Here is a 142,082-nt window from a genome sequence, read left to right on the forward strand (position 1 = left end):
AATACATATTTGTGTTGGGAAGAGAAAGAAACTCCTTCGGGCTCAGAGAGAGCACCGCGTCAACTGCCTCCACCCTCTTGGGAACGCTGTCTCTTAAACTGCAGCCCGTGGGCCCCGGAGGGCAGCCCTCACTCCCTCTCCTGCTTAACCTCAGCCAGTCCTCAGTGGGTGTTGTTTTCCGGCAACTTTAAAGGGTGTGGCATTCTCCCTCAAACTAAAGTGGGTGAGGGCCTTGCTGTGGCTCCTGTTTCTGTGGGTGCGGGCACCTCCACTCCGTCTCTGAGATGTGGAACCTTATAGACACCTCTGTGGGGTCAGTCTCCTCCAGGCTTCATAAAAAGCCTGCCCTGGGTGTCGACTCTGTCTTTAGACAGGTGGCAGCCCCAGCACGGGTCTGTCTCATCTTACAAAGTCAGCCGTCTCATCGTATTTAAAAGGGCCCTGGGGCTAGCCTGGTGACACAGTGGTTAAGTTTGCATGCTCCATTTCGTCAGCCCAGGGTTCCTGGTTCAGATCCTGGGTGTGGATCTGCACACCGCTCGTCAAGCCATGCTCTGGTGGCCTCCCACATAGAAGCACTAGAAAGACCTATGACTGTGATATACAACTATGTACTGGGGCTTTGGGGAGAAAAAAGAAAAAAAAAAGAGGAAGAGTGGCAACAGATGTTAGCTCAGGGCCAATCTTCCTCACCAAAAAACACATACCTTAAAAAAGTAATAGATAAATAAAAGGGCCCTGTGAGGAAACGTGAGCTTTCAAAGTCAAGGTATAGAGGCAGATGCTCCTGAGAATCTTTGAAACCCAAGAGGCATTTGGAAAAGGAGACGCAAGAAAGTATCCCAGTTTGACCTCCACGAATGTGAACTGGGTCAGAGGAGGATGCGATCCGTAGTGACCACAGGTCCTTGATCGGTGAGGAGTCCTTGCTTGGCCTTTGGTGCCACAAGGCCTCAGCTTTCAGCTGCAGCCCGTCGCTGGGTGCGAGCCTGGCTCTTTCCAGCTCTGAGCTCCTCCTTCCAGCCCCAGCGTCTCCTTCTTCAGTGCAGTGTCACTCGACAGGTGTAGGCGGGAAGAATAGACATTTAGACACTTCCCGCACTGCTGTGCTCTTGCTTTCCTCCTAAACACTCTATTTAAAGTGTTCCACGTGCTGTCTGGGAGCCTCGCCGCGCACCTGCCTCCCAGCGCTCCCGGGCTACACTGTTTGCATCAGTCTGGGCATCTCTCGGGCGGCGTCTAGACCAGGCTCGGGTCTGGGAGGGATGGGCCATGCTCCTCTCACCCCCTCAGCTCGGCTCCGAGGAGCAGCGCTGGTGTGCAAACAGGCAGGGCTCGCCTGAAGCCAGAGAGCAGGCGGCAGGTGAAGCGAGAAGTAGAAACTCTGTCTTCAAGTTCAAGTGATGCTTATGTGATCCATTTTTTTCCTGTTAACTTTTTAGATCTTTTTCATCTAATTCAATAATTTCTAATATTGGGGCTGGTGACTCTCATCTCGTCGTTTGTTTTCCATTTGCCCACCATTTTCTATACCATTTCCTCTTCTTTCTTGTCTTCTTTAGGATTCTTTTAGATATTTTCTACGATCCTTTCCCCTCATTTTAGAAGCTGTAACCAAATAGAAAAAAAAAATAAACAGGAGACAAATCCTGAATTCATTCATGTATCACTTTAATATCTATGAGAAAGAAGAAAGACTATGAAAAAGTACAGAATTCCATAAAGTTAAAGGTCGATGGAGAAGAATCAAAAATTATTTCAGCGTCTTAAGTGAATGGAACCGAAGGTGGAGGCAGAGGGTCTATTGCTCTAATTCTGTGCATATTTGGGAACTTTCATAACTATAATATCTTCAGCACCAAAGAGAGGCCAGTCTCGGCGAAGCCTCGAAGGGAACTAGCAACAATCTTGGTGGGAATTGAAGACTTCTGTGAGTGGACAGAAAATCGGGTCATATGTAGCTTAAATATTGGGGATGTGAAAACAAGACAGGACTTTTTAAATAAGGGATTTTGTTGTGAAATCAGCCCTTTTATAGACTATAAGTGGGGCTCAATATGTCCAAATGCACTGTCAAAAATAATTCACTTGGCATCCTGGCTGGTAGAGATGGTCACCACGTAATGGCCCCCGGATGACCCTGCTGCCCCCAAAGTGGTTTCAGATGTGTCATCGTGGCCATAGTGGCCTTTTAGGGTTCACCTCTTAGGACCTTTTACAGAAGGTAAAAGGGACAGAAATTTTAAGAAGATCAAACCCATAGTCAATATTTTCAAGTCAAAGAATTTATTAATATTTGAAGTTTCATGTATTCATAATTTGGCTCATTGCAATAAAAGACCTGCCCGGCTTTTTTTTTTTTTAATTAAAATAAAAGTAATGGATTTAGATTTGCGATGTTACATAGAAATTTTACTAAATTTGTTTTCAGTATTGGAACATTTAAGAGAACTTGAGAATCACCGTGTTTATAAGGTTAATTCCTTAGATAATTAGATCCACGGGAAAGTTTGGCGTCTTAATCGAATACCTGAAGCGCTCACGGAGAAAATCAACTCCACTCAACTTACATATGCAGTTTAAGATATTCCAAGATTTGCTTATGTTAATCAAAGGCCTATTAAAGGGACAGCTTCCAGTTACCCAAAATATAAACCGAACTTAAATATAAGAAAAAAATACTTATTCAAATTCTCAAATTTGGTAAAATAAAGATTATTTTTTAAGACCAAAGCCAATTTCTGAATTGTGTTTTCTGTACAAAAGCCAACCTTGAGAGTGCCAAAACCCTCACATTTAACACACAGAAAGGAGCCAGCGAGCGACACGTTAGTAAGTTGTAAATGTGCTCCCGCCCAGAGCCCTTTGTAAGGTTCCCGCTGATCCGGAGTGGGGAGCACCGAGTGGGAGCACAGTGAGGGGCTCTGGGCTCCGGAAGCTGAGTCTCCGTCGCCCTCTCTGCCGCATCTTCATCGCTCCTCTGCATCAGGCCCTTTACTGGCGTTGCAGCTGCGTGGGGCTCCCAGCTCGAACACGACCCCCTCTCCATCCTGCCACCCCTTCTGCTCCTCTGCCCTCATCCTTCGGGGGAGAACCCTCCCCTGGCCCGCTCCACGCTAAGTCCTGGGAAGCCCCCACCCCACCACAATACTGGGCTTCTCCCCCATGCGGCTGAATCCCCCACTCACCTCCAAGCCTCATGGTGGTCCAGCACAGAGTCGAGGCTGGGCAGGATGAGGTGCAGCCACCCAGCATGTGGCCGAGGGGGTGCTGAGCTGTGACCTTCCCAGGTCACGGATTCTCGAGGGTCTGCTGTGGGCGCTGGAGAAGCACAGGAGGGCGGCCAGAGAGCAGGGGCCCCCGAAGGGCTGCCAGGCTGAGACCCAGGGAGGGAGGCGGGCGTTAGCCGGGGCCAGGGCAGGAAAGGAGAGAGGAGCAGCAGGGCTCCGAGCTGGAGTCTTGGGCACGCGGGAAGAGCGGGGGTGGGGTGGGAGGACACCCATGTCCCCCAGGCGGCTCGTGGCCACAGGCACACAGGACATGTGTTCTGGCTCACTGAGACGGCAACTTCAGCTGCACCATCCCGTCCGTAAACTGCCAGCTTCCAGCAGCTCAACCCCACGGTTAGCCATCCTCCCAGCCCCCCCGCCACCAGGCCCCAGCTCTCCCTGTACCCTCAGCTGCCGGCCTCCAGGAATGGCCAGGCCTGCGCCCCTGCAGGGTCTCTGCACTCTGCTCCGTCTCCTCTTTCTGGATACTCTTGCGCTGGCTTCACCCGCTCAGCAAGGTCCCCACACGCTCGCCTCCTCTGAACAGCCTCAGCTCCGTCCTCGCCCTCCGGGCATCACCACCGACACCCGGGTCTGACATGGGGGTCTCTCCTCTCCACAGCACAGCCAGGCTCAGGTGGGCGACCGTGGGCTCGTGCTCCACTCCCACTGCTCCCCAGGGCACCTGCCCAGGCTCCTCCCGTGTCCAGACGCCAGCCAGCCTCCCCAGCCCTCTTTAGAGCCTGCTGCTCCCAGCCAGGTGCCTCACGACTGGCTGGCGCCCCTCGTTTCTGTTCCACACCTTCCTCCTCCCCTTCCTCAGCTTCCTCCCCCTCCTCCTCCCCACCATCCTCCTCCCCCTCCTCCCTCCCCTTCGTGTGACAGTGCTACAGCCTGAGGGAGACAAGGAGTTTAGGGTTTATTGAGCCACACCCAGCTTTCTGCACCTCCCCACCCACCCCCAAGCTCTGTCTCCTCTGAATCCACTTTAACTCTTTATTGAAGAATAACCTACATAAAGCTAAGTTTACAAATCATAAGTATTCAGTTTCATGAATTTTTTTCTTTTTTTGGTGAGGAAGATTGGCCCTGAGCTAACATCTGTTGCCAATCTTCCTCTTTTTGCTTAAGGAAGATTGTCCCAGAGCTAACATCTGTGCCAATCTTCCTCTATTTTGTATGTGGGATGCCGCCACAGTGTGGCTTGATGAGTGGTATGTAGGTCCATGCCCGGGACCCAAACCTGCAAACCCTGGGTCACCAAAGGGAAGTGCATGACCCTAACCTCTACACCACCAGGCCGACCCCTGGTTTCATGAATTTCCACACAAGAACACACCTGTCTAACCAGCACCCAGATCAAAAACAAGAACATTGTCCCCCAGGAGTCCCTGATTCCCCCAAGTCACTACCCTCGCCCTGATACCACATCTCCTGCTCTCCAGCCCCACGACTGTCTGGGGCTCCCTTGGAGTAAGTGAACAGCAAGGCTCTCCTGGGCCTTCCCACCTCACCCATGCCTGTGCTGTTCACACGGGTACCGCTGGGGTCGGGATCCCATCTCTCAGACAGTGGGTTGGCCCGGCACTCAGCCGAGTGTTGGAGGGCCCGCACCAAAGGACTCCCGAGCTTTAGTCTTTTGAGGTGGGAGGGACTTCCAGCTGTGGTTTAGTGTGTAACAACATGAGGGGGCAGGAGGGACAGGGGGTCAAGGAGACTGCGGGTGGAGGGCAGCACACACGGCATACTCTCCATGAGCACAGGGTACACTGTTTCCTACATATTGGCCGGGTTCTGCTCTCCGGCAGATTTGCTCAGAAAAGGGATTATTGAAGGCTGTTGGGCAGCTCATTCCATTGGCAGGAAGGCATCAGACCCAGGCTGAGAAAACGGGTAGAAAGGAAGCCAGGGCCGCTGACCCCGTCTGCCGAGGATGCTGCGGCTGCTGAAGCCCGCACTGCCTGCAGCCCTGGAAGCTCCAAACTCTGCCTTTGCTCCTCCTCCAGGACAGACTCCTCATCCCTGCTTCTCGTCCACACTCGGCATCCAGCCTGCCTGGCCAAGCTGAATTATGTGCCTCCAACTCTGGGACTGGGCGTCCAGGAAGGAATGGAAAGTTCCATGACCCCAGCTTGTGTGGGGCGTTTAGGCGTCTATGAAATATTCTCACTGAAGCAACAGAGCGGAACTTCCCGCGGAGCACTGACACGCGCAGGACTGTGCCTGCGGCCGCGAGAAAGGTCTGGAGCTTTGAAACCGCGAGTGAGGTATTATGAGGAAGACAACAGCAGGAGCCGGTGGGGCGGGTGGTGTGGACGGAAGTCAGCACGGTCTGGAGTCCCTCTCCCGGGGCTGCTCCTCAGCCGGCCTCCCCCTTGACTAAGGTCTGCAGAAGCGCTGGACACACGGAACTGGAGCCCGTCTCCCTCACTCTCAGCCACGGTTCCCATCTGGTCCCCAGCCCCCCGCCCGCCCCGCACACGTTCTAAGGGCTGGATCTCTGAGACCCAGTTCAGTCAAGACTCTCCCGCCCTTCAGAACAGGACCGACACTTCAAGTCATAAACAAAAGTTGGATTTGTAGAAATCCTTTTGACACTGTATTAGTTTCCTAATTCTGCCGGAACCACTGACCACAGAGGAGGTGGCTTAGAACAATAGGAATGCATCCTCTCACAGTTCTGGGGGCCGGGACGACAAAATCCAGCTGTCGGCAGGGCTGGTTCCTGCTGGAGGCCACAGGGAGAGTCTGTCCCGTGCTCTGTACTGGCTCCTGGTGGCCCCCGGCAGTCCTTGGCGACCCTCAGCTTGTAAATGCGTCACTCCGGTCTCTGTCTCCATCTTCGCACGGCCATCCCCTCGGTGTCTCCATGTCCTCTCCTTCTCGGAGGGACACCTGCCCTTGGGTTTAGAGCCCACCGTAAATCCAGGACGATCTGGTGCCGGGATCCTCAACGTAAATACATCCGCAAGACTCTTTCCAGATGAGGTCACACTCACGGTGCAGGTCAGAGGTATCTTTTGAAGGGGCCGCCATTCGGCCCACAGACACTAAACCTGTCCTCGGAGGCCCTTCTCCACAGTGAGGCAGGGAGCCCTCTGGGTACCTGATCCACACAGAACTTTGGCTTTTACCATGGATTCGGGGAGCCTCAGAGCCCATCACTGCAGCGGGGTCCCTGGCCCCACCTGCAATCTTTCACTGTCCAGGATCTTTTCATGCTGACACCTGGGGCCCAGTTTGTAAAATCAGAAAAGAGGCATGTAAGAGGAAGATGGGCACAAATGTGAGCTCAGGGACAATCTTCCTCAAGCAAGAAAAGGAAGATTGGCAACAGATGTTAGCTCAGGGCCAATCTTCCTCACCAAAAAAAGAAAAGAAAAGAGGCATTTACCCAGCCTTTACAAATCCAGCAGAGAAGCAGCTCAAAGTCGAAAGCTGTTCAAATTATCCTACTTCAGTGTGTTTTTACATAAAATTGTCTGTATTCCTTCCCCACTGAGGACTCCAAAGTAACATACAGTTTGTCTCAAGCTTCCTTGTTTAAGTGTATTCCGAGGACAGGACATCTCCTGTAGCCTAGGAATCCATGCCAAGAGGGTGAGTCAAACAGAGGTTTGAGGGGAAGAGCCCGCACTCTGGGACGTGACTCCTGTCCATCTGGGGCACCATCAGGGCCTCGGCCATGGCGGTTGCATGTGGGACCCACCCAGCCCCACACGGGGATCAGACAATGGTTCCATGTCCAGCTCCAAGCTAGGAAGTCTCCATTAGGTGTCCCTCTACAGCAGAGACACTGGGATAGTCAAAGTGGCCTGCATGAGGGACAACACGGGTTGCCCCTTTAATCCAAACTACATCTTTGGGGGTCGCTGTGGCAGACCTGTTCAGTGCCAGGCCACCAGCGTGACTTCCAGCTGTTCCCACCCGCGTCTGATACCTGAGCAGTGCTGAGCCAACCCATAGCGGAGCCGGAAGCAAAAGGAAGGGGACGCACCCTAGAAACAGATTTTACGTGGTTATTTTTTCCCCAGATCATTCAAGTCTTTGAAAAGTTGAAAAGTAGGTGTATCAAAACTCACAACACTATTGGTTTATTTTATTTATATCAAAACGGATGAATTATCCTTTTACTTCAACTTAATTAAAAATTATTTAAGATAACCACTTGGTTAAGAGAAATTGTCAAACATGGGAAAATCTCAATTAAAAACACCAAGAGTGAACCCTGATGGAAACTATGGACTTTGGGTGGTTAGGACGAGTCAATGCAGATTCATCAGTTGTCACAGATGTGCCACTCCAGTGGGGGATGTTGATGGTGGGGGGGCTGTGCATGTGGGGGGCAGGGAGTATATGGGAAATCTCTGAAATTCCCCTCAATTTTGGTGTGCACCTTAAACTGCTCTAAAAAAATAGGCAATAGAAAAACCCCTAAAAACGTAAGATCTAGCAAACCAGTAGATTTTGAAGATATTATTGGTGAGTTGGTTTCCGTGAAAGCCAGGTGTAGTGCATTGAATGGTGGCCCCCACCCACCCAAAAGATACATCCATCTGGAAATTATGGACGTGACTTATTTGGAAAAAAGGTCTTTGCAGACGTAATTAAGTTAAGGATCTGAAAATGAATTCATCTTGAATTAGGGTGGGCCCCAAATCCATTGACAAGTGTCCTTAGAAGAGAAGGGAGAAGACACACAGAGGGCAAGATGATGGGAAGATGGAAAGAGAGATCCAAGTGGTACGCATACAAGCCCAGGAACACTCTGGTTTGAAGGCTTCCAGGCCAATGCTTTATGCAGAGGAGGGCGGTGTCCTCAGATAATGGGGAGAGACTGTCTCTGGAAGGACAGGAGGCCCAGGGAACTTGAAAGTTCAAAATTTTCAGCTCGCGTGTCTTCGTCCCATGTCTCGGGGGTCCACTCTACCCACACGGGCCCTCATCTCAGCCCAGAGGTTCCCACCTCAGCACCAGTGACATTTGGGACCAGAAACTTCTTTGCTGCGGGAGCAGGCTGTGCGCTGTAGGATGTTGAGCAGCGTCATTGGTCTCCACCCTCTAGATGCCAGGAGCACCCTCCCCAGTTGGGACAACCAAAATATCCCCAGCCTTTACCAAATGTCCCCTGGGAGGTAACATCACACTTGAGGACACGTCCTCCCCAGTCTGAGAGCACATCCTGGGCATCGGAGACTCAGCCACGTTCAGGTGCCCTTGGGCCCTGGTCTTGGCAGACTCTTCCGGAGACACAGGGGTTACAGGGCTCCTTCAGCACCGCCACTCTGGTTCTTAGTTGCATGTCCATTCATTTTAATTCTCCCTTTCCTTACGTGGGTAGGAAGAAGCCCGAAGACCGGGCTTTCTTCGGTCGTCACCACTGTCATCACAACATCACGTCCTCCCCCAGGACTCCACCTCCCCCTCGCTCCAGTCCACGCTGACACTGGTGCTTGTGGGAATCGTCGAGATGCCGCATCACCTGGGTTCGCCTGTGTTCACCTGTGCCCCATTTCCCTCCCCCCACCCGCTGCCCCACCCCAAGGAGGTTATTCCTGGGCTCCTCGAATATATGACCAACACAATCCTGGATCCCACTTTGAGGCTCTGTTTTCTGGGCCACTCCTTGCACTAACTACCTTGTCAGGATCCCAACAGGAAACAAATCTAGAATTTATAAAGGTGTGGGCAGGGTACGGGAGAGGCCCAAGGAATGGTGCAGTAACCTGGAGTCAGTCGTGGTGGAGCTGTCACCACCCTGGGCCAAAGTGGTCAGGGAGTAAGTGTTTACCAAGAACCTGAAAGAAGATGGCCATGTACAGGAGACCACCTTGAGCAGAGCAGAGGCCTTCAGTCAAGAGACAACAGCCAGAAGCAGGGTCACAGGGACCAAAGGCCCTGACATCTGCCCCAACCCTTGGAGCTCCTGCCAGCGCTCCCTGTTGGCTGAACCCAACCAGAAGCCAGAAGATAAGGAGGCCTCTTGGTGTGTTCATATGGGCAGCCCCAGGACAGGAGAAGCAGGATGGAGAGTGGACGTGGAGGGGCCAGCCCCGTAGGCCTTGTGGGCCTTCACGGAGTCCAACACAGTCACCAGGCTGTTTCCACCGCCGTTGTCTCCTCTGCTGGAAAGCTCTGCCCCGTGCCTGCTCAAGGCTGGCTCCTTCTCATCAGTCAGCCTCAGGCCAGATGCCATCTCCTCAGAGGCCCTCCTGATCATCTACCAACCACAGTCGTCCCCACTCCCCAGAAAATAAGCCTTGTGCAGGCAGGAACCTTGTGTTCCTAACACCTGGAACAGTACCTGTCACAAAATAATGCTCAGTGAATGTGCGTCCACCTACCTGCTCGACTTCTGAGACTGAATGTGCTGACATTTGCCCAACCCAAACCAAACACCTTGATTTACTGATTCATCCATCCATTCATCTATGCATCCATCAAATCATCCATCCACACACACATACATACATGTGAGCATCCATGCATCCATCCAGCCATCCACCCATTATCCAGGCACTCATCCAAGCATCCATCATCTGTCCATCCATCCATGCACCCATGCATCCATCCATACATATATTCAAGCGTTCATCCGTATAGCCACCCATCCATCCACCTATGCATTCATCTAAGCACCCATCATCCATGCACCCATGCACCCATCCATTTAAGATGTATTCTATCCCTCACACCCACATCACTCCACCAGGCGCCTGTGGCTTATAACATTAACCTCATCTTTAACTCCTCCCCTGGCTTCTGTTCTCAGAGGTTGCATGTAGAAACACACAAAGTGACGCTGAGATGCAAATGCCAAGGACAGAAAAAGCTTTGTCTCTTACGAGGTCCCCATAGCCCATCTCCTCACCGATGCAGAGGAGCCCTCTCCCTGACCAGGGGTCCGAGGCAAACGCTTCCACCTGCACCCTGGGGCGGGCGGGGAGGGAAGTTCTAATTGCTCATCATGGTTTCTCCTATTTGCCCCTCAGTTAAAGCAAAGACCAGAACACAGAGAACTCATGAGCACAGTCTCTGGCTTTCGTTCTGTTTATTGAAAGAGCTTTTTCCTTCCTCTCTGAGGAGGCTAAGGAGATTTAATGATGATTCATTAGAGTTCTGTCTCCAGAACATCAACCCCGTCTACATTTAGTAGGCTACCTGGAAAGGCCTATGGTTAGTCAAATCTCTGGATATTTATTCCAGAATGATCAATCCTCAGTCTGACTAACTTTCCCACTGTGGGAATGGTTGTTTTCTCATTCTGTAACACTAATCCTATAATAAAGTACTCTCGTGTAACATATTAATAACACTCTACAAACACCATAACTCAGTTAAGGAGCATTTCTAAAGAAGCTTTGCATAATTTTCCAAAGAGATTTGCCTTTTCCAGTCTTGTGCCGTTTCATACACCAGTTTCTTTTTTCTTTTCTTTTTTTTGAGGAAGATTAGCCATGAGCTAACATCTGCCACCAATCCTCCTCTTTTTGCTGAGGAAGACTGGCCCTGAGCTAACATCCGTGGCCATCTTCCTCTACTTTACATGTGGGACGCCTACCACAGCATGGCGTGCCGGACAGTGCACAGGTCCACACCCGGGATCTGAACCAGCAAATTTAACCCCTGCGCCACCAGACAGACCCCCAGTTTCTTTTCTTTTTTAAAGATGTAAAGTGAATGGAAGGTCAGTGTATAAAACAAATCTGTCACTCAGGACAGCTGATGGCATCTGTTGGGAGCCTGACTTGGTATTATTTTGGCATGCACATAATTACATCAAACTCATGTGCCTGATAACAGCATCTCTTAAAATAATTGATCTGGGTTGCAAAAGGATCAAAACGGATTCTTCTAGAATATGGGAGGATATGCATTTTCTTCAGTCACCGCGATGAGTACTTCGTGGAGCAGGCCTTAGAGGCTGCCTGTGTTTCGTAGGCGGGATTAGATTCGTCAGCACGACCAGAGGAGAGATGCGGGGAGAGGTCCCGTTAGTGCTAAAGGGGCTCAGGAATAGGATTTTACAGAGCGTGCGCATGCACACACTCACACGCACACGAGGGAAGCTGCCTCTGGCAGCCCACGCCTGCTTCCCAGAACTCTCGTGGCACTGAGCTCTGTGAGCTCGTCTGCATGTTCTGATAAGAAGTGATGGGGAAGGAACATGTGACAATGAGGCCACGTAAGGTTTCGCTGCAGACAGAGAGAGGGAGGGAAGGCAGAAGACAGTTTTCTTAACTCTCGGCAGTCTATGAATGACAGCTCACGTGTCAACAAAAAACGGATACTCAGAGTCAGGCGATACGGGGACATCGCATATCTACTGATGGTTAGTGCCGGGCTCCTTTTGAGAAAAACACTCAGGCCACCTCTGCTGACCCACAGAGCACAGATCGAGGGGCTCCTGGCCACAGCTGCAGCTCACGGAGGGGACAATCACAGCTGGCAGAGTTGCCTGCCCCAAACTCATATGGCCGACCCTCCAGGGAGGGCAAAGAGACAGGACGGGCTTCAGTGCTGGCCTAGGGAGCTCCATTCCAGGAGCAGAACCCGGGCCAAAAACTCTTATAAAGCCATCCATTCATCAGGTGGGCTCCCGGGGGCCCTACCCAAGCTAACTGGCTCAGGCTTGGGGACTTTTCAAAGGGGCAGGTCACTTTGGATGAAGGGCAAGACAAGGGTCACCTTTCAACATTTTACTTTGAAGTCTCCATTTCAACCTCGGGGCTCCCATCAGGAGATTGACTGCTTAACTCAAAATTAGCCCGTGTTCTTCCTCTGTCAGCCCACGAGAGTCTTCATTCCTGCTACAGCCCCCCTCGGTTTAACATCTCCGGCAGGTCTGAGAGGTCCCGCTCAGCATCTTTATTTATCCTCTCTAGGCCTTTGACGGTTTGTGGAGCTGCGCCTGCTACTGGCCTCCCACACAGGAAGCGCTCCAGGAAACATCCTTCCTATCCTCTCGCAGTCATACGCTCTGCCCTTGCTGGGAGGAGGAAATGAGCATCTGCTCGGGCCCCTTATGGAACATTCTGCAGAGAAGCAGCTCAGTTGTCCACGGCAGAAGATGAATTCCTCAAACACGGCTGGGCCTGGACTGTCCCATGGCTACGGTCCTGGACCCGGGAGCAGCACAGTTCGCACTGTGTACTGTCACCCCAGCAAACTCCCCAGGTGGGAACCACATGGTCAGATGTCCTCTGTGGCCCTTTCTCACCTCTGCACCCACATGGCCAGGCCCTGAGAGCCCACACGCCCCAAACGTCAGTGCACATGGACTCTGGCACTGAACTATGCAGTCATGGATGGTGGACTGTGGGAGCTCGCTTCCTCTCTGTGCAAGTGGGAGGCAACAGACAAGCCCGTGGAGGGCTAGAAGGATCCATGAGGTGATGGATTAGAGTCGAAGATACCAATGTGATCCCATGTGACTTAGCTTAGACACAGAGGTTACATGTGGAAATATTTATAGATATGTGTATATACACAGGTCAGGGTATACATATATATTTTCTTGCCCTTTCAGCTGAGAGCACCTAGGAGCAACGATACCCAGCAACAATGAGCACGGCCAGCACCAGAGGCTGGCTGGCTTCGAACACTGTTCTCCAGTAAAAGGACCCAGGCTCCTGGAGAAGTGGCTGATCTAGGACCAGGGCAGGAAAGGTACAAGGTGAGCCGGGAGCATCTGGGGGTGCCAGAAAGTAAAGAAGTGCAAAAAAAATTTTTTTAAAGAAAGAAGAGAACAAGCATGTGATGGAGGAAGGTCAAAGCTGCCCAGGATTCAACTGAAAGAGCTCGCAATGACCAAAGCTGGCAGAATTTGAGGAAGAAAATAAATGAAGTATAATTTGATTATAACCCGAAGAATAAAATAAATACCTATGAGTCCATACTGATATAAATACATGGCTGAATAAAGAAATACGCAGTGGGGGGAGACATATTTCCCAGGCAGAAGACTTCTTGCAGCTAGCCTGCCCTCGAGGAGGCGGGCACACCTGCCCTCTCCTTAGTGTGGGCTGTGCACGGCGACTTCCTCCCATAGAGCACGTGAGGGAAGGGGGATGAAGAGTAACTTTACAGGGAGAAGCCTGGCAGACACCCCCGAGTCAGGAGGTCCAGGTCAACGCCAACAGCGATAGGCCATGTTGACGGAACAGACCCAGAGCGTGATGTGAAGAAAACGGCTCCTGACTTCCGGGATCTTCCTCCCCAAAACCCACACCCATCTCATCGTGAGAAGAACATCGGACCAATCCCGGTGGAGGGACATCCTACAGAACAGCTGACCAGCACTCCTCAAAACCGGCAAGGGCATCAAAAACCAGAAGAGTGAGAAATAGTCAAAGCACAGAGGGGCCTCGGGAGACGTGGTGACCAAGCGTAAAGTGGTTTCCTGGATGGGACCCTACAACGGAAAGAGGGCACTGGGGAAAACCAAAGAGATCTGACTCAAGAGTGACTTCAGTTAGGAATAAGGGATCCGTGTTGATCCATTAACTGGACAAGCACACCGCGCTACGGTAAGACGTCAATAACGGGAAACTGGTGCGGATATCTGAGAACTCTGTCCTATCTTTGCAAGTTTTCTGTAAATCTAAAGCAATTCTAAAATAAAAATTTCATTTAAAAAATACACTGAGCATATTAAGCTTGTGACTCAACGGATGTTATTGCTTACGACGTAACCCAGGCATCTCCATCAGAGAGCTCACTTCCCAGCTGACATGACTCATGCTGGACCCAGCCTGACCTCTCAGGGTTCTCTCCAGAACATTCCTCACCAGGTTCTCGGGAAGGCACTCTTTCTACTTGGGTTATGGGGCTGAGAGGATGTGGGTTCTGGGCAGCCAGCCACGACACTGGTCACATGGGGAAAGTCCACGATGAGGAGGGAAGAGAGACAGACAGACAGACAGAGATTGAGACCCTGGGTCTACGTGCAGCTAATGCCAGATCAGCTCCCGGACATTTTAGTTATGAGTCTAAACACGGCCTTTGCTTATGTTTATTTGAGCTGAGAGTCCGTCATTTGCAACCGAGAGTGTTGTAATAAGCATTCTCGATGTTAATGATGTTTCACTGGTGCTGTTTTAGAAAGGGAAGAAATTTGGGGAACCGTGTCTCGCATTATCAAATAACTGAAATTTTCATTGGGCATCTCATAGATGGAAAGCTCAAATCTATTTCCTATACCCAGGGGCCAAACACCCTCGTTCTTTCCTCTGGCTTGTGATGCGGCTGAGGACCAACTGGCCCTAAGATGACAATCTAAAGTTCTGCTGGTAGGCTATCAGATCTATGCCTACTATGGTGCTTAAAAGGAGGGGGCGGTAAATTTATGTTTAAACAACAGTGATGCACAGGTAAGAGCCACTCCTGAACAAATGTCATGTAAATGTGGACGGCTGCTCACCAGAGAGAGAGCCTTTGAAAAGGAGGTTCTGTGCCCACAGGGACCTCCCAGCACGGGCCTTGGCTGACGGTCAGCAGGACCAGCTCCCTCCCTGGGAGACGGCAAGGAATGATGGAGGGGGAAGGCCGTGCCACACCCCAGATAGCTCTCATTAAAGATTGAACCCAGCCCGGCATCCCTTCCCACAGCTGGACACCACTCCTCGGAGCTGAGTCTCGAGGAGGAAAACGATTGTCAAGTGCCCTGATGTGGGAGCGGAAATTCTCTTTAGAGTGTTCAACGTGCTCTAAAGGGGCCTCTTCAGCAGTTGTTAGACCTCGGCTGCTCCCGAGGGGAGAACATCACAGCTGTCATGGCAACGGGGATGAAAGCTCGTTATGCAGAGAGCAACCCTCACAGGGCCGCCACCCTGGCTTTCAAGTCCTATTCACACATCAGAAGGCAGAAAAGAGAGGCGAGGGAGAGGAAGAGGAGGAAAGGCGGTGGGGGGAGCCAGGCTGTGAGCCGCTCAGAGCTTTACACCCTTCCCATCAAGTAATGCATGCAGAGGCCCCACCAGCCCATTTCGCAGAGAAGAAAACTGAGGCTTAGCAAGGTGAAGCAATTTATCCACTAAATTTAACCAGTGAGAGCTGGACTCAGACCCCGGCTGAGCAGACCCCACGACCCGCTGGCCTGACCATGACGCTCGTTGACCTGAACTCCTTGCACACGTGTCACCCGCATCCAAGGCTGTTCAGGTCACTCCGTAGCTTTTGATCCTCCGGTGGCTTTGTCACACCTAGAATAAAACCCAAGATTAGGGGCCAGCCCGGTGGCACAGCGGCTAAGTTCGCACGTTCCGCTTCGGCGGCCTGGGGTTCACCGGTTCAGATCCCAGGTGCGGACATGGCACCACTTGTCAAGCCACGCTGTGGTAGGCGTCCCACACATAAAGTCGAGGAAGATGGGCACAGATGTTCACTCAGGGCCAGTCTTCCTCAGCAAAAAGAGGAGGATTGGCAGCAGATGTTAGCTCAGGGCTGATCTTCCTCCAAAACAAAACCAAACCAAACCCCAGACCCTGCAGAACCAGCCCTGTGTGAGCCCTGCTGCTCTTCCTACGTCTCGTCTGTTGTCTCCCTGCCCTGGCGCTGGCTGCCTCTGGCCTTCTCTGCGGCTGCTTCCCCTGTCTGGATAGCGCTCCTTTCAGCCAAGTCTCTTCCTTCACTTGATTTGTGCCTTTGCTCTGATGTCACCTCCTCTCTGATGACTTCCCTGACCACAATACCTAAAATAGCAGCTGGAGGAACTCTCTATCCTCTTTTTTGGCTTTACTTTTTCCTTTATAGGTCTTATCTCTGCCCTGGCATTATACAGCTATTATTTGTTTACTGTGTACCTCCCCACCAGAATACAAATCCCAGGTAGATGTTTGTTGTCTGTCTCCCCACCAAAATATAAATATCAGGTCGGTAGACTTCTGCCTGTCTTGCTTACTGACAGCTTTTTGCAAATCCCTACTAGAGATAGAACTTACGATATCACGTGTATGGGCAGGGAAGGGAGTAGGGAAAGTGGGGTACTTGCTCTTGCTTACATATCTTCCTCCTCTGTCCACCTATGAACTGTCAGAAAGCAGGGCCCAGCCACATATATCTTTGCCCCCACCTCTGCTCCAGCTCCTGGCCTGGTGCTCCACCCTGACCCCGAGGTTGCAAGGCCCAGTAGGTCCTGCCAGGCCACCAGCTTCTTGGTTAGTCCATGAAGTTCTGGCCACAGTTCTAAACTTCGGCAAATCCTTTCCATCCCCTCCATCTCCCACCTCACCTAATTTCTTAGCAGAAGTTTCTTTGAAAAATTCCAGCCTCTTCTGATCTAAACGGGTCAAGAAAAGCGTTTTCCCTCATTTAACGGTGTCATGGTGGTGAGAATGGGCCCAGCCCGGAGGCCAGGGGCCTGGCTGCCTCGGGACTGAATTCCAGAGGCTTTTCCCCCAGGGGCTGGAGGAAGGACCATTCCCTAAAGCTGCTGTCAAGGGGATGAGCAAGTGAAGGCACCAGAGCACCCCCATATCAGGTGGCTCTCAGACCCAAATTATTTAAAAGAGCAAATATCAGTAATGATGCAACTTCGAAGAAAGAAGAAGAAAAACCACAGGACTTCCCGACTGTTAGGATCTCTCTTTTCTACCATCCTGCGATGTACAAAACACAGTCCTTCACGTGCGTTGGGGGAGGGGTTCTTTGGGTTCATTTGCCTGCTCTTGTGGAAAGCAATAGAAGGCGCAGGCTGACAGCGGCCCTGCCTGGAGGACTCAGGCCGCTCCCTTGATCCTCGTAATCCCCTGGGTCTGAGACGCGGCAGAGGGAGAGGGCCTCTCTCAGGACACAGGACGGGGAACTTCCTTCTCGCTCAGACAGGCAGGCGCTTAAGAAATCCATCAGAAATTTACAAGAGGCACGGCCACTCTAGAACTTTGAGTTTATGGAAGAGCTTCTTTCACTAAAATGCGTACAAACTCAGGCCACCAAAACTAGTATTTGGTATATTTTTAAAGCCTTCCAAGGCACTGTGGGAGCCGCCCAAAATAAATGGGAACCAACCCTCCTCTTTAAGAACCTTGCAATTAAGTCGGAAAGCTGGGATCTGCAGATAGAGGCTGTTAGGGAATGATCAAGTACAGGTCTGCACGAGAATTGGGCTTCTGTGTCCTATTTCTGGAAATGAGATCATCAGTGTGCAGTTGACTCCACTGACAATGGCAGGCTTACTACCGAGTCAAGCCCGAGCTAGGAGGGCATCCGGGTTCTTGGACCAGCCTCGACACTGACTTAGCATCCTGCCGTGGCTCCACGTGGTCACCTTGGCAGCTCCCGGATGCAGGGGATGCTGAGAACAGACTCAGATGCCCACTAGGCTCTCCAGTACCCACTCCGGACGCCTGAACAAAAAGAAATCTGCCTGTTAGGTTGGTGTCTGGGGGGTGGCCACGTACCCCCTTGCCAAAGAACAGGATGTGGGCTGGGTGGGGCGAGGAGGAAACGAATGACCAGAGAAATGAGGGCAAGTTGGTGAGCTGACTTCGGAGGCAGGTCTCAGAATCACTCCCCAGGTTCCTGGGCCCGAAGTACACAAGCCAACTGCCTCACCCCACTTTGTCATATTTGGAACTTCCTTAGGTTCTCACACTGGTCTTTGTTCTTGTCCCAACTGACCTTGGGTTAATTAGCATTGAAAATAATGGTAGAGCTCTATGAAGCGAATGAGCTCTTCTGTTCTGCCCGCCATCTGATGGCAGGGAACAGCCCCCTGGGAGAGCTGGGTTCATTTTGCAGATAAAGGGCCTGGAGCTCCCCCCCGGGGGCATTTGTCGGTCACACTCAGATACGAGCTTGGAGCTCCTAACGGGTGACCTGGCCAGAGGGGCCGGCCGAGGCCACTCGACAGCCTTTGCAAGTTGAAAACCTATTATTGGTCTAGAAGTTTGACAGCAGCCATGGTCACTGCTGGTTCGTGTGACAGAGTCGGGAAGAGGAGCCAGAGGTACGTGAAACCTTCCTGGAAAGATGTAGGAGATGATGTGTGGCTGTGCGTGGGGGGGGGGGGAGGTGAGGGCCCAGCTTTGGAGAGCACCCCCCCCACCCCCCCGCCGGCTAGGTGTTCTCTCCACCGACCAGGTCCCTCGGCTGCAGCAGAACCCGCTGCCGGCTCGTGGCCTCCGCATGTGCCTCTCAGCCAAGCTGTGTCCTGGGCTCCAGCTCCAGGGGCAGAGAGGAAACAAGTTCACCTATGGGCTGGAGGGGAAAGAGCATCTCGGATCAGCATGACGCAGCCCCTTCCTCCTCAGAAACTCAGAAAAACTGTCTGAGTGGATAGGGCCGGTTTGGCAGGCTCTGAGCGTTTTTTGTTTTTTTTTTTAATGTTTATTTACTTACTATTTTTTTGGTGAGGAAGAGTGGCCCTGGGCTAACATCTTTTGCCAATTTCCCTCTTTCTTTTTTTTGCTTCAGGAAGATTGTCGCTGAGCCAACATCTGTGCCAATCTTTCTCTATTTTGTACGTGGGATGCCTGCCATAGAAAGGCTTGATGAGCGGTGTGTCAGTCTGCACCGGGGTTCCAGACCTGTGAACCCCGGGCTGCTGAAGCAGAGTGTGCAAACTTAACCACTCGGCCACCAGACCAGCCCCCTTAGCATTATTTTTAATGCTAATTAAGCCAAGGTCAAAAATTCAACACAAGCCTTGAGCTTTGTACAGACGGCACAGTGACGCCTACGTCACATAAAGGAACTCACTGATGGAACGTCCTTAGACTGGCCACTCAGCTCCAGGTGGGGGGCGAGCCCCTGTCGGAAAGACCCCCAGCACTCGGTCTCCCTCACAAGGTCACGATTTATCAGGGAAGACAGAGGTACGCACAGCGCACAGGGCGAGCGCTACAGCAGTCCTGCTCTTCCTAACGGGAACAACAATAAAACAGCCCCGCGCCCACCCGTACTATGTGCCAGGCCCTGGGCTAAGGGTTGTTCACGCATTATCCCATGTTTCCGATTAACCCGCTGAAGAATGCTCCGGGCTGGCTGTGTCATCCCCAGTTGATCAGTGAGGAGTGCTCAGCTTGGGAAGGACGTGTAAATCATCTAGGGCCACACCGCAGGGATCAAAGAGATGTGCCAGCCCCAAGGGAAGAGCTCCCCGCCTCGCTCCAGAGATCTGGGGCTTCAGGGAAGATGGCACCATCTTCTTAAAGAGGTGATCAAGGCGGGGGTGGGGGACATTCTTCTCGGATGAAACGAGGGGCAGAGTCAAGCCTGTGACAGCAGAGTGTCTGGGGTCTTTGGGGGGTGGGGATAGAGAAGGACAGGGCAGATGATAGACACCAGGTGTGCCACACTGGGAGGTGACGGGAAGTCCCCAAGGAGGCCAGGGAAATGACAGGGCAGATCCGCACAACGGGAAGATCCCAGGGAACGCGCACACGGGAAGGATGAGAGGGGCCGGGGGAAGCAGGTGACCTGGTATGCGGTCACCGCCATGGACGAGAGAGGAAGGAGGAGGACTTTGAGCCTCCAGCTTCCCACAGAGGCTGTCACTGTCAGCAAGAAGGAGACAAGGGAGGCCAGCTGAGGGCCATCACAGGCAGCGTGACTCCACACCACAGGCGTAAAAGGACTTGAGCGTTTGTCTCAGTCCCCCAGAGTCCCGGCACCAGGTGTGCAGAAAGCAGGTACATTCTTTCCCATTCAGCCACCTCTGAGAACGTGGGAGGACACCGCCTCGTCCACGCTAATTGCACATTAGTCACTTCCCCTTTTCCCGATTTTCTTCCCAAAATAACACCACAGCATTTGAAATGTTTTGAAAAAGAAAATGCCTAGAACCCTACCACCCTAGACACAGCCATTTCATATTCTCTTCCCAAATTGGTTCATCCCTCTGCTGGTTTTCAGAGCTTAACACTGGCAGGCAGACCCAGTGGAGCAGGGGCTGGTTCCGTCCATGGCTGATATGGGCTCAACACAAGCTTGACATAAGGGAAGCCATATTGTAGAAAATAAAACCATCTTGTAACTTTGAATGACTTCTGAGTAACTAACCCTGACTCATCGGCCTCTTTGAATCTGTGCTTTAGTTGGCCAGATAAGTAAGGGTCTATCTCCGGGGCATTTGCAGGCTCTGTAGATTTTACGGCCCCTCCCAGCTGGTATAAGTTGGTAACTTTTTTCTTTTTGGTTCTCTAGGAATGTGATGACCCCCAGGCTGAGAGTCTATGCTGATAACCATCATCAATGACAACTGAAAGATCAGGGTATATACGGTGTTACTCCCATTTCTGATGCATAGCCAGTAAAACAAAAGACTAACAGGAACTGGGACCAGATGTCGGCCCCACCCGGAGACCAGATGTTGGCCCCACCCAGAGACCAGCCCTGTATATAACTGACCTGTAGTCTTTTTCTGGGAGATGGTTATTTTGGACCTGATTCGGACATTTTCCCTCTTGCTTCAAGCTGTAATAAAGTCCTTCCTCTCCTTCCACCTTGCCTCCTGACTATGGGCATGTCTTGTGGCAAGCAGACGACCCGCCTTGGGCGGTAACAGCTGGACCTCCAGTGCCAGGCACGGGGCTGTGCTGACCGACAGGTTGGAAAAGGGAACGAATGGCCGGAGTGTAAATGTCTCTGTGATTCCACTTTGTCACTGAAGGCATCATGACCTCTCCCTTGGCCTCTATACCACGCCATAATGATCGTCCTTGATTTTCCTTTCAGCAAATGTGCCACAATTTAATTAGTCAGTCCCAATCTTTGGAAATTTAGGTCACTTCTTTTTTTTTTTTCTTTTTAACTTTTCTATTATAAGTGACACCTCCTGTCTAAGCTGACCAGAAGTCCAGAATGCATACAGGAAGAGTGGAAGTTTTGTTTCCTTAAACGTGGAAAGCCACATTATGAAGGCATCATGAGTAAAGGCAAAAGATAAGCCACCAACTTGAAGAAAATACTTGTAAAATACATGCCAGTCAAAGGGTGACTCTCCTCGGTGTATAAGGAGCTAGTTTAAATCAATAATAAAAAGGTTTGAAAAATAGAATAAAGGGTGAAGAATACGGATTCACTGGAGAAACACAAAGGGCCCATCAACAGGAGGGTCTCATCTCATAAACACAGAAATGCAAGTTAAAACAAGAGACTTTTCTTTTATTAGATTGGAAAATATGAACAGAATGAAGTCTATCTTGTTTTGGGGAACATGTCTGGGAGGGCACTCTTGTTTCCTAAGAGTGGGTGCATAAATCGGTATAACCATTCGTGACGCTGTGATGTACCATAAGAAATACATTATTTGATCTTCCTCCCATTTCTGGTACAGAGCTCCTAAAACTCGGAATTTCCTATGTGATAAGAGCATGAAGGTGTCTTGATGTTCAGAACAAGCCCCTTTCAACAACACCTGAGTTTTTGTTACCAAGATGACTTGGAAAACACCTAAGGATGGGGCTGGTTGCCAGGGGAACCAACCTTGAGATTAGAAGGTTGGACCTTTCAGTCCCATCTTCCAGACCTCCAGGGAGGGGAGAGGGGCTGGGGGTTCAATCAATCTCCAACGGCCAATGATTTAATCAATCATGCCTACATAATGGAGCCGCCATAAAAACCCACAAGGACGGACTGAGGAGAGATCCCAGGGTGGTGACCACAGGGAGATGTGGGGAGGGTGGTGCTCTGGGAGAGGACGTGGAAGCTCCACGCTTTTCCCCACCCCTTGCCCTATGCATCTCTTCCATCTGGCTGTTCCTGGGTTACATTCTTTTACAATAAGCCCGTAAGGTAGTAAGTAAAATGTCTCTCTGAGTTCTGTGAGCTGCTCTGTTAAATTAATTGAACACAAGCAGGGGGTCGTTGGAATCTCCCATCTTTGGCCCACTGGTCAGAAGCACAGGTGACAACCTGGACTTGCGAGTGTTGTCCAAAGTCGAGGAGGGGGTCAGTCTTGTGGGACCAAGTCCTTAACCTGTGGGGTCTGACATTATCTCCGAGTAGAAAGTGTCAGAATTGAGTTGAATGGTAGGACACCCAGCTGGTGTCCAAGAATTGCTTGTGGGGTGGGGAACCCCTCCCCCCCAACACACTGAAATCGTATGCTCGGACCATTTACCATTATGGAGGGCAATTCGGCAAAATCAAACATTTAAATGTGCTTATACTTTTATGCAGAAGTCTTACTTCTGAAAATCAGTTCTACAGAATAGCAGCACAGCTACCAAAGGACACACCTGGGGGTGTTCCTTTTACGTTGTTTACAACCAAAAAATATCGGGAAAATTTCAGTGCCCAGCACACAGGGAAGCGACTTAACAGATGCGAGAACGTGCGTGGCAGAGATCCACCAGACAGCAATTAAGAAGGGGATGGGTGTCCATTTTCTGACCCGGATGAGACTTTGCCGTCTCTGCTACATTATTTGAAATATTTACAACTAGTAATAATTTTGTTTATCACCAAAGCCGTAAAAAGAGACAAGTTGATGTGCGCATAACTCAGGTACCACTAAAACTGACACTGCCGTGGTTATCTTTGGGCAAGTTTTCCTCCCTTTGCACTAAAGCTTAGGGCAGACGGGTCAAAGGGCACACTCTCTCACTCTTGGTGCACCCTGACAAATAGCTTTCCCAGGAGTCAGAGAGGTTTATGGGGTGTTCACCATATATGGACAAAATAAGCTGATTCCTCCAAGAGGTCGATGGTAAAACATTCAGAGTGTGAAGCATTTCACCTCCAACCAGTTTACTAATTTTAATCCTCTCCCATAGCATGTCCATTGTCTAGTGTGCTCTGATCCCCTTTAATGAGGCCTACTCGGCGTCTTGCATGTAGCAGGTACTTGATACATTTTGCTTGTTCGACGAATTCATTTTGTCCCCCTACCGCACCCCTGGTTCAGAGGAGCTGGCATAGGAAGCGATTGGTTTATTTTCAGAATAGTCAACTGACAACACCAGATAGACCTGAGAGAGAAAGAACAGGCAGGAGGAGGATGCCTCAGGGCTGGCTCAGCAGCACCCTGCTGACCCATTTCCCTGGCCCGCCCAGTCCAGGGGCGCCGCTAGGAGGAGCCGCAGGGCGCTACTGGCTGCAGGGGAGGATGCTCTGCCTGGCCTGCCTGGCCACTCGAGGCTGACTCCTCCTCCGCCATTGGATACACCCTCTAACTTTTCCCTCGTGCCCCCAGCTTCCTTCCCCATCTCTGCATCCTTGTTGGAGGCTGCCACTCTTCAGGGACAGGGGCAGACCCTCCTCTCCGTCCTCATTGTGGCTGCGCTCTTTCTTGCTGGGGATAAAGAGCTGGTATGGGATCCAGGAACCAGCGCTGGGCGACTCATGCCACGGTCTCAGCTCAGCCCCTCCGATCTTCAGTTTGGCTCTGATGCCCTAATTTGAAATTCCTCTTTGGTGAGGTCTTTATGGCAATTAAGGAGTGAGCTTTGCATGGGGGAATGAGCTGATGTGCAGGCCGAATGGTACCAGGAGAAATTGCCCCAATGTTGGGGCTGGGAATGGAGGCTGGACCCAGCCCGGTGGCTTTGCACCCCCAGGAGCTCCCACCCGCTTCCCTGGGAGATTGGGCAGGCTCTCACACTCTGACGTCCCAGATAGTTGGAAATTTCCCTCCCTGTAACTCCCCGGCGGCTAGTGAACTCAGTCACCAAGTTCCCACAGGACCCACAGGCATCCTGCTCCACCCAGGCTTCCCATCCCCGCCTCTAGCCCACCTGGCAGAGGAAGGAGGTTTCTTTCATTTTCATTTTGATTCTGGGAACTTACATTGGCTGCATTCCTGGTGGCCAAGCCAGAATCAGGAATGCAGGTCAAGGATGCCAGGGAGAACCTCGCGCTGATGTGGTGATCCAAGGGGAGGGCCCGCTCCTGGAATCTCTCCCCAGGGCCATGCAGGATAAAGGAGCATGAACTTAGGCAGGACCACGTTATACAGAAAGGAAGGAGAACAAAAAGCAGAAATAACGTCAAGCTAAGCAACAAGCAGATATGAAAGACCAGAACCATCTCCAGTTGGACACAGAATCCAACCACTTCTCACCTCCGGGTCCAAACCCCGTTATTCTTCGCCGATCATCTCAGCAGCCTCCTTGCTGGTCTCTCTGTGCAGCTCCTCCCTGTTCAGCGTCCTCCGCCCAGCAGTGGGATGATCCCATGAAAACATGAGTAGGCCTCGTCCCTCCCCTGCTCAACCTCCTGCATGGCTTGCAACCGACAGGCTGGAACCAGGTCCCTTGCGTGGCCCACACGGGGGCCTGCCACCCCCTCGCCTCTCTGACCTCACATCCCACTGCAGTCCCCCCTCTGCCCACTTCCTCCCCCTCCTCCAGCCACACTGGCCTCTTGTCCGAGAAGGGGCCTTGGCATGCGGCTGCTCCCTTTGCTAGAAGGTTCTTTCCTCAGATATTTACAGGCTCCGTGCTCCGTCACTTTTGCCAGGTCTTTGCTCCTGTGTGCCCACGCCTGGCCGCTCCCTCTAAAATGTCAGCTCCCCACATTTTATACCTCCTTCTCCGCAAGACTTTTCTCCTTTGCACAAATTATCATCCAACGTGCTGCATGTTATGTTTATTTATCCCATCTTGTCTGTCTCCCACTAAAATGCCAGGGATTTTTGTTTCTTCTCTGCTGAGTGCCCAGCGCCCAGAGCAGCACCAGCACACAGTAAGGGCAGCGCTCACTAGGGCAAGAGCTGCGGCTCCGCGGGGGAGGGAGGGCAGCGCCGGCCATCTCATTATCGAATATCCGTACAGCGGTCTAGTCGACCAAATACTCACAGGAGCGAGGATTATTCTGAATACAGAATCGGCCAGGGAGCCTGAGGAGGTCTGCCCCACATCGTGCCAGACGCCCAGTCACAGAGCCACACCCTCCAGCACAGAAAGGGCTCCGCAGAGCGTGTTTGGGCATGGCCCTTCCAGGGCGCTTGAAGGAGATGATTTGAGAAGGCCAGGTCAGAAGACAATAAGACACGGAGAATAAATAAGTACCAAGCTAATGAGCCATCTGCCGGGCGGTGAGATTGCTGTGCCAGACAGCAGCCCCACCCCGCAGATCAGTTGCTGGGTTAGCCCACACATCCAAACATTCAGCAGCAAAATTGAACTATAATGATAGTGCTCGCTTCAATTTTCTGGGGACACGTTATGACAATTGTGAATCAGGTGGCCAACTATAACCACCCAACTGGGTTCCCCCCCCAACCGCAAAGGCCTCCTGGCTGTCCCTTCTCACCCCCAGTCACTTATAAAGCAAATCTCATGGTCCCCGAGTTCTGATGTGGTCCCTTCACTGCACGGCAGGCAAGCGCAAAGTCACCATCATTCTTTGAGAGTCGCCTCTCCCATGAAAGCCGGCAAGGGGCATGAAGTGACACGTGCTGGACTGTCCAAAGGCTGAGGAAGACCACTTCACCTAAAGAAGACGGACTTCACCTTCCCCAGGGCTGCAGCCTGGCCCAACCCTCCTGTTGGCCCTGGGGGAGTCTGGAAAGCCAGCGACTGTGCGCCAGGTAGAGGCCAGATGGCCAGGGAAGGGAATGGTAATGACCACTGGCCGTGGCAGCTGTCAGCCTGGCTCGGGCAGGTCCAGAGGGAGAGGAGCCTGCGTGCACCGGGCACATCTCAATAAGCAGAACCCAGACATTCAACAGATGGGAAGCAGTAGCTTGGAATTCACTTCCAACTAAACAATAAGTACATTCTCTGGCTGGTTTCGATGCTCGCTTCCAAAAGCAACAGGCACTGAGAACCACTCGGCATTTACCAGCCCTCCGCTCATTCTCTCTGGGAGCGCCCCGGGAGAATTGGGGAGCTGCAAAGGCAGCCCCCACTGTGATCTGCAGGTCCCAGAGCTGCCTGAAATCCCTCCTTTTTCCCCCTCCTGCTTTTCCCACACTCCCTGTAGCAATTAACAAAGGATGGGGGGGGGGGGGGCGCAGCCTGGAGACCAGAACAGTGCTGAAACCAGCAAAAAGCTCGTGGCTGGGTAATCCTCACTCCAGCTACATCAAGGACAGAAATAAAATTGCCATTTCAGCTCCGGGTGCAGCTGGAAGAGGCTGTCACTCCCAAGAATGTAGAGAAAACTTAGGGGAAGGATGTACAAGAAAGGGAAGGAACTTTTCCCATTTCCTATTCGAATTAAATGAGGATGGCAATCACAGCAGGAGAGGTGGAACCTTCGGGGCATTTTCTCAGTGCTAAGTGGTGCTAGGGTTTGGGTAATAACCACAACAATAGCTCAGGGGCCCCAGGCCAGCCAGTGCTTACTGATGACTGATCAGCCACCCGGGCAGTCCTCAGCTTCTTTGCCAAGGGGGTCACCATGGGCAACTGCCCCCGTGGGGAGGTGACTAGCCCTGCAGCCGGAGGAGGTCGCTATGGGAATCTGGTCACATGGGGAAGTGACCAGCCCTGCAGCCGGAAGGGGTCGCTGTGGGAATCTGGTTATAGGGGGAGATGACCAGCCCTGCAGCCAGAGGGGGTCGCTCGCTAGGGGCACCTGTCCAGAGGGCACTTGGAGATGGGCTGCCCACTTGGCTCTGTCCTCATCTGGCTGGAGTCAAACGGAAGAAAAGGGGGTGTGCATTAATGTGGGAAGAGAGAAGGGAGAGAGGAGAGAGAGGGAGGGAAGAGGAAGGAGGGAGGATGAGGGAGGAAGAGGAAGAGGGAAGAGGAGGCAGGAGGAGGGCGGGAATGGGAGGGAGGGAGGCGGAGGGAGGCGGCGGCGGGGGGAGGAGCGCGAGCGGAGACGCGCGAGCCGGAGGCGGCGGGCCGAGCCGGCACCGCGCGCGGCTGCGCTCTGGTTGGCTGATCTACGCCGTCCTCCCGCCGCCGCCCCCTCCTCCCTCCCACTGCCCGCCCTCCCCGCGGCGGCTGGCGTCGAGAAAGTACAGTAAAAAGTCCAAGTGCAGGGCTCGGCGCAAGATGGGGTCGGGCTCCTCCAGCTACCGGCCCAAGGCCATCTACTTGGACATCGATGGACGCATTCAGAAGGTAGCCCCCGCCCCACCCGCGGTCGCGGGGCGCCCTCCCGCGCGCGCCCCCCGTCGTGCGAGCCCGCCGCGGGGGCCCCTCCCCCGGGTGGCAGCGCGGAGGGTCTCGGCGCGGGTGGGGGGACCAGGCCAGGGGACGCCGGCGGGGGTTGGGGGGACCATCGTGCGTGCGTCCGCGGGTCCGGGCTGCGGCCTCCGACAACTTCGGTCGCGGGCGGCGGGGCTCTGCGGGGCAGGTGTCCCCCAGCAGCGGCCCCCAGTGGAAAGGGCGACGCGCACGGGGGTAATTTTTCATTTCGTGGCCAGAGCTGTCTTTGTAACAAATCTGATTGGGCCGAGTTCGTGCGTTCAGAGGCTGCTACATTAAGCCTTTCATTTCCGGCAGGACGACCCCAAGAGCAGACACCCCGGAGCCGGTGGGCAGCCCTGCGGGACGGAGTGCCCGCGCAGGGACGGTGCCCGATCAAGCTGTCCCGGCGGGGCCGGCGGGGCGCAGGTGGGGGGGGGGGGGCGGGGCTGACACAGCAGGGGCTGCTCCACGCCGTGTCCCCGGCAGTGTCCCCGTCCCGGCAGGTGGTCAGCTCTGACAGAGACGGTGACCCCGTGCTGCTCTATCTTCTAGAGCCCACAGAGAGACTGGGTGACCCACTGGACCACCTCTGGGGTCCTTCCACCCTCCTCTTTGGAGATAGGAAGCCCTCCTAATGTCAGGCGTCCCTAACCAGCTTGAGTGTCATGAGAGAGGCATCCAAAGCAGACCCCTTTGTTCAGGCCCCTCCCCTTCTCTGCCCCTGGCATGGGTCCAGAGCATCCCGGACTCATGCTTCTGATTGGCAGAGAGGGACAATGAAAGAGCTGACTTGGAAGGGGTCTCTCTTTAGCTCCCCCTTAAGCCCTGGGAAAAGCTGTAATGAGGGAATGGTCCCCAAACCTCCACTGGACATTTCAGGGAAGCCCGCATTTGCCGAGTCTCACCTTGTGCTCTGCAAGGAGCCCCCAGTGGGGAAGCCATGGAGAGGTGCCCCAGGCAGGCAGGGAGGAAGCGCTGGGTGGGGGGGGGTTGGGTCTCTCTGGTTCCCAGACGTGCACACAGTCTCTGCCAGCTGATAGACTTGAGCCAACAAGCCACCTTCACCCCCATCCCAGCTTGATTCCCGTGGAATGTGAAGCACAGGCTGCCCTTCCCCCACCATAGCCGCTGTAATAGAATGAGAAAATGGGAACAGGAGGCATCTTCAAGGGCAGGTGGACAACCCCTCTTAGTTCATCAGCGCTGGACAGCTGGTCAGCGGCAGAGGCAGGAGTAGGCCCAGGTCCCCTGACTTCCAGGAACGGGCTCCAGACTGCACAGGAATTTAACAGCCTCCCCAAAGGAAGAGATGGCCGTCTGCTGAACACGTCCCTGCTCTAGTGTGCACACACATGCACAAATACGCACACACGTGCACGCACATTCACACACAGACACATTTTACACACACATGCATGCACGCACATATGCAAACATGAATACACATGCATAAGCACGCATACTTTTTCGACCCCACCAGATGAGAGTTATCAAAGATCTGCCGTTTCTTCTCCCCGAAGCCCCCCCAGTATATAGTTATATATTCTACTTGGAGGTCCTTCTGGCTCTGCTATGTGGGATGCTGCCTCAGCATGGCTTGAGGAGCAGTGCTAGGTCTGTGCCCAGCATCCAAACCGGCGAAACCCTGAGCCACTGAAGCAGAGTGCAAGAACTTAACCACTCGGCCACGGGGCCGGCCCCACCTTTTTTATCTTTTGAAAGAGATGAGATGAGATGCTGTCACCCGGTCAGAAGTGACGGCTGCTTCCTGAGAACTTCCCCCAGTTCTGCCGCGAAGCTGCATTGAAGTGGAAGAGAGGTTCCAGGGGGCGGGAACGGAGCCCAGAGTCTGGCAGGCTGGGCTGTCATTATGGGCAGGATGGTTTTTTGCAGTTGACACACCCGAGGTTGGGATGACCTCCCTGCCAGCTGCCCCAGGAAACCACGGGCACCTGCGTTCAGGAGGGAGGCCGTGGCCTTGGGAGGGGTCAGATCTGAGGTTGTGTGCTGGCTCCATCGTGCTCTGTGATCTTGAGCAGGGTGCTTGGCTCCTCTGAGCTGGCCTCCTCTGTAAAGTGGGATAGTAATGTCTGTTTTATAGACTGCCATGGGAAGTCAATGACATCATGTAAACAGAGGGCCTGGAACACTGCTGGAACACGGCGGACATTATGCGCTTCTCTATCCCTCTGTTCCACAAACATCCTCCAACTGGTACAAATAGGGGAGGAGGTGGGCCGTGGTCTTTCAACCTCTGCCGTCTCTGCGAGGTCTGTTTCTGGTTCCTGACCTCGCTGTGAGCCCTCTCCCTTTGCTCTTGGCACCGTTGGAGCGCTTATAGCTGGACTTTTAGCTCTGGTTGAGAGCCAGATCGTTCGGGGTTTCCCAGTGTGTGCTGGAAAATGATAACCTCTCACTCACCTCAAGCTCCCCGCCCGCCCAGCAGCACCCTCGAGACGAGAGCACTTCCAGCAATGCCTTCAGTGGCTGCAGTTTCTTAAAGTCCCAGCCACTGGGTTAATTCTGCAAGTTCCCCAAATGTGGCCGTGTTCCGTCTCCCTTGCGTCCATCCCACATCCTAGGTCATGGGTGCAAACCCTGAGTTGCTTCCGAGGAGGGGCACTGTGTGTTTGGAGGCATGTGTTGCTGCCTGGCTCTTGTCCATCTGGTCGTCAAGCCCGTGGCTCCCGCATTACTTTTGCTCTCTGTCCCTGGAGTTCTCTGACTCCTGGGCGTTCTGCGCTCCCCTGGAGAATGCACAAATGGAGGTTGCAATCAAAACGGGGACTTCTGCGGATGCTGTCTTCCCCAGCAGAGCTGAGGGTGGAAGAGCTAAAGTTGTCTGAAGGGTGGTCGGACAGATGGATGGCAAGTGTGGCATTCCCTGTCTGAGGACGTGCCTGTGATAGTAACACCGGAGGCACGTCCAGTGCCTGGAGAAACCGTGGCAGCCGTTGGCAGCTAGTTCAGGGCGTTTTTGATACAAAGAAAACGCCAGACACAGGTCACGTGACCCGCCCAGTTAATGCAGTGGGAGGCCGGCCTCGAGAATCTGGGGATCCTCGGAGCCCCTTGAGAGGTCAGTTTTCCAGCCCCAGGGCTTTTCCTTCAGAGGTTGCACAGAGGAGACTCGGAGGGCAGCGGTGGCTTGTCTTCTGAGTCTGTGCCCTTCCTGGGCCCACACAAAAGTGGGATTCTGAGGTGGCTGGGAGCTCATGTCCCGGAGCCAGAGGGATTGAGGTCCATTCTCAGCCCGGCCTTGGGTTGGTGACCTAACCCCTTGATCCCACCATTTTCTTGACAGTAACATTGGGACGCTGGTAGTGCTGCTTGTTGCGAGAACAGTGGTGACAAGGCAGATCCGTTAGTCAAATATCTGGACATGTTTATTGAGCAGCTATTGTGTGCTGAGCGCTGGAGTGCAATGTGAATGTGACAGTCACCACCCTTGGCGAGTCCCACTGAGCGATGGCGCCTCTGACCTGAGCCAGGCATGGGGCCTGGACCCCAGGAGGGCACAAATGGTAAATAGCAGCTGTTGTGGGGCCCCCTGTGATGGACAGAAGGACACAGCAGGACCAGCTGGTGGGAAGGGGCTGTGGTGCCAGCCACGTGTGGAGCTCGATGAACAAGTTTCCTTCCTCTGGGAAGGCAGGCTTTGTGGGGAAGGAGCCTTTTGGCAGACGGATAGCCTTGGGATGTCCGAGGTTAGGAACTGCTAAACGGCCAGGGAGCCAGCCTCTTGCAGCCAGCAGCACCTGCACACACCTGTCCCCATCGTCTGCTCTTCCACTTGCCTGGGAGCGCAGGTGAGCCCTGGCACCTCCCAGCACCAAGTGAAGGAGGAGGGAGGGGGAACATGGTCCCCAAACCCAGAGACCTGGAACCCCGCTTCAGAGGCCTCCTCTTGAGAAGGCAATGCCCAGAGCGTTGGCTCTTTCTTTCCTCAGTGTCCCCTGGCCTCAGTGCCTGCCCCTTTCTCCCACTCAGCTAGGATGCCCAGGGCGTGATGTGACGATGCACTCAGGCTCCTGGCTGGTGGCACGTCCTGGCCGAGGTTTGCTGACCTTCCAAATGAAACAGAGTGAGCCCTTTGTGGGACCCCCGGGCCTGACGTGGGGCTGGGGTTTGGTGAGCAACCTCATCTGGGCCAGAGCAGCCGTCCTGGAGCTCCTCAGGCTGGTCAAAAGGGACTGCCTCTGTTGGCGCATTGCCCTGGGCTAGCGGCTCCCTCGGGGACCGTCCTCTGGTCATGGCACTGTGCCGGGACCACCCTCAGCCACTCTGAGCTGCCACGTGTTTGTCCCAGCCTTGCTCTCCAGCGGGAACCCAGGTCTTAATAAGCAAACAGCCGCTTGATGTTTCTGAAACAAGGAAACAAATGAGAAAAACCAAAAGAGAAGAGTCACATTGGAAAGTTGTTAAAATGTCAGCAGACAACCGTTCCCAGTTCCTAATGTCTCCTGTGTTGTTGCTCCTTCCCTGGCTGGAGCTAAGTGCCCCGTGCGCCCAGCCTCGGGCCCATCCCTCCGTATGATCATCTTCCCCCAGCCTCGTCCTGTGGCCACTTGGAAGCCAGGTTGTGCCCGTGGATACCTCGGAAGCTGTCATCCAGCCCCCGCGGGTCTGCGGGGCCCTGACCCACCATCCCCTCCCCAGAGGTTTTCCTCTGGGCCTCAGGCCCTCTTGCCTGCACCTGGAGCCCAGGCCTCTGCGCCCCTGGCCGTCTCCGGCTCTACCCCGAGGCAATCTTGCTCCCTGCCACCTGTCTCTCCCTGTGCACCCCCACCCTGCTCCGACCTTGTACCCTCCAAGGGACTTCAGGCTCGTCTGCCTTCATTTCTTGCCTTTGGGACAAACAAGCTGGGGTTTTGAGCTGACTGCACGTCTTCAGGGCAAAAATGTCTTCTGTTTTTCAAAGGATACACCTGCTGCCTGTCTTGTCCAGTGTGGTCATCATGGCGGGGCCTGGAGTCCCTCCCTGGCTCACGAGCGCCTTTCCCCCTCCTGGAATAGGTCCATCCTGCCACCTGGCAAAGCCCATTGCCAATTTCCTTTCGCTTTCAGACATGCGCACCTGCTCTACCCGACACGCGGAGTGTGCCTTTCCTGACAACTGGAAGGAGTTTGTTCATTTGTACAATGATGCACGCACTGGCCAGGCAGACCCACTGCTAGTCCTCTGGGCTTCGGCCCTGCCGTCCACTCCCCTCATCTCTGCCAGGTGGACGGTGACGCCCCTTGGCCACCCTCAGCAGTTCCAGCAGAGTCCGTTTATCTTCCTTTAAATGTTTATAACTTAAGCTCTTTAAACAGATACTGAAATGTTAACATCAGCTAAGTGCGACCAAGGGAAGTTGGAGAAGGGAGTCATCCCACGCCCTTTCGGGGCTTCCAGTGTGAAAAGGGAGGTGGGCTGGTGGTGATGGGGAGGTGGAGAGGAAGCATTTTGATTCCCAGCCTGACCTTTCGTTCGCGATGACCTCTCTGTCTCCAGCTGGGTCCGAGCTGGGCTGTGAACATTAATGAGAGCATCTCGTTTCAGTCTCTTTCAACAAGCACATCAGCCGTGAAGCGCCTGGGACCCTGGCTGCCTGAGCTGCCGTAGCAGTTGCCATCCAAATAAGAACTCTCAGAGACACCGTCTCCCCAAATTCTAGCCCAGGGCCCTGAGAAGTCAGGAAGCTGCTGGCCTCCTTCCTCCTTCCCACCTGCTGTGCTCAGAAGGCCTCTCAAACTAGACGTTTGAGACATCGGAGGCTGGAGGCTTGAACCCTCCTGACGGCACCAGGGTTGGCAGACAGTGACATGGAGACCTGTCAGACTAGACACAGTGCGCTGTATATCGGAGGGTGGTCACCCCGCGTGGTGGAAGCCATGGTGCTGGGACAGCCTCACAGGGCCTGGCTCTGCCACTTGTCAGCTGGGAAGCATGAGGGAAATCACCTTCTCCTCGGAGAGGTGGGTGCGGTGGTGGCACCCTCCATGGGGTGACCACGGGTGGTGCTGTGTGACACATAAAGTGCCCAGGGCAGAGCCGGCCACTTGAGGGGGCTCGGTCCACACACCCCGTCCTTAGGCCTGGGCAAAGCATGGCCCCTTGCCCATCCTTGGCACTCCCTTCCCCCAGACTTGTCAACTCGGAGACTGTGGCCGTGCCTTCTTGTCACTACGTTGGTATCTCTGTGAGGCTGCTGTGAATCTGAGCCAAAACAACCACAAAGAGGGAGGCAGTGCTGAGGGCTCCAAGACCCCGGGTCCCACTGCCCAGGGCACCTTCGTGTCCAACCTGGCAGGGTCTATGCCTGCTGGAAACAGGGCCACTTCATGCCCAAACTGAGGGGCCACCAAGTGGCCTCACCAGAGCCGTTGACGGCTGAGGGGCTGGCCGGCCTCAGAGGCGAGCAGAATACAGCTCTGGTCGTCAGGGAAGAAGGGCAGGGCAGAGCAAGGGCACCGCATCCCCATCGGACAGCTCCTGAGAACCGACATGCAAATGAGACGCGAGACAGGGCCGCAGCCCGAGGCTGATCTCAGCGCCAGCAGCCAGGAGCCGGGACACAAGCTGGGCAGTGGGGCAGCAGGGCCTGGGCCGACAGGGAGCCTTGGGTCTCTGCAGGCAGGGTGCCCACACGCCTGTCCTGGCTTTGCTCCCTGGCGGGTGGTGGGTATGCCCTCCCCCCGGCCTCTCCCACCACAAGTGGCACAAGCTGAACTGTCGCATCCAGTCACCTGCTCCCCTGGCTGCAGGGGACCCAGCAGGCCACACTCCTGGGGACAGAGGCAGGTCTTTGGCAAGGAGAATCCGCAGAGCACACAGAGGGACCTCAAGGGTCCACCTCGACAAGACAGCAGCAGCCCACCAGCTGGGCCTGCCCCAACAAAAGATGCTCCCATGGTCCCCATTCTCCTTCCTCGGCCAGACAGGCAATGCGGTGAGAGCTGGCTGCCTGGAAGCCCGCAGCACGAGCTCCCACCTGGGGGGATGCTCGCGGCCAGGGCAGTTTGCACGTTAGTGGCCCAGCTCGAAAGGGGTGGAGATGGAGCCACAGCCTTTTGCTCGGCTCCCGGGCTGTCTCCTCCTGCTGTGGTGGTTGAGTGCATTTCCAGGGTTCTGAATCTTTGGGACAAAAACAATGCTCTACACTAGTACACACCTAAAGGTCCACCTGCAGGACTATAAAAAGCACAGGCATCTCTTCCCGGGCACGTCGGTTATAGCCACAAGGCGGGTCACTGTATAGGTGCATTCAGCTGCCTTGGAGATGGCTCCACACATTTTCAATCTCAAAAAAAAAAAAATCTCTGCAGTTGATGCTGTGGTTTATTTGCCTTGACCCTGCCTCTGTCTGCCTGTCTCCCCCACCCCTCACCACGGTCCCACACGTCCTCCTTGAATCCCAGAGTTGATCACCTGATGGGAGCATGTCCTGAAGAGAACCTTGCAGCGCCCCGTGAAAGCTGGGTCCAGGCACAGTTAAAGAAGAGCCAGAATGATGCATTCAGTTTGCTTTAGTTCTCTGCCTAACATTTTTAAAAACTGTAGGAAAATAGACATAATAAAATTTTACCATCTTAACCATTTCTAAGTGTAAAGTTCGGTGGCATTAAGTACATTCATGTTGTCATGTAACCCTCACCATCATCCATTTCCAGAGCTTTCTCGTCTTCCTCAGCTAAAGCTCTGTCCCTACTAAACACCAACTGCCCATCCCACGCCCCCAGCCCTTGGCGCCCACCCTTCTACTTTCTGTCTCTGAGTCTGACTGCTCTGGGGGCCTCATCTAGGTGGAATCACACAGTATTTGTCCTTTTGTGTCTGACATTTCACTCAGCATAACGTCCCCAAGGTCCCTCCACGTTGTAGCAGGTGTCAGAACTTCCTTTTTAAGGCTAATATCCCATGGTGTGCATGGACCACATTCTGCTTTTCGTCCTTCGATGAATCTGCCGTGATGTTTTATAACCTGTCATTTCCATCCTTATTTCCTTAGTTTGCAAAGTGTAGGCCTATTGCAGTGGGTGTGTTCCTGTGTCTTCTGAGAAACTGTGTGTGTTCCCTAAACCCACGCACCGGTCACAGTAGTGTCAACCCAGGAAGGTTGTATGTGCGGTGGTCTGGGAGGTGTGACGTATTATGGGCGGAGAGGAGTGACCTGCCTGGGGAGGACACCTGCTTTTCAGGTGCAGTTACGCTCAGACCGTTTACCAGCAACATGGCGTCACAGTCGAGAGCGTCGATTCCGGAGCAGGTGTGTCTGTGAACCTGGTAGGGTGTAGGCGGATTACTTAATGTGCCTCGATGTCTCTATCTGTGAAGTGGGGTGAAGGGAGTCTCCACTTCACAGGGTTGTTGTGATTACATCCCTGTGTGTGTGTCACGTGTTCAGACAGGGCCCGTACCTGCTGAGTGCTATATCGAGTTGCTATTTCTTTTCATTTATTTTATTTTTTTTTTTTTTGATGAGGATGATTGTCACTGAGCTAACATCTGTGCCAGTCTTCCTCTATTTTGTATGTGGGTCACTGCCACAGCATGGCTTGATGAGTGGTGCTAGGTCCGCACACGGGATCCATCTGCGGACCCCGGGCCACTGAAGTGGAGTGCGTGAACTTAACCACTACGCCACTGGGCCCGCCCCTTGTTTGCTTATTTTTTATTTATTCATGTCGTGAATTTAAGGCAGTCAAATCGCTGCGTCCAGTTGGGGAACTGGGACTCCTCGCCTCACGGTCCAGGGCTGGTGGTGGCCGCTGGGCATCTGGCTGTCACTCCCGGCCGGTGCCCTGTGTCCAGGCGTGCTCTGGAAGGAAGGGCCAGGTAGCCGGAGGATGCTTCCAGCTTGATGATACCATGCAGCTGTGTTTCCCAGGTTAGCCCCAAGTCCACCCTTCTTCCCCCATTCTTCCCACCAAAGAAAAGACCACAAGCCGTCTTTCATTTCTCTGACTATTTCAGAGGTGGAGCTCTATGGGGACTGCAGTGAGGAGGGAGGGAGGAAGGGAGGGAGGGACAAGGACAGCGGCAGGCAATGATGAACTAGGATGACCGCCCTCGGATTGACTGAGCTGGCGGCCTGTGTGCCCGCAGGCTCTCCAGCTGCATTAGAGTCCCCAGGCTTCACGTTCATTTCCTTTTGCTGGAGGGGGCGGTACCGATGCCCGTAAGCACTTAATAATTTTGTAGGCAAAATCAGCTGGGTTTGGAGAGTGTGTGTCTGGGCACTGTCCATCGTGGCCCCGGGAACACTCAGCTGTCTTTGTCGCTTGGCTGCTGGGCATGCCTCCCCCTCAGGCCCCCAGCTCCCATGTGCAGCCTCCACCTGGGGTGGGAGGAGACTTCAGGGAAACAAAGTTAGCGCCCGCCCGTGGAATGATGGGAGGTTAGTGGACTTCATCACAGTCAAACTCTCTTCCATTTAGCCCAGAATGCTGCCCCATGGTAAGGTTGCCACTGTGCCCTCTTCCACTTGCCACCACCAAGCGGCAGGCATAGGGAGCCCAGGGCTGTGTCCAGATGGGGTTCGACCATCCTCAGGCGGGTTGCACGCTGCGGTGATTTATTTGTTAGCAGAACAGTTCACAGAGCCCAGTGGTTCCGACTGTCTTTATCCTCGCAGCTTCTGCCCTTGGGGAATTTTTGAAAAACTTTTATAGCCTTACAAATGACCGAAAAGAGGCCATGCGTCTGGCATTATCATCTAGAGATCTCCCATAATCTCTCCACCTGGAATCGACTTTGGCAGGAACAGCTAACCCAGAGCGATGTTACATAAAGGCTGACTGTCAGCGGAGGCAGCTGGGTGTGGCGGGCGAGCGCGTCTGTCGCTCGTGCGTTTCCAAAGTGCTCTGGGGAGCGGCCCCCAAAGTGTTTTCGCTCAGCGTTGTTCTGTTGGTTCTATACGTTTAAGCGAGTGGTGGTTGAGAGTTCAAAATGAATGGTCATGTATACTCTGAAATTTCTCAGTGAGGCTTCTCTGTAAGCCTAAAACGCCTGCGTCACTATTAAGAACAGAAAATCTAAAGCTTAGAACATATACAAGAAGTGCTGGGAAACGTGACTGCAGACCTAGCCGTGACCGCATCCTCATTTGGAGTCCTTCAGACGTAAGATCTCCGCCTGGCCCCCCCAGGATGTGCAGCCGTGGTCCCGTCGTGTGTTTGAGCCCCACTTTGCATGTGGTGTTTTGAAGGCTGAGCCCCAAACTGCAAAGATGGGAGATGGCCTCTGTGCCCTCCTGGCAAAGACGGCCTGGAGTTCTCCAAGGAGCGAGGGTCCCGAGAGGAGCTTCCTCAGCAGAGGGGTGAATGGGGAGTGTGGGAGCAGTGGATTTCCCCCGCAGACGTGTTGGGTGGCCCTGGGCTGGGAAGGTGGGTGAGATGGGTCTCAGCCTTGGGAGCTGAGCAGACACACGCAGGTAATGCATGACGACAAAGGATCAGGGAGCCCCTGGTGGGTGACAAGGCGGCAGACGGAATGGCCCTTCTCAGAGTCAGTGCCTCCCCCAGGTGCCTAAAGTATCAACCCTTTATCATCATCCCTGATTCTAACAGGGTCCCCATGAATGGGCCTGGGGGTGTGGGCTGGGCACCAGCAGACGCAGGCTGATGTTCTGAACTTCAGACTTGCCAAGGTGTCCATCCCCCCCCGACCCCCACTCCCTACATCCCGCCTATGGCCCAGAACACGACAGAGCGCTAAGCCCCCCACCCCAGTCTTCCGCCCAGCATCTACCCTCCCAGACCTTTGGCCGAAGCCCAGGGCCTCTCCAGGGCCTGGGGACTCTGGGTTTCCTGGGTGTTGGTGCTGGAGCCGAGGCCACCGGCTGGATGCCAGGCCTCCTGGAATGCTCTGGGCCCTGCTGGGTCTGGGGTGTCTGATTTAGTCTCAGTCCTGCAATGAACCATCCGTGTGTCCTCCAGACGCATTGATCAGGCAGCCCCGCGCCCTGCAGCCAAGTCAGGTCCAGACCCCAAAGGGGCCCCTCAGGCACCTCCAGCTCCCACCTGCCCCCCTGAAGGGCCAGGCTCGGCTTCTGGAAGAAAGATCCAGGGGTTTAGTGGCTTTCATTTGACTGCTGTGAGCCCCGGGCGTCAAACTACAAATAGCGAGCCCAAGAGGAATTCTTCGTTCGGCACAGAAGGCTGCATGGGCAGCATTACCTAGATCTGTGCATGATGTGGTTCTGGGTGTCGCAGGGTGCGGCGATGGTACAGTGCCGGTCGCAGGGTGGCCCAGGAGGCACGGCACCCTGCTAATGTCACATCACGGTGACACACCACCCCCAAAAGTCCAATAGCATTGAATAGAAACCCTAATCTTTGGAGGAGCTACAAAGGAGGCACGTGAGGTTTTCAGCCTGGCGGGTGGAGGCTGGCCTTTGCATGGATAAGAAGCAGGGTGAGTTGGGAATGCCACTCCAGCCCTAAGAAACTCAGACAATCACCTTGTTTTAACCTAATTGCCTCTTTAAAGACCCCGTCTCCAAATCCGGTCCTATTCTGAGGCACCGATGGTAAGGGCCTCAACGTGTAAATTTGGGGGGATACAGTGAAGTCCATAACACCCCCTCCTGAGAAGCAGAGATGACTGTCACCCTCTCCCATCTTCTGGTCTCTGGAATCATAAAGTACCAAAGCTGAAGGGACCCGGAAGGCCATGATGTCACCAGGGAGAGCATCATGTCCAGGAGGCTGGATGGACTGCGTGCTTGCAGGACAGCACAGCTCTCTGGGTCTCAGCTGGGGAGGGGTCCTTCCCGCCTCCCAGTCTCAGGTCTTGCTTTTGCATGGTTTCATCCGTGTCTTTTCACGTATGTCCTGAAACAGGGCTGGAGGGACTGCAAGTTGGGAGAAGGCTCCATGAGCAGTGTCTGAGGGGTCGTCCCCAGCACCTCCTCCTTCACCTCCTTCCACCTGGGGCGCAAGGAGCCCTGACCCAGGGATAAGTCGCATGGGCCCACACTTGGAGTCCTGATGCAACAGAGCCGGGATGAAGACCCTTGGGAAGTGGGCAGAGGTTAGCAGGACGGGGACCCGGTGAGGGGACGTAGGAGGGTCGTGCATCCCTCGTACCAGCGTCGGATCTGAGGAAGTAAAGCAAACCAGAGAGACACCTTCAGAAATGTCCTCACGTAAGAAAGTCCTCCGCAGAGAGCTCCATCTTAGCACATTTCTTATTCTTTCAGCTCCTCGCTTTTTGCGTTTTCAGTCCCTTGTGATCCATTATTTATAACAGTAGAGATTGGCCTCAGACACTAGAAGTGGAAAAAACGAAAAACAAAGCAACCCAGAAGAATGACAAGAGCCGAGCGTGGATCGGCTGTGACAAATGGGTTCAGGGCAGATGAGGCCCGAGGCCACGGCAGACGCAGACACAGGCCTGGGATCCTGCCCAGCCTCCCGGCAGCCGGAGCCGGAGCTGGACAGGGTTTAGACGTCTGGGTAGCTGTGTCCTGCTAATGAACATTGCCAGCCAGGGCAGGAGTTCCCTGCAGATTGCCATACTGTTCCGCTCCAGCCTCCATCCTCCCTGCTCCAACCAGGCCCCATCAGCTCTTAAGGGGGGCAGGCAGCCTGGGACCAGCTCCTGACCTTCAGTGCCTCCTTTCATTAAGCCATACTTCCCCGGCCCCTGCTCAAGTTTGGTCCCCATCACATCTACACTCCATGCCTCACACAGCTTCAAGAACTCTCCCATTACCCGCAGAAAAGATTCCAGCCTCCTTAGAATGGAGGTCAAGGGTGTGTGAGCCCCCTGGGCTGCTGTAACGAGTTGCCACAAACAGCATGACTTGAAACTACAGAAATTTGTTCTTTCACAGTTCTGAAGGCCAAAGTTCAAAATCAGCATCACTGAGCCAGAGTCAAGGTGTCGGCAGAGCCCCAAGGTGTTGGGGGCTCTAGGGGAGAAGTCGTTCCTTGCCTCTTGCAGCGTCTGGTGGCTGCCCGTGGATTTGGGCTTGTGGCCACATGGCTCCAGCCTCTTCAGATCTCTCTCTGCTCCACCTTCACGTCACTTTGTCCTCTGTGTGTGTGTCGACTCTCCCTCTGCCTGCCTTGTGATTTTGTGATTTCATGTAGGGCCCACCTGGATAATCTGGGATAATGTCATCTCAGGATCCTCAATCTAATCACAGCTGCTGAGACTTTGCCATATAAGGCAATATTCACAGGTTCCCGGGGTTAGGGTCTGGGTATCTTTGAGGATGGGGGATTCAGGGACCACAGAGCTCTCAGCCTCTTGGCTGTCAATACAGTTCTAGCCTCAGCTTGCACTGCATTTCCTTGGTTTCGTTGGCTCCCCTCACACAGACGCTGTACCCTAAATCCAGTGGGATCACTGGTCTGGAGTCAGGGTGGAGTGAAGTGAGGTCATCACACCTCGTCACCTCCAGCCCCATGCACACTGCTCCTTGTGGCTTCCCTATCCCTCAAGGTCAGCCCTCTTTCACAGATCTGCCTTTATTTTCGTGTGTGTTGTTGACATCACTGCCTCCCCTGCCTGCCAGCTGCACATTACAGGTTGGGATCTCAGATAGCTCTCCTTACTCCCCACCGAATTTTGCCATACATTTTAACTGAATTAACTCATGCTGTGCTAGGCGAGGGTACGTCTCAAATCCTTTCACCTAACAGGCATTTCTCAAGGGCCTCCCATGTGCTGGACCACGAGACAGTGCATGATAGCGAGGTGAATCTTGGGAGGCTGCAGTGTGCTTCAGAATATCAGCCTCAGCCTCTGCCCACCCTTCCTCCCACCAGCAGTCCTTGCTTATCCAGCTGTCCTGGAGTCAGCAGACTGGAGTTTGCATCCAGCAATGCCATGCACTGGTTCTGTGATCTTGGGCCTCAGTTTCCACATCTGTAAAATGAGGACAGGACCTACCTAGCAGATAGAGTGCTTACAACATGCCAGATGCTGCTAGCCTCTTCCGTATGTTGCCAATGAGGCAAGTATGCAATGACGAGGGGAAGGAATTCGCCCGCAGTCCCAGAGTTCATGGGAGGCAGAGCGGGGAGTTGAACCAGGAGGCCTGACTCCAGGCTCCAGGCTCCAGGCTCCACAGCTCTGTGTGCACATGTCTCTCCTGGGAGAAGTCTACCCGGGGGCTGAGCTGGTCCTGAGCATCTCTGGCTCACGCAGGCCCTGCCCCATGGGAGCCTCGCAGCACCTTGAAGCAGGTAGAGCTGGCACTATCCCCACTTTGAGGATGAGGAAGCTGAGACTCAGAAATGTTGAGAGACTTCCCCAGAGCCACATAGTTTACTGGAGAAAGAGCCCGAAGCAGGTCTTCAAACCCAGCTCAGAGCTTTGCCACCAGCCGCTTCCCTGGGCTGGCTGGGTTTCTTTTCCATTTCTGACCTTACAGGCTGTGCAAGGGTAGTGAGGTTGGCCTTCAGAGGCCTCTCTATTTTTGCCCAAAGCTAGCTCTTCTCCATCCAGGGCGTTTTGTGTGCGCCGTCTATTTTGTCAGTAACCCCAGGCACTCACCCACCCGCGGCCTTCCTTGTCTAACCATGGTTTATCTCACTGAGCCGCCGGCTCTTCACTCCCCGCTTGTGCTCACCCTCCCCTGTATGTGGCCTTGGAAAAGTTCCCTAATTCTCTGAACCTTAATACCTGCAAAATAGGGGTAACAAGCCCTGCCTTTAAGGCATGCTTTAAGGATTGAGGATCACGTGTGTTCTTCAACACATCAGTGGCAAGAAAAGAAAAGGGGACCATACATCACACATGGGCGTACACACACATGGGCATACACACACACACATTTGTTTTCAAGTCAGGATCCAAACAAGGCCCACTCGTTGCATTTGCTTGATGACTTCTTAAGTCTCCTTCTATGCGTATGTTTCATCCCCTTTACGTTTCTTGCCATTAATTTATGGAAGACAACAGATTGCTGCTGATCCTTAAAACATGCCCTGAAGACACAGATAGGACAAGCTGAGGAATGACAAGGGAGACTGGTGTTAATTCTCTTTCCGTGTGATGCTCACACTCACACTGTGGCTATCTCAAACTGTAAGAAAGAGATCTTGTATTTTAGAGATCCACGCTGAACTGCGTCCAGATGCAAGGATACGAAGTCTAGAATGAGCTTGACACTAAGCCCGGTGGGAGGAGAAGCTGGGGACAGACGCAGCAGACGGGGCCTCATGTCGGTAACTGTTGAAGCTGGAAGGTGGGGGACGAGGCTTCGTGACACTGTGCCTTCTCCTTTTGTAATGTTTGAGCATTCCCATTGTACAGAAGTTCTTTTTTATTTTAAGAGAATGTATGTAATGTGTCTGGGTCATAGTAATACATAGTGATTTCTGTTATTATTTTATATTCTTTCCAAACGCAATGACCGGAAAAGTACCTCCTAAATTGGGGAGGGAAATGAGACTTAATATAGATTTTATTTTAGCAAACAAAAAAGCAGCAGTTGCCTGCCTGGTGGTTAATTGTCATCCATTTTGAATGTGACATTACTGTTAAGTGTTCTAAAAACAAGGGGCAAAGCAGAATGAGCAATATGTTCAAATGTATATATGTAATTTATAATTAGAGGTGAATTGCAGATAAGCCTAGATAGATGGGTAGATGGACGGATATATGGGTAGATGGATGGGTGGATGGATGGATGGATGGATGGATGGATAGATGGACGGATAGCCTTGGATATTTTCTCCAGTGAACATGTATTTGTTTCTTGAGTAATAATAAAAAAACATAAAATGGGGGATTTTGTTTGTTTTTTATATTAAAGACTTGCAATTCTCAGGGGCTGAAAGGCAATGGAAATTCACCCTTTAACTGCCCCAAGATAGAGAATTTGTGAGTCCACCGTTGGGTTGATTTTGGCTGTTCCGAGGGCTGGGCTGCTGTTCTAACTCTGAGAGCTGGAGCGTGGGATCCAGGAGTCAGACTGAAATCCTCTGGTTTGCTTTGAGGGCAGACAATGCCTTATAAAAGCTTACAGAAGCTTATATAAAAGTTTAATAGCTTGTAAAGGCTATAAAAATGAATCACAGTCGTATAGACAAAAGAAAAGGAATTTGAATTGATCTGTTTTCCTCTGGGAGGGGCCTAAATCAGTCTTCATTCTTAGGTTGCAATCAGAAATAGCAGTGATTTGAAAACGAGGCAAACAGAGAAGGAATGCCTGCTCCATTATGGGGGGTGGCGGTGGCAAAGAGGCCCAGGGACCACCCCTACCCCTCATTGAGACTGTGCTGGAAGTCGGATCCCAGGCACAGCACACATCTCTGGGCTTGGAGCCAGTGGGTCCGAGTCTGCGTCCAGGACCCCACTGGCCAGGCCAGGGCAGCTTCTTCTCTCTCTACTGCTCAGAGTCCTCATCTGTGACAGGGATGACAATGACACGAAGCTGATGAGGTCCTTATGAGGACCCAGTGTTGCAGGGCTTGTGAAGCACTTGGCTCTGGTTCTGGCCCCAGCATGGCTGGACAGGCTCAAACCTCTTAGTTGTTGTTGGTGGTGTTAGTGATGGTGGTGATTGTTATGATGGTGGTGGTGGCAGTAGTGGTGGTAATAATGGTGATGGTGGTGGTCATAGTGATGGTTCGAGAGGTAGTCACAGTGGGGCTGGTGGTGGTGGTGGTAGTGATGGAGGAAGAGGTGGTGGTGGTGGTGCTGATGGTGATGGTCGTGATGGTATTAGAGGTGGTGGTGATGGTGGTGGTGATGGTGGAGGTGGTGGTGGTGGTGGTGGTGGTGGTGGTAGTGGTGGTGGTGATGGTGGTGGTAGTGGTGGTGGTGATGGTGGAGGTGGTGGTGGTGGTGGTAGTGGTGGTGGTGATGGTGGAGGTGGTAGTAGTGGTGGTGGTGATGGTGGTGGTAGTGGTGGTGGTGATGGTGGTGGTGGTGGTAGTGGTGGTGGTGATGGTGGAGGTGGTGGTAGTGGTGGTGGTGATGGTGGAGGTAGTGGTAGTGGTAGTGGTGGTAATAATGGTTGTGGTGGTGGTGTTGGTGATGGTTATGGTGGTGGTGGCAGCAGTAGTGGTGGTAATAATGGTGGGGGTGGTGATATTGGTGTCATCAGTGGCGTAACATAAAACCATCAGTCTCAATATTCAGCCTCAACTCATTCACATGGGAGCACACTTAGGCGCCAGCTTTACTGTGCCCACTGTTGGGATGTGAGCATCTGACCTGGGTCCTGCCCACAAAGACCTCACCTTCCAAGGATTTCCTTCCACGTTTAATGGAATAAAAAACTACCACTAACCAGAGTGAAATCAAATTGATCATTTAACCAATCAGAGGTTTTAAAATCCTACCTGGTGATCCTGTTGACTGCCACACGTTTGTGTTGGCACGACCCCGGCTGTCGTTGCACATGGTTGGACATGGTTGACAATCAGCACAGGGAGGTCAGGGAGAGCCCGCAGAGCCTGCCCTGTGATGGCCGCCCCGAGTGAAGATGTCGTTTTCTCCAATCTCTACTGAAACACCCAGAAATACTGACATGTTGACTTTAGGGTTGTGTGTCCTCTATGCCTGTTGATTGTGAAAATGGCCTTTGGGGGCTCAAGGAGGAGCCTCTCTGTCCCCAGGGCAGACATGCCTGAGTTTCAGGGGACCCCTTCTGTAATCACAGCTACCACTTAACCGAGCACCCAACGTGCTCCAGGCCCTCGGTGTGGCGTGATGCCTCCTCCTGGTACTCCCGTGGGCGAGGGCTGATGATCCTCGCTTGCAGCTGAGGAATTAGAGCCCCAGAAAGATTGAGAAATCTGTCCTGGGTTAGGCTGGTAAGAGGAGGAGCTGGATGTGAACTCACGCCTCTGACTCCTCCCTCCCCACCCTCTGCCCCGCATGTGCTTGGAGCAGTGCGTGACACCGACACCGGCCAGGGGCGATCCTGGGGATGTGAGGCAGCTGGGACAGCACAGGCTCCGGCCAGCCCAGGGCCTGCCACTCACCGAGGGCACTCTGCTGACCATCTGGTTGCCTGGCCCCTACTCTGTCCTGATGGCTAAAGAGTTAGTGGTTTGCACAATTTTCACAAGTGCACTGTTTTTTCTCACAAAATGTTACCTGTAATCCTAATATGTAAAACATATAAACAGTTAGAGGTCGTGTATTAGTATCCATTTATTCTGTAAATTCAAATCTATAGCCCCCACCGGAGAATTCCTGGAAGCAGAGAGGGTCCCCATGTGAGCACTGCATTTGGAACAGGGGGTTTGGGACAGCAGCCGCAGGCTCGCATTGGCCTCAGCCTCACTTATTTTCTGTCGGTTTGTTGGCCCCCAAAATGCTGCCTGAGGAGACCCCTGACCTGCACGATTCTGCGGATGTGGTCCTGGCGGCCCTACGCCTCGCCAGCCAGCAGGCATCTACGAGGCACTCGGGTCTCAGGACAGGGGTCGTGGGCAGCCTCGTGGGTACCTGCCAAGTGGACCTGACCCCGAAGATAATGTGTCCCTGCTGGAATGCACTGATGTTTAGGTTTTCACAGCTGAGCACTCGCTTTATCGAGTGTCTGAAGGAGGTTAGGAGATCGACTTAAAGAGTGGACATCTGAATCTGGACCCCGAGGGGCCCCGGCCCGACTCATGCAGCCCTCTCAGAGGGGGCACCTTTCCTGGTCGCCAAAAACCTCCCTTCGACGGGGTCTCAAAGATGCCTGGATCTCAGGGGCCTTCAGATAAGGCCTGAAGCTTTAGAAGCTCTTTAGCGGGGAGTCCTGGCCCCTGGGGGATGAGGCCTGGCTGTGGGCTGCGTCTCCGGACTCACGGGGGCTGTGCGGGTGGGAACAGTTCCTCTGCCCCCCCGCTGCCCTCTGCGTGGCCTCAGGTGCCCTGGGGGTCATGGCACCACAGGGGATCCCTCGAGACCCTTGGTCTTCCTTCGTTCAGTTGCTCGGTCTGCGTCCCCGTGGCCGGCACAGACCATGGAACGTTCTTCCTTGTTCCGTCCCGGGAGGTGCCCGGCCTCGTTCTTTGCTCTAGATTCTTGTTCTTTCATTCCCCCCACTCTCTCTGCGACTCTCCCACTGCCCTGATTTTCTCTTGGTCCCTCCACTCCTGCACCACTTCCCCCCACCCCCAGCCAATGCTATTTAAATTCTGATTCCTCTTCTCTGCTTCACCGTCTTTTAATTTTCTCATCAGCTTGGCTTCATGCCAAAGAGTATTCTTTCCAAATAAAAATGGTAAAGACTTTTTTTTTCCCTCTCGTAAGAATTTTACATAAATGCACTACAGCACGCCATTAGGAGGGAGTGTTCCTAAGTCAGTTCTGTTATCAATTAATAACCTCAGCTTCTACAGCTAGATAACTTTTTCCTTGATTATAAAAGCCGTGCATATTCATTGTAGAATATTTGAAAAATGCAGAGCAGTATAAAAAGGAAAATAAAATAACCCATTCTCCCTCCAGAGAGAGGAAATTGCTGCTAACATTTCAGGACCTCACATGCTGCCGTTTTCTCCTGTGAGTGTGTGAGAATGTGTGTGTGTGTGTATGTGTGCTTGTAGCTTTCTTTGACATAAATTTTTATCCTGATCATTTTCACTCAGCATTAACATCAGCAGTATTTTCCAAGATATCATTAAATAGTCTTCAAAAACATGATTTTAATACCCATATAATGTTCCATCATGGAGACTTAACTAAAATGTAATCATTTCATCATTTATGAGAGAGTTAGCTTAATTCCATTTCTCTGCAATAAATGACACCAGAAGAACATCCCTCGCCGTGCATCTTGGCTTGCAGACTGGCAGTGCAGGGCAGTGGTTTGGGCATAAACCTGGGAGGTAACTGGCTCTCCGTGAAGATAAGCTGATTCATGAAAAGTGCCCGGAACCATGCCTGGAACTTAGTAAATGCTCCTATTATTGTGTTTGTTCTTATTATTTCCTTAAGAGCAATTCCTGGAAACGGGATTCTGGGTCAAAGGGCGCACATATTGCCACCTGCTTTCCACCAGGGCTCCGTGGACGCACCTTCCTCAAGGGGCGTCCCCTTCGCCACCCCCAGCCAGAGTTGGTGCCGTCATTTTATTTCAGATAAGCTCTTGAGGACAGTTGTAGTTTCACATGCAGTTGTAAGAAATGCCACAGAGAGCTCTGTGTACCGCTTCCTCAGGTTCCCCCGATGGGGACATCTTGCAGAACTCCAGAACAGTGTCATGACCAGGACACTAACACTAAGACATCCACCCCCTCATTCCCATTTTCCCCGTTTTCTCGTGCTCATTTGAGTTCTGTACGATCTTATCCTGTGTGTGGGGTCTCGTAGCCACCGCTACAGTCACGATGTAGGACGGTTCCATCCCTTTTATAACCACACCCACCTCCTTCCTCCATCCCCTACCCCCGCCCACCCCGTCCCTAACTCCTGGCGGACACTAACCTGTTCTCCATTCCTATAGTTTTGTCATTTCAAGAATGTCAAGTGAATCATACAGTATGTAACCTTTTGGGATTGGTTTTTATTTACTCAGCATAAATCCCTTGAGATCCATCCCAGTTGTTGGGTGTATCAGTAATTCATTCCTTTCCATTGCAGGGTAGCATTCCATGGCGTAGACGGGCCATGGTTTGTTTAATGTTCACCCATTGATGGGCGTCCCAGTTGCTTCTAGATTTTGGCTCTCCATCCATGATTGCCAGTTTGACTATTTGCCTTCAATTTCTTGGCTATGTTTAGAAGTCAGTAGGCTTATTTTGGTGGGGTGGAGATTTCTGATGTCAGCTTGACATTTATAATTAATAAACGTGATCATCAAGTGACGAGAGTAAATGAAAGTATGACCCAGCGTTAACGCTGAGAGGCAAGATGCTCAGGGGGTCCAGATCAAGAGCCAATGTGAACAGCAGGGAGGGGCCAGAGTGAGCATTGCTGGAAAAGGCGTCCAGTTCTAATTAACCAGAGGAAGAAAAACGGAGCCCTTTGCCCGTGTAGAGACACAGAGCTCGCTCATCTCCCTCCTCGGGAAGGGCAGCTTGATGGAAAAGGCAAAGTGCCTTCTTGCCCTCTGCCTTTCGGAGCTCAGCATCCCCGTGTCTGGAGACCTGGCCTCCCATCTTCAGCTGGAGCCATTTACAGTCGCTTAGGGGCAAAGACCGTAGAAGAATTATAATGAGCAAAATTTTGCTCGAGATTCGTTATTCCAAGTTCAAAGAAGCTCTCGGAAGACTGTTGCTAAGGGAGTTGAATAAAACATTTCACAGTCGGTATAAGCAGTTAACAGCCAGACAATGCACGTAATTGCATGTTTTACAACATCCGACCCCAAAAGCAGGACTTACCTGACACAGATCGTCTTTTAATGATTTTGAAAGGTAACGCAGACGTTTTTTGTGATTTTGAAAGGTAACTAGTGTCTAGTGTCGTCCTGGTTTACCAGCTTCGTGGGATCCTTTGGTGAAAAAGATTGCAGCTGGCCTCACAAAGGAAGTTCCCCCAAATTCCCAGGGACACTGCTCTCTCTGGAGGGCACCTCCACCCACCTCCCACCCTGCCGGCCCCTCGTCCCCTCCTGACATGCTCAAACTGAACTTTCCCTTTGTGATGTGGTGGTTTTTGTCTTTCCCAGCCTGCAAAGCAATCCAAACCGAAATTGCCTTTCGGTTATCTCATTTGTCCAGGACCGGGAGCATTTCATAACGTAGCACCACAAATATCCGTGTGAGAAAGCCGCAGTTTCTGGAGGTCACTGACTTCATGCCAATCCAAACTAGAATTGGCAAACCCAGCGAGAAATGTTCTCCGCAGCTGCGAGGAAGTGCCTCAAATAGAAATAAGAAGCTGGGCTGGGGGTCCACGGTCCCACCCGGGGTGGGAGATGTTGGAAGAAGCCTCAGCACAGGGCTGAGAGGCACTGAGAGGCATGGGGGCTTGTGTGTACCTGCTTTCTGGGTGGCTCTGTTCCGTTATTACTGCTCCGTCTGCCTCGGCTCCTAATTTCTCAGAAGAGGAAATAATTTCCTCAGCAGCCACTGCCAACCATATTTGGGCTGTATAGACACCGAAATGACAAGGGCAGATGGGGCAGCAACAATGACAAGTCATTTTTATATGTGGAGCCCAAATAAAACAATGCTACAGCTGCCCTTGCTCGTGCATTCCTGCCTGGCTCCCGGAGCCTGAGCCCCCTCCCCAGGCAGCCAGGGTCTCCCTGCACGCTGGGACCAAATTGGCCCAGCTCTGGGTGGTTGTCCCCCCGTGTGGATCCTTGGTCAACCGCCTTAAAAATGGAAAAGGCGGGAAGCAAAAGGAGAGCAGATGATGGACATTAAAACTTAAAAGGTTTTCACATATGTGAATTCACGCGTGAACTTTAAGTCGTACCTGAAAGGGGCGTACCTCCTTAAATGCACACTCCAAAAACCAGAACTGATATCTGGCAAAAATGGACCGAAGCAGCTGCTGTGCAGCCAGCGTTTCCCGAGCATCCGCCCCGGGCCGGCCTGCCCCAGGTTCCGGGCACGCCAGAACAAACTCAGCCTCCACGTCTGAAAACAGACTGGTGTGGCAGCTGGGACCGTCTGTGGAGTGGACGTGAAAGCAGGTGCCGGGCCTGCCTTGTTCCACGGTCAGGGACCACAGGCAAAGGCTGGGAGTGGAGTCAGGGTGCTACCAGGGCAGTGGCACCCACCAGCCCCTTCCCTCCCGGGGACCCCGGTTGGAGCCTGAGCTGCATAGAACTTGTGCATGTCACAGTCCAGCAGCTTCCTCCGTGGTGCATCTGCTGCTGAATTGCAGGACTGGTCACCAGAGGTATCTCCCTGGCCCAGTCCCTCCAAACTGGAAGGCGGGGCCCACGGGCTTAACACTGCGCCTTTAAGATTCACGGAAATGCAGTGCAGACAGCCGGGAGAGCCGCCACCTGGACCTCCGTGGTCCGGGCTAGGAGGTTGCAGCCTCAATCGGGAGGTGGACACAGAGGAGCCCTAGCATCTTCTCATTCGCAGAGCATGAGGAAGCCCTGATGCCAGGGCCCACTCAGTAGGTGGAAGAACCTTCCGGAAAAGGTCCAGTAGAGGAGGAGCTGCCCCCGACTGTGGGTGAACACCTCGTCACCTCTGTTGGTCTCTCTGGAGCCTGGAGCTCCCGCTCTGCCCCACGTCATTGCTGGCACCGGGCCGTGTCCTGTTACCCATTTGGTGCCCCCACCATCAAAGTCCTGTTTCCACTGCAGGGCATCTCGGGGGCTCCTTGTTCACTCGGTCTCCTCTCCCCTCACGATACCCCTCTGCACCCTCACTGTGCATCTCATGCTGAAATACCAGCTATGTTTCCAGGTGGAAGGTCCTGGTTGGAAGCCCTCCAAGGAGCTGGGGAGCCCTTGTATTCTGGCTTTGGATTTACAGGAGGATCACGGCGCGCCCTCCAGGAGCTGGAGTTCAGTGATGATCAATTCGTCATCCGCCTGACCTCCTATCGGGGAACTCAATTATCTGGAGTTGCCGTGGCGGCTGGAGACCCCACCTGTCCTGCTGTCCTTTGGCGTGAAAACAGCACAATGTGTGGCTGGAAAATGGGAACTCAAAGGGCCGCTTTCTGCATCCTCGTCTCGCTGAGCCTCTGAATGCGGTGTCCAGGGGGAGAAAGGAAAACAGAACCCTGGGCGTTTTATCAGTAGAATCTCATCCCTGGAAGAGGCCTCTGGACTCAGAGTGGAGAAGAAGCCAGTCCCTGTCTTTGAGAAACTGCCCCGTCCTGTTTCTTTAACCGGAGGCCACCTGGACGTGGCAGCCCTCTGGCCATCTGCTCCACAGTCACCAGCCCTGTTTTTTAAGTGTATTGGTCCAGGCACTTCTGATGCCAAGAAACAGAATCATTCTCATGCAATCCAAGAAGGCCTGGGTTTGCATGGGGGTCGGTGGTTGTGGGGAGGGGGCTCACCCAGAGGCCGCTGTAAGGATGCTGGGAAAAAGCCCCAGAATCTGGGATACCGGGAAGCCTGGGCGGTCTTGGGCTCTCCCCCTCTCTGCTCCTCTCCCTCTGCCCTCTGTGATCAACGCCTCCCTCTTTTCCCTCCTCCTTATTCATCTCGGGGGTGACCCAGTGTGGTCAGTCCAGCATGACTTCCAGTGACCCTGTGCTTACCCTAACGGCCACCAGCTAAGAATTGCTTAGTAAAAGTTCTCCTGAGGAAGGGTGATTACTGGCCAGAGAGTCAGAGGTCGGGTATTGGGGATGGGGCAGGGTCACCAGGAGCCAGGGATGCCTGTCCAGGGCTCTAAGGAGCACACGCTGACGGCCAGGTGGTGGAGGCACCCCGTGCTGCGATGAATGTGGGTTGACCTCTGCAGTCCCCTGGGTCTCGCTCATAAATCCCCACCTGTGAGGACAGTCCTAGAGGGTGTCTGTTCGAAATGTCCCCACCCAACCAACCTGGCTGGAAGGGTACAGCCCTGACCACAGCCCTGGGTCCCACTTCCTGGGGCCTCACAACAGGAGGGTGTCAGGGCTGATGGTCCCAACTGTGAGCCGAGCCAGAAGGTCTCGTCAACCTGCGTGTGCTCCGGGATACTTGTCTCTCTTCCCCATATTCACTGACTGTCAATCAATCCCAGGAAAGCAGCGGGACCGTCCTGCTGTGAGTGCACAGCTTGGGGTCTCCCAGGGCCCCCATTCCTGCCTTTCAGGGATCGAGGGTAGCTCCCTCCCCAAGAAGCAGTGGGAACACAGGAGCTGAATTAGACCTTCTTTCTTTAAGCTCTGGAAATCCTGCCGTCTGTAAATTTAAGTCCTACTAAAATAAAATTGAATGCCGAAAAAAAAGTGGCAGAAAGTCTTTTGGGTGCGTTTAAGCCACTTGGAGCCCATCGGAGCCTGCAGAATCACAGGAATTTAAAGCCAGAGGGAACCACGAGATTCATGGGCAACTGAGATGGTTTGAAATTGAGTTTCGTGTTAAAGCAACAGTGTTCTGGATGATTCCTTTCAAACATGTTCCCTCACACGTTGCTCATCACGGCCCCAAGAGGCAGGTGGAGCTGATGTGGTCAACCCCATTCACGGAATGGTAAACTGAGGCTTCCAAATAGTTAGTTGTGGTCTTGCCCATGAGGAGTAGGGGTCTATGAGGGAGAAGCCAGTGGACAAAAGGAGGAACTGGCAGGGACAAGCCTGGGCTCCCAATTCCAGGAAGTGCCACTCTTTCCCTGACCCTGTCCCTAAGAGGAGGCTGGTTTGAAGACCGTGCACACAGAGGCCTGGGAGTCGTAGCTGTTGCCGTCAGACGGCCTGGACGGCCATGGCCTGGGATGCGATCCTGACGTGCCACCCACTGGCTGGGCCCATGGGAGCCCCACACGGCGCTGTGCGCCTCGGTGTCCTTGTGGAGGTCCCCTAGAACGAGGCTTGGCTTGTGGTTCGCGTTCGGTGAACATCAGTCTTTCTGTTCTGCAGGCAGTAGGAGCTTCCAGACGCCCAAGTTCCCGCTGCCATTCTCAGGCCCAAGCTGAATATGAGGAAAGGGCAATATCCGGCAGACGAGGGGCCCTCCGAGTTCTCATTTGTTTCTCTTGTCTCGTTTTAATATCACGGTGCTGCCAGTCAAACCGCCTGAGTTTGGGGGGATCTGCTGTGCTTGCTCACAAACTCCCACCCCGCTCTGCCTCCAGTTGCATGGAAACATCGATCTTCATTTCTCCATTAATCTTGCTGCCTCCACATCTCGTTTTTGAATTTCATTTTACCACCCCCCCCCCCTTTTTTTTTTTTTGCGCTCCTTGTTTCCGGATAAAGGATTTGCAAAATGATTCCACGTGTGAACAGAAAGCCTTGTGCCCTCCTGACAGGGCTGCCTGGGGTCTGTCTTCTTGGCCAACCAAGCATTTGTGTCCGGCGTGGCTGGTTTCCCACAGCCAGGAAACCGGATCCGGGGAGCTTCTCCTGACCCCCACAAAGAACACCTCTGTCCCGGCTCTCCCGAGGTCGGGGCGCACGGCTCCTTCACCCCAGCTCCGCATCTGCTTTGACCGTGCTAAAGCCTTACTAACTACGGAAATAAGGCAAAAGCGTGGGTCTCACATGGATATAAAGTGACCACGCGTCAAAGATTTCTACCTAACTCGTTAGTTGAACAAGGGCACAGGTGAGGTGTTACCACCAGTTGGAGAGAGAAATCAAAGAACCGTACATTTACACACATAAAGGAATGTTGAAATGGATACACCGATGGCCGCAGCGTAATTTCCTATTGGAGACACCCAAGGCACTCTTTTCTGCTTGTTCCAGACTTCCTTACAGCCTCTCTTACAGTTGTCAAAAGCAGTCTCAAAGAAAGGTGATTCCGGATCACAGAGTAAGGCCGGCCGCCTCAGTTTGGATGGATAATTTGCAGAGGGGCAGCGAGAGTGTCCTTGTACCAAATGGGTCCTCTGGAGCCTGCCTCGCCGGGAGACTCCGTAATTGGACTTTGCAAGGCTGCTATTATCTGCTATCCCGAGGCCGGGAAGGCGAGCACGTAACTGTCTCCTCCAGATTTCACTGCGGTGCTTAGCGCTTTGGGGGAACTCCTTTCTTGTCAAGGTCCCCAGAATATTCCAAGACCTCTGGCCTTTCTTCCCACCTGGAAGGCTGGGAGCCTGAGAGCCGGGTTCCAGGTCAGTCCCCTGGGGAGGGCTGTGTCAGCACCGACCCCCTGTGGTCACTCTCAGCTCCTTGTGAGTGTCTGGTCGTACCTGGGAGCCACCTAGCCCTTCTCTGGAAGTCTCCGGGCGGACCAAGAGTGTCAAAGACACAGCCCCCGTGCCTGCCACTCAGCCCACCCCTGCCTTTTACGGCGTCGGGAGTAAACCCACAAAGTCACCATGCACCACATGGAAACGGACTCCCGAGGGTTCAGGATGGCCCCCGTGTGTCAGCGGATGATGGCCAGGGCCCCGGCCACGGCTCTCCCACACCACAGCCCCACGGCACAGCCGGAAAAGCCAGGGCATACATATGGCTCAAGGCCCGTGCTGGGGGCCGCTGGGGATGCGCCGTCGTGAAAATACAGGCCCGACACACAGTCAGATGAAGGCAAGACCCCTCCAGCAGTGGGGTCGGGAGGCCGCAGAGGAGCTGGCAGTGCGTCCTGATGGCTGGGAATAAGGAGAGGGGAGGAGGACATGATGGAAGGGGAGTTTAGAGCAGTGGCACGGGGTGGGGGCTGCCGGGGAGGGGTGCCCGTGGGCTGGAGAGAAGGGCGGGGGTAGGGCAGAGAGAGGATGGCGGCCACAGGGTGGACAGTGCAGACCGATGGCGTCATCACCGAGGGTGCAGATGCCACGGGGAGAGACAGCAAGGCCTGGGAAAGCCGTGCTGGCTTTGTGTCAGCGTTGCCAGGCCAGCAGCACACAGGAAGTGGGGTTAGTCACAGAGAGACAGAGTTTATGGGGGAAAACGCTGCTTCTGTATTTCACTGTTTCCAGTGAAGGAAGAGGCACACTGGTCTTTGCTGAAAAAACGGGGCTCCGGGCGCTGAGAAATAACCACGCTGCTCAGGCCTGCTTCTCACCCACGGCCAGGGCCCAGAGCTGACAGGCACAGGGGGCCTGCACAGCACTTCACCAGGGAAGTTTAGAAGGAAAACATCTATCGTGAGGAAATGGGGGGCCTTGGCATGGACTGTCCCACGCGCTGTCCAGCCTTGGAGAACGTCAGCCCTCGCTGTACTTGAAGCCCCTTCCAGGGAGGGATTCCTGAGTCGAGACTCACAGTCGGGACCCCTTGGACGAAAGATGCTGATGCAAATGCCTGTCTCTCCTGTCCAGCCGGGGCAATGGGCGCTATACCTCCTGCGTGACTGGCTTTACTGTGGAGGACAGCGGGTCACGCCAGATCTGTTCTCATTATCTCTCTGTCTGATTTAGTCGTACAACCTCAGCCTCAAATCCTAAAAGACAATTTTCTTTTTAAGATTATTATTTTTCCTTTTTCTCCCAAAGCCCCTTGGTACATAGTTGTGTATTTTTAGTCGTGGGTCCTTCTAGTTGTGGCACGTGGGATGCCACCTCAGCATGGCCTGATGAGTGGTGCCATGTCCGTGCCCAGGATTTGAAGTGGCGAAACCCTGGACTGCCGAAGCAGAGCACACGAACTTAACCGCTCAGCCATGGGGCCGGCCCCACAATTTTTTTTTAAGCTAACGGCCTTAAAATTTTTTTTATCTAATGGTCCCCACGAGGTCATTGGAGACCCCCTGTGATGATGCAATGTCATTAAGCCAGGGTTGTCAGTCGGTGTGTCACACATCACCAATGATGGGCTTGTGGCAGCAGGTGCGTTTACATAGGTGATGGCTCTATTTTTCACAACGCTTTCCAGTGAACAAAAGAAATAACTTTTTCGACCTGGATGGATGGACTACATGGAAGGACGGACGTGTGACATTCCAGTGTCCACGGTTGTATTTTCTCCTTTTAAAAGAAACCTGCAGGTTGGGACCAGAGGGAAAGCGCATGGAATCGGGCCTCACGGTGGAAGCAGCGGCCCCGCTCCCGCCCACGCCTCACGCCCCCTTGCTTCTGTTTTGTAGGTGGTCTTCAGCAAGTACTGCAACTCCAGCGACATCATGGACCTGTTCTGCATCGCCACCGGCCTGCCTCGGTGAGTGAGCCAGAACCGTCCCTGCTAGAAGGACGCCATTCTGCTCCACACCTTTAGTTCACCTTGACAGGAAGGTCCCTAGGAAGGGCAGTCGCCCAGTATGAGGGATGAGAGGTGAGGAAGAGCCAGTGGGCTCGCCTTGCACGTGGGTGTGAAGCCTGGGGGTTTTGACCCCAGCCACCCCAGCTGTGTCTACACAGAGGTGACCATTGGGCAGAAGCAGGCAGAAACTACCATTATAAGAGGGTTTTTTCCTTTCATTTATTCATTTGCTTTTGGAGGAAGGTTAAAGGGGGGTGGGTGTGTCTGGCTTTGGCCCCCCCCCCCAGCCCCAAAAACCCAGCTGGTGCCTTTTCTACCTCAGGAGGGGTCGTCCCAGATCGACGTTTAGGAAAAGACTCACTTCAGAAATGCGTTGACCCGTAACCTACCTTATGGGATCCTCAGAATTCCAGAAGAGTTATTTTCCCAAACCAACAGTTTGTTTGAGCACGTGGGTCTTCTATCCTAACTTTCCGATTATCAAGAGTGACCAGGAGTGGCTTTGGCGTGGCGGTTAACCGTGAGGTTAGGATCCAGTCGGGCAGGCGAGCGATGAGGACAATAGCAGTCCACAGACAGGTGCGAAAATCCTGACATGACGGCAAATGGCAGTTTGTAGCAGCAAAACAGCCCGTAGTTTGGGGCATCTTTTGGCACCGTATATCAAGCCCTGTGCTAAGAAGTGTACGTGAGTTATTCTTTATAGTAACCCTGTGATTCCAGGTCACTCCCATTGCTCAGATTTTAAAAATACACAGCGGAAGACCAGAGAGCTTAAGTAAGGTGGTCAAGATCACACGGCTAAGAGGCCCCCGGAGACGGGAGGCTGAGGGAGCTCAACTCACCCACCAAAGACTGTGTCGTGGGAGAGATTTATGCCTGTTGAGTGGACTCCCAAAGGGACTGGACATAGGAAGGCAAAAGTCATCCTTGGCCGATACAAATGTTCCTTTCTATTTTACCCATTATTTTTGATCTCTCAACTCAGTAAATTAGACTTTCTCCAAGTCCCATTTTTAATTACTTTAAAATCAACAGTGCATGTAGAATGAGCCACGGCCGTGTCACCTCATTTACAAATGGAATGTCACGTCTCGAGGACAGCGCCTCTCGGCCCTTTGGGTGGGCCCGTCCCTGGTACTCGTGTGCTTGTGCTTGAGGGCTCCCATCTCGTGTGAGGCCCCAATTCCAGGGTGAGCCCCAGGGTGGGAATGCCACGGGTGAGAACACTGACTCAGCGTGTCTTTCAGGAACACGACCATCTCCCTCCTGACCACGGACGACGCCATGGTCTCCATCGACCCCACCATGCCCGCAAATTCAGAACGGTAAGCAGCTGGCGGCTTCGTCAGCTCCTTGCTCTCATGGGGTCTCTGGCACTTCCCTGCACACGTGGGAGGGTCTCGGTGGTTGTTTTGTTCATTTACTGCTGTAGGAAAATCTGAATTTAAACCAAAGATGGGAGGCTCGGGATGGGAGAGCATGTGAAGAGGCTTAATTTGGCTTGTTCCTGTGCAGGACCGGTCACTTTCCAGAAAGCAAGGAACCTTTCTGAGGACTCCACATTCAGTTCTCGACAAGAGCCCTCTGAAGAGGTGCTGTCGTTATTACCGTTGTACAGATGGGGAAACTGAGGCATGAGAGGCTGAGTGACAAGTAGCAGAGCCAGGTCCTAGGACCCCTGCATTAACCGCCCTGCTGTCCACCTCGGGGAGGGCTGCAGGAGATTTCCTGACCAGAGCACCTGGAGGACATTTCTCATTTACCCACTGGGGCCAGTCCTGGGAGGACCACGTGCTTCCCGTGGGACCACCGGACCACTCTGCATAGGAGCGGGGAGGTAGCCTGCGGCGGCCGAGGAGCGGGAACTAGGGGAGGCCTGGAAAGTAAATCTGCAGGTAGTAGAGGTGTTTGTGCACATATGTAAATTGGCAAAGCGGCCATGTGTGGCCTGAAGAAGGACAAGGCCTCTGAGCAGGGGCCCTTCCAACCAGTGACCAGGCCCTGCACCTAGCGGCCTGGCAAGTCCCTGGGGGCCTCCCTCCTATTTGTGCCCTATATTTGCGCTTATATTCGCCTGGCTGGGCGAGGCAGAATTTAAACTGGGTATCCTGCAAGGCCGGGGTGCAAGAGCCTGGTTGGGCACGGGGGTGCCCTCAGGACCCCTGCCTGTCACACCTGCTCCTCACTGGATGTCCCCTCCGAGGGACATGTGTTAGTCTGGTCATTGGGATGCCCCGCCCGACTGAAGCACGCCAGCCGGGCTGAGTCTGCAGGAGAAAGTTTGCACCAGGCAGACCTCGCGTGCCCCAGCAACTGGAGGCCCACGGCTGCTTCATGACAGCTTGGAAATCTTGGGGCTCCATGTGATGCGGTGGCCTAGGACCTCCACTGGAGGTTCCCCCCACCCGAGGTGTGCACACGAGAGCACCCAGGGGTGGGGCACCTGCTTTTCTTCCTCCTGCTCCTAGAAGCCAGCCTGTCAGCCATCCACCCCGAGCAGGTGCAGGATTCCCCGGCCCTGGGCAGGGGCAAAAACCCTCTTGAGGACAGCTAAGGCTTTGCTGCAGGGAGCCAATCAAATAAGAAACCCTGTGGGAGGCACAAATTCCTGGAAAGTCTTAGCAGCCACGGCTGTCCCTGTGCTCAGTGGCCTGCGCCCGCCCGCCCGCCCGCCCCTCCCCGTGCACCTGCATGCTTTGGCCAGGCCGCCCCCTCCCGCTGTGCCCATCCGTCTCCCTGAAGAATTCCCTCCATCATGCCCCTGCGCGCTCTCGCTCTGATCACCGGCGCCAGGCTCCCGGAAGGAGCCGTGCTAATTGGCTCCCCAAAGACTCCAATGAGATTCTTGTAAATCTCATCGCGAGCCCGTCAGAGGAAAGTCACCGAGTGAACTGTCACCCTGACGTCCGCAAGACTGAAATGATCTTGTCAGAGGGGAAATTTCATTAACGCCAGTGCCTTGTCAGGGCACGCTCGTCTCTGACTGAGGAAACTAAGCTTTTCCTGAATTGAAGCAGTCTGTCTGTGTAGCTTGTCGATTCATACTTTGTCACCCATCATATCTGGTTTGGTACTTCATTCTGTGCCAGCGCTTCTCAGCTGGGGGCAGTTTTGTCCCCCAGGGGACAATGGCAGGGTCTGGAGACAGGTTGTCACAAACGAGGGAGCGGGGTGCTCCTGGCATCTGGTGGGCAGAGCCCAGGGATGCTGCTCCCCGTCCTATGGTGCACAGGACGGCCCCTCCCCAGAGACTTCTCCACCCCAAATGTCCGTGGTGGCCAGGTTGAGAACCCTGGTTTACATGAGTCTCTACCATTTTCCCTTCACAGAGTTGCCAGTTGTGCACTCAAAGGTCACCAAGCTCCCGAACCAGCGGGCCATCAGCACCACCAGCTGGGGGGCCTTGTTGAAGCAGAGCGCCCCTCCTCCCTCCCTCTCCCCCCCTCCGTTTCTGATTGGAGAGGTCTGGGTGGGGCCCCAGAACTGGCGCTTCTGCAGGTTCCAGGTGACGATGCTGACGGTGGTCAGGACGCCTTCAGAATCACTGTGCTGACCACTGGGCTTTTTCTCTGCTTCAGCCCCTTTGCCTTCTCCCTGCATTGGAGGTGGGGGACCTTTGTCATTTTGGAACTGCTTCCTCCGCGGGCTTCTCCCCGATCTGTGTCTCAGCCTTGTGAAATGTGGGTGCTCTCGGCCCCCCTTCATTTCAATCCTGTCTCACCCGTAGTGAGGCCTCCTATCAGCTCTGTGTCTCGACTGCCTTTGGGGGTCCCATCCGTTCTAAACGTGCGCAGTAGAAACAAGTCCAGCTAAACCAGTGACTTCCAGCCCTGGCTGCAGATTACAACCATCAAGGATCTTCAAGAAGTCACTGATGCCCAGACTCCTCCTAGGACCAATTAAATGCGAATTTTTTAAAGCTCCCCAAGTGACTCGAATCCCAGCCCGGGTGAGAACTGGTGATGCAAAGTGCGGAAAACCTAAGAAACACTGTTGACCCAGGTTGGTGCTCAGCCCTCCAGTGACCAGAAAGTCACATCTCCCCAGCACAGGGTGTTCTCTTCTCGGACAGTCCTGGATAAATCTAGCTTCTTCCTAGCAAATTGCCAAGTCGACGGTGCAGTTGCTCAGGTTGCCTCTCTAGCTCCCTGCACTTCTGAAGACCTTGCAGCCATCCTGCATGGACTGGTCACCTCCTTGTCTCCCCAGCCTCAGACTCAGGAACACCTCGTGGGAGGGACCAGCCGGCAGGTGCTGGTGCGTCCGCCGGTGCTGAGAGTGTTCCCGGTTCCCCGCTCCCGGGGGGACTTTCGTGATCTCTTCTCCAAATTCCTGGGGCTCTTAACTGTGACCGCCTGGATACTGATCGGAAGTGGGGGTCCCAGCTGCCCCATCTCTTATGCCTCAACTCTTTGGCTCCTTCCCTGCCCCTCATTTCAAACCAAATACCATGACCTTCGGAGTCTCCTTCTTGCCTTAATGCCTTCCTTAGAGAACCTCAGCCGACCCCGAGTTTAGACTGTCTTATCTCACGTCTGGGCTTCCCGGTGCTCAGACCCCTGGTTTGTGCCTCCGGACACCCCTCAGTAGAGTCCCATCCGCCTTCCAGAAAAATCAGCCTCAAACACAGCTTTCATCCTGTCGCTCCCCAGCACGGCGTTCTCCAGTGGCCATCAGCCGCAGGACATCATCCAGACTCCTCCATCTGGAACGTCTGGCCCCAATCCACCTTAAAACACTGGCCGCCAGGTCGGCTGACCTGCATGAGTCCCCACAACAGCCAATGTGTCACTCTCCATCCACAAACACCCCGTCACTTCCCGCCTCTGGCCTGGCTGAATTCCCACCCTCCTTGCGGACCCCACGGCAGGAATCCACTGGGTCCCCTAACCTTTCCCAGGCCTCCTGGCTTTTCTGTCGTATCAGGGAGCATTCAGATCAGCATTTTAAATCACCTGAGACCTATATACATAAGTCAGAGGGACTCGAATCTAACAGGGAGCTGGTCGGAAAGATGACTGACCACCAAGCCGTCTCGACTCCTAATGGCCAACGACTGTACACAGACTCACATCCCGACTCATTCAGATAGTGCTCCGAGGGACCCTGAGCTGTGTGGTCCAAATGCTCCTTTCCGGACAGGGGGACATTCTGGATACCACAGTGTCCAGCCAATGGAGGTGTCACTTCTTGACAGCTCTACCCCGTCCATTTCCACCACTACCAGTCCTCGCCGAAGGAGAGAAACAGATGCTTAAAGAGTGTGAGGAAGAGATGGGGCGTCTGGCAGGGCACGTGGAGAGGGCAGAATGACACAGCACGTCTGTGACAGACACACACGCCTTTCATTTACGGTTTTAGCCTCACGCGTAGCTCCCTCCAGGATGAAACGGCTGTGCACCCGTGAGGATAGCACATGCGGCCGCTCCCCCGGCTCCAAAGGCCTCCTGGATTCCAGCCTGACTCCCGGCTCCTTCTCTCGCTAAACGTGCTTGAGAAGAGGTTTCAGAGCCAGGCAGTGACATTTTGAAAAAACACAAATACAATAAAAGTTCAAGGCAAGTTTATCTCCTTTGAAGAGAGGGTGGTTTATGTCAATTTTGTTGTTGGGGAAGAGAACGACGACAATGCAACTCAATTTAGACCGAACCAGGAGCTGATTCAATCATGGAAGCAATGTAAGTCTTCTGAGAACGTTGCTGTCATTGGGAGTCAAGAGGATTAAGGAGCGAGGAGCCAAGAGTAATCTTGAGGGGCCAAGAAACTCAACCCAGGATGTTTGGCCCACAAGCCTGCAAGGTTCCTGCAAGTGCCCGGAGCTTTCAGTCTCCACGTCCAGTCCCACGTCCGCTGTGCTCCAGTTACTGACCCAGGGGTTCCCACCCCCAGCTCGGTGGACTCTGGGAGAGGTTATCCTCTGTGCACTTTTTCAGGCTCAAACAGGCTTTTAGGGAGAGCTGAGGCTCTGTTCCGATTGACAGGAAATCCCAGGATGCGTGTGGCCATGGAAGGGTCTCCTCATAAGCCATCCCTGAGTCCTGTCCACAGGGCATCTGTCCTCAGCGCCTCTGACATGGGAAAGCCACAGGGACATCCTGCTCCATCTCTCCCTGCCCGCCGCACCTGTGTTGAGCCTGCTTTGTTGTCCATCCCACCCTCGTCCACCTCCCGTACCTCTTCTGCACCTTGTCACCACCTCTTGCCCCCCAACACTGATTTAAGGGCTGAAGGCCAAGGAGGAGGAGGGGAGGGCAGGGGGGAGGATGGGCAAGCCCCTGGGCTCCCCTTTCCCCACCCACTGCCCCAACATCAGTGGTGCTTGCAGCCTGGAGACAGAGAGGCGGTGAGAAACCGAGGGAGAAGGAGAGAGGAGAGGAAGGAGGTGACTACCACCTCGCCTTAGCTCTTGGAGCCCCTTCTCTTCTCGTCCTCCCCATACCAGCACTGCGCTCCTCTCGCTCTGGGCAGCACTGACACACGGCCCAGGGTGTGGACGCTGCACGTCACATCTGGTTCAAAGCTAGGCTCCGGCGCTCACTCCTTGACCTCCCTAAGCTCTAGGCTCTTACACCTGCGAGATGGTGAGGCTGAGGGTTGCTGGGAGAATCCAGTGGGATGATGGAATTGCCCTGCTCGGCACATTAGCATTAGTATAAGGCCATTAAAAACAACCTTGACTCAGTGCCCACCCTCGCCAGGCCCTGCCCACCCGCTCAGGGCAACACCCACCTGTGGGTCACCTGCTCTACACAGCAGGCCACACTTCAAACCCACTTGGATTCTAAATAAGGTGTTACCTGATCTGCCGGGACCCGAACACCATTTGACAGTCTCTGTAGAGAAATGAACCCCGAGTCCCAAATAACCAGCTTGCAGAAGACTGTGAAACAGGGCCTTTTCCTAAGCGGGAGCAGGAACTCGAGTGGGAGATGCGAAGGTGTGGACTCACCTCTTGACGCATGACGCCCGGAGGGATCCCTCACGGGTGAGGCAGGAACACTGGACGCCACGGAGTTGTGTGCCCACCCTCCGCAGTGCCACGCAGTTTGTATTTTTATACTTCATCACTGTTTTCATTGTGAAAATCTTCCTTGTTGGCTATGACCATGAAACCACAGGTGTCGCCCCGATTGATCACTGTTACTGGTTTGGTGTGTGTGGATCCCTCCAAATTCTCTTGTTTCTTTCCCCAGAACTGAGCCCACTCTCCGTTACTCTGTAACTGCCGTGTCTAGCTAACGGGATGTGCTGGGCATACCTCCAGGTCAACACTTGCACACTTATCTTCATCTTTAACCCCAAAATGATGCTCCCCCGGGGCGGTTAAGGTGTCACCCGTCCCCTGAGTGGAGGGGGCCGGAATATTTCTAGTGCTTAGCTGTTCAAGCAATTCAGTAATACACATCCTTCCAACATGGACTTGAAGGTGCAATGTCAATTCCTGAGGGCAGGAGCATTTTTGTCTTCTTACATGACCAGTACCTGATAGCAATGAGCGCTTGGTAAACAGTCTATTGAATGAATGAATGATGGCATGAACAAATGACATCTGAAAGTCTCCGCCGTGTACTAATGCTTCATGTGGCACATTTGTTCCTGAATTCATGTGCTGAGACAAAGCGTGATGTATTATAAATTTTAATCGGGGTCGCTAGGTTGGTCTTCCCAAGGAGGTGGCCGTCCATACTCCCACCAGCACTGCTCCCGAGCCCCGGGTGCCTTGTGTCCTCATAGATTCCTCTTACCAGGTTTTGGAATTTTACTAAACTGCTGGATAAAAATACAGCATCTCTCTTGAGGTGACTTTTAAAAATTTTTTATTGTTGTCGGCTCTTCTCTGTTCCTACTCTTTGCCTGTTTTCCACTGGCTTGTCTTTTCCTCCCCTTTCGCCAGAGGTCCTCGTATATCCGCGACAGTAACCTTTTGTCTGTCGTACGCATCGCCAGAATTCTCTCCCTGCCCCTTCTGGGTTCACGATTCCCGGGATGGCATTGCCGGGATGATAGTGCGTTTTCGACTGAGTCATTGACACCATCCTCTCGTGCACCTGGGAGACGCAGTTGCCAGGAGCTCAAACAAGCGAAGGAGAGAGGGCCGCCGTCCATCAGTCAGGTGTCGGGATGACATGGGCAATTCTGGCAGAGTCTTTGCTATCCCACCTGCACTCAACACCCGAGCAGTAGTGGGACTCATCACAAAATTTGTTTTATTGGGCAAATATGAACATTATCGAGGAATTTCATCCTTTAAGTTATGTGTTTACAGTATTTAGAATTCTGAATGAGGAAGCTCAGAACATCCAAAGAAACTGATTTCAAACAAAAACCTAATCCCCTGAATTCTAATTCACCCCAAGTGCTTATCTCTCGTACCAGACGTGTCGCGAACATCTGTGACGACATCTCACAGTGGACCTGTCTTCTCTTTTGCAGCACGCCCTACAAAGTGAGACCCGTGGCCATCAAGCAACTCTCTGGTAAGGCCCTGCTATCATTTTTTAAATGAAAAGGGAAAAAAAAAGCTCCAGGCAGCTCCTATGATTGCATATGTCTTAGTTAAGCATTAGAATCTAAAGGCTGATACTATTCCAGAAGGTCAAGCCGTATCCCACTGCAGAGACAGTCTTAGACTCTGCCGTTGACAGTCCTCAGGGACCCCCTGCACCCTGTCCCTGAGGACTGAGCAGACACTGGGCGACATTCCACTCTTGTCTTCCTGGGCCCAGCACCTGTCCTGCCCGTTCAGACGGTGAGCCACAAAGGTGGGCCGTTTGTAACCCAGCCCTTAGGATTCCTCACATAGTCAGCGGTGTTTTATTAAAACCCCATTTCCTTTTCGATTTTTTTTATCACTTTTGTTTATGTATGATTTATGCATAATAAAATGCTCGCATTTAATTGTATATTTTGATGATTTTTGATGAGCTTTGAAAAGTTTATACGCCTTTGTTACTGCCACTAAAATCAAGACACAGAATGTTTATATCACCTCGAAAAGTTCTCTGTGCCCTTTCCCCGTCAGCCCCCTCCCTTGACTCCTGGTCTCTGTCAGCAACTGACTTGCTTTCTGATTAGGTTAAATTTGTCTTTTTGAGAGTTTCCTATAAAAAAAAAATACATAGAATGTGTACTCTTTTTTGTCTCAACCTAATGTTTTTGAGACTCATCCGTGTGTTGTATGTATCGGTGGTTCATTTCTTTTTACTGGTGAGTAGAGTTCCGTGGTGTGGATGGACCACAATTTGTTATCCAGTCATGTGTTGAAGGACGTCTGGGTTGTTTCCATTTGGGGGCTTTTAGGAATAAGGCTGCTATGAGCATTCAAGTACAAGCATTTATGGGGACATGTATTTTTCATTTCTCTTGGATTGCTGGGTCAAATGATTAAGTATATGTTTAACTTTGTAAAAAAAAAACCTGCCAATCATTTTTTTTCAAAATGGCGGCACCATTGTGCATTCCCACCCACAAGGTACGAGTGTTCCAGTGGCTCCACATTCTCACCAGTGCTTGTGGTGTCCGTCGTTGTATGTTAACCATTCTGATGGGTGTGTAGTGGCACTGCGTTGTGACTTTAATTTATATTTCCCTGCTGACTAATGATGGTGAGTGTCTCTAAAGTATTTGCTGGCCATTCATAAATCTTCTTTTAGGAAGTATCTTTTCAAATCCTTTCTGGTTTATTGGTGGTGGTGGTGGGTTGCTTCCCCTCTCGCTGAGTTGTGAGTGTTCCTTATCTATCCGGGATTCACACCCTTTGTCAGGTATATATCATACATATTTCCTCTTGATCTGCACCTTGCCTTTTCACATTCTTATCAGTGTCTCTTGACTAGAATTTTGATTAGGCCCAATTTATCAATCTTGCTTTTTTTATGGTTTGTACTTTTTGTGTTCTATCTAAGAAATCTTGGTTGATCCCGTAGTTGTGAAGTTTTCTTCTAAAACTTTTATATTTTAGCTTTTGCATTTAGGTCTATGATCCATTTCGAGTTAATTTTTGTGTATGGCCTTAGTCAAAAGTTAAGGTTTATATTCCTTTTTAAAGTTTAATCTTTGTCTAATTTTAATTTTTGTAAGATTGATGGCTACAAAGTAGAATTTTGAAGCCACCTGTCCCATGCTGGACAGTGTGTGAGGGAAGCACTGATGTTTGTGTGCCTCAGTTTCTCATTCTTCTCAGTTTACACATGAACACTAGTTGCTTTAAAGTTTTTTTATGCTTCACTAGCTCTTTATGAAAACTCCTAATTCAGTTCTCTTGATTGTAGATATTAGAATAAAATAAAATAAAAATATAAAATAAAATCTTGAGGCCCGAGTCCACCTCACACCGGGCTTGGGGTGAAGGGCTGGGTGGCCACCTCCTCTCAGGGCACCCAGCAGATGGCTGAGCCAAGGTCGTCTGCAGTCCATTCCAAACCTGGGGTCCTAGGAGCCACAGAGAGGTTTGATGACAACAGGCGCTGCCAAGGCTCAGGGGTCATGTTAATACAGCGCCGAGCCTAAGCTCATGATGTCAGCATGATGATGTGTTGAGCAGAGGAACAATAGGAGCGTTTTTTCTAAACGTGGTGGGATCAGAAGACAACTGCTCAGCTCGAGGCTTCACACGCTGTGTAAGGAGGGGGCAGGCGCCGGTTCTGAAGCCTCTGGCCAGCAGCACTGAAAGCAGCACAGGGCATGGCCTCCATGAGGATTTCAGCAGGGCCAGGCTCCCGCCACCCTGACCCCAGCCCAGGGCCTTGCACATAGTAGGAGCTGTCTGTGCTTGTCGGGCAGCACCTGGTGCATTTGCTCCGCAGCGTGAGCACCGTGCGCGGGCCGGGCCTCCCCTTGCTCTGTGTGCGTTCCTGTGCAGGTGAACACCACCTGTCCCGCCTCTGGTGCGTGAGGTCGCCTTCTCTTCAATGCGCCGGGATCCCAGGTTTTTATTTTTGGGACAGAGATGGTGTCAGGTAGACCCCCCTGGCCTGAGCCTTCTTGAGACCAGTAAGAAAGCAGAGTGCTGTCATCTCCCTTTGGAACTTGTTCTTAGCAATCATTGACTCTTTTAGCTCTCTCCGGGGAAATAACCTTCCGTCTCCCATCTGTCCCCACCCAGCCCTTCCCGGAGCCGCTCAGCCTCTGCTCGGGCTCCATCACAGTCCTGACTGTGCAGCCGTGAGTGCGGGCCTGTAAGGAGCCCCATGCGCCCTTGGATCAACAGCCCGCACTCACAATGGCAGGAAAAAGAGCCTCAGGAAAGGAAATGGGAGCCTGAGTCCAGACTCACGTGCAGCCGCGAGGCCCCTTGACCTGGCCCTTCCTGGGGTCCCCGCCCTGCTCACTCATCCTCTGAGTCACACGTTTCAATAGATGCTCCTCACAGTCCGGCAGAGCCGTGCGATGCAGAAATGCCCCAGGCGTGCTGTTTTGCTACTCAAATATTAGAAGACAGTAAAGGGAAAAGCATTGTGAAAAACATGAGATCATGGGAAGGAGGGCTGGGCTGCTTCAGGCCCGGCCCACGTGCCGCTGGGAGCTGCATACACCGTTCTCACGAGCAGGAAGCAGCTCCCGCAGGGAAGGGTATCGGGACAGCCTCATTCCTCCAGGGCAACCCCCCTGAATAGGGAAGTCGCGTGCTTAGAAACGCCTTTTTAGAAAAACGTTCTCTTCGCCTCATCATGGGAGACAATCATGCAAGATAGACTGCTTTTCCCTTTTATAAATGAAATAAAGTTGATAGCAACTATAAAAACCACAGGATGAAGTTTTATGCATCCTTTTATGACAGTAGTGCCAATTCTTTTGAAAACCCTCGAACCATTCATCATTTTTATTTGATTTGAGCAGCTCAAACTCCAACAGTGTTTTCCAAATTATCAAATAGATTCTTTCAGTCTCCGGTCAGTTATCAAGCGCCTGCCCGTGTGCCCTCTCCTACCAGGAGCCAACAGCGGGATGCCTACTAGAGTAACGGCCTCACCTGGATCAGAGCTCCGAGAGAAAAGGGTCCCCGAGGAGGAGGCCTGGCCTCCCCCAGCATGACAGGCAGTGTGGGGCTCAGGCTGTGTGCTGCCATGCTGGTCGAGGCCAGCATTCTATTTTGACCACAGGCCACCTGCGCTTCTGGCTGAGTCCACTTTCACGAGCCCCGAGAACCTGCAGCAGTTAATGGTTCCAGTCAGAGCCCAGGCAGCAACGGCTGTTAAGCCACTGAGTCACAATTAACCTCATGGAGGGTCTTCAACTTTAGAACTGAAAATAGGACCCTGTCGTAGGGACGCACGCACTGCTGTTCCTCTCCATTCCCTGCCCTTCCCTACGACCAGGCCGAGTCTTTAATCGCACAACACACTGCCCATCTCTAGCAGACTCGTCCAGCCCAGCCTGTGGGAAGGCTCTGTGGAGGCCCACACACCATCGCCCAGGCCACCCGGCTCCAGCTGAGCATGACTCTCCTGTTCTGTCACCCGGGCAGAGATTTCGGGAGACTTGAAGCCTTCCTGCACCCAACAGCTTTGTTCCCAAAGATGGACAATGAAAGGTGAGCCATAAACACACATCAGGAGCATCCACAGCTTGCGTTCCTGTTTCTGCAAGTCAAAGGTGACAGCTGGCCAACGGGAAGCTATGGGGTATCTGGCATGCACTGAACAGTGCCCAGAATTCCGACTGGGGACAAGCAGCCCAGTCCCCAGGGCACATACTCCTCTGGGGAGGGTCTGGCTGCCTCACTAGTTTAATGGGGGTCTTTATGCCTCAAGACCCAGGGAGGCCAGGCCAGAAGGGCCCGTCTGTATCTCGCCACGTGTACTGGGTCTGCCCGGGTCTCTTAGAGAAACCTAACCCCGAGCCTGTGCCCCACAGCTTAGGAAACGGAGGTCACACTCCAGTCGGGTTGTGGCTTGCTAAAGTCTCCACACCACAGAACACTGCAGCTGAAAGGGACTCAGGGACAGAGAGGGAACCCTGGAGCTGCCCCCAGGATGCATGATCCACCAGAAGGGGACCAAATGTCTCGAAGGCCAGCCACAGGCCAAACGGGGATTGCTGCACATGTAAAATGCACCCAGATGTTGAAGGCCTTGTATGAAAAAAGGAATGTGAAATATCTCATTTATAATGTCTATATTTCATGTTTTCTTATTGAAATATAATTCCCATGGCATAAAAATCCACCATTTCAAAGCATACGAATTCAACACTTTTTAGTATATTCACTTTATTGTGCAACCACCACCACTATCTAATTCCAGAACGTTCCATCACCCACACTTATTAGCGTTACTCGCATTGCCTTCACTCCCCATCCCCTGGCAACCACTAATCCACTTTCTGTCTCTATGGAAATGCCTGTTCTGGATGTTTCATATAATGGAAGATGAGGCCTTTTGTGTCTGGCTCCTTTCACTTCACTTAAATGTTCTCAAGGCTCCTCTCTCTGGTGGCAAGTGTCAGCACTTCATTCCTCTTTATGGCTGAACCACCTTCCGTCGTGTGGATGGGCCACACACACATTATGTATTCAGGGACGTTTGGGTGTTTCCACTTTTTGGCTGTTGCAAATGATGCTGCTCTGAATATTTGTTGCAAATTTTCATGTGAATGATGCATATTGAAATGAGATTTTTCGAGGTATATTAGGGTTAAGTAAAATATTTAAATTTTAAAAATTAAAAAGTCCAGCCACCTTGGTGGGAAGGGTCTGAGATGAGAACGCGTGCATGGCAGGGACCAGAGGCTGTTGGTGTGGTTCCCACTCACGGTGTCTCCTCCCAGCCCGAGTTCCCTGCCAGAAGGGCTGCAGCTCACGGCCCGGAATAGTCCTTCCGGTGAGAGAGGGAGCTGATGGACAGACAGATGCTCGGCTCCCTTGCCCTGTGGTGGGACAGTTCTCAGACGTCGTCCACACGGTTGCTCAGTGGCAGCCGCCCCCCGCGGGAAGCAGCTCACTGACTCAGCTGTGTGGGCGTTCTCTCCTTCCTTGCCCCAACTCCCCACGCCTTCCCAGGGATTCCTGGGACCACCTCCAAATACCCTCCTGGTGCCCAACTCCTTGTCTCAGAGTCTGTTTTTGAGGAGTCCAACCTAAGAGGCGCAGACTTGGGAAATGGGAAGATAGGACAAGGGGTTGTCCGGCTGCCCTCGGTCGTCGGTCATTTGGGGTAAATGGCCTCAGGAAAGCTTTAACCACAGTGCACTTCAATTGACCCCGCAAAGTAGCAGTCGGAATGCACACATCCCATGGTCTTAGGCGGATAAATGAGGCAATTCATGCCGAATGCTTAGCACGGTGCCTACCACGTGGTAAGTCCTTGATAAAGGGTGCCTATCAGGTAAAGTGACCTGGAGGGTGCTTTTGAATGGCTGAAGTTACGTGTCTCCAGAATGGCAGAATTTTGAGGGGACAGGAATGCTTCCTAAGGTCTAAACTGCACATGCAGTGCTGGCGCTGTTTTCACTTGCAAGTCAAGTTAATGCCTGAAATCTGAGCACAAGCATGTTGCTTATGAGAAATAACAATGCTCCTCAATAATATTTTCTCTTTTTAGTGCAATTTCATTCCAGAGAGCTTTATAATCATAGCCTGAGTCATCTTCGCTGGCATTATCTTCAAAACAAAAAGGATACAGTGTATACAATGAAAGCCACCCGTTTCTCCTCTGATGCCTCTGAGGGGCTTCCTCCATTTCTGTTTTCTTTAGCGTTGGGAAATTCCATGCTCGTCCTTCCCCCCCCCCACCTCCCCTCCCGCCGCCTGGGGTGGTCCAGCCAGCAGCAGCAGCTCTGAGCATCTCACTGTCAGTGATGTGGGTGGCAAACGATAATACCCGGGTCTTCAGGATCTGTGTGTCATGACTACAGAATTTAGGATAGTGAACATGATGCCAGCCAAACATTCCCGCAAGTACCCTCAGGAAGCATATGTTCAGACTGTTCTCTCTGCCTCCAGGCAGCTGTGAGAACAGGGCAGAACCCCCCCAACACACTCGTGTCCCATCTAACTGTGCGGTGCAATGCCCAGACATGAAGTGTGCGGTGTGATGAGCTGGAGTAGAAGTACACGTGCCTGGAAGGACCACCCCAATCACGATAAAGAGCATTTCCATCCCCCTAGAAAATTCCCCTTGTGCCTCTTTTCAAGTCAGTGCCCATGCGTTATAAGAAACCAGGGTTCTCACTTCTGTTACCAAAGGTTGCTTTGTCCTGTTCTTGAATGTCATGAAAATGAGATCATACAGGATGTGCTCTTTCATGTCTGAGTTCTTTCTTTTAGCATCATGGTTAAGGATTCACGCATGTAGCGTATGTGTTTTTGTGTGGCTAAGTGGTATTCCATTTTGTGGGTACTCCACAATCTGTTCTTTAATTCTCCTGTGGGTGGACATTCGGGTCATTTCTAGTCTGGAGTTAAGCAACCGTCGACGTTGTACAAGTCTTAATATGGACCTATTTGTTGATTGTTGTGGGTAAATACCTAGGAGTGGTGTTGCTGGTTCATATGATAAATGTATGTTTAACTTTCTAAGAAACTGCCAAACTGTTTTCCCAATGGTTGTGCCATTTGACCTTCCCACCAGCGGTGTATGACTGATCCAGTTGTCCCACACGCAGCCCAACGGTAGGCATTCTTAGTTATTTCTTTAAAGTTTTAGACATTCAAGTAGGTCTAAGACCATATTTCATTATGAGTTTAATTGGCATTTCTTAGATGATTTCATGATAGTTGAGCGTGTTTTTATGTGCTTATTGGCTCTTTGAATATCTTGATTCATGAAGTATCGGTTTTAAGTATTTTGCTCATTTTTAAACTGGCTTGTATGATTTTTTTATCGCTGGTTTGTAGGAAGCTATATATTCTGGATATAATTCATTTTTCAGATGTATGTATGGCAAATATTTTGTTTCCCACTTTGTGAAAAAGCTCATTCTCTTAATGAGGTCATTTGATGAGCACAAGTTTTTATTGGGTGAAGTCTCATTTAACAAGTTTTTCTTTTATGTTTAGTGTTTTCTGTGTCTTCTCGAATGCTTCTTTTTCTACCCCAAGGTTGTGAAGATAAATTTTGGGGAGATTTAGAGTTATAGCTGTCATATTTTAAGCCATGATCCATTTCAAATTAATTTTGTGAGTGGTGTGAGGTAGGGATTGACGATCATTTTTCCCCCTATGGCGTTTATCCAGTTGTTATAGCACCGCTGGCTAAAGAGCTTCCCTTTTCCCATTGAATCATTTCGGCACCTGTGTTGAAAGTGTCCCTATGTGTGTGGGTCTCTTTCTGGACTCTGTTCTGTTTATCGATCTAATTGTCTACCCTGACACCAGTACCACACTGGCGTAATTGCTAGAGCTTGGAATCAGATGGTCTTCCACATTTCCACTTCTTTCTTAGTTGTTTTGGTTAAATTTTAGAATTAAGAATCCACTTGTTAATTTCGTTTTAAAAAGCCTATGACTTTGATTGGAACTGCATGCAATATGTAGATTAATTTGGGAACAGTAACATCTTAGCTATATTGCGTCCTCCAACCCGTGAACATGATACCTCCTTCCACTCCGGGGCCTTCACAGCTTTCAGGATGGAGGTCCTACCTATTTTTTGTTAAATCTGCTCCTCAGCATTTTTTGCTTTCTGGTGTTAATGTAAATGGGATCTTAATTTAATTTTCCACTCATTTGCTGCTAGCGTGTAAAAAATAGAATAGCTTTTTCTCTATTGACATAGTATCTTGTGAGGTTACTTAATTCATTTGTTCATTCTGGTAGTTGTTTCATAGATTTCCCATAGAGACAGCCATAGATTTGACAATAAAGACAGTTTTACTTCTTGCATTCCAGTCTTTGTGGTTTTGACTTCTTTCTCTGGTCTTGGTGGACTGGTTGAACCTCCAATAATATTGAACAAAGTGAGAGCAGGTGGCCCTACCTCCTCCCAACCTTCTGGGAAACGCGTTCACTCTTTTGCCCCTACGTGTGACGTGAGCCGCAGAGTTTGTGTAGATGCCCTTTATCGGGTTGGAGTCCTCTTCTCCTAGTTTGCTAAGTTTCTCATCAAATGTTCTTTGCCAAAATTCTCTGTTAAATTGTGTCAGCTGTCCTTTTTGGCTCCGTTGAGATGGGTTGAGGAAGTTTCCCTCTTTCTCCAGTTTTCTAGTGGTTTTTATCCTAAATAGGGGTTGGGTTTTGTCACGTATTTTTTTCCGCATCTACCGGGATGGTCGTATCATTCTTCTCCTTTACTCTCTGAAGATGGTGAATGATGGTGACTGGTTTTCAAATGTTGGAACACCTTGCTTTCCTGGGGTAACGCCTCTTGTATTCTTAGGGAGCCGTCCGAGGAAAATACTCAGGAATCAATTTAACAGAGAGTCCCCAGGACCTCTCCCCTGAGGTAAGGTGAGGTCTCTTTTTATGTGTTGCTGGATTTGATTTCCCGGCAACGTGTTAAGGGTTTTTGTGTCTGTGTTCAGGGGAGACGTTGGTCTGTAACTTTTCTCGTGTAATGTCTTTGTCATGTTTTGATATTGGGATTATGGTGGCCTCATAAAACATGTTGAGAGGTTTGCTTTTTTTCTCTGTTTGCTGCAAGATTTTATGTAATGTTGGCATTATTTCTTCCTATGTCCATTTACATGTAATGTATTCATTGATATGGTTGAGGTTGAGTCTGCCATGTTGCTATTTGCCTTTTATCCATCTTGGGTTTTGTCTCCTGTTCCTCCTCTGCCTTCTCTTGGGTTAACTGGCTAAATTTTTGTGTTCCATTTCATTCCTTCTGTTGGCGCTTTAGCTATACTTTTTAGCATTATTTTTAGGTGATTGTTTAGGCATTATACTGTGCAACTTTAATTTTTTTTTTTTAATTCTAGACTTTATTTTTTAGGGCGGTTTTAGGTTCACAGGAAATTCAGGGAAAAGTCCAGAGAGTTCCCACATATCCCCCTCCCCACACTCTCTCAGCCTCTCCCACCGCCAACATTGACACATCATTATCAGCCAAAGTCCATAGGTTACACTGGGGTTCGCTCTTGATGGTGTGCATTCTGCAGGTTTGAACGGATGTGTAATGACATGTACCCACCACTACAGTATCATACAGAGTAGTTTCTCTGCCCTAAAAATCCTCTGTGCTTCTTCTGGTCATCCCTCCCTCCCCGCAACTCCTGGCAACCAGCGATCTTCTTACTGGCTCCATAGTTGTGCCTTTGCCAGAATGTACATCGTTGGAATCATGTATTATGCAGCCTTTCCAGACTGGCTTCTTTCACTTAGTAATATGCATTTAAGTTTCCTTCGTTCCTTTTCATGGATTCATAGCTCATTTCTTTTCAGTGCTCAGTGACAGTCTGTCATATGGGTTTACCACGGTTTGTTTATCCATTCACCCGCTGTAGGACATCTCGGTTGCTTCAGTCTTGGCAGTCATGAACAAAGCTGCTGTAAACATCTGTGTGAAGGTTTTGTGTGGAAGTTAAGTTTTCAACTCCTTTGGGGTAAATACCCAGGAGGACGATTGCTGGATCGTGTGGTAGGAGTACATTTAACTTTGTGAGAAACTCACAAACTGTCTTCCAAAGTGGCTGTCCCATTTCGCACTCCCATCAGCAGTGAATGAGAGTTCTCGTCGCTGCGCATCCTCGCCAGCGTTTGGTGTCAGTGTTGGGGATTTTCGCTGTTCTGATGGGGTGTCATGGTATCTTCTTGTTTTAGTTTGCATTTCCCTAATGATGTTGAGCTTCTTTTCGTATGTTTATTTGCCATCCCTATGTCTTCTTTTCTTGAAGTGTCTTTTCAGATTTTTTGCCCATTTTTAAATCATCCTTAACTTGTTAGTCTATTTAGAGTTAATATTGTACCACTTCACATAAAAAGTAAGGACTTTGCAGCAGTGTAATTCCTCCCTCACAACCTTTGAGCCATGGCTGCCATATACTTTACATCTGTGCTATAGACTGAATGTTTGTGTTCCCCCAAAATTCGTATGTTGAAATCCTAACCCCCAACATGACGGTATGTGGAGGTGGGGCCTTTGGGAATAAGTGGGTCACGAGGGCAGAACCATCATGAATGGGATTAGTGCCCCCTAAAGAGACCCCAGAGAGCTCCCTTACCCCTTCTGCCACGTGAAGACTGAAAAGGCGGCCAGGTGTGAACCAAGAAGAACCAAGAAGCCCTCACCAGATGCCAAATCTGCAAACATCTGGATCTTGGGCTTCCAAACTCTAGGACTATGAGAAATAAATTTCTGTTGTTTATAAGCCCCCCGGTCTATGAAATTTTGTTAGAGCAGACTGAACAGACTAAGATAATCTACATACATTTTCAACTCCATAATACAATATAATTTTTGCTTTAAATAGTCAGTTACCTTTTTTTCTCATGAGGGAGATTGGCCCTGAGCTAACATCCGAGGCATTCTTTCTCTACTTTGTATGTGGGATGCCACCACAGCGTGGCTGATGGATGCAGTAGGTCCTGCACTGGGGATCCAAACCCATGAACCTTGGGCCGCTGAAGCAAAGCACGCGGAACTCTAACCACTTGGCCACGGGGCCAGCCCCCACCAGTTGTCTGTTGAAGAAATTATGAAAAGAAACTTAAAGATAATTTTTTATAGTTACCTGTGTATTTGCTATTTCTGGTGCTTTTATTTCTTCCTGTTGATCCCAACTTCCGGCTGGTGTTACAGCTCTTCAGCCTGAAGGATTTCTTTTTTCTTTTAACCTATCTTGCTGTGCAGAACTGCTCGTGCCTAATTCTCTCAATTCTAATTCTCTCTCTATTCTAATTCTCCCTAATTCTCTCGCAGCTTTTGCGTAGCTGAGCGTGTCTTTATTTTTGCCTTCATTTTGAAAGATGGTTTTTCAGGATATGGAATTCTGCATTCACAGTTCTGGTTTGTTTTTATTTAAGACGTCGATTCATTTTTTCCTGGCCTCCATTGTTTCTGATGAGAAGTCAGCCTTTATTTTATCATTATTCCCCTGCATGGAATGTGTCTTTTTTCTCTGGCTGCTTTCAAGGTGTTTTCTCTCTGTCCTCGGGTTTCACTAGTTTAACTAGCCCTGGTTTCCTTTTTGTTTATCCTGCTTGATGTTCGTTGATCTTTCATGGTCAATAAATTTGTGTTTTTATCAAATTTGTAAAATTTTCAGCTGTTATTTCTTTAAATGTATTTTACGCGTCATTCTAACTCACCTTCCCTTCTGAGACTCTGCTTACGTTTCTGTGAGAAAGCTTGCTTTGTCCCTCAAGTGACTGGCTCTCTCATTTTTTAGGCTTTTTTCTTTCTGTTCTTCTGGTTGGATAATTTCTATTGCTCTGGCCTCACTTTCCCTGCCTCTTCTGCTGACTCCACGCTGCTGTAAACCCATCCATGAATTTTTTTATTTCAGATATGTTTTTCAATTCTACACTTTTCATTTGATTCTTATTCATAGATTTCTCTCTGGAGATTCCCCATCTGTTTACTGTTTACTAACATCTTTTTCTTTAGGTCCTTGGACATACTCATAATTGCTATGTTAAAGGCTTGGTCTGCTAATTTCAACATCTGAGTCATCCAGGGTTGTGTTGGGTGATTTTCTCTTAACTGTGCATCATGTTTTCTTGTTTCTTTGCATGTCTGTTTTTTTAGTGTGTACTTACATTATGAATAATATATCATAGAGACTCTGAATTTTGTTATCTTCCTCTGAAGAGTGTTGATTTTTGTTCTTGTCGGCTGCTGTTACTGACTGATCACCTTGAACTTGTGGGAGCTTGGCTTTATGCTTTGTTAGGGTAGATCTCCAGCAGTGGCCCTTCTGGGCTTTCAACAGGAAGCCTGAGGCACTTGTCAAGGCCCTTTCACTTGACTAGACTCAAACTCTAAAACTTCTTCTCTCCTGTAGTTGGCAAATAGCTGAAATCTTTGCTAAGTTCTTTAATCCTCCTGGGCCCACATGCGTGCATAATTCAGGGGTCAACCGAGGAATAGGAGAGTTTTTACAGATTGGTGTCCCCCACACCAACTTCCTCCTTTGGGAATTCCCCTTTCGTTTCCATCCTCTCTGACAGCCCCAAACTCTGCCCTCTGACGCCTCAACCCAGTACACTTTCTGCTTAAGTTCCAGCTACCCCACACTGTAAGATGTAAGCTTATAAGACGTAAGGCATAGCAGAGCATAGACATCTTCCTTTCTTTTAAAGCAGCACAGGACTTCCTGTTGTGGATGTCCCATGCTTTATTTAACTAGTCCCCCATCAATGGCTATTTGTTTGTGTTTCCTCCAGTCTTTTGTTATGACAGATGATCTTGGTGGGCTATTTTTTATTTCTCTTGCTCCAGCCTTTACAACTGTGTGCAACATATTAAAGTCCACAGATGTAGTCAAACCTTTCGTTTGCAAAGAAGACTCCGTCTTTTATAGATTTTTGCAAAAGTCCTGTCATTTGTACCATGATGGGTTAGTTTATTGGATTAGTTTATTGGATTTATCCTGACAGAATTCTTCCTGAAACTAGTCTTGTTGGAGTCATGTGACACACCGTCAGAGCCCAGACACGGTGAACCAGAGTTGACCTCCTTTGGCTTCACCATAAAAACTTTCCCACATGGTGTCCGGTCATGGTGACATACACAGGTTTTATGGCGGACAGAGTCCCACAGCATGGACAGTCAGTTGCTAGTTTCCAGATTCAAATTCCTCTGAGGGCATCCTCATGAGAATGTCATACCCATGTCTTTCTCCCTCAAAAGTACAGGCCAGCTACCTCGTCACCATGGCAGGGATGCTTCTGAGGGAGGAGGAGTGTGTGTGAGTCTTTCCCCGCCATGGGGAAGGGCAACCCTGCCCCATTGTGCAGCCGCACCTGGGAACCTGAGTGGGGAGGCAGGATGAGTTTGGCCGTGTCCCGACTCAGGCTTCTCTCTCTACCACGCACCCACTGTGGCTTATGAGGAGGATTAAGCGATCAACAGATGCAGACCACTTAGAACAGTGCCTGGAACAGAGCTCAGTAAAGATTGGGGTGGTTGTTGTGATCTGTAAACGTGTAAAGGGAAATTGCACTGCTAGCTCTCTCCGAGGCTGCTCACCTTGTAAGCATACTTCTTGAGAACTCAGCCCAGGGGGGCAGGAGAACGAGGGAGGAATTGTCCCCGGACATCTGAGATCAAGTGAAACCATGCAGAACGTGAAATCCCCCTCTCCAAAACCAAAAGGGGAAAAAACCCAATCCAGTTGCTGCCCCTGAGGTGCGGTGAGCCTGCTGTGATCCTGCAGGTGGCTCAGCCAGGACAATTGCCAGACACTCTCCAAAATTTCCCTTGTGGTCATCCGGGTCCTTCGGTCCACTTTACTTTCTTTGTTACATCTGAATGGCTAACAGGAGGCGGAAGCATCTAGCAGAGTCATATCGTAAGTCATCAGGGACGTCCCTTTGGCTGCTACTCAGCATGTATCATTTCCTGGTGGGACAGACCGTGCGAAGGGCTCCTGTGGCTTTAAGGAGCCAGGCGAGGTCACTGTTAATCATACAACTTTATTGCGCTCCTGGGTTATAAAGGAAGCGTCCTCATTCTGCATGTCTGTTTTATGACGTCCATAAACAGCGAATTGCCGACCACTGTGCCCCGGGTTAGAACGTCCTGGACCGGCTGGAGGGGCCGGGAGAGCGAAAGTGGAACAGAGGTGAGCTCGCCCCTCTTGCTTCCCTGGAGAGGGACCGTGACACCCCAAGAAGTGCCAGGGGGCAGATGAGGAGGCCCCCTGCCTGCCCTTCCCAGGCAGGGCCCTGGACAAGAGTACAAATAAATGCACCCCCCATGTTCAGGGCTCAGGGGTGTCGGTCTCTTTGGTGCCAAGTAATGTGGGTTATTTTCCCTGAGGCCAAATAAGATACCCCTTTCTGGAGGGCTAGCTTCAGACAGTTTGTGTGCTCTGGGAGCATGTCTGTTAAGTGTGTATGACTTAGAGGATGCTCTCTGTGTCTCTGTGGCTTCAGGCTGAGACTGATGGGGTGGAACGCAGCCCACTGCATCATGTTAGCAGCCGGGAAACACACAGCGGTGTTATGCAACGACTGCCAATGTATCGAGAGAGCTCAGGCCTGAACTCCAAGGCAACAGGCATGTGCCGGCGGGGTACTGGTCACAGTACCGTTGGGGGGTCACAGGCTTGGGTTTCAGATGCCCAAGCTTATGTCCCTGTGCCACCTTCGCTCGATGCGCAGGTCTGGGGGCCATGTATTGCTGGGGCTGTCTTTGCATCCATTTGCCCAGGGGTGAAAGGTACATGTCAAACCAGCTTAGGTGTGCCGAGGACAGAAGGATGGCTGTTGCTGTTATTGCTCTGTTCGGTGCAAGATGAAAAGGGTGTGCCAGTCAGCGGGCTGGCCAATCGAATTAGTGCCCCGTGTTCTACTAATCTTTGGAATAGGAATTATAGGTTGGGCTGTCCTGTTGATCAATGAAACCAGATTTTCATGTCCTGTGCTGATTGGTCTGAAACAAGTAAACAATTCCTGGAAAGGCAGGGAGAGGCGGAGGCAGGTTCCTTGAACAGTCTGCAACGCCCGAAACACCCCAAGGCAGAGTCGGGTGACAGCCTCTGGGCATCAGAGACATACAGGACTCTGAGGGTAGATCTCTGCCCTGGTCATTTGTGAGAGTAGCTGAGTAAACACCACAGGGGAGGGTGCCCATCCTGGCACCCTGGGGGCTCAATCCTGCCCCTGAATGCCAACAGGCAACTCTGCAGTCATCTCCAGGGGTTAGATTGTTCCAGTCTCCTTGGTCTGTTCCAGGGGCCAGGTCCTGGGGCCGTTCTAGTGCAGATCCGTGGCCCGAAGCTGGCTTGACTTGGCAGCGTCTTAAAAACTGGACCCGGCCTCTGCCCGGCTCTGAGATCGCCCTGGAACTAAACTCTACTACGTGAGAGACTTTTACTCGTCAGTGCCTGTCCCTGAGAGGACAGCCGGACAGACACCCCAGACGATCTGACTTAGGCCAGTCCAGGTGTAAGCAGGTGAAAAGCAGCCCAGACTTTGAAAAGGCTGGTGACGAGCCTCTGCAGCCTGTCGTTATGACCGATTGTTTGGGTGGCCGGATCTTTTGCCTTTATTGAAGTCGTTGGTGCCTAGGAGTACATCACAGTGAGCTTGGAGCAGCACCCTTGAAATCCACTACCGTGCCCTAGATTCAGGAGCACTCGTAGATAATATGGCAGCTGTCTCGTGGAACGGCGTTTTCTCTGGAGAGAATGTGAGCTGCCTGTGCATATCGGCCGGCTCTCCCCTGCTCCCACCCATATGGATCAGCAGTAGTTCATACTGACTTACCATTCTCTCAGAGCCTCATTTCCACTCTCCCCGTTTTCCAAAATCTTTGAGGTCCAGAGGGACCCCAGAGACCTGGTCTCAGCCCACCGTGAATTGCCAGTGTCCCTGGCTGTTGCTGGTTATCCTTAAAGCTATTAAGAAATTCTTAAAGCAAAATTACATGAACATGCTTTAATTGGTTAAGTTCAATATATGCCATGCAGCATTTAGGAGAAAGAGGTGGGTTTCCTACATATTATCAGATTTTTCTGATAGGGGTGGGTTTACCAAGAAGCTTGGGAATGACTACGGTTTGCTTGAAAACTGCTTGTTGCCCCCACATCCAGGGGTTTAGGGCTCTGTGAGGTTCCGGGGGCACTGAGGGAGTGAAGGGCACATTCGGGATGTTGCAGGCAGGATGCTGCCACTTCTCAGCCTGGAAGTGGTCCCCCCAGAGCTCAGCCCGTCACTCCAGGGGCTAGTAGTTCACTGGGGAAGGCACTGAAAGGAAGAAGGTGTCAGAGAGAACCTGTGGCTGGTGGTGACCCTTAGTAACGTAACAACAGTAGCCAACACAGGCAGTGCACGCCACCGGCCGGGCCCTGCCCTGGGTAGTGTACACACATTAAGCCACTGTTCATTTTTGAGATCTGGGAGGAAAATCCACTGGGAGGAAGCAGTGGCCTCGGCAGGAATTGCAGTGAGCCGGGGCCAGGGGGTTGGCGGGGGGTGGCACTCCCTTCCTGATTGGAGCTCTGCGTGTGAATGTGTGGGTGTGGCTGGCCTTCGTGCACACAGGCACTTTCGCTCCTTTCCCTTGCAAAAGAATGCAGATCGTGCATGGTTCAAGAGGCGGCCCGGGGAGCTACGGTGCTCAGTTACACAGGTGGCATCAGTGCGAACATGGGACCTGAGCAACGGACCCTGAGGCTGTTCTCACTGGGAGCTCAGCTTTGCTCCTGTGCCCTTTCTGAGAACAACGGCTATGCTGGCGTGGGAGACACTTGGGCTGAGGTGTAGCTGTTACATGGGTCAGAAATGAACATCTGCCCCTCGGACTGAGCAGGGAGGAGAGTAGATTTAGATTGATTCATTTTTAAGATATTTTTAATGAAATTAACATATATTCACTAGAAATAGATATACAGAAGCAAAAATAAGAAAAAAGTTGATATATAATCTTACAACCGAAGAATAACTACTATTATTATTTTAGAGTGTATCCTCCCAGTATTTTCAAAAACAGGATCACATTATATTCCTTTTTTAGTCTTTTTTTTTTTTTTTTGCTTTTTCTCCCCAAACCCCCCCAGTATGTAGTTGTATATTTTAGTTGTGGGTCCTTCTAGTTGTGGCATGTGGGACACCACCTCATTGTGGCCTGATGAGCGGTGCCATGTTCGTGCCCAGGATCCGAACCAGCGAAACTCTGGGCCGCTGAAGTGGAGCGTGCAAACTTAACCACTCGGCCACGGGGCCGGCCCCTCAGTCCATTTTTTTTTACTTTAACAATTGACGTGAACATTTCCCGAGATGTTATTTCCAATAGCAGGCTGTGTTTCCACAGGGCAGATATACCATCCTTTATTCGCTGTCCATTTGATGGGTGTAGAGGCTGTCACAGTTTTACTATGTTAAATAACACTGCGATGGACATCTCTTGTATACAGACATGATTATTTCCTAGAAATGGAGACACTAGGTCAGAGCATGTGAATATTTTTAGATTTCAGCCTCATTGCTGAATTGGCCTATTGAGATGTTTTTGTTTGTTTGTTTGGTTTTTGATTTATTTTGGTTGTAGTTCAGGGTTGGGCGTGGAGCCAGCATGGACGATGACATACAGTCAGAAGTAAGCCTTGTGCAGGTTCTCTGCATTTTAGGGCGTGAGCTTATGGCCACCTGGAGCCAAGGAGAGGTCACTCCCTTCCTGGGAGTGTAGAATTCTGGAAAGAACAGTGCTGGGAGCACCTACACCTTCCAGCGAGGTATTCGGCACTGGGCCGGTCAGGAAACAGGAAACCAGGCAGGTTCTATTCAGCCCGGGACCTGAACCTCGTAACACCGGCCTCCCAGCTGCTTTTACGTGCCAAGCAGCAAAGGGACAAACCAGCTCACCCTGCCCGCTTCCTTTCTGCGGACCCGCCATGAGAACACTCTGTTTTGCACTTGAAGTATGCCTTGACCTTTCTGTGTCCCGGTAATTGCCCCCACAAAATGGTCCAGGCACTAAGTGAAAACTTCCTGTATTTAGAGACCCAGTCCTGCCTGCTTTTCAGAGCTGCTGTTGACACAGGAGGACCACAGCTCTGCCACTCTGTAGAGAGACCACTGAGAGATGGGTTTGGTGGGCCTGGTGCCACCCAGGAGGGAAAGAGCACTTGAGGGTGGACAGGAAAAGTCCAGGCCCAGGAGAGGCCCTGGGGAGCTGACTGCGGGCCGGAGCTTCTGTCCAGGTGACCCAGCATCACGGCATCGGCGCCACGGGCCCACGATGTGCAGATTCAGGCCCACGATGATCCAGGCTTTCCCTTTTCTCATCTGTCTTTCTGTTTTGGTCTGCAGAGAAAGAAGAATTAATCCAGAGCGTGCTGACCCAGGTTGCAGAGCAGTTCTCAAGGTACAGAATCTTCCAGAGATACCACCTCCAGAGATGTGCACCTTTTCTTTTCATGGCTGTGGTGGGTCCCTGGCTCTGAGGCTGTCTCGGCCGGCAGGCCCTGAGACATCACTTCCCCGGGATATGACTTCGGTAACTAAGCCAGCTTGGATGGGGTCCAGGAAACGCTCGCCTTGCACCAAAGACCATGTACCAAGTGTGTCCTTTTAGACCCAGAGCTCATGTTGCTGAGAATTTTCTCAGCGGGTTCTTCCGGGAGTCGGAGTTCAACCCACAAGAATTGACACCATTTGTACAAATAAGCTTTCTCACGGAGATCCTGGGTAGCTTGGGGCTTCCTTTTCATTCCGGGTTACCCTGCCCATTCTGAAGGAGATGCTCCCAATTCTGTTATTTCACGTGGCGTCTCGCCGCCCCAGGATAATGAAGACGGAGAAAGGGCACGTGGGTGGTACTGTCTTTTTTTTTTTTTTTTAAGATTTTATTTTTTTCCTTTTTCTCCCCAAAGCCCCCCAGTACATAGTTGTGTATTCTTCATTATGGGTCCTTCTAGTTGTGGCATGTGGAACGCTGTCTCAGCGTGGTTTGATGAGCAGTGCCATGTCCGTGTTCAGGATTCGAACCAACGAAACACTGGGCCACCTGCAGCAGAGTGCGCGAACTTAACCACTCGGCCACGGGGCCGGCCCTGGGTGGTACTGTCTTGAAGCCCAAGAGTTGTTGAGCCAAATGGGTTGTACCCTGGAGAGGATACACCAGGTCCCCTGAAGGCGCTCTGTGCCCAGCGGGCAGTGGGCAGGGGCTGGGCCATCCCAGCTGTGAACAGAGGCCGCCGGGTCCTTCCCGGAGAGCACACGCTCCCTGCCCAGGTGTGTGGGAGTAAACATGCCCAGCAGCAGGGCAAGCCCCGTGCTCTGTCCTGGGCAGTACACCCTTGAGATGATTTGAGGGTGTGTCTCCCCCACACACACACTGTGAGTTCCTGAAAACCACCCCTAGCATTTCTGTGCCTGCCCCTCCCCGGTGCACCTGGAGGCCTCGCCTGCGGCAGGGGTTCCATAGATGTGTGCTGAACCCGCTTTCACTTTGAGCATTTTACCAGCTATAATTTGTCTTTTTTTTCTTTCCTAGAGCCTTTAAAATCAACGAACTGAAGGCCGAAGTTGCGAATCACTTGGCAGTGCTGGAGAAACGAGTGGAATGTGAGTGGGGATGGTTTTCTTTCTGTCTCTCCGTCTTTTCACCTCTTGTTAAATTAATCTCTTAAACCAGCGGTGAGTGGGGAAGGGAGGGGAGGGGAGGCTGAAGGTACGTAGTGATGTCTTTTCTTTGTGAGATGCCTAAAAGTTACCTTTGATCTTAACAAAGGCTGGAACAGTGACTGATCTAAGCACTTTATTTCCATTAAAAGTAACTTGGTGACGCGTGACACGTTACTGGTGCACGGTAACTTGCGGCGTGCTGCCTGTTTCGGTGGCACAGCACACAGGAGAGCATTCTTTCAGTGCAGAAGGAGAACCCGAGGCCCCCAGACTTAGCCCTCTCGGGCGAGGAACTTATGTTGCATATCCTTGTGTATGTCTCTTTTTACATAAATGGGGACACGCCGACCCACGCTCTCTGATTTCACAAAGGTTTTGGACTCTGTCTACTAAATCATCACCTCTTGGTTCCCAGTCATCACCCAGGAAAGCAGAGAAACTACTGGGTAAACGAAGGAGAGTCCATTCGACTCTTGATTCAATGGCCAAACAGCTAAAACTCTGTGAGGAACTCAGCCTCCAGCCACTCACCCTAGCATCCCCATCCGTAAGATAAGAAGCCATCTTGAATTCCACGTGCCTCATGGTTCTGCATTCAACTCACAGCGTGCGAGGCTCTTTGTCAATGTCGAGTCCAAGGTCAGCGATCCACGGGCACTGTATTTATTAACTTCGGGGATGAGTAAACAAACCCCAAAAAGAGGGCATCGAGGTTGTGATCTCACCAAACACTCTCTGATTGATTCGTATGTGTAGGACACTCTGGAGCTCGCTGTTCATATCGTGTAGGAATTGCTCGGGATTTTTCGGGAAAAAAATTCAGGGTCCTGCAAAATGGATCACCTAAATAACTTAAAACAGGATTTACATAGTCCTCCTTTTCAAAGTGCGTTGACATTTTTCAAATCCATTTGGTCATTCGATCTTCAGAACAGCTTTATTCTCCTGATTGATGATGAGAAAGTCTCAAAGATGAAGTCAGCTGCTCATACAGCAGATGGGACCAGCACCGGGGTCCTGGCTGGGCTGCTGTCAGTGTCACCGTCCTCCACACCTGGCTAAAGAGACTGGGCCCCTCGAGGAGGCCTGAGAACTCAGGTCTGAAGCAGGCTGTGGCCACCGGCCGTGGCTGCATTGAACAGAAAAGGGGTTTCTCCTAAAGGACTTTTGGTGGCTCCCTGGATCAGCAGGAGGGCTCAGGAACAGGGCCCAGTGGCTGTACAGCAGGAACAGCGCCCCAAATCCTACGCAGAGCTGACACCGTGAGGAGGCTGGTCTGTTGTATCTGAGCCCCAGGCGTACATACCTCCTCTGGCACCCCACACTCTATGCTCAGGCCCCCCACAATCCCCATGGGCCTGCAGTCACCAGGCTGCTTCTGCATGTCCTGGCTGCAGATTCAGAGGTCTGAACACAGCTGGACCATATGCCCACATCCTAGCTGGGGGGAGGCCAGAGGAAGTGAGTGTGTTAGTTTCCTGTGGTTCTTCTAACCAAGTACCAGACCCTGGGTGCTTAAGACTACAGAAATGGGTTCTCTGAGGTCAAGGTGTCGGCAGGGTCAGTTCCCGCTGAAGCCTCTGGGGAACATCTGTCCCAGGCCTCCTCTAGCTTCTAGTGGCTGCCGGCCACCCTTGGCCTGTGGCCGCATCGCTCCAAGCTGCCTCCACCTTCACACGGCCTCCCCACTGTGTCTCAAGTGTCCTGTCTCCTATGAGGACATCTGTCCTTGGATTTAGGGCTCACTCTAAATCCAGGATGATCTCATCTCATGATCCTTAATTGATTATATCCACCAAGGATGTTTTTCTAAATAAGGGCCCACTCACGGGTTCTGAGGCTCAGGATGTGAGCGTATCTTTTGGGGGGCCACATTTCAGGCCACTCTAGTGAGCATTTAGTATTTCCATCTTCCACAGCAGGAGGCGAGCTCAGCTTCCCACCAAGCCCCATAGAGTAGGGAATTCTCCAGACACTGGAAGGGGTTCAGCCAAAGAACACAAGCACCGTTCACTGCCGGGTCACCCTCCACATTTACAGAGGCGAGAGGTCGCGCCGTCACTGCCCGGCATGCAGATGCGTCCGGGCAGCAGGTGCCTCCTGCCTCTCCGCCATCTCCTCCAGCTCCTTCAGCTTCTTCCCCAGCTTGGCTTGTCTCCCACGCCCCACACAGAAGCCAGCTCCAGCGGCCGCCGTTACTCTTCCCATAAAGTGCAAACAGGCAAGTTGAAGAGGTCATTAAGGAATTTTCAAAACACCTACAGAGGGCTGCGCTGACCTCAATTTATGTGGCTTCCAATATCTGGCCGTGGTGACAACCATCAGGCCGAGAAGAATTTTTATTTTGCCTTCAAGTGGCATGTGAGTTGAGTACCGCTAAAGGACGCAGCCCGTATGACCTTCTTCCCTGGTCTGTCCTAGCCCCAGAAGTCTCCAGAACTGGCTCGATCCTCGGAGGGAAAGCATCTCCCCATAGGGCTCTTGTGTAAATCATATAAATCATGCAAATGCGCATAGACTGCCTGGAAGGTGGCCTCGCCCACTGAGCTCAGGCAGGGACATAGATGGAAATTACTGGCGTTTCTACTAGCTGTGCTCATTTCCAGCACCGCAGACCTCGGCATCACAGGAATGGGATCAAGGGAGTCAGGAGAGAGGAGGGAACCGTCTACGAGCTCAGACTAAGGGAGCAGTGGCTTGGCAGCGGTCAGTGGGAACTGTGGGTGGTGGGTTCCCCCAACAGCCCCACTTTGGTGCCTCTCCCCCACGTCAGCCCCTGGCACCCTCACCTCCTCCTGGATGCCCGCCTCTCCCCATGAACATAGCCATGTAGGTCCACACGCCCAGGAGGTGGCCATGGTTCAGATGGGCTCATGTCCTCCTTGAACTCCACCTGGCTTTGGGTGCATCCTCCGCTGGTACTCCTGGCTGACCACTTCCCAGTGTCCAACAGCCTCTGCTTTAGCACGAAGGGCTGGGGGGCCTCACCTGTGCTGAGTCTGGGGGGACGGGCTCCAGAGAGCCTGCCCAGAGACAGCAATGCCTGAACCCAAAGATGTGAGTCACTGGGACATGGCAGGTACCTGGAACGGGAAAGGGGGTCCAGCAGCCAGACCTCTCACGCAGGTCATTGGGGAACTGGTCATCCCAGCTACTCGGATGGTCGGTCCTGAGCTGGCACAGCTGCCAGAAAGCAAGCTGGCCTGGGCTGTTGGACAGGGAAGGCTGCCAGGAGCACAATTGCCATGCTGCTCCACTGGGCCTGGGCCCAGATATCTGTCACACACACACACATAAACAGAGAGACACAGGCACACGCACTCACACACATCCACCCCCACATGCACACACATGTACACGCAGAGACACGGGCACGTATACTGTGCTTGCACGCACACGTGCTATCGGTGCATAGGAGCTGTTATTAGCGTTTTCTGTTCCTTGAGTTCAGGGAGGCATCCTGCTAGCACTGGTCATCTTTAAGCCACATTACATTGGTTTGACTTGTTTTAAATGGAATTTCCTGCTTATTTTTTGACCTTCTCAAACATAGAATTCTTCTGACTCAAATATAAATTTCTCCATTTCTCTTACTTCGCTTTCAAAGCTTTTCTTCCTTTTTATATAAAATATTCGCCTTCTCCAAAGAGTCCGGAGTCTCCCTTAGCTTAGAGATGATTTCATAAACTCAGGACACCCAAGGCCTCATCTCCTTCCTGGTTGGAGATGAAATGCCGCAGGGAGCCTCACTTCCTTCCTTCCTTGCTTTTTGGACACTGGCCGCTATGCCTGCACCCTGTGGCCGGGCACAGGACAGCCCTGCTCCCGTCCAGCCTTTGTCCCTGTGCCACGGCAAGAGCTGGCCCCGTGGGACGACGTTGAATGCCACAGGGGCATGCAAACAACACAGGACTCCACGCTGAACCAAAGCTCGTTTTCTCTTTGTCACTCGGGAACATGTTTTATGCAAATTCATTCCCCGAAGTCCTTGGGGGAAGCGTTGAAACACCTCTATTCACACGCGTCTTTAAACAACTGTCATCAGCTCTGAAGCGAAGGAGGGCCCAGCAGGCGGTGGAGGCGAGAGCAGAACCACCTCCCAACCTGCTCTGCTCCTGCCGCCAGGGCCCCTGCTGAAGCCCACATCCCTCTTGGAAAATCACTCTTGATGGTCCTCCTTCAGGGTGGCCTGTGACTCGCAAGGAGCCCACAAAACCACGTCTACAGTCTGAGAGAGGACAGCCAGGTTTCCAGACCGTGCTAACGCTGCGAGTCAGCCCGTCCGGGGGCCCACGCCTGGTCGGGGGAGTAAACAGGGACCCGCCAGTGCTGGCTGGGGCTGGGGGCCTCTGCTGCTGTTTGGGGTCTGGTCTGTGCCCACCTATGCTAAAGTTCAAGGCAGACAAGTGGGGCCTCGAGACATCCAGTCTCGACTATGGAGACCTCACCAGGGTCTGTGCTGGAGTCCTGAGGGGTGAGGCCCCTGCTCCTGGCATGGGGCAAAGCAGAGCTGGAGTGGGTCAGCGAGGGGAGCTGTGGAATCTTCCAGAAGGCATCCAGGTGTCGGGAAGGGACTGGGAGGCAGGAGCCCAGGTCTGCTGGTGCCCGAATCTACCCTGCGCTCTCTCACTGGCTCCAGGCGTCGCCCTCTGCGTTCCGGCTCTTTAATCCCATGACGTGCTGGTTTTCTCCTCCATTGACTAATGCACAACTTCTGCCATCTTGTTACTCACTATCAATTTCCTTGGCAACCAGGCTCTTCATAAACATAATTGCTGTAAATTCTGAATCTCTGGGGTTCAAATTAGTGATATTGTAGCGTGTTGCCCAAAAGGCTTAATTTGAACATCATCCCAAGAAATGGCCAGGGAATCTGATCTACGTCAGCTCCAACAATGACATCATCAAACATGCACCCCTCCAAAAGCCACGAGCCAGGAGGCAGCTGCTAACACGGGGAGCGTCCTTGACTTACTGGTAAGGGGGAAAAAAGCAGACGAGAAAACAGTACAAATAGCAGGATCCCAATTTTGTCTTTGTAAAATTAACAATAGACAGATAGATGTTTAGAATACATGGGGGTGATATTTAGAATACGTGGGGGGTGGAGAGAAATGCCTGGAAGGATACACACCAATATAATGTTAACTTATATTAAATATAAATATAACATTAATATTAAATTATAATATTATGTCTGTTTTATAATATATTATCTACTATATTTTATGTAAATAATGTTATTGTATTAAATATTATAATATTTAATATAAAAATATTAAATTAATATTAAATATTAAAATAATATAATATTAAATGAGCTGTTTTCTGGGCCAATAGGATCACAGGTCAATTTTCAAATTTTCTTCTTGGAGCTGCTCTGTATTTCCTCCGTTGTCTATAACGATCATGTTATTCTGTATTCAGAGAAATGATGTCTAAAGCATCAAGAATGTAGCCATGGGCCTTGAGTGGCAGGGCACAGCTGCCCTGTTTGCACTCTGCACTGCCTGCGCCCTCTCTTCCCCATGTCTGTTCACTCTCTGGGTCAAGGTCTGTGCCAGGTCTCTTCTCCAGCTCTGTTCACTTTCTGGAATTTTCTGCCCCTCACATGTCAACAAGACTGGGCTCCTTCTTGCCGCTGTTGTTGACCCTACCATTTGCCGACGTCAGTGTCCTAGCGGTAAACCCACAGACGCAGCTCCCCTGGGCTTCCCTTCTCCATGGGCTGAGCATCCTGCAGTGAGGTCCACGGCCTGGGGGTGCCCTGGGAGGCCGAGGCCTGCTCCTGGTCCTCCTACAAACTGTAAAAGGGGTGTGCTTGTGTGCCTTTTCTCAGATGAAGACCCATGGCTTCATCTACTTCCTAACAGGGTCCGTGATGCAAGAAAGCACTAAGAACAGCCCACACCAAGGGGAGGCTGTGGGCTCTCAGTGCCTGGAGACATGCCCAGGGTCGAGCTCCCTGCCTTTCTCCACCTCGCTGGTTCCAAGCTCTTGCATTTCAGGCCCCCTCTTTGGTCCCCTTGTCGTGGTGGAGGAGGGGCAGAGAAGGCTTTTGAGCTTCCTGCACAGCCACCTGTGCCTGGCACAGAAGCAAGTCACCAGGACCAGATCTGAATGTCGGATCCTCCAGATTCCCATCACTTTGGGCAGAAAGAAGAAATGTTTTCATGTAGCCTTGCCCCTGCTTGGCCCCTGACCCTGGAAGTGTTTAGAAAACCTGCCCAGGGAGGTTCTGGTTCCAGCCGGGCTGCTGGGGCACTGCCCTCGCAGCATGTCCCCGGCACACGCTCCAGAGCTGCAGCGGCTCCTGCAGGGGTGGGGGAAGTGTTGGAACCAGCAAAGACGCGGAGTTGCTTTGCTTCTGTTTTAGAAGTCACCCGCGTTTTATTTTTAGCATATGCAGAGCCACGCTTGATGATAAGGGGAATAGAGTGACACCGTGGGTGGTATCTTTCTGCCTAAAATTCCGGGTGTGATCACCGAGTAACGAAGCTAATCTTCCTTATGTCTTGTGAACTGACACTCAGCTAAAAGCCTTCCGAAGCCGCACGCCCCGTGGCGGCGTTTCCGGGCTGGCTGTGCCGCCTGCCAGAGGGAGCGTCCTGAAGGTGAACACTCGCTTGGAGGCAGAAGCTCCAGTTGATTCTTTGATGAAAGCTGGTGTCCTGACTTGTAAGGCACACCTCTGCATGGCCTCCCAGAAGGGGATCAAGCCTGGGCCCTGCTCATCCTTCACTCGGCCTGTTTAGTTCTCATCGGTTCTAAGTCAACACTTTCTCCTGTTAACGGCTCCAGCAAGGACCTTGAAACGAAAAGCTTTCATCTCCATGAAACTTTCCTCCTTGCTAGGAAGGCTGCCCGCTGCCCCTTCATTGCATTTTAACGCTCTGGGGCCACAAATCTCCCCCTTTCTTTCCTTTTTGAGATAAAAGACTTCTTTGTCTCGTGTGCTCAGCTGGTGCTGAGGGGTATGGAGAAAGGAAGCAAGAAGAGTCGAGGTTCAGGGAGCGGGGGGCAGGAGGGGCGTCCGTCCTACAGAAACCGCGTGGACGAATGCTGTGGAACAGGCCTGTGATGTTAGAGTCCGCTGTGGCTGAGCCGAGTGAGAGGCGAGACCTGACTATCGGCAGCCTGGGCGGGAGTGGGAACCACCGCCCGGAACCAGCTTGCCTCCTTGGGACACGGGGAGCTGTGGGCTGGCCCCCCGTTACCAGCCTTGCAAGATCCTGCGCGTGTGTCCCTGGTAACCCTTTTGTTTCTCTGTGTTGCCAGTGGAAGGACTAAAAGTGGTGGAGATCGAGAAATGCAAGAGTGACATTAAAAAGATGAGGGAGGAGCTGGCAGCCAGAAGCAACAGGTAAGGTCCGCGCTGGGGGAGCCCAAGGGCAGGCGGGCTCGGGGAGAGCTCCACGTGGACAGCCGGGGCAGGGGCGTGCGCTTTGTCCTCCCTAAAGCGAGGCTGGAGCTGTCTGATCCAGCGCTGGCCGGGCTGAGCGCGGTCTGGAGGCAGCCCTGCTTCACTGGGGACTTGCTTTTGAATTACACAGCTTTCGTGTCATGAAAGAGGGTTTATGGCAGATGGAGGCTGGGAGCATGACTTCTTGAAAAAGGCAGATGATTCTCCTGCAGATCAAAGTGTGGGATTAACTTACCCAGCGTGAAAGATGTTGACATCAATTTTTAAAGAAAGAGAACAATAGAAAGAAAAAGGCGGTTGGCTTGCAGGGGACGAGTGTCCTCGTGCCCCAGAGGCCCCACTCCCATTGGACTTTCCCACAGCACAGGACACAGGTCAGGGGAGCAATGCCCTGAGGTATCCAGCTGTTCTGGACACAGAAATCACTTGTCCTGTGGAACCAGGGTCCCTCTGCATGTGCCCCTGGGGAGCCAGCATGAGGTGGCCCAGGGTGCCGAAATTCTTGAAGACGGTGCCCCAGGCTTCATCACGTCTCCTTGAAAACAGTTTTCTTTGTTAACAGGACCCTCTGCCAAAACCGTGGTCACAGTAAATGTTCAGGTTGAGGGCAGAGATGCACAATGAGAGCAAAGATGATGATGGATAGCACACGCGTTGAGCACTCACTGTATGCGGGCTGTTCCAAGCACTCTACTTACAAGCACCAGCTCACTCCTGTCTGCTCTCCTGGGTTCTCTTCACTCCCCTGGTGACCCATCCAGGAGACCCCATGGTTATAATGTGGCCCATCCCCCAACCCCGCGGGCGCACACTGCTGCGGACTGCCGAGGTCACAGCTGTCCTCAGCAGGATTTTATGGGGACTGATGAACCTAGAGACAGCCCTGTGCAAATGCAGCATGTCGTTTTATGCAGAGTCACCTACCAGAGTGAAGAGCATTCCCTGATTTTAAAAAATTGAGGGCAGCCTTCTTAGTGGGGGAGTGTGGCTTCCTGGAAGGGTCTTCAGGGGCCAGGAGGCGGAGGGAAAGCTGATGTTCACAGCTCTGTCCCATCCGAGTCCATTGAGGCTGGCCGGCCTCAGAGCGGGCTCAGGGAGTGGCCTGACAGGCTCAGAGTCACGTTGACGTGTGTCTTACGCAGACCATGCTGTATTGATGTCACACTTACTAGGCAGCTAATTAGGATGTCGGGATGTTTCATCTCATTTGATTTGTGGGAAGTTGGGGCAAAGGAGTTAGTGGCCACAGAAAACTGAGCGAGTAATTCATCTTTGCCTTCCCCATAGTGGATGGTGGAGGCTCTTTAGGCAACTTGGCATGAGTCCGCCCTGTGATCCATAAGAGCCCTGGAGTTGCACGGGGCAGTCACGCAGCTGAGCCCCCGGAGCTGGGAACTGGCTCGGCGGCTGAAGGATGCTCAGACTCACAGTGCCCCTGGTCATGCGTGGCTCAGCTCAGCCCACTGGCCACCCCCTGTGCCCTAGCTGCCACACACTGGACCTCCATCCTGTGGCCAGTCCTAACACCCAAGTGAGAAGTGCCAACTAGCCAGGCTCCTCTCCGACCGGCCTCACACTGGCTGCCCATGGCTGAGTGCCACGTCTGCTGCGCTGAGAGGGAGGTGTCCACCCATGGTGCCCATCAGGGCCATGTGCTCCAGGAATCACCTGGCACAGCTGCCCTCTGCCCAGGGCCAGGTTGGGGCAGGATGCCTCGGAAGGGGACTGTGGGTCCAACGCTGCCGGCATTACCAGCCTCATCTGGCAGCACTGGGAGAAGAGGATTAAAGCCTGAAACTGAAGTTTCCCCGAGCCTTCTTGGCTTCAGTCCCCCGTCTGTGCAATGAGCTGGAGAACCCCTCCACCCAGAGGGTGTGTGTCTTGGGCTGGATTGGTGCCACCTCTGTGGGCATCACCCCCACACACCTGTGCTCATCCACAGGACCCACAGAGCACTTGTGGGGGGCGTTTTTAGAATGCAGCCTCTCATCCCTCCTCAAATGACTAAACCCTGCCTCCCGCCTGGAGCAGCCAGGCTGAGTCCTGAGCCCCCGGCCTCACTGGCCCTATGCCTGCCGGCTCCCAGCCCCCTCGGCTCCTCCACCCTCCTCCCCTTCTGCAGAAGCAGCATGGGCCCCGGGGAGGGAGTGCCGCTCCTGGTGTGCTCTTTGCATGCGCTGGCCCTGCGGTTCAGGTTGCAGGGAAAAAACAATTTTATCCACGCCGTGGTAGCTTCCTGTGGCTGCTGTGACAAAGCCCCACAGACTAGGGGCTTCAAACAACACAAATTTACTCTCTCACAGTTCCCGAGGCCAGAAGTCCAAGATCAAGGTGCCAGGAGGGCTAAGCTGCCCCGGAGGCTTGAGGGGGGTCTATCTCCAGCCTCTGGGGGTGGCCAGCAATTCTTGAGATTCCTTGGCTTGTAGAGGCCTCACTCCATCCCTGCCTCTGTCTTCACTTGGTCTTCTCCTGGTGTCTCTTTGTCCAAATGTCCCCGTTTTAAAAGGACCCCAGTCATTGTTGGATTTAGGGCCGACTCTATTCCAATCTGACCTCATCTTAACTAGTCACGTCTGCAATGACCCTATTTCAAATTAGGTCACATTCACAGCTACTGGGGTGAGGGTGGGGGGTTAGGAATTCAACGTATGACTTTGGGGGCACAATGCAACCCGTGACACACCACGTGGGGAAGATACACCCAACTTCAGAGCCCGTGGGAGGAAGCCCACTGCGAGCCAGGAGACCAGGCGTCACCTGCAGCCGCCCCCAGGGAGGGTGGGCTGAGCGGAGGCCTGGTGGGCGCTTGGGCCCACCCGAGGAATGAGGCCTCTTCATCACTCCCCCAAGAAGTCCATTTTTAGAGCTCACAGCGCCGTAATCTAGAGAAGACGCCCCAGCGCCCTGTCCGCCTCTAGAGGAGATATTCTCAGCAGACGGTTTTCACAGCATCCCACGTAGGTGAGAGACGGGTAAAGGGGACTCTTCAATCAGAAATGGAACGGGGTAAAAAGCTCGAACGTTGCTGACGCAGGTGGAAAAGAGAAACCCAGCACTGGGCTCAGGTCTGATCCACAGCAGCACAGCTCCCCTCGGACCCTGGTCCGGGAGCCCAGCAGCCTCTGTGCCCCACACGAACAGTGCTTCGCTTTTCTTTATGGGGAAACAAATTCCGATAGAGAACTGTGAGCCGTTTGGCAACCCCTTCTGTCTCTGCTGACGGTAGGTTCCATTTTGATCATGTGAGGGTGCCATGTGACGATTTAGCGTCCCCGAGACCCGGCCTGTTAAAATGGGACTTCGCCGGGACTGCCGGGGAGAAATTGCACCACAGAGCAGCTCTTTCTGGCTATGTCAACCCAGCCGGTTGGAGATCTTGCCTGTTTGGGAAAGCAGAAGAGACAAAGGCACCAGGCCGGGTTGAGCCCAGCCCTGCACCCACACAGATGGCTGATGAGCCTGAAGTGCTGACCCACTTTCGCCCACACAGTGCACCCCAGCAGGGCCTCGGAGCCAGGGCTCTGCGTGGACCAGAACTGCCCTTTCTTCTCTGGGAGTAGCGGGTGGCAGGCAGGGCGTGTGCAAGCTCACAAACACCCCCAGATCAGGCTGCACCCCCACAAGAGGAAAGATGCCCAATTGCCTGCTCACACTTAGGGCGGTGCCAGGCCTCGCTGAGGGCCCCCAGCACCGAGCCAGCACAGAGTGGAGCTTGCTGGTTTCCCCAGAGCAGGGGAGGGCTGCAGGAGCATCCAGAAGCATCTGATGGCTCTGGGGGTCTGTAATGTCCACTTTCATCCGGAACAAATGGCCTTGACCGCTGGACTGAGCCCCAGGGGAGGGGAGGCTGGGAGCCTGGAAAACGAAAGGAAAAATAAGCCCCAAACAGAATGAAAAGAAAAGGCACCAGCCAGCTGCTCTATCCACTGGAGGATGCTGGTTCCCGTGGCAACGGGTCGCAGAGGGAGCAGGCAGAGGCCGCCTGGCAAGGTGGGGAGGCTCCGGCAGGAGTCACCAGGCATCCAGCAGACGCTCTCAACACTGGGATTTTCGAGGAAGCAGCTGGATTCCAACAGATTTCATCTTGCTTGGTGAAGGCTTCCACAGCCCTCCTGGGAAATGAGCAGGACTTACCTGGGTGGCACCTGTGTAGCTGTTTATACAAAAGAGGTTAAAAGCAGAAAAGAAATCATGATGATACTATCTATTTCCTTAAGTGCACAGACCAAGCGTGTCACTGCTCAGAAGTGTGTCAGTGGGATTTCTCGTTGACACGGGGCCCATGGAAATCATTTGGTTGGTCCCTCTCATTGGTTCATTTTGTTATCCTCCTGCTAAATCTGTGTTAACATCCCCCTGTGCACATTAAGCTGTCATAAGCAACTCTGATGATTTTTGCAAGCAAAGAAAATAATACTGGAGACTCCTTTTTCAAAAAGGGCGTAGATTTGTTATTCTGAGTTTGCAAGTAGCATAGCCTTCTTGTAAAACCTCCAGACCATACTGACGAGAGGGTGAATCACCAGTGATGACAGCAGCCACAATGTCCCCAATTGAAAGCTGGATGCCGAGCTTCCCAGATGTTTTTGTACGCGTAGATATCTTGTTTTGAAAAACAACTAAGAAATACTGTGTTGTAATCTGTTTTCACTTACAACATCGTGAACAATAAATAGGTCAATTTTAGCCGACATAAATAGCTCATACTTTTTTCCAGAAGCCCACAGTCCAGCACTCATTTTTCACCCACCAAATGTGTCTTTTTTCCTCATAGAAAAAAATGCGTTTCCTTTCAGTACATACTGTATGCAACATTTCTCTTCCCTTTTCACCTAAAATTCCCTCACTTCACATAATAACTCATAAATAAAGATCACATAATGGTCCATCTTGTTGATGTACCGTAATGGTTTACATTATTTCCCATTTGGAAAGATTAAGGTGGTATGTGGTTTGGTTTTGTGTTTTTGTAACAACAGATAACACTGCGATGAATACCTTTGTGCATGGAGCTGTTTGCTTGCATCTAATTCTTTTCTTAAAATAAATTCCCCAGAGTTGACTTCCTGGCTTAAAGGATGTGAATTTCTTGGTGGCTCTTACTATACTGTATTAACTTGCTCTCCCAGAGGATGAACGTCATTTGCAAATCGCAGGAGCTTCCACTGTTCACCTGGATGTGCTGGTCCCCTGCCCACCAGCCTGGGAATCTCAACCAAGGGGGTGTGGATCCCCCATCTTGCTCCCCGATCAGTCGGAGGATGGAGAGCATGTTCACGTCCAAGAAAGTTAAGGTCCCAGGTGGGGAGGAGGCCAAGGACAGCCAGATCTCCTGGGGAGGCCCCCACGTCCAGCCCCAAAGGCCAACACACTCTCCCTTGATATCAGCAGGTGGCTTTCCCTCCGAAACACGCCTGGCTCCTTCTGTTCTGTTCTTATGTGGGATAACTTGATATGGAGTAATGAAGAAAAACAGAGTCAGATTGCAAATTCGTCCTTCAACATATATTTAATGGGGAAAATTGGACACATCCTGAAAGTCCATCTTGGGGACTGGATTGGTAGCCTGTGGTGCAGCCACACCTGAAGGACCAGAGGACAATGTGCTTTTTCATGAAGTTGAGCTCTGAAGCGACACACGATGAGTTTGTGATAGGTTAAATGAAAAAAAAAAGTTACGAAAGAATAAGTTTAGTTCGATTCCGTCTTTGTTTAGAAGCACAAGAGGCTGTGCATGTGTGTCTATACCTAGGAAAATTTCAGAAAGATACCCCAAATTGTTAACAGAGGGTGTTTCCAGGCTGTGGGATTTAAAAGAAAGAAGTGGGTGAACTGGGGATTTAGATTTTTTTTTTTTTTTACTTTATCTACTTTCATGTTATTCAAATTTTTTAGAATAAAAGTGTTTTGCTTGCATTATTAAAAAACGATTTTTAGAAGCTTGTCTAAAATGAAGATGGCGTGTTTTCCAAGAGCCCAATATTATCTCGGGAGGTCCAGGCCGTGTCCCTGGGGTTTCACAATGAGATGTTACAGGCTTTATGACTTATTCTCCTGTAACAGATGAGATCAAAGGGGAGTTGTACGGTTGGGTTTGGTTTGGTTTTAGGTCTTTTTGTTTGTTTTTGCTCTGTGGAGGTCCCCACAGTCAGCTGCCCAGGGGGACATAGGACCGAAGCTGCAATGCCAGAGCTGATCTTTTCCATTTCTCTGTAGGACCAGCTGTCCCTGTAAGTATAGCTTTTTGGACAACAGCAAGAAGTTGACACCTCGACGCGATGTCCCCACTTATCCCAAGGTAAGATAGAACGCTGCGTCTGAGCAACAGTAGCCCTGTGCCCACAGCCCCAGGGCACGGGCCCCCGACCCTGAGCCACCCTGGCCTCCTGGCCAGGCCCTGCTGTCTGCACCTTTGCCAAAGCAGTTCCCACCGCAGTCCGGGGCTGGGGAACCTTATTCTTAAGCAGAATATTTTTTCTCTTTGACATTTGTTTAGCAAAGTGGTCCCAGACCCTAGCTCCCTGTGCCAGGAGATAAGAGCTCCTCACTGGTGAGTGCCCGGCCCCCATCGCTGGCTTGTGTGAATGGTTTTTATACTCAAACATTATTTAAAGAACTTTCGTTTTTAACTAAATTATTTAAAAGCCATTTCGTTGGATCTGCTGTCCCTGAACAATATGTGGTTATTATGAGAAGTTTTGCCTTTTTGTCACAAAGATCTTTCCGTTCCATAGAGCCCCCGGGCCCTCATTAAAGTGGAAGTGCTCTGGGAATTGAGACAGGTTCTTCAAACAGCCACAAAAGAAGGGTATCTTAATGGTGGTCGCCCATCCGGGGAGTGAGTGAAATCCTGGCCCAGCCGGTTTGAAACATATTTTTGCTCTAAGATTCGGGCTCCCACTCGCTCAGGCGCGTGTGCTGCAGACCAGAGGCCCGGGCCATCCACAGGGATGTCCTCCTCTGCCCGCGGTCCCCGAAGTGGCGAGGACCCTCCTGGAGCCACCATGTCGAGGTTCCCTCCCTCGGTTCCAAACGACACGCTAAGTGTCATTCGAGGTTTCCAGATGGACACTATCTCTGCCTTTTGCCCGAGGAAAATGTGGCCCAGATCTCTCCTCCTGCTCCAGGGAGGCACGAGGCCCAGCCTAGGTCTGAAATAAAAGATGTCGGTCCTCCATAGCAGTTCCTTTTAAAAAAACAAACGAAAGACCTGCGAGAAGACTGTCTAATCCCGAAACACTGACTGTCCTGTGTCTAAGCCAGCCTTCTGCTTCCGACGACAGTTTAACCTGCACTGGTCTCCCGGGGAGCCAGCCCCTCTCTGCAGGCTGTGCTGGTTGAGCCCACAGCTAAACCAGTGACAGTTTCCCAGAGAAAAGGAAACTCAAAATAGCTTCTCAGCCAGTATCTGAATCTCTACCAAGTCCATTTTTTTTTCCCTCGACTTCACTTTATCGTATTTTTTTAAGTCGGGATTATGGAGATGTCATTTACGTGCAGCGAAGTTCATCTGCCGTGGGTGCAGAGTACTGGGAATTTTATGTGGTCGTGTAACCTCCACCGCAATCAAGGCGTGGAACATTTCCATCGCCCCAAAACGTCCCCTCGTGCCCCTGTGTGGTCCATGCCTGGCCCGTGGCCAACCTCACCACCTCTGGCGACCACTGTTGGGATTTCTCTCCCTATAGCTTTGCCCTTTCCAGAATTCCTGTAGAATGTGGCCTTTGAGTCTGGACACAGGTGTCCTTCAAAGAGGAACAAGGAGAAAGGAAAGAAAACCTTCATCGTCCCCCTGAGGTCACCAGCCTTTGTCTCAGCACAGAGGCCGCAGGTCCCCGGTTAACACTGAGCTCCTGTCCTCTCCAGTACCTGCTCTCTCCAGAGACGGTAGAAGCGCTCCGGAAGCCCACCTTTGACGTCTGGCTTTGGGAGCCCAATGAGGTGAGTGAGGGACCTCCCCTCAGACCCCAGCATCATGGGGACCTGACCTGGAGTACCCCCATGCCTCCTCCTCTTCGGCTTTCTCCTCTCTGTTCTTTGTATTTCAAGAGGGAGATTTCCCTGTCCTTTTTTTTTCCCCCAAAACCCCCTAGTACATAGTTGTATATTCTAGTTGTAGGTCCTTCTAGCTGTGCCGTGTGGGATGCTGCCTCAGCGTGGCCTGATGAGCAGTACCATGTCCGCGCCCAGGATCCCAAGTGGCGAAACCCTGGGCCGCCAAAGCAGAGTGTGCAAACTTACCCACTCGGCCGTGGGGCTGGACCCTCTCTGTTCTTTTTTAACTTGATTCTCCAGGTTTTAATTCACACTGACCCTTGGTAGGCTCAGGAAGGCCCTGGAGACAGAAGTCGGGAAGGGGTGTCAGAGCGGAGGAGCAGGCGGTAAGGTGCAGGGGCGCCAGCCCTCCAGGGAGCACCCTCCACGGGGCACCGTCGCGAGTCCCCAGGGCCATCTGCCAATCCTGCAAACGCCCTCGGCTCCCGCTGTTGTGCCTCCAGAGGAGCAAAGCACAGATGTGGACCCCACGCCGTGGAGGAATATTTCAAGAAAGGGGCTTAACTGCTTAGTTCTGCTGGGAGCGGGTCGTCGGCACAGGCGGCCACGCGGCGGCCGGATAAGTGGAAGTGCAGGACTGGGGGGACTGAGTCACTTTTGGCAGCAAGATATTGCTTTGAAATTTCCCTTTTGCTTTGAAAACACAAAAATGGAGACTTTTTCTTGTTAGTCTGGTTACCCAGTAATATCAATTCTCCCCTCTCTGTCTGAACCTGAAGGAAACAAAAAGTCCCTCCTTGTGGGCATCAGGCCCCCAAAATCTGCAGACTCTGCAACTTTTCAGTAACACAGAAATGCAGAAAGGCTGCCCCGGGCCAGCTCGTGCTTTGACAAGATCAGCCGCAGAGACATCTCTGCAGATCCCGGGAGGTGGGGACCCTGTGCCCTGAGCATTCACCGTCACGGTCGCCAGAGCCTAGGACGCTGGCATCTCCTAAGTGAACCACTGTCATTCGCGTGGCTCCCAGCATAAGAAAAGCCTCAGCAACACCGGCCAGGATAGCGCAGATCCCGCCTCCACTGCACCCCAGTTCACTCTGAGAAGAGCCGCGTGCCGGCCTGTGTCTGAGGGGTTGTTCTGTAGCAGATGGGACCAGATGCCATGTGCGCTCCAGCACATCCAGCCAGCAAGTGGCATGCAGGACGAGGAGCGTGGAAATTTAAGGAGGAGGAGGCGTTTGAAGTGTGCGGCCCTCACCTGCTAGGTCAGTGCATAATCAGAAACGGACCGGGAGTGTGGGAGACGGCATGGCCAGGAGACCTTCCCAGAGAAGCACTGGGACCTCTGGTCTCAACGGCACCCACTCAGCACGGGCCATGGGCTGGCCTGTCCACGGGCAGTAGACACAACAGCGTGGCTTAGAAAGCGTGGATTCCTGCTTCCAGCAGCTGGACAAGCACGGCTCCTGGAGCACATCTAGAAAATTCATGCTCCCCAAAGTCGTTTTGACTTCAGCCCATAGGGAGTAAGAGCAAAGCCCAGAGCCCCTGATGGCAAAGCCCCTTGGTGGAAACAGATGCTCGCTGCCATTCCTGCCTCCTCTGAGCACAGGGCTACTTGTGGCCAGAGAGGGAATGCTGCCTGTACACATCCACGATGGGAAGGCCGCCTCTCCATCCTCTGACACACAGGGCATGTGTACAGCTGCCAACAGCACCAGGGGTGCTGGGACCAGGGTGAAAGGAGCGAGGCAGCTCCCTGCAGGTGGCCTTGGCCTCTGTGTGGGTATCTGCCGGCCAGAGCATCTGCAGCACATCTCACCAGCACCCGGGGCAACTGGTGAGGGGTTCTGGTGCTTCCAAAAAGTATCAAGCTGCCTGCAGGGGCAAACCAGAGATGCTCAGAGACAGGGGCCCTGGCCTCGGACATGTCTGAGGATGCCATGCATTTTGGACTGTGGGCAACAAGGATAAGCAACCAAAGGGACACACTTGAAAACTTCAGCAGCCCACCCAGCCCCCCAAAACTGCATCTGGCTGCCTACCAAGTGGCTTGTGCCCCAAGAACATCAGGGCCCCCAGTGGTGGTGGTGCACCCCCGTCCGTTCAAGCAGGGGTGATGCTATATCCAGCATCACCCAGGGGCCCGGCCCCACATCCTCCCCATCACTGAGCAGATGGAGGAAGTGACTTCACGCTGCTTTTGTTTCTCGCTCTCTGCCCTGCCAGAGCTTTCCCAGGGCTGCGCAAAAGCCAGCGTGGCTGCCTCCACCGAGCACCAGGCTCAAGGCTACGGGGCCTCCCACGTCATCACGAGTCCTCTCCGCTCACCGTCATCCAGCCTCCGGGGCTGCCAGCGGGGCACAGATGCACAGACACATTGCTCTTGCTCCAGAGCCCCACGTATGCCACATAAGTGGCACCAGATGGTTTTGTCTGCCAATCGTCTTTGCCTCTTGACTTCGATTTCACAGCAAACATTTGAGCTCGTCGTCAGAGTTGCCTTGATCGGCACAGGGGCTGGTGGGGCGGGGAGTAAGGGATGTTGGAGCTGCAGCCCTCTGGTCCTGAGGACCAGCATGGGGATGGTGAGGGGACCAGCAGCCCCGGAAAGTGAGGCCCCTGGCTGCTGGCAAAGCCGGGGTGATGCGGGCAGCAGCTGGCTAGCAGCCTGGATGTCAGCCCTCCTGTCCTCCCACTCGGGCCCTGGACTCCCACCAGTCTGTAAGGGCCGTCGTTTTGAAACCCTGGCACCCTGCACGTGATCCAGTGTATGTCTGTACTATCCCTTCAAGGAAGATGAGTGTGTGTTAGCTTCCAGGACATTCCACCTGTGACATCCCAACGCCCACATGGAGCCTGCACGCAGGGTCGTTTCCAGTTTTCAAAATGGATTCTCACGATGCCACAGAAGTGTCTGCTCCCGAAGGTGTTCCTTTCACAGCTGTCTGAGCACGCTTTAGTTACAGGACTGCAGAAGTTCACCCAACTCGCAGAGCTTGCTGTTCTCGGATATTATGTAACAAGCTAAGATGGATTTTCAGTGGCGGGCCCTGTGTTAGTGTCCTGGGGCTGCTGTAACGGAGGCACAGACTGGGGGCTTACACAAGGGAAACGTGTTTTCTCCCCTTTCTGGAGGCCGTCTGGGATTGGGGCCCACCCTAGTCAGCTCACTTAACCTTACTTACCTCCTCAAAGGCCCTTTCTCCAAACACGGTCACATGGGTGTCGGGGCTTCAGCACACTGATCTGGGGAGCACGGTTCCCTCTATAACATGCCCTTCTGGTTAGAGAAGGTCACACAGTGCGGGGCCCCAGCGGGGACAGCCGTGCCTGTGCAGGCACCAGGCAGCTGGCAGATGTGAGGATGACAGAGGCAGGGCCCCAGTGTGCGGCCCCAGGCAGAGAAGCGCTGGCTGGTGTCATGCTCCGAGCCCCCAGGGAATGTCTAAAATGTCCCTCCATCCAGAAAGCAAAGCCCACTCTGTCAAACTCCCTCTTTGAAAGTCATTGAATCTTTCTTCCCCAGCTTTGCTGGCTCCACAGTTCTGAGGTGTATTTCAATAGATAGCAACAATGACCATAAATCCTCTTTGGGACTGAAAACAAAATCTGTTTCGACTTGAGTGGGGATTTCTGTAGAAGACGGCTCAGTAAATTAAAGGGTGGGAGCAAACCTTCAGACACCACAATTAACACATTAAAAAGTGTGTGTGGTCCCAGCGGGCCCCGGAGGGGCATGAGGAAGCGTATTCGGGATGTACGCCATCGCGCTCCTTCATCCTGCAGGCTCAGGCAAGTTCAGGGCCTTCCTGTCTGTGAAGGCCCCGTGCCCGGGTCTGCGTCAGGCGTAACTGTGTCCTGGAGCCTCGGACTGTGCTGTCCCTCCACTGAGATTGTTTCCCATGTGTAGAAATGAACAGTCATTTCTGCTGTGGTCACCTGGGAAGAGGATGCCCCCTCTCATCCGGCCACTGTCCCTTCTCGTATGGAATTCTGAACACCGGCTGCTGTTTCAAACCCCCTCATCCCTTCTGGGCGATCCTGAAGCCCCCAGTTGACAGGCTTCACTCTCGGGCTCCCCAGGAGGCAGGGGCTCACCTCTGGGAACAAGCTTGGAGCCTGGAGAAGCCGCCCGGCTTGCCCTGTGGGAACCCCCAGGACTACGGAGGGCCAGGCTGACCCCTCATGCTGACCACCCTTCTGCTTCTGCGTCTGCAGATGCTGAGCTGCTTGGAGCACATGTACCATGACCTCGGCCTAGTCAGAGATTTCAGCATCAACCCCGTCACGCTCAGGAGGTGGCTGGTAAGTAGCAGCCGCTCCCTCCCTCCTGGACAAGTTTCCTGGAGTTACACAGCAATGGACCGTGGCGCCTCCCTGATGGCGCTGGGCTTCCTCCAGTTGGAGGCGGCATCCCCATGAGGCAATGCAAGGACATTCGGCCAAGCTCCTGTCGGTCCTTCCAGCAAACACGCTTTGCCCCTAAGCTCCTGCTCTGGTGAGCTTCTCGCAGTAAGAACCAGGGAGGGACAAGCGAAGCAGCGCGTTCTAGAGCAACAATGTGTGTGAGCGAGCGTGTGCACATGTGTGTGAGTGTGAATGTGTGGGCCTGTGTTTATGCGTGTTATATGTGAGTGTGAGAGAGTGAGTGTGCGTTTGTGTATGTGCACTTGTGAGTGTGTATGATTATGTGTAGGCATGTGGGGAGGGGGTGTGTGTGTGTGTGACTATTTAGCAGCAGATCTTTTCTCTTTAAATAAAATATTGCTCAGAACCAAACAGTAAGAGCCTGTTCAAGGTGTGATGGTGACTGGGGACCCAGAGCTTGTCACGTAACCCCCAGCCATCCCCCAGCCTCACATCCCGTGTGGCTCCCCTGGGGACACCCCAGTCCATGAGGTCATGGGAAAAGCCCAGGGGATGTCTGTCCCCACACCTGCCCTCCGTGTGGCCCGTGGGATGTCCTCACTCCCCCCTGCGCCATCTCATCCCTACCCTCAGTAAGGGACGCCGTTGGCCTCTGGTGCAGATGAGGATTAGGGCTGGAGCATGGAAACAGCTAGAAGCCAGTGGGCTACGGGGTGGCTGGAGAGGAGGGCGGCAGTGGGGAACCTCTCATCTCCCGCAGCTCTGCGTGCACGACAACTACAGGAACAACCCCTTCCACAACTTCCGGCATTGCTTCTGCGTGGCCCAGATGATGTACAGCATGATCTGGCTCTGCAGTCTCCAGGTGGGTCCTGGGGGGGCTCCTTCGGGGTTGCAGCACCTCCGCTCAGGGATGCGGCCCCCACCCCCGTCAATGAGCAGGTGCGCCCAGCCCCCCTCACCTGGCCCCAGAGAGTGGGCGGTCCTTGCTCCCAGGCCAGCTGCTGGAGGGGCTTCATCCTGCCCACATCACCATCCCGGCCCCCTCCTCACCCCATCCCACCCTCTCTCTAATCCAGGAGAAGTTTTCCCAAATGGATATCTTGATCCTAATGACAGCAGCCATCTGCCACGACTTGGACCATCCGGGGTACAACAACACGTACGTACACGATTTGCTTTCCTTTTAAAGGGCTCTCTGGTTCCCCTCCACACTCAGGCCAGTTCCAAGCTGGAGCTGCTAGCGAAGGCCTCCTGGGCCCCAGCTCCACCTCGGTGGGACACAGCTCCCGCTTTGGGGCTTTGTCCAGGGCCTTGGGCCTCCCTGGGGCAGGACCCTGCAAGGTTAGCACACCCTGAGGGGCTGCCACACCCTTCTGGGGCCTGGCTTCAGGCTCTGTGTCTGCAGGAGCTGAGCCCGGGCAGAACCAGAACATCCCTGCCCCCGAGGCAGGCAGTGACGCCCGCCCGTGGATGGGGGTGGCAGGCAACCCCCGACCCCGTTCTCTGGATCTCACTCCACCCACGGGCAGCCTCCCTAACTTGTTACCAGCAGGAGCAAGGCAGAGGGAAGGGCTAGAACTGAGCGACAGAAGGGGTGCAGGTGAGCAGGAGGCTGGGAGGGGACCGCGGCAGGCCGTGGGGGCCAGGAGGCCGGGCCACGCTTTGCTGGAACATTGGCCACTCCCGCCTCTGGGGACTGGGGGTGAAGGCACAGAGTTCCACACCACATAACGGCTGAAGTCCTGGCGTCCTGGCCTTGTGGCATTGGTTTGCGTTTATAGTGACGCATCGGTTCTTTCTATTGAATTTGTATATTTGTACATCGAATTTTATTGTATGCGTGGTGGCATCAAATATGCCCGAGAACCTTGCCGTCATTTGTCAGGACCGGAATGGCTTCCACGGTGTGGAAGTCCATGCTCTTCAGAGCAGGCTGTCACCAGGGGCGTTCATTCCATTTCACCCTCATGATGGTGGGCAACATGCGGGTCAGCAGAGGGGCCCTAATCACAGCTTCTGACGTGAAAATACATCCTGATTCTTCTCCCAATTGTCTGCCTTTTGCACATACTGAAAATTTTTGCAAGGTGCCTTAACAGAAGAGCTGAGTGCCTTCAGGGCACTGTGCTGGGGGAAGTTGAGGTTTATCGGTGGGGTCTATCTCGTAGGACTGTAAGACCTTGGGAGTCTCTATTAAAGGGGCAGCAGGGAGTCAGGAGAGCCTGGAGAAGTGAGCTCCTGGCACGGGCAAGCGCCGTTGGCTCCCCCAGCCCGGCATGCTTGCCTCCAGCTGCTGCGGTCACCGCTCACCTACAAACCTTGGTGGTGTTGCCCTGATTGGCAGGTGCCCCTGAGTTTGGGCCTGAGGCCGCCTCTGCTCTCTCCTCCCATTCCAGCTACCAGATCAACGCCCGCACAGAGTTGGCCGTGCGCTACAATGACATCTCGCCCCTGGAGAACCACCACTGTGCCGTGGCCTTCCAGATCCTGGCCCAGCCCGCGTGCAACATCTTCTCCAACGTGCAGCCGGACGGGTTCAAGCAGATCAGACAGGTGTGCGGGGTGAGGGCGCTCCGACTGCAGGGTGGGGACATCTGCAGGGAGACAGTGAGCATGACCACAGAGCAGACCCCTGTCTCCAGTGGCTGAGGCTCCCAGAAGCTCCCGGTCACAGCATTCTCCACTGGGGATCCTGGGGAACCGGCCCTCCTTCGCACCCCTCCGAGGCCCAATGGTGCCCCAAGAAGAGGTGCCCGCCCTTGGTGCATGCCTGGGATTCCACTGACCAGCCCTTCACATCCGCTGTTTAACTCAACCCTTTGAGATAAGTCCCTTCTCATCTCCCAGCCCAGGAGAGCGAGGCTTCCAGAGGTCAGGCAAGTTGTCCAGGGCAGCACAGTGAGGCCCTGGACAGACACAGGTCCAACCCAGCAAAGCCCTAACCACTGTCCCCTAACCCCCCGCTGTGGTCCCCTGCAATCTGTGACCCGGTCAGCCCACTGCCCACTTCAGATAAGAGACCTTTCTGCTCGGGGCATCTTGGAAGGAGGGAGACAGTGGCCATTTGTCCTGAGGCAAACACTTACAACCCTCCCAGAATAATGCCCCAACTCTCCCAGAATAATGCCCCTCCACGCAGGAGTCCTGCCCACACAGCCCTGTGCTCCACCCTCTGACAGTCAGGGAGGGAAGATCTCGAGGAGTGCAGGGGGTCGAGTGGTAGCCCCCGTCCTGCCAAAAAATAGTTGTGTTCGCCTCCTGACCCCCAGAACCTGTGAATGTGCCCTTATTCAGAATGTCGAGCAAATAATCCATGAGCAATCTATCAATCAAAATTGGGGTGAGTTTATTAGGAGCCAGATCTGAGGACTAGCCGCAGGCCTGGAAGGAAGGGCATCAAAGAAGTGGGGTGCACAGAGCGGTTATACACCGACTTGGAACAAAGAGCATCCATCACATGACAGGAATGTCCCTTTGACAATAGTCACGAGATTGCTTTGTTGGCACAACAGATTGGCGGTCAGCAGGTCGGTGGTCACAGGTAAGCATGGCAATCAATTCCTAGCCTAGGGAGAGATGCTTATCCTGAAGGAGACGCCAATGTGGGGGAAGTTGCACCTTTATCTTGAGGCCATTTTTCCTTGTCTTTGGGACACAGCAAATGCTTAAAGCAGATACACAACCCATGCTCAATGGCCATGTCAGGTCCTTTTGGAAAAACAAAGTCAGGCCGAATTAGGTTTACACCAAATGGCTTCCTCCTATACTCCAGCATATCCTCTTGCTTGCCATTTGTTTATCAGGAAACGGAGTCTTTGCAGGTGCGATTAAGTTAGGATCTCTAGATAAGCTTAGCCTCCATTGCCCAGGCACGCCCTAAATCCAACGACAGGTGTCCCTTAAGAGACAGAGGAGGAGACACAGACACGGATGGGCCATGTGGTGATGGAGGCAGAGACGGAGTGATGTGGACACAGCCAAGGAGCACCCGGGGCCTCCAGAAGCTGGGAAAGGCAAGGGATGGATGTCCCCTGGCACCTTTGGAGGCAGCCCGGCCCTGCAGTGCTGTGACTTCAGACTCCTGGTCTTCAGAACTTGAGCGAATGCCTTCCTGCTGTTCTCCGTCCCCCGGCATGTGGCACCATGTGCGGCAGCCTCGGGACACCAATGGCGGGAGCCATCGTCGGGTCTGAGAGCCACGTCCTGCCATTGCATGGAGGAAACCTCATCCATTCCATGTCTCAGTGGCCTTGCTTCAGGACGCACCTGATAAAGACTCAGGACTCCAGTGCTGGGAAAGCCCTCGCCCCCTCCTGGAGAACTGATAAGCTTCACTTTATCAGAGAACGACAGCCTTGGAAGCCATTGTCTCCCCGTCCACACTTCCAGGAAGTTCGGAGCTAAACACAGCGCTTAATTACAGTCCTTACTGAATCACCTTTCTGGGTACAATGAGCCCCCTTTATCTGAAGGCTCTCTGGCCTCTCTCCCGTGTGTACAGAACCAGCCAGCAAGCGTGTGCCATGGGTTATAAACCACAGTGACTCTTTCTCTGACGGCAGCAAAGAGACAGATCGTGAAGGGAGGGGCTGCATTTGCCCCTGCCCCGTGGCTGCCCAGGGACGAGCTCCTCCTGGAGTACCACCCAGAGAACCACAGCGGCTGAACGCCCCTACATGCCTGCGGCCCTGGCGGAGACCCCACTGGGGAGAAGGGCCGCTGCCTGGTAGAGCGGCTGCCCGTGGAGGGGTCTTCCTCACGCCATCCACCCTGGGGACACACAGGGTTTTCCTGCCTTATTGGACAACTGCCAACAAAAGCAATTGTCCCAATTTTTAATTATATTTTGTCATTCAATGTTTGGAGGGACAACTCCTCATGAGAATAGATCCTTCACTACTAACACAATTAAATCTTTACAGAGAAATTGCACAATTCAAAATGCTAGGGATGTTTTCCCTCCCCCAAAATACATTTGAGGTGATCTGTATTGACTGATCTGAGTCCTGTGTTTGAGGCTATGTCTTTATTTTCTCGGAAAAGTAGAACACCATACCCAGCACAGAGGTATATTCTGTAAATGTTTGTGGGATGGATGGACGGGTGGATGGATGGATGGATATGGATGGTTGGATGGATGGATGGATGGTGGGTGGATGGATGGATGGGTGGATGGTGGGTGGATGGATGAGTAGATGGTTGGATGGATGGATGGATGATGGATGGGTGGATGGATATGGATGGATGGATGGATAGTGGATGGATGGATACATAGATGGATGGATGGATGGATAGTGGATGGATAGTGGATGGATGGATACATAGATGGATGGATGGATGGATACATAGATGGATGGATGGTTGGATACATAGATGGATGGATGGATGGATACATAGATCGATGGATGGATGGATACATAGATGGATGGATGGATGGATACATAGATGGATGGATGGATGGATACATAGATGGATGGATGGATGGATACATAGATGGATGGATGGATGGTGGATGGATGAATGGATGGATGAGTAGATGGTTGGATGGATGGATGGTGGATGGATGGATGGATGGTGGGTGGATGGATGGATGAGTGGATGGATGGATATGGATGGATGGATGGTGGATGGATGGATGAGTGGATGGATGGATGGTGGATGGGTGGATGGATGAGTGGACAGGTGGGTGGATGAGTAGATGGATAAATTGATGGGTGGATGAGTGGACTGATAGATCATCATGGCTTCGAATTATGTTACTTCTCCTAAACCAATATTTGGTTAACAAGGTAATAAAATATTTATACTAAAAAACTTATTGCATCCTCGTTTTCACATTTGTGAATAGAAGAAGGCTATTCAATATAATCTGACTCTGCTCATTCGCAAGCAATATAAGCATGTATAATCACATGCAGAAAGATAAGAGGAAAAAATTACCCTTGGAAAATCTGTTTTTGACCTCCAACAACAAGATCTGGAAGGAACAAACCATGTGTGTAGATTACTGAGTCGAGGGGAAGCCTTTGTCCTTGGCTAAAACCCGCTAGACCCCACAGGGACACACAGGCTAAGCCTGCCATCGTCCTGGCAGGACCCAGCGTGCGAGGGGCCGCCTGGGCTGAACCCCCAGCCTTCCGCTCACCCACTGCAGCCTGGGCGAGTCCCTTGGCCTCCTGAGGGCTCAGCGTCCTTATCTTAAAGGTCAGGACAGTGATCCTTAGAGACGCACGCAGAGCTGGCGTGAGGACCGAATGACAGCGTGTGCGAGGGCTCGTCCGGGATGGGCACCCGCGGAGGGATTGTAAGGTTGTGCACGGCGCTAACGCTTTGCCCTCTCACTTTTCAGGGAATGATCACATTGATCTTGGCCACCGACATGGCAAGGCACGCAGAAATCATGGATTCTTTCAAAGAAAAAATGGAGAATTTTGACTACAGCAACGAGGAACACATGACTCTTGTAAGGAGGCTCGGTGACCTCTCTGGGGGGCTGGTGCATGAGTCCCGCCCTCCAACTCAGCCTGGAAGCCGAGATACCAGAATTCTTACCCTTGCCCTGGAGGGAGGTGTCACTCAAGCTGGTTTTCAAAGTCACACCTCCTACCCGGGGGAGCCCCCCAGAGGGCCCCTCTCCTGCTTAGGGGCATCGTTTCCCATCCCTCCATCTCGTTCTGGTTTGGAGGTGATAAGTGGCGAAGACCATTCTTCTTGCTCTGGTTTCCTGAGAATCAAGTTGGCTTTCCCAGGAAGGTGTGGCCCACCAGACACTGAATACCAGCTTCTGTCTAGAGATGGAAGAGGCATGAGTAGATGGTAACCCCATTGGATGCCTTTTTTTTTGAGGAAAATTAGCTCTGAGCTACGAATCCTCCTCTTTTTTTTTTTTTTTTTTTTTTTTTGCTGAGGAAGATTGACCCTGAGCTAACATCCATGCCCATCTTCCTCCATTTTGTATGTGGGACACCTGCCACAGCATGGCTTCATAAGCAGTACGTAGGTCCACGCCCAGGATCCAAACTGGCGAACCCCTGAGCCACCAAGCAGAGTACACGAACTTGACTGCTGTGTCATGGGGCTGGGCCCTGGATGTCTCTTTTTTCCCCCTGAAATGTGAGGAAAGGCCAGCTGAGATGGGGAGACGGGGCAGGAGGCCAGACAATGGGCCAGGCGGAAAGGAACCATCAGGCCTTTACTCACTCACTGCAGCTGAGCAAGCCAGGGGCAAAAGGGTGCCAGCTCCCCATGTCCCATCCACCCGACCAGCTGACGGTCGGGGGCTGGGAGAGGCAGAGGGTAAGGGCCAGGAGAGCACAGTCTGGGTCAAAGTGGAGGAAAGGGCCTCAGCCAAGGTCCCACGGGAGGCCGAATGCAGGTGTGTGTGAGCGAGCGCCCTGCCGTGGGGCCACATCTGGGGTCAGGTGGCCAGGAAGCCTGGCGGGAGGGGCCGGAGCAGGACCTGGAGGGACATACTCAGGCGTGGACAGTGGGAGAGGAGGCTTCTGCAGGACGGTGGCCTGAGTGGGGCCTGCATGCAGCAGGGAGCACACAGGCAGGCAGAGAGCCCGGCCAACGCAGGGCAGACGCCGGCCTGGAGCAAGGCCGAAACCAGAGCCACCTTCAACAGTTGTGTATTTGCTGACTCCAGGCTGGAGGGGGCAGGCGGAATTGGAGTTCTGCCCAATGGCCGCCCATGGGGTCAGCAGCCAGGGCTGTGGCTCCCACTCCCTCCCGCCCTGGGGTTCAGGGGCATGGGGTGCGCCCTAAGCTCTTATGTGAGGGTCCCCTTCACCCTATATTCTAAACGTGCCACTTTGTCGCTCGGGGGTCCTCGCGCCCTCCACCTCAGGGGTCTTCATTCCCTTCGAGCCTCTGCCTCCTCACGATGCGTCTCTCTACTTTTTTGTGTATCCTCAACAATCAAGAGGACGTTTTCAGACTTTACAATGTATAGTTTGCGTTACAAAGTGTCAGTGTGTTCAGAGAGCTTTTCTACTGTTCAGGCCCCTCCAAAAAACATTCTGATCCTTTGGGGGTGCAGTGGTGCCCCTGTTCTCCCCGGGTGAGGCTGAGGGGTCTAAATGCAGAATGCGAGGCACCCACTTCGGCATGAAAGGTCACGCCCTTGGAGGGAGGCAGCCCAGCTCCATCCGTCATCCCCCTCCACTCACCCCCACCCCGGCCGGCCAGCATCACCGCCCTCGGCTCCTCCTGCCTGTGACAGCCAGCCTGACCCCAGCAGCAGCAGCGGCACGTGTTCTGTGTCCCGTGGCCTAATTGCTAACCTCTTCTTCCAGCTGAAGATGGTTTTGATCAAATGCTGTGACATCTCTAACGAGGTGCGTCCGATGGAAGTCGCGGAACCCTGGGCGGAATGCTTGCTGGAGGAATATTTTATGCAGGTGAGAGTGTCGCCCTGCCGTCCTGCCTCTTGCCCTCCTTTCAGCCCCTTTATCAGGGCTCATGGTTGACCGACGTGCCAAGGTGGCCTCGCCCATCAGGCAGCAGACGGTTTTGCCCGCCTCCAGGAAACCTGCACAGCAGGCGTGCATCAAAAATGAAATAGGTTGTGATTTGAGATGTGAAAGACAGTGGCAACCCGGAAAAGCTAATGGTGCAAAACTGCCACCCACTGCCACTAATTGAGCTGCTCTGAGGGGCGGACGTGTCAGACAGGCCGCCTGGACGTCCAGCAGGAAGAGCTGCAGAGCCGGGGGGAGCCCCGGGGGCAGGGGGGCCACGCAGGTCAGCCTACCTTGTGGCCGTGGGGAAGCTCTGAGACAGAAAGCCAAGCCAGCCTAAGATGGAAAATGCTGGAAAGGACAGTAAGCCACTGAGTGCAACAGCTTGATGAAGCCCGGGAGAACACGGGGAGGTGTGGGGGGTTGTGTCTGTAAGCTGCTTCTGCTGCTGAGTGGCCCTGTGATGTGCTGACCAGCCTCTGCCTGTCACCCACTCGGTCCTGGCAGCAGGCCCTGTGGGCCCAGCAAACGCGCTAGTTGGCACTTACGGTGTTGTCATCTCTCCTCGTTACTGATGTAGGTCCTGCAGAGCCGGGGCGGGGGGGTCGCTGGCTCGTTCTCCTCTTCCTCTGAGAACAGCGATCTGCAGTGCTCTCCAGATCCTCCGGGCCCTGCTTTCTCTGACATTCTGCCTCCTGCATCCTCCACAGAGTGACCGCGAGAAGTCGGAAGGCCTCCCCGTGGCCCCTTTCATGGACCGGGACAAAGTGACCAAGGCCACCGCCCAAATTGGGTTCATCAAGTTTGTCCTGATCCCGATGTTTGAAACGGTGACCAAGGTGAGTGACCGTGACCAGACAGTGGATGACCGGACAGAGAAATACACATATGTGCACGCCCATGTATGCACACGCACACACATGCATCACACACACTCGTGCACACACACACACGCACGCTATGTGCTGTGGCTCCTGCCCAATGCCCGTCCTGAAGCGCCCCCTCCACCTTAACACAAGCGCGTCCAAAATGACCTGGCCTCCTGCCCCCGCCAGGCAGTGACCCAGCAGCAGAGCCCCAGGGCCGCTCGGCTTCCCCTTTGTCAGCCCCTTGGCCAGCCTGCCGGCTCTCAGGGCCCCTCACCACAGTGTCTCTCGGAGATACCCCCATGCCTTGCCCCCCAGGGCCCCAGCCAGGAGCCTGGGCAGCTCCTCTCATCTTCGCCTTCAGAAGAACCTCCTAACGTGCCCCCACCTCCACTCAGCACACGCCCATCTTCAGGAAGGAGACTGTCTGCGCCTCTCTCCTAAACCTTCCATGGCTCCCCGCTGCCCCGCCTCATTGCCCATGTCCCTGTTCCCCCTGGCACTCCTGTCTTGCAAGACAGCCCATACCTGCTAGTCCTTGCCTTCCTTCCACCCTCAACCTCTGAGTGCATCCTTCCGTCCCCTGGGGGTCCCCAGCCTCTGCCCCGTGCCATCCTGCCAACCTTCTAGAGCTACATCAGCACGTCCTTCTTCAAACCCTAAAGCACTCTTACTTCCCTGGGAACTCGCCTTCCTGTACGTAGCAGCCCTTCTACCAACTGGGGAGCCTTCACCTCGGGCCAGCGGGTGCCCGGCCACCAGGGGTGCAGCGATGCAAGGATGGCCCAGCCCCGCCCCGCAGCAGGAGCAGGAATGTGACTGAGCGAGCGTCGAAAGCCTTACGCGGGGAGAGCTGTGTGCACAGGGTTCAGTGGCCGGGGTCACGCCTCCCTGGGGCTGGGGAGGGCCCCCAGGGGAGGCAGCGCCCTCTGAGCTGAGTCTCAAAGACATGACTGTCCAGCAGGCGGACACGGTGGGCTGAGAGCCGCAGGCCGGAGGGCGGAGCCGCTCGGCCAGCCTGGGGTGTGGGTGCGGGTGGAGACGGAGGGTGGGGCTGGCGTTTGGAGAGGGGCAACCGCAGCATGGACAGTCAGGGGCCACGGGAGGCAGAGGGAAGGGAGCACCTTCTGCCAGGTCCCTCTGGAAAGCATCAGAGAGGAAACAGGGACCCTGGAAACGGAGGAGGCGGGGCTGGCCACCGTGGCGGGAGGGGCTCCAGAACCTGGGTCGCCTCGATTCCGCTGCAGCCCGCCACCCACGAGGCTCCGGGAGTGCCCCTGGGATGGGGGCGGATTTCCCATGCCATCCACGGAGACACAGAGGACCTGACGCCTGTTTTGTGCAAACGTTTTCTGTCGCCTTAAGAATGAGGGACCGTTTGGATGAATCCCCTTGTGTCTCTCCCAGCTCTTCCCCGTGGTCGAGGAACTCATGCTGCAGCCCCTTTGGGAGTCCAGGGATCGCTACGAGGAGCTGAAGCAAATAGACGACGCCATGGAAGAGGTAACACGTGCTCTTGGGGAAACATGGTCTTCCGCACGCACCGCCCAACTGTCCTGGTCGTGAACAGGCTGAGCCAGCGCCCCTGCAGGTGGCCTCTCTGGACGGGAGCGCATCTCCATCCCACCGGAGAGACAGGCCCAATGGAGATAGGGAGTCTGTACGCTCAGGGAAACGGAAAATGCTTGGGACCAAGGGCGCCGATGCTCTGTGCTCCTTTGAGGGAGCTGCATGGTACCCAGTGATTGTGCACGCCCCACGTGTGATCAAGCGTGTCAGCAGCCTCCCAGCACCCCAGGTCCCTTCGGAGCAGCGCCCTGGCCCGTGTGGGTCCCTCACCTCCTCCTGGCCCTGGGGCCGACCTTGTTCAGTGGGGAGGGCGGTGGGAAGAAACACTCCCCCCGGCACCGAAAGAGCCACCTCCCAGTCCTAGCCCAAGGCCACGGAGCTCACCCATGTGGCAGCTCAGCCCCCCTGCGGAGTCAGGGCCACCGGCTCTGGCTTTAGGTTGCCATTGGGATTGGGACTGTTGTCAGGCAAGGGTCACGCTCACAGGCGCAGAGCTGGTGTGGGAGCTTTTCACAGCCCCGTGAGCTGGCCTGGTCAAGTCAGGACCCCGTTGTGGCTGCAGCCAGTGGGAGCTCGTTGTCCAAGTGCCAGACAGTGGCCGTGCGGGGCGAGGCATCCAATAGCGGGGAAGGTTGTCCAGGCACGGAGCGGTGTCTGCAGAGCTCACGCCGGGTGTGTTCGGGCACACCAAGGCTGTGATGTCAGTCTCCACGGCACATTTGAGCCGATTTGGCCATCAGGAAGCTCGGAAGCAGACAGTCACGCACTCCCCGTCTCCAGGAGCCTGATTCTTGCCTTCTCTGTACTCTGTCCCGGTTACAGAAGAAGACGGGGAGCCTGACATCTGGGGGCACCGAGAAGTCGAGAGAGAAAAGCAGAGATGCGACAAAGAGTGAAGGTAGGCTGTTCTGAATCAACCTCTCGCTGCATGCCGTGGTTCCCAGTAAATGGGGACCCAGTGGAAATCTGGGGAAGGAAGGAAATCCCAATGGCTGAAGAGTGTTAAATAAGTGAAACTTATTCCTTGCACGTAATAATTAGAATTAGACTCTGAAAGAAGGGGGACGTGCTTTAGTTAATAGAAAAAGATCAATAATTAGCCTTGCGCCACTTATAAAGAAAAGCACTTTTTAAATTTAAAAGCTTTTCAAAAATGAAGTCTTCAAGCCTTTTCCCCTGCAGTTGTGGCTGTAGCCACTTCTTGTAGAAGGCCAGCCAGCCCATACTGAGAATCCACCACACATGTGTCTGAGGGTCATTCGGAGATTCTCGGTTTATAAAGCAGCAGGGCGCAGGGCACAAGAAACTGGGTTTGGTTTTTAAGAGGAGCGGTGACGGGCTCCGGCATCTGACAAACCCTGCTCTGAGTCGGAGCTTTGTAATTACAAGCTGAGCACCGTGCGCCCGTGTCTCAACCTCTCTGAGCCTCAGAGCCCTCATCTCTAAACTGGAAGTACTTAGACCATTACTGTTATTATTTCAGCAATTAGGGGAGCAGAGTGCTGGTGCAAATGTGCTCAGTGAACGCTGGCCCCTGATTTTTTGAATGGCTTGGAAGAAAACTGTTCTATTTTGCCTAAACGCCTTCAACCATAATTCCAGTGGCCTCACTTTTTAAACGCTGTCTGCATGTGATCCTGTGAGGTTTGTGATATTGCCTGCACATTTTCAGTCCCAACAGAAACAAACCAGCCATGCTTTTCCTTTCCCAAGCAGACCGTGCCTGAAGAAAGCAGGACCGTTGCGGCTGTTGCTCTGGACGGGCCGGCCATGCCGCGCAGGAGTCCTCCGGGCAGGGACAAGCGGCTTCTGAGTGCCTGACGTCACGAGGCCACGTTTTCTAAGAACCGTTTTGTCCACTGATACAAAAAGGGATTCACGATACTGTACAGAATTTTTATTTTTAAACTGTCTTTTAAATAATATATTCTTCTACAGAAATGGGTACTGTACTTTTTCTTTGGTTGAGTTGTGTATCCCGGGGCTGCTTCTGATAAACCACGGGAACACTCCCCCCGCCCCGCTCCCACGCGGAGACGAAGGACCCTGTGCGCGTCCACACATGTCTCTTAGAGTGACTGCCCGGGCTGCTGCGATGCGTACCTCCGTGTAAATTCAGCATTAAATGTCAGACCTGTGCCAGGAGCACAGGTGTGTCCTGTGTTTCTGAGCAGCGAGGGGGACATCGGTGACATTGGTGCCAGTGCACGGAGACGTGTGGGGCCCAAGGCAGCGCGGTCAGAAGAGAGAAGTCCACGCTGGTGTAAACGTACCACCAGGCTGGTGCCCATCACAGGGAGGTGGGAATTTAACGTTTAAACCAGCAGATAAAGAAAGGAGACGCGTTTACTCAGCACATGTGGGGGTGTCCGTCTCAGGGGAGGAAGCTGTCCTTTTCTTCCTGCCTTTGTGTTAGGGACAGGCACTGGGGACATCCTGGGTGGCACTGCGTCCACGAAGGGAGGCTGACCCCTGCTTGTTTGCGGTAGAGCTTGGAGAGGCACCCACCTGAGCTCCCGCTGGGACCCCCTGCACGGGCTTAGACCCCAGAGTGCTTCCCGGGGCTGCAGTCTCCACGTCTGCCCCCGCAGGGACAACATAACCTCTGGAGAGCCCCGCTCAGGACTGCCCTTTAGGGCCGTCTCAGACTCCGAGCGCGTGGACGTTTCATCTGTGTCACTCAGGTTCCTGGGAGCATCTGTTCCCTTGCGGTGAATTCCAGAATATCACTTCCCATCTTTGCATAATTCATTTTTGGGCTGTGTACTCTTCCATCTCTTCTTGAGTCCACCTCATCATGGACGGGGCCTTGGGCTCCACATCTCCTCTTGTTTCTGTTACTGTTTCTCATTTTAATCCTGCGGAAGCCAGTGCACGTGGCAGCTTCGGCTAAGACGCAGCCCAGCCCTAGCAGGTGTTCGGATGCTGATGCTCCTGGGCCCGCTGGGCCTCCTGCTCAGAGGGCTGTTCCCTGCTCTCCCCTCGGGGAGCGAGGTCTTCGAACAGTACCTCCTGTCTGCTCAATCCGCTGAGTGCCCACCTCACCCGACTGCTCCCTTATCACACTTCATACAGTGCTCACTGAATGTGACACTCACACACACACGCACACACACACATGTATACACAATCACGTATACACCTGCCCACACATGAACACACATACACGCACAATCTCACGCCTGTGTGTGCACATGCATAACACACAATCACACACACACCTATGCTCACTCCTCCGCTCCAGCACCCTTCCTCTGCATTGCTGGGTTTAGTTTATACCAAGTCCTGGAACAACAGAATCAACAAACAGGAGGAGACGGTAAGGAGAACCCGTCCTGGCAGCGTCCATGACAGCCCCGGTCCTTGTGTAGCCAAGTTCCATTAATGGGACCCTAGAAACTGGTACAAGAGCGGCAGGCTTCCTGCAAAATGCTTCCCCAAACCTGCTGCTTCAGAACTGTTGACGCACCATGGGACGATGAGGCCTGGCCTGAGTCACCTCCCACACCGGGCGCGTCCCCCTTTACCACCAGCCAGCCTCCTGTTCCACAGACCATCCCCAGGGCCCACGGACTGAGGCCCTGACCACCCTGGTGAGCCTGCCCGCCCAGGGCCTGGAGCGCCCCTGCCCCGGGAGGCACCCTCGCGCCTTGGCTAAGTCAGTGGCCTCGTGGGCAGCAGAGGGTGAGGGAGTGAGGTGTGGCCACTGCCCAACCGCCAGTGTTGAGTTGGCATGAAGGATGAAATGCTCAGAGCCAAGCTGCACATTGGGAGACCAGCAATGCCTTGTGCTTTCGAAAATGGGATGGAGCCAGCTGCTGGGCCAGCACACGGCACGTCGCAGCAAGGCATCCCCACCATCCCGTGACCCAGCCAGGCCTCCATCACCTGGTGTCCACACAAGGGGACACGAAAATGCTGGTTTCCATTGTTTCTCTCCCCAAGAACTTCTAGCAACTCAAGGCACGTGGCATGTGTCAAAGACTGGATCTGATAAAACCCAGAACTCTCCCTCCTCAGTGTCATCCTGGGAGCCTGGCGCTGACGAGGTGCTGGCTTGGGATGAGAGCTCCTGGCCCCCCACGTCTTCCCCTGCCTGTCAGGAAGGCAGTGCAGCCCCTTAGGATCTCAGGTTCAACCTTGCAGGGAAGGAAGGAAAAAAGGAGAAACATCTGTCACTTCCACCTGGAGGGCGTCCCCGTGGCCGAACTCCCCCGCTCCACCCTCTCACATTGCCTGCCATGGTGTCTCAGACCACCGCCTCCTCCAGTGGCTTCCTCTATTTGTAATATCTGAAGCCAACACGGCAGCCTTCACTTACTGGCATCTTTAACCAAGTCCTATCAGAAATCAGTTCAGCGTGAAGGTTGAATGAACACTGAACACGAAAATACTTAAGCCCAGATAGGTTTCTGTGGGTGGGAACTCTGGCATCCGGTTGCCTCTGGTAGAGAGGAACAGCTGCTCCATCTGGCTGGGGGCCACAAAGCTGCCCCACCGGGTCTGTTGCCACTGAAAGCGCCATATTCCATCCTCACTCCAAAGGCAGCCATGGCCCTGGGTCCCCTGCGCAGCCAGGAAATGGCCGAGGGGGATGACGTGGTGGGCAGACACACTGGACAAGAAGGTTTTGCTCTGTCTTACCGCTCTTCCAATATGGGCATGAGGGGAGTTTTAAAACAATTAAATCAAATGATTGTAACTAATCTAAAAGGGCAGATAATTCATCGTCCCAGATTTTGGAGGGGGCATTCTCTATCGGTAGGCAAGAGATGCTGAGCCTGAGTGTTGGGGATTCAGGGTCTCTCGGTGTCTTCAGGCGAGTTTTCCCAGCTCCACTGTCGGACTTCCAACCCCACCACGAAGGGAGATGGAAAGGGCGAGGCAGCCGGTCCCACAGATTCTCGGGAGCTTGTGGGGAGAGTGGACTTTCCTTTGACAGACATCTTGCTGTGAAACAAGCAAGCGTTTGCCTCAGGGAGAAGCCAGGTCCTGTGAGGGAGTGAGTCTCCTTGTTACGGGCTGAATTGTGTCCCCCCAGAATTCATATGTTGAGGTCCTAACCCCCAGCACTTCGGACTGGGACTATATTTGGAGGTAGGGCCTTTAAAGAGGTGGTTAAGTTAAAAAGAGGTCATTGGGGGGCTGGCCCCGCGGCCGAGTGGTTAAGTTCGCGCGCTCCGCTGCAGGCGGCCCAGTGTTTCGTCGGTTCGAATCCTGGGCGCGGACATGGCACTGCTCGTCAGACCACGCTGAGGCAGCGTCCCACATGCCACAACTAGAGGAACCCAGAACGAAGAATACACAACTATGTACCGGGGGGCTTTGGGGAGAAAAAGGAAAAAATAAAATCTTTAAAAAAAAAAAAAAAAAAAAGAGGCCATTGGGGTGGGCCCTAATCCACCAGGACTGTGTCCCTATGAGACGAGGAGATCAGGACACAGACACACAGAGGGACGACCGTGCTAGGACACAGGGAGAAGACAGTGTCTACAAGCCATGGAGAGAGGCCTCAGAGGAACCAGCCCTGAGACACCTGGATCTCAGGCTTCAGGCCTCCAACTGTGAAAAGATCAATGTCTGTCATTTAAGCCTCCAAGGCTTAATGTGGTATTTGTCACAGCAACCACAGCCCTCATCCCTGTCCGGGAGCAGCTGCCCCAGGGCCCCGCACATAGTGGGTGCTCAAGATGATTGGAGCTGGGTGGCCTGGCCGGCACCAGGAAGGCCCGCAGGCCCGGTAGCCGCCCCTCTCTCTCTGGGACGCTGCTTGTCCAGGGGAAGGGGGCCCTTTCCAACCCTAGGGATCGTCCCTAACGGGCTTGTGCCAGGAGAGAGGCATTGTCTGCATCCCAGACTCCCATGCTGTCAGACGACAACTGGCCTCATGAGCAGGGAGAGGAGGCAGGAAAGATCCAGAACCTTCACCTCCCAGTCAAAAAATCATTTCCCAGGACCCCACGCCCCCAAGGGTCGGCCCAGGTGACGGGCATACAGTAGGAGCTCAGACATTTACCAAAGGAATGACCAAATTGTGGTCGCTCACCTAAAGAATCACGAAAGAGCAAAAACAATCATACACAAAGTGTATAGGGGGTGTGGGCGCAAGAGCACTCTTGCAGGTACGTGTGTGTGTGTGTGTGTGTGTGTGCATGTTGACGAGCATCCGTGCAGCTATGACTCACTGAGCCTCACTCCCAGCTGAGAGAAAGTTAAAAAGATGAACGGACGGCAGGCGTCCGTCCTTGGCACAGGTTTTCAGACCCATCAGGAACGCTGGGGCTCCCTGAAGCCACACAGGGGCAGGTGCAAGGAAGAGGCAGTGGGGGCGGCTGGCGTGGGCCGTGGTGGCGACGCCTCCTGCGGCGTCTGACCATGATTCATGGCAACGAGAGTCATGGCTAATTGCTGCTGTTTCCCTTAAAAGTAATTACACAAAAAATCCACATGGCACCAGACGTGCCAATTGGAACATCACAGGAGGAAATGTCAAGCCACCTGGGCTGGCTGACCCATCTGCCTGTGTTCACTGCTGCTGGGAGATGCCCAGAGACACCTGCTAAATACTTGATGTGGGTGCTAATCGGCAGGACGCAGCGGCTGGCAGTGTGGCACACAGCTCCCACCACCACAAGAACCTCCACTGGCTCCCTGGGCTGAGGCTGCCTGCCGGCAGTTGCGTCCACCACAGTTCACCCGTGGGGAAGGGACCACGCAGAAATATGCCCTGTGTTTATATATCACCCGCTTTCCCGGGACAGAGCCATCCATCTGGAATGGCCCAGGCCGGCCTCCTCCAACGGCAGCCCCTCCGCTGACATCAGCAAGGCACCACCCTCCCCCCTGTGTCGGTCCAGCTTCTGCCATCAGGATAGAGGGTCATCCAGAGGCAGCCTGTTCCATAGAGAGTCTAGGGGACTGGGTTTGAACGCTTCTGGATTTCTCTTCTCACCAGCTGTGTGGACTACCCACCTTCTGTGTTAGTGTCGTGTGGCTGATGCAACAAAGTACCAAAAGCTTGGTGGCTTAAGACAACAGGAATTTGTTCTCTCCCAGTTCTGGAGGCCAGAAGTCCAAGGTCAAGGTGCTGTGGGGGCTGCCCTCCCTCTGCAGACTCCGGAGGAGGATCCTTCCTCACCTCCTCCCGAGTCTGGTGGCTACCGGCGACCCTGGCGTTCTTGGCTTGTGGCAGCATCGCCACAGTCTCTGCCTCTGTTGTCACATGGCCTTCTCCCCTGTGTGTCTCTGTGTCCGAATTTCCTTCTTATAAGGGCATCTGTCACTGGATCAGGGCCCAGCCTACTCCAGCATGATGTCATCTTAACTTGTTACATCTGCACAGACCCTATTTCCAAATGAGGTCACACTCATAGGTACAAGTAGTGGTGATCTCTGAGGGGGACACAAGTCAACCCTGGACACCCTCATTGTCTTAGCTTTCCCAGCTCTGAGTTTCTGCCTCTGGGTTGTCGCGAGGATTAAATAAAATCACGTGTGCCAGGCGTTTTTCACGATGTCTGACTCTCAGCCCCCTGTTGTCGATACCCCTCAGGAGCCTGCCCCAGTTTCTCTGTGGGTCACGGCATCCTTGCACGACGTCTATCTCCTGCCCTGGGCAGGGCTGCGGCTCTGTTATTTCGGGCTCTTTTCTGTTGGTCAGCCTTCCTCAAACAAGCCAGGAGCTGAGGAAGGCAGAAGGCAGGTACCTGTGAGAAAAGGAGAACGGCAGAGGCAGGGAAGGGCCAGCGGGGTCTCTGAGAGGAGGGGCCACTGGGCACAGAGTGAGGGGAGACCTGATAGAAACAGTCAGAAGGAAAGGGTTGACAGGGAGATACAAATCCAGGGACACAAATTATGACCGTCTGCTGAGTCAAACTCAAATCTGAAACCTTGCCTTTAACCGTCTGCATGTAAATGGGGAAGGAAGCACTTAGCTCTTGCTGCATGAAAAACCACCCTAAGACTTAGTGACCTGAAACAGCAACATTCATTATTCCCCATGGACTTGAGGGCCGAGCGGGCAGCATTTTTGGTCTGACCCGGCTCAGCTGCAGCTGGTTAGTCTAATGGCCTCAGCTGTTTGAGGCCAGTGGGAGAGTTTCAGCCACACGTGTCTATCATCATGTGGCAGCTAACGTCGTTCATTCATTGGTGGCAAGGTGGTCCCAGCAGCCAGAGAGCGTGAGCCCCGGTGCTCGAGCACATTGAGCCTCGGCATGCACCACGGTTATGATGTCCTGTTGGCCACAGCAAGTCCCTTGGTCAAGCCCAGATTTAAGGGGTGGAGAAACACACTCCACCATGATAGAGGGAGCTGCCAAGAATTTCGGGCCATTTTTTGCCATCTCCCAGACTGGGGAAGACCGTGGTTTGAAAACACAGCTGGCAGTCATTCTTCAGTCTCCTCTAGGTGTCTGTTCAACCTCCACAGCCAGCAAGCCCTCCTGTTTTGCCTCACCCTTCCAAGAGCTACCTGATTCCAGGTGCGAAAGCACACGGCAAAACCGCTAAAGAGCAGCTGCAAAGTCATCTTGACATCCTGACGCCGCAACCCCAGAACTCCCATCGGAGTTCAACCTATCAGGCTCTTGGCGGCTCCCACGTGGTCCTTGGAGTGATGGCCTGGGGCCCGCTGTGACTCAGTTACCAGCTGTCCCACCAGTACCAACTGGGTGTGTCTGTCCCAAGTCGGGGAAAGCCTTACAGTCAACTGGCCGAGCCTTGTGAGCAAGTGAAAGATGCTTTTCTTATGTCTGGTGGTATTTGGCCTCGCCAATTTTTTTTTTTTTTTTTTGAGGAAGATTAGCCCTGAGCTAACTACTGCCAATTCTCCTCTTTTTTCTGAGGAAGACTGGCCCTGAGCTAACATCCATGTCCATCTTCCTCTACTTTATACATGGGACGCCTACCACAGCATGGCTCTTTGCCAGGCGGTGCCATGTCTGCACCCAGGACCTGAACCGGTGAACCCCGGGCTGCTGAGAAGCAGAATGTGTGCACTTAACCGCTGCGCCACAGGGCCGGCCCCTGGCCTCGCCAAATTTTATACGTGGTTATTTATTATACAAAGCCATCAAGGTATCTAATGAAACTGTAAAGAATTTTTAAACAATAACCCTGCGGAAAAGCATGTCATTAAGAGATTCTTAAAAATGAGTGTAAGATTTATTCTGAGCCCCTAAGTGCTCACAGAAGGTGTCGTATTTGGCCTTTCAAATGGTGGGAGAGCAGGGCGCTCAGTTTTCTGAGAAGTTCAAAGGTGATTTGGAGTTTTCAGGCCACTGGGTGGAAGATTGATAACAGTGTCTAACAGATGGGGGAAACTCCCAATAGGGGGCCATGCCACAGCCAAAACAAAAACTCGAATGTTTCAAGGGCATTTCACTTTATTGGAAAACATCCATTAAACAATGCTAGATTGGGCAGAGCGGATACAAAATGGTTTGTACAGTCTGATCCCAATTTTATTGAAGAAAAATGTTAACAAGAGGTGTTTCACAGCAGGTTATTTCTGGATGAAATTACAAGTGATGTTTTTTCCCCTCTCTGTTCCTCTTGTATGATGAAAATGTATCACTTTTTAATCAGAAGACAGTCATGAACAATACTATAATTTATGGGGTAGCTTTCCCATGTGAGCGACACTTACAGCCCAAGGCCCCGAGGTTGGACCGGGTCTCAGATGAGAAGTCGCGAATGTTGAAGCACTGCACCTGCACGCAGCACCTCGGCCAAGAGAACAGGACACGCTTCTAAGCCTCCAAGAAGGGGATATTATTTTTCTCTGCATTTATTGTCAGAGGAACCCCACCCCCATAAAGGTAAAAGCAGCCACACTTTTGGGTCATGGGCAGCCCCCCCCCCAGGGGTGCTCTGCCCAGCCCCGCCCCGCAGACCCTAGGGTGCTCTGAAGTCCTAATACTTTTCCACCCAGCCTGCGGACATCTGGGCTTCCTCGGGCCGCCTCTGAATGAGACCATGACTAGGGAGCGGGCGTTTGGGGCTTCATTCGATCTGCAATGGATGGTGCATAATTAGGTGTTTAATTACCCAGAGTCAGTCATGCAGCTTGAACCAAGCGAGGCAAGTGTGCTGTTCATGAGAATAACCCCGGCAGTTGAACTGGTTTATTTAGTAACTGCCTTGTCTTTGCATTCTGTGGGGCACCTTTAAAATCTAACCTTGCCCCCACACTCGTGAGCCTTCCCTGCCCCTACCTGATAGGAGCAAGCGTGGCAGACCCCGCATCCCACCAGGGACCTCTGCGTCAGGTCAGGTCAGCACCTTAGTTATCATCGCAAAAAAACCCAGTAAGGATTAGGAAGCTTAAAAATCGTGCTCTGTTAAACAGCTAATTTCTGACAGGTGAGCCGCCTCCGCTGGAATCTGAAGAAAAGACCTGAGCAAGTTGGGGTTGGGGAGGAGGGGCGCCAGCTCATTCCAGGGAGGCCAATGCTCTGCTTCCTGGATGGTGCGTGGCCTGGTGTGGGCAAGGAGAAGCGCTCAAGGATGCTTGACGGACATACGAATGAATGAGTGAGTGAACGAATGAACAATTAAATGGCAGACGCTTGGAGTGTTATTTACACAGCCAACCTGGTAAAATTATGGGATTTAATGCTCATGTTTTCAGCTGAGTTACTAGCATTGTATTAAAATTGACTTAGAGGAAGCTCGGGCCCAGGAAACAAGAAGTAAAAGGCAGGCAGTGGCTCCCCGAACACTGGACGCTCATCTCTGATCGGACTTCACAAAAGCCCTTGGGGAAAAGCATGCGGCATTTTCTTTTTTTTTTTTTTGATCCGATGTGACGGGTCCCTGTCCACCATGTCTATTAAATAGATTCTCCATCTATTTGTCTTTAGGAAAAAGACACCGGTTTTTGTTCAGATAGGAAAGGGCATAAAGCAGGAGGCGAGGAGGAGGTTAGAGCTGCTGCAGAGAGGAGCAAGGCGGGTCTTTTCTCCTGGTCATAAACGTTCATTTCAGTGGCCAGAGCAGCTCTCGCAGCTACAGGCGGTTCTAACAGAAGTGAGGAGGGCTCCGGAGGCTCAGGAGGCAGAGTGAGAGTCCTCCTGCCTCACACAGGCTGCCACGCCCTGCAGGGCCATGATGAATGAGGGGCCAGCGGAGTCAACCAGCCCCTGGGTGGAGGCGAGCAATAATGCCAGCCCATGAGGTCCGCGCATCTCTATTTATTAGCGGTGGATCCTCGTTGACAGCTGGTCGGTGAGTCATTTATCACCCGCTGTGCCCACAAGGAGGACGAGGAACGACTCCTTGCTCCTGGTGCAATCAATCACCTCTAATAAGCACGGACCGCTCCTCGGGGAGCTGGAGGAAGCCCCACACTCGCAGCGGGCCACCTGCTCTGCCCTCCTGGATCACTTCCTGCTGTGACAGCACCGCAGCCTCTCAGCGCCTCTGCGATCCCCTCCAGCAGATCTTCCATGGTCCTTTAAGTTCTTCACAAGGAGGGTCGATGCTGACCCTGGTGCAGGAGACCCTCGTCATCAAGGCTGGGCAGCCCGGTGACCAGCCAGTCCACGGGTGGCATCCAACACCCTCAAGACACTTCCCAGCCCACAGGCTGCCCCCACCCTGGGCCACCCTCCCGGCCCACAGGCCGCCCCCACCCTGGGCCACCCTCCCGGCCCACAGGCCGCCCCCCACCCTGGGCCACCCTCCCGGCCCACAGGCCGCCCCCCACCCTGGGCCACCCTCCCGGCCCACAGGCCGCCCCCACCCTGGGCCACCCTCCCGGCCCACAGGCCGCCCCCCACCCTGGGCTACCCTCCCGGCCCACAGGCTGCCCCCACCCTGGGCTACCCTCCCGGCCCACAGGCTGCCCCCACCCTGGGCTACCCTCCCAGCCCACAGGCTACCCCGACCCTGGGCCACCCTCCTGGCCCACAGGCTGCCCCCAACATACCCAAATCTTGGAAATCATCCTTCAAAACCAACAAGTGAACCTTTTTCTCTGTGGTGATCCCTGTCAGACACATGTTTCCACTCTCCAGTCTGATCGCTGCCTGAATCGCTGAGACCAGCAGGTGCCCGGAAAGGCATGAGGCATTCAGCAGTGGTTTGCCTTACAGCAAGGGATGTACGTCTCACAGCCCAGGGACGCTCGGGAAACGTGTGGAAGTCTAAGAAATTAACTTCTCTTTGATGGGTCTCATTTTATAACCAAGAAATTGATCTTCCTTTTTTTTCTTTGAGAAAGATTAGCCCTGAGCTAACTGCTGCCAATCCTCCTCTTTTTGCTGAGGAAGACTGGCCCTGAACTAACATCCATGCCCATTTTCCTCTACTTTATATGGGGGACGCCTACCACAGCATGGCATGCCAAGCGGTACCATGTCCGCACCCGGGATCCAAACCGGCGAACCCTGGGCCGCCAAAGCAGAACGTGTGAACTTAACCACTGTGCCACCGGGCCAGCCCCAACCATTTTTTAAATTAATCTTTTTCTTTTGAAATAATTGTAGATTCCCATCAGTTGTAAGAAAGAACACAGATCTCACGTAGCTTTTATCCAGTTTCCCCCAGTGGTAACATCTTGCACCACTCGGATACAATATCACAGCCGGGATGTTGACATGGATACAGTCCAGATGTAGAACATTCCATCCCCACAGGCTCCCTCCTGCTGCACTCTAACAGACACACCTCCTTGCCTCCACCCCATCGCCTCCTTCACCCCTGGCAGTCACGAATCTGTTCTCCATCTCTATAATTTCATCATTTCATGAATGTTACATAAATGAGATCACACAGTATGTGACCTTTGGGGATTGGCTCTTTCTGCTTCGCATCATTCCCTGGAAATTCACCCAGGTTGTTGTGTGTATCGGGAATTTGTTCCTTTTCATTGCTGAGGAGTGTTCCATGGTGTGGACGGACCACAGTTTCTTTAACCGTTTACCAGTTGAAGGACATCTGGGCTGATTCTAGTTTTTGGCTATTATGAATAAAGCTGCTGTAAACATTCCCCACAGGGTTTGTATGCATATGACTTTTCGTCCCTCTGTAGATTCCTTGGGATTTTCCAAGGCATCATGTCGTCAGCCAACAGGGGTAGTTTTATTTCTTCCTTTCTGACCTGTATGCCTATTATTTCTTGCCTGATTGCACTGTCTAGAATGCCCAGCCCTATGTTGAATAAGAGTGATGAGAGCGGACATCCTTGCCTCATTCCTGATCTTAGGGAGAAGGCATTCAGTCTTTCAGCATTGAGTATAATTTTTGTAGATGCTCTTTATCAGCTTGAGGAAGTTCTCCCCTGTTCCCATTTCTCTGAGAGCTTTTATCATGAATGGGTGTTATATTTTGCCAAATGCTTTTTCTGCGTCGATTGCTACGATCATATGATTTGTTCTTCTTTAGCCTGTTAAAGTGTTGGATCACGTCGATTTGCATTTGAATATTGAACCAGCCCTGCTTCCCTGAAATAAACTCCACCTGGTCACAGTGATTAATTCTTTTTATACGTTGCTGAATTCGATTTGCTAATATTTTGTTAAGGATTTTTGCATCTATGTTCATAAGGGATATTGGTCTGCAGTTTTCCATTTTTTTATACTGTCTTTGCCTGGTTTTGGTATCAGGGTAATACCAGCTTCGTAAAACGAATTGGGAAGTGCTCCCTTCTCCTATTTTCTGCAAGAGATTGTGTAGAATCAATGTAAATTCTTCTTTAAAAGCCTGAAAGAATTCTCCACTCAAAACATCTGGGTCTGGGAACTTTTCTTGAGACTACTTTAATTACTGACTCAATTTCCCTGATAGTTATAGAGCTATTCAAATAATCTATTTCATAACTCATGATTTTGCTGGTTTGTGCTTTTCAAAGAATTGGCCCATTTCATCAAGTTGTAAAATTTCTGTGTGTTGAGCTGTGTGAAGTGTTCTCTTGTTATCCTTTTGGTATCTGTAGGGTCTTAGGTAACCTTCTCTTTCATTCCTGATTTTGCTAATTCGTGTATTCTCTCTCTGCGTCTTTGTCAGTCTTGTGAGAGGTTGATTAATCTTTTCAAAGAACCAGTTCTTTGCCTCACTGATTTTCTCTATTGTTTTTCTGTTTTCAATTTAATCAATTTCTTCTCTTTATTATTTCCTTCCTTCTGCTTCTTTCAGGTTTATTTTGCTTTTTTGTTGTTGTCTAGGGTGGAGCCTGGATTCTTGATTTGAAATTTTCCTCTCTCTAACATAAGCATTTAGTGCTACAAACTTTCCTCTCCATCCTGCTTTAGCTGTGTCCCACAGCTGAATTAGATATGCTGTATTTTCATCTTCATCAGTTTGGTGTATTTCCTTTCTCTTGACACTTCCTCTTTGATCCGTGGATTGTCTGGAAGTGTGCTGTTTAGTTCTGATTGTTTGGTGATTTCTGTTATTGATACCTAGTTTGATTCCCCTGTGGTCAGAGAACACACTGTTTGATTTCACTGCTTTTTATTTGTTGAGCGTGTTTTCTGGTTCATGATGCTATCTATCCTGGTCTATGTCTCATGGACATTGAAAAGCATGTATGCTGTGCCTTTGGGTGGAGAGTTCTGTAAGGGTTGGTTAGATCCTGTTGGTTGATGGTTGGTTGATGGCTGTTGCGTTCCTCTTTACTTGTCATCTATATCCACAAATTGGCTGAGACCTTTCACTGGGGACCACACCTCCTGCCTCTCCTCTCCATGCAGCCACCTCCCTGGACCCCAGAGACTGTTTCCTCCCTCACCCTTCCAGACCCAAGGAGGCCACAGCTGTCTGATCTTCCCAGCACCAGGACACTGGGATCTCTAACCCTGTCCCCAGCGTTGTAACTTTCCTCAGTGACCCTGTTTTCTGTGCCATCTGTTTCCTGCTGTGGCCTCATCATGTGATCTGTAGCCCGGAGGGCTACTGCCCTTACCCAGCACCCCTAAGGGGGAGATTCCCACCAAAAATGAGCTCACAGAGTGAAACAGGTTTGGGCTGGAATAAAAGGCATAACTGAGGCTTCCATTTCCACTTAGAATGCAGAGAGCTGCAAAGAACATCACTCCCAAGCTAACAGTGATAAAAGTCGATAATCCTCAAAAGCGTCAGAGAGATGAGTCACGAGGAACAAAGTAAACTGAATTCCAAAAAGGAACCAGCCCCTGCAAGGAGAGAGAAGTTGCATGAACTGTTTCATCTTTGACAGGGCAGAGAAGAAAGAGGGGCCACCAGATAAATGGATAAGAAAGACTCAGCTAAATTTTAATTCTTAAAAGGTTGATGAAACGACACTGGGGGAGAGGTGGGGTCCCACACATATAGGGGAGTTTGCAGTCACTTGCAAGTTCTCTGCCTTGGCCACCACCAACTGCTGACAAGAAAGATGGGAAACAGGACATCCTCTGTGTGACATGCGTGTGCATGACGTGATTAGCGGCTCCTGGGGGCAGCTGCAAGCCCCACATGCATCCTGGACTCTTTTGGTAGAGGCAGAGGGGGACGCACCAAACCCTCGTGCCCCTGGGGCATAAGCAAAGGTCCAGTGGTTCTCGGGGAGGGTTAAGAGCTTGGAGAGGGACCCCCTCTGTGGGGCAGACATGCAGGGACTGCTAAACACTGAGAGGAACATAGGAACCCTGAGAAGAACCCTCCGCTGCAGCCCACAGCTGGAGGAATTGGAAGTCTGTGGTGCTAAGATAACCATCACAACCACAAACCCAAACCAGCTGTGCTCCTGACCAGATGCACCAGTGCCCCACACTAAGCCCTGCAGAAGATGAGCTGCATGGACTTCCTGGCCCAGGGGGTTCTGGCTGCTTGTGCTATCCATTACCAAGAAAGCAGCATAGAGGTCTCCAGCTGTAATTATGGATTTATTTCAACATTCACTTCTTTCACGGTTTTCTTCGTGTCTTTTGAAGCTCTGTTGTTACGACATACACATTTAGGATGGTGATGTCTCCTTGATGGCTTGACCCCTTCATCTTTATGTAATGTCCTTCTTTATCCCTAATAACTGTCCTTGCACTGAAATCAGCTTTGTCTGATATTAACGTCAACTCTCCAGCTTTTCTTTCTCTATTCGTGTCTGCACAGTCTATCTTTTTCCATCCTTTTACCTTTAACCTACGTACATCTTTATATTTAAAGTGGCTTCTTTTAAACAGTATATAGATAGAAAATAGCATTCATAACACATGAAACAGGATACCATTTTTTAAAGAAGCAGAATTTTTTTAACACAAACAAAATTTTAGATATATTTGTTATGATTCATAGCAACAAAATTTAACATAAGGATTACACCGTAGACCAGATTCAGCTGAAGGGAGAATTAATGAACGGGAAGGTAAATCTGTGGCACAGGGAGATAAGGTTGAAAAATACTAAAGAAAACTTTAGACGAGCAAGATAGAATGAGAAGCTCGAACATATATTTTCTAAGAAGGAGAGAACAGAGAGCATGGAAGAGGCAATATCAAGGATAAAAGAATTTTCCAGAGTTGGGGGAAAAAGACCCATAAAACTGCTCTCACTGGATGTCGCATTTGGCTGCTAATTATAAAAAATCAAAGTGAGGGTGGTTTAAACATGATAGAGGCTTATTTTCTCTCTTGTTAAGAAGTCTGGAGACAGGCAGCTGTAAGTTGAAATCAAAATAAGCCTCTTGTCAGGCTCACAACTCCTCAAGGACCTGGGAGCATCTCTTTGAAATGTAATCATCGAGGCAGATAACGTCCCATCCTGGTTTCTTGGGAGGAGGTGGCCTGACTTCAGCTGGCGCCTGACTAATTGCAGACCCTACCTCCAGTCGTGAAGCTATGAGAAATCGAGCAGTTTGCTCTCGGAGTCACGGCTATCGCAGGTCGTAGCTACTTAGCTACATACAAGAGTCAGCTCCCTGTCTGTCGCTTCAGCCTCCGAGCAGCCCGCCGGTGATGCACGTCACGTTCTAGCCCAGTGCTTAGTCAATAATCAAATTGCTTTCTTTCTCTCCTACTCTTGTGGAGATGTTTTCTGGATGGGGAGGAGATTTTGTTTGTAATTCTGTTTCCCCAACACAGTTCTGGATGGCAGAGCAGCTGCCCCTTTGATCAGAGCTCTAGGTCCTTTTGTGTTTCTGCTTTGACATCCTTAACACCTGGCATCGTGGAAATAAATGAAACCCACCTGAATGTGAAAAGAAAAGGGACTTTTCCAGAGCTGACCATCGCAAGGGGGTCAGCCACCATCACTTGCATTGGGTGAAGACTCAGGCAGGCGGAGGAGGAGGAGACCTTAATAGCGGAAAAGAGGGGAGGCTCAGGGGTGCCCTGAGGGAGGCTGGGGAACCGGGAAGCTGTGGGTGGCTCACTAGAAGCGGGCATCGTATGTGACTGGTTAGGGGAGCAGATTCAGCTTTTTCTGATTGGTCCTAAATTGGAAGCAGGGGAAAAAAATTAAAGAAGCTATTGTTATTTTATTAATAATAAAAATTATTAACCAAGTCCTGGATATTTTGGGCCAATTGCTACAGGGGTTATCGTTTGGCCTCCTGAACCAGTTCCTAGAGATAGCAGTCTGAATTCCTACCCATCTGCCTGGCTACTATGGATAATAGGTTGGTTTCCTGGGCTGGTTGCCGCAGCTTGTGCATCAAAGTTCTATTTGATACATGTCCTGGCCATTGTCCATTGGTGTATTCAGTCTTTCATCATCCGTCATCAAGTTCACCTCGTGGTCCCAATATGGCTGCTGCAAATCCAGCCAGGATGACTACGTTCCAGGCAGAAAGAAGGTAAGCAGAAGGGCAAAGAGCATGCCTCCCAGGTGAGTCCCTTTCCAGGACTTTTTTATGAGGTTCCACCCAAATACATTTGCTTAGATCTCTCCAACCTTCAGGGAGGCGGGGAACTGCGATTTGTTTACTGGGCACAAGGATGCGTTCCCCCCAAAAAGAGCCCCTCTGTTAAAGGAAAAGGAGAAATGGACACTGAACAGGCAACCGCAACCTCTTTCACACCTTCACATTGAAAAAGTGGAAGAATAAATCTATTTTTTCTAAAAAAACATATTTATGAAAAATACATTACTGAATGCACTCTTGAATTTAGTCTTCAATATGAAATATTTGTTTTATGACAATTATTTTAATAAAGAACTAGTTGATCAGAACTCTTCATAGTCAAGGTTATATGCTTAAAATGTACTCCAAGTGCCTTCTCAACACCCCCCTCCATGTCCCTCCCTCTCCACGGTGCTGAGGCAGAGATGAAAGAGCGGTGTGAACACGCTGATATGAACACAAATTGAAAACTGTTCAACTAAAACGAATTAATTCAAAGAAACAATAAATTCAGAGAATCGGTCATTTGGCAAATCGGTTCTTCAGAGAACTGGCTTTTAGTGATTGCCTGTGAGCAAAGAGTGAGTTCAAGCAGAAGCCGTCATGGGACGATGGGATGCGTGGGGTGGGGTTGTCCCTTAAAGGTTCCAGGGGAATTTCCTGAGGGGGGGAGAGGGGGTGGAGGAGGGGGTGGGGGAGGGGGGAGTGGGAGGTGGGAGGGGGTTGGGGGCACAGGTTCTCCACCAAGCTCCGGGGAGGCCCCAAGGGCTGGAGCTTCGACTCCAGTGCACAGTAACCACTCTCTTTGAAGTGTGTTTACATCCTCAGGAAACAGAGAAATGAAGCAGAGGCTGAGACATCACTGCGTTCGGGAGACCGTGTTCTGAAATCCAAGGAAATGGGTCCTTTGCACACTTGAGACCGAGTGGGCTTTCAAGGTGGGCCCCTTGGCAGCCTGGGGAGCAGGAGGAGCCTTGCTGGGAACGGTGTCAGGGGAGGAAGGGGCAAGGACAGGGGCTGCAAGCCTTCTCGGCAGCTCTCTGGGGCCGGCGGCATTTCACCCGCAATCGCAGTTCTAGGAAACGAGGGCGACCATTGTGTGCATTTCCTTCCCCAGTGAAGGGTCCAGACGCTGCAAACATGCACGTAGGCCCACACACCTGCGTGCACACACACACACACACATGCACACATACATGCACGCTCACACCGCATGCACACACAAAACCTCCACTTGCCTTTCCTTCCCTGGGGCTTTCAATTTTCTCAGCTGCTAGGAGTGGGGGAGAAGCTGCTTTCCATTTTTGCTCCGTGGAATTTGCTCCACACTTTTCTTGCCCACAGCCCCATCTGCACGGCCTGCCTCCCCAAAAATGAGGTGCCACTCCCTGCCTGACCTGAGGAACACACAGGGTCCTCCTGCCACCATGTCTTTCTGCAGAAAACTCTTTTTAAAAATTCCTCCATCAGAAAGTCACCTTACCATTAAGGAAGTGTCCATCATTAAAATGCAAAATGGGAGGAAGGAAGGTGCTTGGAGCGGTGACTCCCAATCCGCAAAGAAAAAATGGAAAGTGCCTCTACTCCCTTCTGGGAGACCAGAAAAAGGAAGACCCGGGGAGGAGGGGAAGTTTTGCCCGCTCCTGCTTTGATTGCATTGTCGGGAGCAAGAATAGTTGGAAGGAAGAATAGGAAATTATTGAATCGGTGGCTTTTTAATGGTAAAAAGAAAAAAAGCGGATGCCTCCTTGACAGTTTAATGGGAATTTGTCCTCTGATCTCGGCTGACTGCAACTGACAAGAAAGGGTTTCGATTCCGGAGGGAGAGCCCCTATCGCTGTGCAAGCTGGAAAGGGCCAGAAACTGCTTTTCTTCACATGCCCTTGAGGAGAATCTCTAGGATGCTCAGGGGGGTGAGAAGGGGCCCCGCGGCCGTGATGAGGAGGTGCTTGAATAGAAGGTGAAAATGGGCTCCCACGGCCCGGGACATAGACCACCCATGGGGTAGCAATTTCCCCTGGACCAGCAGGGCCTCTGAGCTTTGCCTCTGATGCCACATAGCCGGGTGCAAATTTGGGATCTATTTTTGCTTAAGCTCCTGGGCCTCAGCTGCCCTGCTTTAAAAGACCTCCATCTGGTCGTGAGGATTAAACGAGAGTGGATCACCAGTGGCCAATGATGTAATCAAGCAGGCCCAGGGAACCGAGCCTCTATAAAAATCCCTGGGCAAACAGGTTCAGAGAGCTGAGGGTTGGTGAACACGTCCACCCCAGTTCCACGGGGACAGGAGCTCCTGGGCTCGGGGCCCTTCCAGACATCGCCCTGGGTACCGCTTCAGCTCTATCCTTTATGATAAACTGGTAAATGTATGTAAGTGTCTCCCTGAGTTCTGTGAGCCACTCTAGCAAATTATCAAACCCAAGGAGGGGGTCGTGGGAACTCTGAGTTGTAGCCAAGTCAGACACAGTGTGGGGACCTGAGGACCCACTACTGGTGACTGGCGGCTGCGGCAGGGGCAGTCTCGTGCGGCCCGGCCCTTCACCTGCAGGGTCTGCACCAACTCCAGGGAGCGTCAGAAGGGAACTGAATTTAGGACGCCCGGCTGGTGTGAGAGAGTCAGAGAGTCACTGGTGTGGGGAAAAGTGTCAGCAGTGAACCGAGTGGGATGGAAACAGAAGTTCACTTGTACACAGAGACAGAAAGCAGATGGGGGTGGCCAGGGGCTGGGGCAGGGGGACGGGGGGTAACTGCTTACCGAGTGTGGGGTGCCCTTTTGGGGTGATGAAAACATTTGGAACCAGGCAGAAGGTGGTGTCATAACACTGTGAATATACTGTATGCCACTGAATTGTGCTCTTTAATGAATATATCTAATTAATCTATTTTTTGAATCAGTCATAGTCTCTGCTCTCAAGACTCAATCTAGTTGAGAAGAAAAACCACAGACTCATAACACAGTTTATGTCACTGCAGGAAGCAGCAGGGACGAGCGCCAGTCCCAGCCCATGTCCAGGGCAGCCTCCTCGTGGCCCCAACTCCCCGTCACGACAGCCCTAAGACTGGATGGGAACAGAAGCCGCCCCAGCCCCCAGGTGCCCACAGAACTTCCAGGCAACGCCCCTTCCCCCACCCCCACTTCCTACCCCCCGTCCCCCCAACTTCCAGGTAGCTTTCTCATTTCTTTCCTCATTTTCTGGGTTAAGATTTTTTTATTCCATTTTTTCTCTCTACCATGTGAGTGTTATATGCTTATTCTGCCTCCCTTCTTTCAGTGGTGCCATTTTTTACACTTTTAACTGTATACTTAGATTTAAGTCTAATGTCACCAACTGCACCCTCTTGCAAAATGCCCACCTCTGAGGATATGAACTCCCATTGTCCCTTTTGTTGTGTGTGACTGTTGCCTGGTATTTTGGGGTCTACCTTGGTGTTTCAATGGTCCAAACTAGACTTTCCCACCATTATCTTTTTTTTCTTTTTCTGCGGGGGGGACGATTGGCCCTGAGCTAACATCCACCGCCAATCCTCCTCTTTTTGCTGAGGAAGACTGGCCCTGAGCTAACATCCGTGCCCATTTTCCTTTACTTTATATGTGGGATGCTGCCACAGCATGGCTTGATGAGCAGTGTGTAGGTCCACACCCGGGATCTGAACCAGAGAACCCAGGGCCACCAAAGCGGAATGTGGGAACTTAACCGCTACACCACCAGGCCAGCCCTTCCATGGTTATCTTCATCCTACACACTCAGTCCTCACTTACATTCACCCACGTAGACTGATTCCCTTCTTCACTCTCTCTCCATCTCAGCTTTCTCCCTCCAGCTATGTAGCTCCTTTCATGATAAACTCAGTTTGTTTTTGCCTGTTTGAAAATGTCTTTATTTCACCCCAGTTTGTGAAAGATCATTTAGCCGCGTCTACAATCCCGGGCTGACAGTTACATCTTTTTTCTCGGCACTGCCATTCTCCGCGATGCTCTAGCTGCCGTCACTGCTGTTGAGATGTCGGCTGTGAGGCCACAATGACCGTACAGCCATTTAGCTTTCTCTCGGCAGGCTTTAGAGATCTTCTTTTTGTCCCCCAACTAGTAGATGGGAGAAATGGGAAAGCTACAAACAGGGATGAGGCAGTGAACAGCAAGAGAAGAAGTTTAAGATGAACTTAAGTATAAAATGAACTTAAATATCACATTTGAAGATGGGCTGGAGCAGGAAAAATGAACACAGAAGTGGTATGGGGAGAGACCCCCTGAGGAGGGAAGGGTCAGTGTGGGGTGAAGTGTTCATTGCTTCTACCTGCCATGTTCCTCTTGTCTGTGGCTTGGTGAGCGGCAAGAGAACCTGAGAACAGCACACCTCTTGTGGTTCCTATGAGGATGAAACTTAGTATTTTTGAAACATTTAGAGCAAGGCCTGACACATAATGTTTTTATACGTGTTTATAAAATAAGCACCTTCCTGCTTTGCCATCCTTGGTGTAGTGCCTCATGGGCTGAGATGACTGCTGGAGCACCAGCCATCATGACTGCATGCCAGGAAGGAAGACAGGACACATTGCCTCTCATGTTTGGAAACCATGGTCCTCTGGCTGGGCAGCTAAAATCAGAATTTCATCACTGAGGAGAAACATTCATTTTACTACATGCTACTGTGCATTCATCTCACTAACGCACGCTATTTTTCTTTAACAATAAATTCCCATCTTCATTTTATCAGGATCTTGCAACCTGAGCCATTTGTTCTCTCCCCCCCCCCCGCCCCCCCATGGAGATTATGCCGGAGAAACAATCATCAAGTGTGTTTGTCCACATCCCACACACTCCCACGCACTCCCCAACAGCCCCACCCTGCCCGCCTCAGCTCAGACTCCAGGGCAGACTTTAGCGGAAGCAGAAGAAACTGCCATGGTCCTCACTGTGTGGAGGGGGCGCTCCTGGCAGGAGAGGCTGGTCGACGCCGAGTCTGGCCACACTCGACCGTCTCATCTTCACAGCCTTTCAGGAGGGCTGTCGTCCCTCCCCATCTCGGTGTAAACTCGGGCTCAGCACCATCAAGTGAGCCCTCCTTGCCAGCAAGGGCTGGTTATCCCCCTGCGGTTTTCCTTCCATCACCAATGTCCTTTGTTTTATCAGACGGTGACACAGAAAGAGGAGAAACTGTATAACCTGCAGAACAGTGGAGTGGGGAAAAGTGGAGCGTGGGGGTAGAAAACTCCATCACTGAAAAGGAAAGGGGGTGGGGAGAAGGCTCAGCACAGAGCGGGCGGCAGACAGAGAGCACCGACGAGATGGGCGCCCCAGTGCCGGTGTCCCGGTAATTGCCTGTCACAGAAATATATGAGGCTTGCCAGGGATCAGACAGGTTTCCCAGACTGGAAGAAAAAACACCCAGCCACCTGCTGCTCACAAGAGACTCCGCTAAAGTACGATGAAGCAAGAGGACGCGCGGGAGACATACCAAGAAGGTATTAACCGAAGAAAGCTGATGTCGCAGTTTTGATACCAGAACTTGGAGGCAAAGAGCGTTACTGGGGATAACGAACGTCCTGGGTCGGTAGCAAAAGGAACGATTTCTTAGGCAAGACAGACAAACCTTGAACCTATGAGCTGCTAAATAAATGTTTTCAAAATATGTAAAGGCAAAATACAAGAAGAAATTAATAAATCCTCATCTTCTTCCCCTCCCTCCCCTAATAATTTAGTCTGAAAGCCCTTAGGCTGGGCAGGGCAGTGGTGGAGCCCAGTGGGGGTGGCCCACGGGAGGAAGGGCAGCATGGAGGCATGGAGCAGGTGTCAGAGCCCAGGTGGGGTCGGGGTGCAAAGGTGGGAGACCAGCACAGGAGCAGGAGGGCGGGGCCCAGCAGGCAGAGGAGGGGGCTGTGCGGGTGAGCCCATGGTGGCAGCAGCCCTGCGCCGGGTTTCAGAGCTGAGCAAGATGAAGAGGCAGCCATGTGGTGTATTACGTGGGCCAATTTTCATATGTTGAACCATCTTGCATTCCAGGAATAAATCCCACTTGGTCATGGTGGATAATCGTTTTAATACGCTGCTGAATTCGGTTTGCTAGAATTTTGCCAAGGATTTTTGCAACAGTGTTCGTAAGGGATATTGGTCTATAGTTTTCTTTTCTTTTTAAATAGTCATGAGATACGTATTTTTTTTCTTTTTCTTTTTAGGAAGATTGGCCCTGAGCTAACATCTGTTGCTATTCTTCCTTCTTGTTTTTCTCCCCAAAGCCCCAGTACCTAGTTGTATATCTCAGTTGTAAGTCACTCTAGTTCTCCTATGGGGGACGCCCCCACAGCACGGCTTGATGAGCAGTGCTAGGTCCGTGCCCAAGATCTGAACCAGTGAACCCCAGGCCACCGAAGTGGAGCATGTGAACTTAACCTCTCAGCCATGGGCCGGCCCCTAGTTTTCTTTTCTTGTAGTGTCTTTGTCTGGCTTTGGTATCAGGGTAGTGCTGGCCTCACAGAATGAGTTAGGGAGTGTCCCCTTCTCTTCAATTTTTGGGAAAAGTTTGAGAAGGGTTGACATGAGTTCTTTACATGTTTGGTAGAATTCACCAGTGAAGCCATCAGGTCCAGAGTTTTTCTTGGTTGTGAGATTTTTGACGCTGATTCAATCTCCTTACTGGTTACTGGTCTATTCATATTTCCTATTTCTTTGTGACTTAGTAGGTTTTGTGTTTCTAGGAATTTGTTCATATCATCTCAGTTATCCAATTTGTTGGCATACAATTGTTCACAGTACTCCCTTATAATCCTTTTTTATTTCTCTAGAATCAGTAGTAAAGCCCCCACTTTTATTTCCGATTTTAGGAATTTGAGTCTTCTCTCTGTTTTTCGTTAGTCCATCTAGCTAAAGGTTTGTCAATTTTGTTGATCTTTTTGAAGAACCAACTCTTAGTGTCATTGATTTCCTCTATTGTTTTCCTATTCTCTCTTTCTTTTCTCTCTGCTCTAACCTTTATTATTTTCTTCCTTCTGCTAGCTTTGGGTTTAGCTTGTTATTCTTTTTCTAGTTAAGTTGGAAAGTTGGGTTGTTGATTTGAAATCTTTCTTGTTTTTTAATGTAAGCATTTATAGCTACAAATCCCCCTTAGCACTGCTTTCACTGTGTCTCATAAATTTTGGTAGGTTGTGTTTTTGTTTTCACTCATCTCTATTTTCTAATGTCCCTTGTGATTTCTTCTTTGATCCATTGATTGTTGAAGAGTATGTTGTTTCATTTCCACAATTCTGTGAATTTTCCAGTTTTCCTTCTGTTCTTAATTTCTAACATTATCCCACTGTAGTTGGAGAAGATTCTCTGTATGATATTCATCTTTTCATATCTATTGAGATTTAATCTGTGACCTAAGATATGTCTATCCTGGAAGATGTCCCATATGTGCTGGAGAAGAACGTGTGTGCTGCTGTTTTGGGTGGAGTGTTCTGTGTGTCTCTGTTAGATCTGGTTGGTTTATTGCGTTAAAGTCGTCTGTTTTCTTACTCATCTTCAGTCTGGTGGTTCTATCCATTATTGAAAATGGGGTCTCCAACTATTATTGTGGAACTCTCTATTTCTCCCTTCAATTCTGTTAGTTTTTGCTTCACATGTTTTGCTGGGCTGTTACTAGGTATGTAAACCTTTATAATTGTTACATCTTCTTGCTGTATTGAACTTTTTATTAATACATAATGTCCTTCTTTGTCTCCTAGAAACATTTTTGATTTAAAGTCTATTTTGTCTGATATTAATATAGCCACTTTGCTCTCTTCTGGTTACTATTTACATGGAATATCTTTTTTTTCCACCCTTTCACTTTCAACCTACTTGTGTCTTTGGATGTAAAGTGAGTCTCTCATAGACGGTCTATAGTTGGACTGTGTATCTTTATCCATTCTGCCAGTCTCTGTCTTTTGATTAGAGTTTATCCCATTTACATGTAATTACTCATAAGGAGGGACTTACTTCTGTCATTTTACTATTTGTTTTCTATATGCCTTACAGCTTTTTGTCCCTCATTTCCTGCATTACTGTCTTCTCTTGTGTTTAGCTGACGTTTTTTGCAGTATAATGTTTACATTTCTTTTTCATTTCCTTTTGTTATATTCATTTTTTTTTTTTAGATTTTATTTTTCCTTTTTCTCTCCAAAGCCTCCCAGTATCTAGTTGTATATTTTTAGTTGTGGGTTCTTCTGGTTGTGCTATGCGGGATGCCACCTCAGCATGGCTTAGAGGAGTGGTGCCAGGTCCGCACCCAGGATTCAAACCGGCAAAACCCTGGGCTACCAGAAGCAGAGCCTGTGAACTTAATCACTCGGCCACAGGGCCGGCCCCTCCTTTTGTTATATTCTATAGCTGTTTTCTTTTCTTTTTTTTTTTAAAGATTGGCACCTGGGCTAACAACTGTTGCCAATCTTCCTTTTTTCTTTTTCCCCCAAAGATCAGCACCTGGGCTAACAACTGTTGCCAATCTTTTTTTTTTCCTGCTTTTATTTCCCCAACCCCACCCTGTACACAGTTGTATATCTTAGTTGCACGTCCTTCTAGTTGTGAGATGTGGGATGCTGCCTCAATGTGGCCTGACGAGCAGTGCCATGTCCGCGCCCAGGATCCGAACCCTGAGCCGCCGCAGCGAAGTGCGCGAACTTAACCACTCGGCCACGGAGCCGGCCCCTGTAGCTGTTTTCTTTGTGGTGACGCTGGGGATTACATTTAACATCCTAAAGTTATAACACTCTAATCTGAATTTAAATCAGCTTAACTTCAATAACATACAAAAACTCTGCCCTTGACAGCTTCATCCCCACTCCTTCTGTTTGTTGACGTCACAAAATTACATCTTTGTACAGTAAGTGCCCAGGCCCTCAGGGTCTGTGCACTTTTCTTCAGTCTTTCTCTTTCTGTTCCTCAGACTCAATCATTTCAACTTTCTTATCCACAATATTGCTGATTCCTCTATCTGCTTTTGAATCCACCTAGGGAGTTTTTCATTTCAGTTGTATTTTTAAGCTTCAGAATTTCTTTTTAGGTTTTGTCTCCTTATTGATATTCCCACTTAGTTCATACATCATTTTCTTGACTTTCTCCCCATCCTCCTTTAGTTCTTGGGCATCTCCAAGATGCTTGTTTTAAAGTCTTTGTCTAGTAGGTCCGCCATCAGGTTTTTCTCAGGGACAGTTTCTACTGGTTTATTTTTTCCTTTGAATGGGATTTATTTTCCCCCATTTCTTTGTATGCCTTGTGATTTTTTTTTTAATTGAAAACTGGACATTTGAATCTAATAACGTGGTAACTCTGGAAATCAGATTCTCCCCTCCCCCAGGGTTTGCTGGCTTTCGTTATTGAGTTGTTTATTGTTTTTGCTCCTTGATTGTTAGGCTGTCTCTGTGCCATGGACCAGCCTGAGGAGTAAACTTAAGATCTTCTCAATCTCCTCTGAGCCTTTCCGTAGACATACACAGTCACTTTCTATTTTCCCCATATATGCAGTTGTTTTTGAATGTCCTCATCTTTA

At 52.1% G+C, this 142,082-nt stretch overlaps 1 protein-coding gene and 1 long non-coding RNA gene across 5 annotated transcripts; one reads left to right on the forward strand and one right to left on the reverse strand.

Moving 5' to 3' along the window:
* Positions 1–21,358: 21,358 nt before the first annotated feature.
* LOC139040963 (uncharacterized) lies at positions 21,359–24,412 on the reverse strand. Its single transcript, XR_011495293.1, has 3 exons — positions 24,274–24,412; positions 24,000–24,144; positions 21,359–23,182 (listed from the first exon to the last, which is right to left on the reverse strand). It is a non-coding gene; the product is annotated as an uncharacterized lncRNA (long non-coding RNA).
* A 2,555-nt stretch (positions 24,413–26,967) lies between these two features.
* PDE9A (phosphodiesterase 9A) lies at positions 26,968–116,947 on the forward strand. 4 transcript variants are annotated; one of them, XM_070488940.1, is made up of 19 exons: positions 26,968–27,229; positions 55,801–55,871; positions 57,164–57,241; positions 64,350–64,393; positions 82,774–82,828; positions 83,960–84,030; positions 91,369–91,453; positions 97,730–97,811; positions 99,380–99,454; positions 103,730–103,816; positions 104,640–104,744; positions 104,959–105,041; positions 106,279–106,435; positions 110,232–110,345; positions 112,180–112,284; positions 113,055–113,183; positions 114,618–114,713; positions 115,602–115,677; positions 116,496–116,947. In XM_070488940.1, the coding sequence occupies exons 1-19, from the start codon at positions 27,161–27,163 to the stop codon at positions 116,504–116,506; spliced, it is 1,593 nt and encodes a 530-aa protein (XP_070345041.1). In that variant the 5' UTR covers positions 26,968–27,160; the 3' UTR covers positions 116,507–116,947. The 4 variants fall into 4 exon arrangements, with proteins under 4 accessions (XP_070345041.1, XP_044606837.1, XP_070345042.1 ...); XM_044750902.2 differs by having other exon boundaries at positions 26,980–27,229; positions 116,493–116,730; XM_070488941.1 differs by lacking the exons at positions 26,968–27,229; positions 55,801–55,871; positions 57,164–57,241; positions 64,350–64,393 and adding an exon at positions 78,338–78,581.
* Positions 116,948–142,082: the final 25,135 nt, after the last annotated feature.

Source organism: Equus asinus, chromosome 18 (genome assembly GCF_041296235.1).
Source record: "Equus asinus isolate D_3611 breed Donkey chromosome 18, EquAss-T2T_v2, whole genome shotgun sequence".
Classification (NCBI taxonomy): domain Eukaryota; kingdom Metazoa; phylum Chordata; class Mammalia; order Perissodactyla; family Equidae; genus Equus; species Equus asinus.

Coding starts and splice junctions, on each gene's coding strand:
- PDE9A (XM_044750902.2), top strand. CDS start 27,161: ATGGGGTCGGGCTCCTCCAGCTACCGGCCCAAGGCCATCTACTTGGAC. Junction 84,031..91,368: donor GCTGGAGAAACGAGTGGAAT/GTGAGTGGGGAT, acceptor CTGTGTTGCCAG/TGGAAGGACTAAAAGTGGTG. Junction 114,714..115,601: donor TAGACGACGCCATGGAAGAG/GTAACACGTGCT, acceptor TCCCGGTTACAG/AAGAAGACGGGGAGCCTGAC.